Genomic DNA, 139,612 nt, shown 5'->3' with positions numbered 1-139,612 from the left:
TCCTTCCTTCCTTCCTGCCTGCCTGCCTGCCTGCCTGCCTGCCTGCCTGCCTGCCTGCCTGCCTGCCTGCCTGCCTGCCTTTTTCCTTTCTGAGACACAGTCTCATGTAGCTCAGGCTAGCCCTAACTTACTATATACCCCAAGGGTGACTTGCTCAGGTGTTCTGGAAGCTATTTTCTGCTGGGACCAATCCAACACACCCCTCTCTCTGCCAGGTCACCCTGGCATCTGCTGCCCTCCTATCTCTTCCATCCCAGTGGCTATCCTCCTGGCACCCTTTCTCAGACTTATCTATGGACTGTGAGTGACTGGGTGACTAGTTTGACATGGTTTTCTTGCTCAGACTCTGTTAGTTTTAGTGGGTCTTGGCTGGCCAGTCCCAAGGGGCAGTTCTGGGAGAGGGTGGGCCCAAGCACTAGAATCTCACTTTCCACCAGGGGGCGCTCTTGTCCTGAGCCGCCTTTGTTTCATTTTTCCTGGCCAAGACCCAGCTATATCTGGTACCCTGGGCCCAGCTGAAGAAGGCTGGCATTCAGGAAGTGCTAAGGAGGTGGAGCGGCAGGGGAATGAACACATCCCCTGTTTGGTTCAGAGCTCAGGTTTCCCCTTTTACCAGTTTAGCTATGGGGCTATCCCAACATAGCATAAGCGAGAGAAAGCATTAGGGCCAAAGACTACAGTCTCAGCCCCATTTGCACTCTCTGTTTATGGGTTAAGGCCTCGTTTCCTGAGCCTTAAGCCATCACTCTCTGGGACCACGTTAGCAAAGAATATGGCAACTGTCTCAATAAAGGGTTTGGTATCAAACTATGTAATACACAGCAAAACAAAAATACCCAGGAAGGGTTTGTATATGCATCAAGGGTTGGGGGTTTAGGAGAAACAAGGCTCAAAGAGGGCATCGGGCTCTGAGCAAGGGTTCACACATGTGCCAGGGCCAGGGTGAAGGCCTCTAACTTTGTTTCTTCTAGGTTTACCCTCTCAAAGTGTCGCTAGCTTCATTGTCCCCTGGCCCCATCCCACCGACCTGGAGGACTCCCCCCACCTCCCCACTTAGTGGACTAGGTACAAGCAGAAGGGAGAAAGGAGATCAAGAAAGAAGGCCAAGAGAAGAAGCTGGCTTATGTCTGTGGCTTGCCAGGCATTCTGCCCAGTGTCTTGGCTGGTTTCTGGTTTGTTTGATCTCTAAGCTTGCAGAATTAGATAATGTTATTCTTGATGAGCAAAGTCCAGATTAGAGAGGTGAAGTAATTTGTTCAAAGTTCTCCAGGTGGTCAGGTGCAGACTGGCGTGTGACTCTCCCTGACCTAGGCTACAGGGCTTTCTTAGAGGTCCTGGTTTCCACATGCAGCCTGGACCTGATGTGGCTTTCTTGTCCCTTTGCAAGACATGGGCCCCACCTAGCCCCTGTCCGTTCCCCCCTTCACCCCCAGGGAGGGCCCCCTGGTTGCTTTGTCTCTGAGCCTCCTCTTGACAGCTGTGAGGAGGGGGCCTGGCGCTGGCCCCAGCTGGAGCACTGGCATCAAGCCCCCAGACACTCTCTGGTTACACCGTGACAAATGTGTTCCCCAGTCTCAGCTCCACAGGGCTTAGAGCAGGCTCTGTCACCTGCAGGCAGCTGGACATGGCTGGGAGAAGAACCACTAAGAGCCAGAGGGAGCTGGGAAAACATGTGGAAGAGAAGCGAGGGCTTCCACAAAGAACCTATGGTGTGCCCAGTCTAGTCTTTGCTAGTCTCAGGAGGCTGGTTGTGAGCCCCTTGTTCTACTGAGATTTTTTTCTCTCTTCTTTCTTCTCCTTTCCTCTGCTCCTTTTCTGGTCTCATATAACATGGGATGTCCTTGGGCTTTCTATGTAGCCTGGGCTGGCCTTAAAAAGTCACAAAAGAGGCTCGGGCTCAGGCCTGGAGGCTGTGGACAGAGACAGACAGGGCTCTAAGCTCCTTCATGCACCAGCCTGGGGACTCACTGGGAGCTGAGGATCTTGCCCTCCCATGTGCTGTCCCAGTGACTGTGCTCATGGCTGGGGCTATAGCCTGCTTCCCAGCTTGCTTGCCTGCTCCTGCTGCCTCTCTCACAAGCATACCATCAGCTCTAGATGCTGGGCTCTGAGGCAGGGGCTTTTCCTTGGGTAAGGTGGGGTCAGACACAGACACAGCAAGTACCTCACTTTAAGATACTTGCCTTGGGTGTCTTCACAAAGCCCAGGCTGAGTATAGAGAAGAGAGATATTAACCCTGGGAGTTCAGGTTTCGCAGAGTGTGAACCTTGCTGTAGGGGTTTAAGAGCCTAATTAGAGTTCCCAGAGGTCAAAAGGGACAGCAGGATAGTAGGGTGATTGTGCTACAGGGACAAGCATATGAAGAGTGGGGAGTACGAGAAGCCTCATTATTGAGTATGGTTAGGAAACAGGCTCCAGTTAGGCATGGTGGGGCAGGAGGCTGGTAGTGGGGACAGGGGTGGGTGGGGAGAGAGCATGCTTAAAGGTTTAAATGGTTGCAACCTCTCTCATGCTGCCCCTGCCTGGGAACAGAGACCCCGCCTTTCTGAGCAGCTGAATTGACCAGGTTCTCCCAGGGTAGCCACCTCAGACTCAGAGGGCTATCCTGGGTAGGTCACTTCCTGTGGGGCAGGCCAAGCGGGTGTGTCTGAGGGCAGTCTATGGGTTCTACAGGCAAGTAGCTGTCCTGGTGGGAGAGGAGGAAGATAGAACTTTCATTCGGTAGGCTGGTTGGTTGGGGTTTGGGGTGGGAGGGACGGAGCAAGGGCTGGCTGAGTTCTCTGCTCAGGACCCATCTAGTGGGTTACACGGTCATTTTTCCCCAGCCCAGATATAAAAGGTGGACTCTGCCTTTTGCTTAGAGAGAGAGCGCGCTCTGAGTCGACTCCAGATCTGAGGGCAAAATCCAGCATTCCACTGGGTCACCTCTAGGTCTCAGTGGAGCAGGCATTTCATAATTCTTTATTTTCTTTTTTGGTCTTTTGAGACAGGGTTCTGCTATACAGTCCAGGCTGAATTTGAACTAACTGCTGCAATCTCCTGCCTCAGCCTCCCAATTATATCAGGCGCATCCAACTCATGATTCATTTTAATATCATCGTTGTATGACCTGTTCCAGGGGGATAGGAAGCTTCTTATGGTCCAGGTCAGAGCAGATGTGAAACTGGGGTGAGGCAACATCCCAAGGCATCAGGAGTCCTGGTGTGACTCAGTAATGAGCATCAGCCAAGCCGCTGCCCCTACAGGTCTGTGGCCTTGACATCTAGACTGAGCTCTTCATGGAAATCTAGAGACTTAAGACCATGGGCTAACTTCCTAGCCCGAGCCTGACCATGTCCCACACAGCCCTGCAGCTTGTTGCTTGTTCCAGCTCTCCAACTCTGTCCCATTTCAATTGTCTTCCCAGGTCCCCAAGTGTAGTCAGCTGCTATATCAGCATAGAGGCTTGTAGGAATCTCCCCTCTTCTGCTTAGGGATGAATGCATCTCCCCTCTGCCTGTAGGAGCCAACTCAGGCTCTTCCTTTTGACCCAGGCTGGTATAGAATCCACCTAGAGGCATGTGGAGGAGCAGCCATGTCCTTCTTTTCTTGTTCTGAGCAGCCAATGGCTAGAGGGGTCAGACACAGACAAGCTTTACTCGTTCCTTCTCTTCGGTCTGCCCTGTGTTCTGCCGCCAACATGGTCCTCAGCTGGGACAGCTAAGAGCCTCTGACCATCTCATTCTAGAGCCCCAGCCTCTGTTGATCCTGTGCCTGCCCTGGTGGTCCTTCCAGTGAAAAGACCTTTCTCCTTGGCCATAGACATTGCTTTGGCGTGAGACTTGGCTGGAGGGCACTTTGCTGTCACCTTCTGCTGTTCCCACCTCTCTGCTCTCTTGCCCTTGGCTTCTGTCTTGCTTGCCCAGGGCAGGCATCAATGATGTAAAGTGCTCAGCTCAGTGCTTGGCACATAGTCGATATGTAATAAATGGTTACTATTTTTGTTATTAGCCATTCAATAAGTAGAAAATGATAGTGATGGGGCTGAAGTTGCTGATGGTTGGGATGAGGCTCCTGCTGTTGCCAGCTGTGGTGGTGCTGATGCAGATGATGATAAAGGACATGCTAGCACCATTTCTCTCCTCTGTGGAAGCTAGGTAGAGATGGCTCCTCCTCTCCCTCCTCCCTCCCTCCCTTCCTCCTCCTCTCCTTCCTCTTCCTTGTCTGATGTCTTGAGACAGGGTCTTATGAAACCCAAGCTGGTCTTGAGCTCACGATGTCCTTGAAGCCCTGCTCATCCTCTAACTCCAAAATGCTAATTACCCATGTGTAGCACAATGCCTGGCTTGAAAACACAGTTTGACAGAAGTGACACTCTCAGCTAACTCAGACTTGCCGATGAAGCATCACAACAGTTGTATCTTACCTGTACATTTGCTTAAATGTTCTATGTTGACATCTCTACTGGTTAACCTCGACAGAGAGGTCAGTAACCGAGGCTCAGAGAAAGTCTGTGACATGGCCAAAGGTCCCATTGCTGGTGGAGATGAAAGAGGAACCTCGGTGTTCTGATTCTCAGTATAGTGCGCTGGGTAGCATGAAGGAGGATCCCGCCTGAGTCCCCCTTTGGAATTGCCTCTACCTCTCAGGGTCTCTGCAAGGGAGACAGGCAGATCAGCCATAAGTTACCCTCTTTCTTAGCAAGTCACTGAAAACCTCCAAGTGCCAGCATCTCGTCTGGGAAGAGTTGGCACATACATTTCAGGTGTTAGTCATGTAATGTGTGTTTGAAGCATTAGCACAGATGCCTGGACACACTATTTACAAGCATTTTTTTTCCTGTGGGGCTCCCTAGGAAATATTCATGCTAGTCTTCCTCTTGCCTTTGGCTTTCCTTAGTCTCCTCACCATTATGATCCACTCATAAAGACACCATTATCAGTGCCTCTGGATAAAGAACGGGTATGCCTGTGTGTGTGTCTGTGTGTGTGTCTGTGTGTGTGTGTGTGTCTGTGTGTGTGTGTTGAGGACAGACACTTTCCATGGTGCCTATGATGTTCCTCCAACCTAGAAGGCTCTCCCCTGGCTCCCGAGCCCCTCCTACCCAACCTTTGCACCTTGAGTTGTCATTAGAAAAGAAGAGGCAACTTAAGCTGAACCCCTCCTATGTCAAGCCCAGCTGGAGAGAGTTACTGGGATTTCATGCACATTCCTGGGGGAGGAGGAACTATCTTCCTGGTGGGACCTTGCTCTGCAGGGACCTGACCCTCAGCCTCTTGGAGGGCAGGGTATGCCCCAGCCAGTTGAGGAGGGGGAAGGGGAAGCATTTGTGTCACATGGCCATCCCTTACCCTACTGGACACCCGGGTCCCCCTCCTCCGTCAACTCCTGTTTCTTCCCCAGCTGGTCTCAGAGAGCCGCTTGACCTAGGAACAAGGACCCAACTGGAAAAGCAGAAGGGCAGTGAGAAGAATCAGAGAGGCCTGAGTCTCCACTATTAGCAGTGTGGCCTTCACTGGCCTGAGACGGTGGCTTGTTTGTGCCTCTCTAGAAGGAACAGATGTGTGGCATGACGGCTGCTGTAATCTGGAGAGGGAACGGGGACAAATTCGTAACAGGGCCAAATACTAGTTCTCACATTGCTGGATAAGAGTGGTGGGCAGGGCCTCACCTGGCCAACATGGTGGAGCTGGCCCTGATGGCAAACGCAGGGAGGGAGAGTGTGAGCAAGCCTTGAGGGTTTGAGAATGGTTGAGCTGGCGCAGCTCCTCATAGACTGCAGAACTTGGGAGAAGTGTGCAGGCACGTTGATGGGGCCTCCAGTGGAGCTGGCTCTGGGGGCATGGGTGAGGGTGAACCAGCCCCAAGGACATGAGAGCAGGAGAGCTGATCCTGTCTCCTGCTGATGGTGGCATTGTGTGGCCAAGCCAGAGCAGTGCTGGAGAGTTTGGTGGTGTGGTTAAAGGAGAGCCTGTGTATTCGCCAGTTTAGGGGCACCAGGCCCAGATCCAGGGTATGTGTTGGCTTACCCCAAAACCTGTGTCATCTATTAATGATTGCAAGAGTGAAAGTGTCCTGCTGATCCAAAGCTGCAGATCTCCACGACACAGGGCAACACCAGGATAACTGGGAGGAGTCCCGATGAGGATCCAATATTGATGGGGTCACAGAAGCCAGGGATCTTGAACGAGATCAATGACTCATAGCAACGACCATTTGCAAGTGAAGATGTGCACACAGAGGGACACACTGTGATACACTACAGCTTTCATGATGAGATGTTCTCTATGCTTTTATTATTATTATTATTAGTAGTAGTAGTATTATTTGTGTTTTATTTTTGTGGGGAGGTTGCAGGGGTGAGGGGACAGGTAGATGAGTGGGATTGGGTTGTATGAGGTGAAACTCACAAAGAACTAATAAAAAGTAAAAAAAAAAAGAGTGGTGGGGGGCAGGGGAGGGATCCTGAGTTCTGGGGCGACTGTCCAGAGCCTGGCAGGAAAGCTGAGTGGAGCAAAGAGCCCAAGACTGGATCCCATAGACACTAAACCTCACCAGCATGGGATTGGGGTCATCTGGGAGCAATGTAAACGGCAGGTTCAAGGCCCATCCCAGGCCTGGCTAAGACCACTGGAGTCAGGTCCAGAAGCTTTGGGCTTGAGTCAGGGATCCCTTCCCACCTCAGCTGTGGTACTGAGCAGGAACTCACGGGTAGAAAACCCCAGGGAAGCTCTTCTATGATTTAGCCTGATAAGGGCCCATATTCTCAAGGCCTACCTTCCTGAGGCTGAGGGCTAAGGGCTGAGGTGGGGGCTAAGAATGTTGAGTGATGACATCACTAAGATTGTCAGCCCTGATTGGCTGTGATGCCGCTCAGTTGAAGTGCTTGTCTAGCACAGCCGAAGCCCTGGGTTCCTCTGAGGCAGTTCTGTGGGCTTCCTGACAGTGATGTACCTTAATTAGCTCTTGAGGTTTCCTTGGTGGAGAAGGACTTCAAAAGGCCCTTGAGTGTTGGCCTGTCACAGTGTGCGTCAGTGAAGGTCAGAGGACAGTTTTAGGGAATAGATTTTTTTTTCTTCTCACCATGTAGGATCTTGAGATGGAATGCCATGACATCCTGGGTACAAGACACTTCTTCCATGTCTCAGGTGACCTCACAGGAACCCTGGAAGTGGACATCAGTGTCTTTTCTTTACTCTGTTGGCTCCAAGTCTCCAGGCAGTCTTGATGACTCTGAGTGACTCAAGACCTGGCCTCACCTCTGCGTGTGTGTCTAGGCTGTGCTTTGAGATTCTTGGCTACCACCTCAGACATGGGCTCTCTAATTGTGAGCCAATGAAAACCCATGAGCCATAGTTTTAGCTTGTTTTCATTTTCTATTCCTTCTCTTTTCTTCCTTCCTTTCTCTTTCTTTCTTCCTTCTTCCTTCCTTCCTTCCTTTCTTTCTCTCTCTTTTTCTTCCTCCTTTCTTCCTTCCTCCCTCCCTCCTTCCTTCCTTCCTTTCTTTCTTTCTTTCTTTCTTTCTTTCTTTCTTTCTTTCTTTCTTTCTTTCTTTCTCCTTCCTTCCTTTTTCTCCCTTCCTTCCTTCCTTCCTTCCTTCCTTCCTTCCTTCCTTCCTTCCTTCCTTCCTTTCTCTCTCTCTCTCTCTCTCTCTCTCTCTCTTTCTTTCTTTCTTTCTTTAACTCAGGCTGGCCTCATACTTACAGACCCCCCCCCCATTTCAATCTGAGTGTTGAGTTACAGGCATAAACCATTATCCTTGGATTACCTCAAATATTTATTGAGTGTTTCTAAGAAAGAATGAAGGATAGAGGGAAGGAGGGAGTGGCATAATTTACAGAAAGCATGAGTGAATGAACAAACGAACACATTTGTTTTAAGACCCTGCCTTGTGTGTTCATCCATGAAATCCCCTAGTTCTCGGGAATACCTGTTCTTTCTTGTGTGCTCAGTGGATGCAGCTTGGGAAGCACTTGGCTCGGAGCCAGGGGGCAATGGAGATCATAGGACACAAGGTCCCATTTCAGAAGTCCAGAGCACCTTGTCATTCGAGTCTTTGCCTGCTGTCTGACATGCTCATGTAGGCTTTGCTCTGCCCTAGCTCTGTGAGTGCTGCCATTTTCCCAGGACACTTCTGTTTCACAACATCACCCGATACCATCTTTTACAAGAAATCTTTCTTCATCATCCCTGCCTGCTTCTCATAACTCAATTTGATATTAAATATGGTTCTCACAAGCTCAGACTGTATCTGCCTGCCTGAGGCACTTACCATTTTGTCAGTAACAGAAACATGTATGGGGCCCTCATTTCCCTCCTAAGAGTATGGTACGTAATGCCCTATGTCTATTCTTAGTGTGTACACACACAGATACACACACAGAGATAAACACACAGATACACATACACACAGATATACTCACAGACACAGACACACACACACATACACACTTCCCCACCCCCATCCCCAGAGTCTCCCTAGGTAGTAGTCTGGCTTTCAACACACTACATAGCCCAGGCTGGCCTTGAACTCATGGCAATCCTCCTGCCTCAGCCTCCTTAGTCCTGGGATTACAGACATGAGTCACTCTCTGTATCTTCCCTTTATTCTTTGCCTTCCTCCCCTACTTATATTGACCTTGTTCTTTGACAATTTCATACCCGCAGAAACTGCATTCTGACTATCATAACTGCTCACCTCTCGGACTCTGTTAGCCTCCTCTCCTCCCTCCAGGCTCCTTTCCACATTCATGGCTCATGTAGCCCAGGCTGTCCTCAAACATAGGATGTAGCTGAGCTGAGGATGGCCTTGAACTTCTGATCTTTCCACCTCTGCTTCCCAGGCACTAGAATCTTGGGTTTAACTGTGTAGCATCATGTCTGGTTTATGCTATGCTGGGGATTGAACCGTAGACTCTGTGGCTAGGCAAGCACTCTACCAACTGCACAAGAACCTCTACCTGTCTTTAGTCTTTATGGTGGTAGTGGCTAGCAAAGGGCAGGACTGCCAAGAGGTTAGAGGAGCATGTGGCCTTTGAAGCAGCCTGGCTGGTGTTAGAAGACCAGTTTCTAACCAGCTGATGCTGTGACTTTGGACAACTTTGTCTGTTCTTCATTTTCCAGTGTCTCTGGGTGATGGCTGTAATACTAATGCCTCCCAGGGCTGACCCTGTAAAGTGTTCTGAGCAGGACCTGGCCCTTGGTGATGCTGTAGGTCAAGCTGTCATCGAAGTATCTGATTACTTTGTGACTTCAAACAGCACACACGTGTAAGGTGTTCTCACCACATTTAGGTGCCCAGGCCTCAGTTTCCTCATTTGGGGTGGGAGAAATGATTGCTGAGGTCCCACCTGTTCTAATGCTCTACACCATAAGCTCTCCATATCTGTGATCGCCCAGGGAGGCTGGTGAGGTGACCCAATGGGTAGAGGTGCTTGTGCATGGAACCCCGAGTCTGCTATCTGTACCCCACATGGTGGAAGGAGGCAACTGAGTCTTGCATGCTGTCTTCTAACCTTCACACATATGCTGCCTCACCTCAACAATAGAGATGTGAATGTAAACAATAAGGAAAGTATTCAGAAATAATTGTAGCTGAGTGCAATTGTTTTCGGCTGTAATCTCAACACTTTAGTAACTAAGTCAGGGGAATCCCCTGCTGCATAAAGGGTGGGGAAACTCTGCCTTAAGACAGAAAACAAGGTATTGGCTATGGTTTGGAGCTGACATGACCTCCTTGGATTTGTGTTGGAGATCTGGTCCCTGGTGCTATTGAAAGGCCAGTGTACACTAACTTCAAAAAGAATTGATCTTTGAGAAGTTCACAGCTGATGGCTGTCAGGAGCTGTGGCTTGGCTAGAGGAAGTGGGTCACTGGGCTATGCTCTGGAAAGGCCCACTGTGACAGCCCTGGCTTCCTGACAGTAAGGAAGCAGCCTTCCCCCCATCATGTGGCATTTGGTCCCTCTGATGGCCTAGAGACAGAGCAGGTGAAAGTCTGAAACCGAGAGCCACAGAAACCTCCCTTCCATCACATTTCTCTCAGGTACTTCCACACAGAAGTAGAAAGCTAAGTTGACCTCTATACTGAACGCATGCAGACTTTTCCTTGTCATCACCCTTGAAACAATGCACCATGACAGCTCTTTACCTGCCACCCAGCCACAACCAGTGTTACAAATACTCTAAAGGTGTCTTGAGGTATGCAGGAGGATTGTATGGGCTCTGTGTGAATGCTGCACTATTTTATATAGGAGGCCAGAACATCTGTGGACTTGGGTAGACAGAAGCCCTGGATCTATTCCTCTAGTGAGATCAAGGAATGGCCGATCTTCTAAAAACTGGACGATAGATCTTTGGCTGGGGATTGCCATGTGTTGAGTTTCGAGGACAAAGGAATAGGGCACAGGGCAGAACACCAGCAGCTTAGGCTTTGGGGCCAGCCTCTGACCTCCGAGAAGGGCTGTGTGTGTGTGTGTGTGTGTGTGTGTGTGTGTGTGTGTGTGTGTGTGCAGTGTCACAGGTGAGGTGGGTCTAGCCCTGTGATTGGGTTGTCCCTCCCCCAACTGCAGCTGCAGATCAGATTCCTCCGCAAGCCTCTATCACTGTCATCCTAGGCACCTGGTCTCATCATCCACTGCAGTGGATGCAGAGGGCATGGAGTGGGGCGTGGCCATTCATCACTGCGAAGCTTTGGCGAGCTTGGGAGCTTACAGCCCTGCCCCTGAAGCTTTGCTCCAGGAGCACCTCAGGGGAGGCCACCATGCTCCCGTGTCCGAAGCTCTTTGTTCCACATGCAGAAAGAGTCCTGTTCGTTTCTGTCATGGAACCAGAGCTCACTTGGTGAGATGAGGCAGAGTAGGGAGGAGAGCTCAGGCCTGGGATTCAGCCCAGCCTTCTCCAGGGCTTTCCCTGTCTCCTGCCTGGGGCCCAGTTCTAACAGATGCTCTTCCCCTGCAACTCCTGATAGTCATTTGGAGAAGAAATGTCCACTGCTTTCCTTTTGCTACCCCCAAGAAACTCTGAGTTACTTAGGAACTGACCACGGGTAGGGGGGCAGGAGGACGTACAGAAGAAGGTTCTGAGTAAACTCCACATTTTGTGGTCAAGGTGTCACTATTAACACCACCGTAAAGCAGCCAGCCATGCCAGCTCTCAGGTTCCTTACTGTTGGTGTTTTCTTGCTTCTCTGGGACAGCCCCTCCCCCAGGGTACTAGTCATCCCCCTCCCCCCACCCTTTCTTGCTCTCTCCATCCTCCTCTGGTTCCCAGTGCTTCCTATGTCCCTAAGAAGACTGTGGTATACAGGTACCAACCTCTCCTTTGAAAGCCCAAATCATTAATAGTCATGAAAAAAAAAACACTCAAAACATAACTAGTCATCAGAAAAATGCAAGTTAAAGCCACTATAAAACTCCATCCATTAGGTTCTTGTCGAGATGACTGAAAGTGAAAAGAGATGATAGCAAATGTACAAGGCAGTAGAGCCACTGGAACACACACAAGTGTGCAAGGCAGTAAAGCCACTGGACCGCATATGATGCTGCCAGGACTTCCCCTAGGACAAACCCAGCTACATCTGAGCTGCATCTGTCTCCAGTGCATTCTCAGGTCGGTGGCAGCAGGCACAATAGTTAGGTTAGATACAATGTGCATAGCGTGTGGTCATCTCAGACAGGTGTCCCTGTCCACAGAATAAATACACTGTAGCCTGTGAGCAGGCACACACACACTAATAATAATAATAAAATAAATCTTTCAAAACTGTAAGAAAAGGGCCAATGGTTCCAGAGGAGGGTCTTGCCTGAAGGTGTGATGTGTGAGCCTGTCTTGGTGGGGATCGTGTGTGCACGTGGAGCTGACCCTGACAGACGATATGAGCACTTTACCCTTGGCAAATGCAGGAGGTTAAAAATTACAACTGACTAACTCTTACTCAAGATTTCCTATAAAGTAAAACAGAAGTTAAGACCTATCCTCGTGTTCTCCTGGGATATTCCGAATTCCTATCTCTTTTTTAAAATTAATTTTTGCAGTGCAGGGGAGTCAAACCCTAGGCCATTTCCATACTAGGCAAAGGTTCCTTCATGAGCTATCGCCCCAGATTCCCCACTTGTACAGATGAAACTTTGGGGGGCACCCAGAAGTCTTTGCTCTGAAGTAAATATAGCCTTTTCTTTCTGTATTTAGTCCCAGCCCCGCACTAATGAAGTTGGAGCAGTACGGAGATCCTAGCTACCAAGGCTACACATGCCAGCTACTGTACCCAGATGGAAGCTGGAATGAAAATATCAAGGGGGTGGTGGTCACCACGGCTTGTCCTATGTAGAGTACAGTACAAATCATCATCCTTTGATGAGTGTCCTAATAGCTGATGTCCTAATTAGGGGGACAAATAGAGCTAAAAGCTATGGTAAGAAATGATATTATCTTGACTAAGCCTGACTGAACATCCCATCAGTCCAGGGATATAAGTTGAATGCTGGGAAAGGAGATTGATCCACACAGCCGCCTGTGGTTGGTACCACCCGGATCGGCTTGCCAAACAGCTAGCTCTATGAACCATCTTTAGTCATTCCAAGCTTGTGGACATAGATTGAGACAAAGCTCAAGGACATCTAGCAGAGTGCATAGGTCCCTACCGCTGACACTTGGTTCTGTCTGCTGCTTTTCACCGCATTTCACACATGTTCACAGTGAGCATTTGTGGCGAGCAGAACCGATGAGCAAATCACCTCCCCAAAAGATGACTACAGGGTGAAGTGCTGGCCCTGATCATTGAGATAAAATGTAGCCGAGCCGCATGAAAACCACCACAGGTGATGCAGATAGGCGGCCCTAGTATAATAGGTCAAGGGAGACCATGTTAGAGCAAGCACACATGAAGATTCATCCATCTGTCTGTCCATCTACCCACCCATCCATCCATCATCCTTTTACTCCCTGATACTCATCCACCCACCATTCATCTAATCCATACATTCACCCATCCATTGCTCTTCTTTCCTCCCTACCTGCTGGGGGAGGGTTTTGTGCACTGTGCATTCAGATGCTGATTTTCATGCCCAGAGATCTCTGCAGTCCGACCTAGGCATTGTCAACCATCTCCTGTCTCAGTGTTGTGTAAAATCAGTTTTCCATCCCTTCTGATTGGTTATTAAAGAGCTGATCAGCCAACAGCTGGGCAGGAGAGGAGGGAGGACTTTCAATCCCAGTGAGGGGGTCTCTTGGTAGGTGCCAGGGAAAGAGGCAATTCTCCATGAGTTCCCCAGGGAGAGTCACTGTGAGAGGACAGATGGGGAAGGAGTAGCCAGGAGGAGACCAAGATGCAGGCAATGGGCTATGTGGCTGGGTGGGAGGCAGCATGGTTGGGCTAGGGTGGATGAGAGCCCTGCCCAGCCACAGCACAAGAAGCTCATTAATAAATATACCAGGTCTCGGCGTCATTGTTTCAGAGTAAGGGTGGGCATAGAAGAACCCAGGCATTTACACCTACCCATACATTTACTCACTCCATCTAACCATCCTTCTGTCTGTCCCATCCATCCATCTGTCCCACACACCCTTCCTCTGTTCTTACCTATCCATTTACATATCCACCCACCTACCCTTCTAGTCTTCCTTCCCTCCCTCTCCCCCTTCACTCCCTTCTTCCCTTTCCTTCCAATCTTCCTTTTTCCCCCCCTTCTCTATATACCTCAGAAACTCAACCACCAGGATTGAGCCTTTCTGTGCCCCATGCCATCCCTATGAACTCAGCTGCTTTGGCTGTGGCCACTGCACAAGAGTGGGCAGGTCAGCATCAGAGAGGGCACACAATTTCCCATCCCTGACCATCACTTTATCCTGGTCACACAGTTGCAGGTGAACAGTATTTTGTCTGTGCCAATGAGGACGAGAGATGGTGTTTTATTCCCCCAGGAACAACTGGGGCTTGTCAAGAATTGACTCTCTCTCTATTTTTTTTTTTTTAGAGTAATTTCAGGTTCACAGTAAGACTGAATGGAAGGCATAGAGATTTCAGACACCCCTGCCCTTACATACAAACAGCCTCCCACACTCAGCAGTCCCATGGTAGATGAACCCACACTGACATGTCATTGTCACTGTGGTCCAGAGGGGACCAGGGCTGGGAGATGCCAGCTTGAGTATTGGCTCTGTACTGGCCTTGAGATCATGCTTTCCCAGAGTTGCTGACCAATTGCCCAGCCTTGCCTGACTCCCAAGAAGAGGTGCCTCTCTGCTGTGGGGCTCAGTGGTCTGATGATCAGGTCAGGGCTAAGCAGTTTTGTAAACAGTTTTGTAATATCCAAAGGGTTATCCTAGGAGGCAGGCTGAGTTATTATCCAGTGTGTCCAGATCAGTGAGTGAGACTTGGGGAGGAAATTTTTTTCTGCAAGTCAGAACAGCCCTGGGTAAGGCAGGGTCACTGGTAACAGGAGATGCTTGGGGTAGCCCTTCTCCCCCTGTGGAGAGGTTGGCCTGAATGACCCAAGGGTCTCTTTTGACTGTCACTTTTATAAATTCAGTTTGCCTTCAATTCTCCTGAGCACCCACTGTCTGTCCTTCTTTGCTTAGCACTGGAGATGAGGTAGACAACCTCTCCATCTCCTGTGTCATAGACAGTCCAGTGAGGAAGGCAACTTGTGTGGCTCCATCACTTGTTGCTCCTTGGCTTACAGGTTATGGAGTTCTCCTGAGGCTGAGGAACCTAAGGGTGTTGTAAAATGCAAAAGAGCTTATGTGCTGGCTAGCTTTATGTCAACTTGACACAAGCTAGAGTCATTCGGGAAGAGGAGACCTCAATTAAGAAAATGAACCCGGGCTGGAGAGATGGCTCAACGACTAAGAGCACTGACTGCTCTTCCAAAGGCCCTGAGTTCAAATCCCAGCAACCACATGGTGGCTCACAACCATCTGTAGTGAGATCTGATGTCCTCTTCTGGTGTGTCTGAAGTCAGCTACAGTGTACTTCTCTATATAATAATAAATCTTTGGGCAGAAGTGAGTGGGGCCAGAGCAAAGCAGAGCTCCTAAGTTCAATTCCCCGCAACCACATCAGCATGTGGCTCACAACCATCTGTACAGCTACAGTGTACTCATCGTATACATAAAATAAAGAAATTAATTAAAAAAAAAAAAAGAAAATGAAGCCATCAGATTGGCCTGTGGGCAACACTGTGGCGCTTTTTCTTAATCAATGATTGATGCCAGAAGACTGGCCTACTGTGAGTGGCTCGCCCATGGGTGGATGGCCCTGGACTATTAAGAAAGCAGGCTGAGCAAGATTTGGGGAAGAAGTCAGAAAGTAGCTCTCCTTCACGGCTTCTACTTCAGTTCCTGCCTCTAGGTTCCTGCCTGAGTTCTTGCCATGACTTCCTTAGCTGATGGACTGTGATGTGGACATATGGATGAATAAACCCTTTCCCCTCTAAGTTGCGCTAGGGCCTGGTGTTTTACCCCAACAATAGAAAGAAAGCTAACCAAGATAGGCTAGATGCTCCGGTTGAGAGGAAATTGACCGTGAGGAGATCGGGGGACCTGCAGATGTCTGAATCAGCCATCCTCTCAAAGCAAAACAAAACAAAACAAACAAAAATGGTTTTCATTCATTGTGGAACACATGCCTTTTCGGGACCTTTGAGCTGGTTCTTAGGCAGGGAAAATGGCAGGAAGGATATAAGCATTGCTCTCTTCCCCTTTTCTATCATCCCCTTTCTCGTGTCCCTAACTGGGCCCCAAGGGAACTGTCAATTTCCTTCTTGAAGCGAATTCACTTCCTCCAGCCCCATGGACCCGGAATCTTTGTTCACAGAGGGCCTATGGAACCTCCTTTCTCTTCTGGAAAGTGCCCAGAGCCCCACATCCAGGAGTGGTGTAACATCAGAATTCCTCCCTACAGCTATGGCTATCTTCTGGCCCTCCAATTGCCTCCAGGTGGTGGTCTCTGTAACAGGCATCATCAGGCAGGAAATTAGGTCTTGGAGGATGGTGATGAAGGGGGTTAATAATGATCATATGATAATAAATGGCATATTTGGTACCTAAGCCCTATGTGTACTATTTTCCTATGTCACCAAACATTTACTTTGCTATTCAAGATATTACACATGTTATTAGTCAATGGATCTCTCTCTCTCTCTCTCTCTCTCTCTCTCTCTCTCTCTCTCTCTCTCTCTTTCTCTCTCTCTCTCTCTCTTTCTCTTTCATTAGGGTTTTGCTTTCTATCCAAGGCTTGCCTTGAACTCACAATCCTCCCCCAGCTTCCTGATTTCTAGGATTACAGACTTACAGACAAGCATCATCAGGCTTAATCATGCTCCTATCTCAGGACCCTCCTCTTCTTCATGATTGACACCTGAGAACATTCACAACTTCTTGTTGGAGGCTTTGGATCTCACTGTCTTTTAAACTGTCCCGGGGTTGCATGTTAAAAGCTTCCAAGTTCTAAGGTTCTGCCTATATCTGCCTGGGGAGAGGCTTGGAGTTTTAAAACCTCAACTGTAAGGGTTAATCTTAATTGTCAACTTGATAAGATTTAGAATCACTGTGGAACACATCTCTTGGAGTACCTCTGAGAGATTATCTAGATTAATTGAGTTGGGAGGATCCATCCTAAATGTGGGCAGCACCATTCCCTAGGCTCAGGTTGCAGCCCGAATTAAAAAAAAAAAAGAAAAAAAGAAAAAAGAACTGAACACAGCACTCATTCCCTCTGCTTCCCGACTGTGGATACAATGTCATCAGCCCTCAAGCTCCTGATGCCATGACTCCTTCACCGAAATGGACCACACTGTCAGACAGTGAATCAGAATAAACTCTTCCTTAAATTGCTTTGGTCAGGTATTTTGTCATAGCAACAAGGCAAGTAATTAATGCATTGGCTGATTCTGGGTTAAGTAATCTGTGCTCAGTGCAGCTCGAGGTATGCATAGAAAATGCTATTGTGTTGTTTCTCAAGGCAGACATAACAACTTCTGTGCTGGCCTTAGCCTGGAGTTCAGAGTGAACTGGATATGATGAGGCCAGAGGTGGGGTAGGGTAGGGGATGTGGAGTGTGTGTGTGTTTGTGTACTTGGAAAGAAGTTGTTGTCAGAGAGATAAAAAGAGGGGTCAATGCCTCTGATTATCATCTAGGAGTTGGTACAGACCAGGAGTAAGACAGCAGCCTCCTAAAGACCTGGGCGTGGCCGTCATGAAGAGTCTGGAGCGGGGGAGAACATAATAGGGCTCGAGGACCATAGACGTTAGCACCCAGGTCAAACCCGAGGACTGTTTCCTAGAAGCTGCTGGGCAAGGAGGCAGGTACAGCGTTGTTTCCAGAAGCAGAGTCCAGCTGGTGCTTAGTCAGCCAACAGAGGCCTTCCTCCACCGTCTCACCATCCACATCCCTCTCATTGTGTGTGTGTGTGTGTGTGTTTGTGTGTTTTATTTATGCATGGCTTTCTCTTTGTGGACCAGGCTGGCCTTGAACTCAGAGATCTGTATGCCTCTGTCTTCCAAGTGCTGGGATTAATAGTGTGTGCCACCATTGCCTGACCTTCTCATTCTTTTAAACCATCCATCCGTTGACATCTTTCCCAGGAAGTTTTCCCCAATGTGTCTAATGTGACTGGCACCTCTACTCAATGCTCAGTGTAGCTCCTGCATGCCCACCTTATGCTCCACTGGGGGCTTGCGTTGCTTTTTGGTCAACAGAAACTTGTTTCCCCTTCTCCAGTTTCTTGACACCCCACTTGCCATTCGCTGCTCTCCCTGTGAGCGAGCTCATTATACACTTACAGGGTATGTCTGAGTTCATCCATCCCTAGTTTTCTCTCTAGACTTCAGCACTCCACACACACAGTGAGGGGGTTAAACTAGCAATGTGTACTAAGGTGAGATGGAACAAATAATGAAAGATGCTAAGGTCTGCTGTCTGCCCAGAGTACTTGTGACCCACCAATAGCTGCACAGCCCCTATGTATTCAAGGTCAAGGTAGAAGGTCATGCCACATCCTCTCAAACAAAATTGGTAATTCTCATCCTATGTAGCCACAGAAGGCCAATGACTAATTTGGAACCTAGGGTCCTTTGCTCTGAATTCTTGGAGCGGGGATAATCAGACTAGCATAGTGGCCTGGCTTCTGGTGACCCAAAATGTGAAAGACTGCACGATCAAATATCGGAATCCTGAAGGTCAAGTTTACTCCTGTAGTTGCTGAAACAGGAGATTTGCTCAGAGAATGGTCTGCCAGTGCCTTTGGCATGGGCAATGGTGGTATGCAGGAAGCATCCTTTGCCCTATGCAGGCAGGGACTGCTTTGGGCCATCCAGCCTTAGGTTTCCGCTCTTTGTCTGGGGCACTGGCCAAAGATTTTGGGTGTAGACAGAAGGAGGACCCATGGTGTAACTAACTAGCATGAAGGTTCTCCTAAGCCCTGATTCAGCTAAGGGGCTGAGTGTGAATGCTGCTCTCTTCAGTTAGACATCAGGTTTCAGGCCTGGGGAAGGTGTGGTCTGGCTTCTCCAGGGCCAAGCTCCGCCCACAGAGGCTGTGTCTGAGACTAATTGGCTTGCCCTCCTTCTTCGAAGCGGGAGAAAGTCTTGGCTAATTTGCCGGAACGCTCTAGTTAAATGCCAATTAGGATGTTCTGTCCACTGCTCTCTTCCAATATATTAATAATGTAATTAAGCATTTATTGCTCGCACAAATTAAAAATTAACTTAAACAGACAGCCTGAAAAACTGAGGAAATAAACGCTCAGACAACCAATTTGCATCCCATTCGAATATCAACACCCTAAACACAGCTCTGTCCTGGGGTCCTTGGTTTAGCTTTCCAGTGAGGGGCTCAGCCAGCTGTTGACAGCTGTGGGCTCCGCTTTTTCCACGCTGGATTCTGCCTTTCTGTACTGCCCAAGTCTTAGGTATGGAGGAGGTGGCCTTGTTCCCACGCAAACCTGAGATCTTTCTGCTAAGCAGTCCCCTTGGCTTCTGTGGTCCCTGCCCCTCACCCCATCCCCACTTCCAGGAGCCCAAGGCTCCATGGGGTGGATCTTGGTGAAAGGGGATGCCACCAGGGGTGAGTAGGAGGGGGCAGTCCCTGAAGCTCCTGCCCTCCCACCCTCTGGGTTGATTTGTCCTGCATTCCAGCCCAGGGGATGGGAAGCAGATGGTGCTGGTATGGAGAGGACGAAGAGGAGGAGGAAAAGGAGGAAGAGGAGAAAGAGGAGGAGGAGGAAGAAGAGGAGGAGGAGGAAGAGGAGGAGGGAATGGAGGGTCCAGAGAAGAGCTCCTTCCAACCAGCCTCCTGGGAGAGAGAGGGTAAAGCTAGGACCAAGAGGAGCTGCTGGGAGACAGGGCTGTGTCCTCAGAATAGAAGAGGAAAGGCTGGAGCCCCCTCTTCTGTCTCCAGGGATGGAACACAGCAGGTGCTCCACTGCGGGGCTCCTCAGAGCCACAGGGGACCTGGCAGGGAGGAACAGAACTCTAAGGAAGTGGGCAAGAGGAGAGCGACCTGGGGAGGGGTGGTGACTGACATAAGAGCTCTGGAGCAGGGACTGCCTATGACTCTAGCTGGAGCAGGCCTTCCTTCCTCAGCTGTGCAGTTTTGTCATCCAGTTCTTGCCCCACACCCCCATGCCTTGGCCCTGGCCAGCAGATGCCATCCATCCATCCCCCTGTGCCCTGTGCAGCTCATGTCTCCTGGGATAGCTCCATTGCAGCCCGCAAGGTGGCCATGTGGCCCCTCAATGAGTCCCTATCATAGAATCAGGTACTCTGGCTATTTGTGGTGCCCCCTTTGTCGTCCCCGCTGTCCGGCTGTCTGTCTCCTTCTCTTGCTCACACCCCACTGCAGTGACAAGAGGCACTTGGGCTTGTTTTAAACACTTTATTTATAAAAAAGTACATTTTTTTTCTCAGTACATTTTCAACCCATCTTTTTTTTTTTTTAATACAAGTAAAAGAGGGCGGGGCAACCCCTCCCCCCCTCCAGGTCAGGACCAGGGGAATCTGCTGGGCTGTCCCCAGGACCAAAGAGGAAAACAGTGACATAGAAACTGAGGCAAAGGAAGCTTAGTCACACTCAGGCGAGGGTGGCAGCTTCTCCTGGATTTTGTTTTCATTTGTTTAAAAAAAAAAGTCACCCTCTTCCCCCCAGCCCACTCTTCACAGCTGGGGTCAGAAAGCAGCATCAGTGGGGCCGGTTCCTCACCTCTGGGTGTCTCTGGCCCAGGTCAGCTGGAGCCACCTGCCCTCACCAGGAGAGGGTTTCAGTTGGCAGTTAGGCTTGGGGAAGTCTCTACCTGGACCCCCCAGAGGCCTGGGAGCACCCCCCTCCTCCCAGGAAAGGGATGCAGTGTCTGCTGGGCTCAGAGGGGTGGCCTCACCCACCTGACGTGAGTCCTGATTCTCCCACCTGGACGATGGCAGGAAGGTTATTGCACCAGTGACTGGGGCACGCTGGGGTGGCTGGCAGAGGGTGCGCCTTCCCAGGGCTTGGGGGCCCAAGCATTAATTAGTACGGGTTTCTCGTTTATGTGTGTACTTGTGCACACACACACACACACACACACACACACACACACCTGTGCTTGGTCTGTGGAAGGCGTGTGTTGGTGTGCTAGGTGTGTGTTCACTAATTGTGTGTTGCTGTTTTTCAGGTCCTTCTGGTAAAAGAGACTCAGAGGGTTGTTGCACACCAGAACAATACCAAAATCTGTAGGGAAACAGGGGTCCGGGGGCAGGGGAGGGACAGGAGGGGAAGGGCAGCTAGGGACGACATCCGGAGGGGTCTGGGCAGGTAACACACCAAGTTTACTCTCCGCAGTCTGGCAGAAGCTCAGCTGTGCTGGGTGGGGGTGGGGGGGGAGCATGAAGGTGAAGCAGAATGCCCTCCGCTCTGTCACACTGTCAGCTGGCTGTGTCCACTGTCCCGCAAACACAGGGCAAGCAAAGTCCCTCCTCCTTGGGCCCAGATACCGACCCCTGACTCCTGTCCTCTCTTAGCCCAGGTGGCGGCCGCCTGGAAGCGCTCAGTGCCACGGCTGGGGATCCTAGATCCTGCTGCATGGACCCTATAAATTGTGCTTTGCTTGGGGGAAAGGCGTGCAGGTTTGTACAGGGAGCTCAGGTGCTTTGTCCAGGCCCAGGGCCTCCTCGATCCATCACAAGACAAGGGGTAGGGGATGACCGTGAAAGGTGAGAGAGACTCGGGAGGGTGAGTCTTTCAGTCTTATGGCCCCATAGGGACAGAAATACCCCTATGGGGCAGTCAGGGTTCTGCCTCCTGCCTTGGGGGTGGGGGAGGGGGACCAAGGAGAGGGACAGAGTGGTATGAGGAACAGGATGAGCGGTGACATGGAAAGGACACTAATACCTCTGGGAGAAGCAGCCCAGCTCCTCCATCTTCCTTCTCCCTGTGGCTAGAAAGGCCCCAGAATTTTCTTCCCCAAACTTCACCCCATCTAGTGTCCCCAATGCCAAGACAGAGAGCCGCCCCAGGGCTGGCATGGCTTCAGACTTCTGCTACGTGGCTACTGGGCGGCCTGGGCTGGGACTAGGGCAGTGAGGGCCTGGCAGAAGAGCCCCAGCTGGTGGGCTGAGTAAGGGGTGCCAGAGATGGCGCTTGGACTGGGAACTCAATAGCAGCACCAGGGAGGAGTGGGGTGTGGACTGGGGCTCCCTTAGGAAGCCTATGGCAGGGTGGGTCAGTGCCCGTGGGGCACAGAATGGTCTGCCTCCCTCTCCCCAATGTTTGTGATCCCTCAGCGAGTGTCACCTAGGGCTGAGTTGGCTGAGATTCTGACAGGCAGGCCCTAGGGATGCCCATTTAGAATGAGGGTAATCTGGGGGCACAGATGGAGAAACCGAGGCACTTTGAGCTTGGGGACAGAGGGCTGGGGTGGGGTGGGGAGACCTTTTTCCATGCACTCAAGGGAAGGCCCAGCCCCGAATGGCTGACAAAGCCAGAATCCCATTCAAAGAGGGAGTCTGCATGCAAAGGCCCTTCTACGTGGCCATCTTGCCAGTCTGGCACCAGGAGAAAGTGAGCAGGGGTCAGTCTGTTGATACGCAGCAGGTCCCCGGTGCCCCTACACTTTCTTTGAGACCCGAGACATCTAGGCCAGCCTTCCCGTATGAGACGCTAGCAGTCGCCCTTCAATTGTGTTTGCAGAGTTTCCACAAAGCAGCCTTCTCCGTATCAATAATTCCGTGCCTCGCATTCCTTCCTGGGATCCCAGCCCTGACTTTCCAGAAGAGTCAAGTGTTGCTAGCACTTGACAGATAAGGAGAAATCTGAGAAATGTGTACATTGTCAGGAAAGGTTGGAGCTACACTGAAATTGTAGAGTGGCTTTCGGGGTGGGTGGGGGTGAGAGGTTCATCCTAGCTGACTCTGAAAGCTTCTGTGGGCTGATCCCTTCCTGAGCTGGGAAACGGGTAAGAGGTGGAGCAGAGGGTTGGGCCTTGGGCAGTGTTCAGCCTGGGCAGGGCGTGAGAGGTTGGCATAGACCCAGGGATGTGTGCATGGATATGTGTGCATATGTTGGCAGAGGCATATAGGAACTGTGGGTAGAATCCACCTGGGGTCACCCACTGGGCGTAACAGAGAGGGGTATATGAGAGCTACGCCAACTCCATTTGGGGGGCCAGAAAGAAAAAAGAAAAAGAAAACATAAAACCACCCTCACCAGGAAAACACACTGCCCAGGACCCCAGCAGAACCCTCAGCTCCATTATTCCCCACACAAGAGTCCCCTGGGTACCACGGAGAACTCCTCTAAAACCTCTTAGGTGCACTGGCTGCATCAGCTTAGTGGGGGCTTGGGTTACATCTTTCTGAGAAGAGGAGCAGCATATCGGGTGGGGGTGAGGGTGCTCTTCATCTCGAAGCTCCCTTTGCCCTCCATTCCCAACGGAGAGAACACAAACACATTCCAGTGTTGGGGGGTGGGAGAGGACTGGCTCCCCAAACCCTGGAGGGATGCCCAAGTACACAAGACAAGAACAGGGCTCCCTACACACAGGGCAGTGGAAGGGGTCCTTAAAGGAAAGATACAGCAACACCAAAGCCACGGTCGAACACAACACCAGGGGGAAGGGTGGGTGAAGGAGGAAAAAAAAAAAAACAAAACAAAAACAAAAAACGAAGCCAAGTGGGGGTCTGCCCTGAGCTCCTCTGACTCCTCAGGAGTTTGGGGCTGGTTTAGGGCAGCTGGTCAAGTCTCTGTGGAGCTCCTGGGGCAGTGGGCTGTGGGGATGGGCAGGGGGCGTGCGGGTAGGGGCCAGGGAGAAGTGGGCACAGACAGAGGCTCCAGAAGGCGGGGCTACACATACCACTCTTTCTTGGAAATGAAAGACCCGTCGTTCTGAGAAACCATGTTCTCAGCCAAGTCCAGCTGTTCAGGGTCATACTGGTAGCCCAGAGTCCGGTCCCCATAGCCGTCCTGACGGGCCTCAGCCTCATCCACAGTGAAGTAGGGCCGTTTGGCATCCTCGTCATATTTGGGGTGGGGGCCGCCCACCTTGCGTTCGCCTCCTCCTCCACCACCCTCCTCCTCCTCTTCCTCCTCATAGCTGCTTCCGCCCAATGGGCCGGCCTTCTTTTCATCATCCGAGTCATCTGGGTACTGCAGGTTCTGTGCCATGGGTGGGTGATGCTGTGGGATGCCTGCTTTGCTGTAGCCGTTGCCATACACGTGCTTCTTGGTGCTGTAGTCACCCTTGAAGGTGTGCCGGCGCCTGCGCAGGGCCACTATGATCCCTCCGACCACAATCAGCACCAGCAGGACACTCCCTGCCACGCCCCCAATGATGGCTGTGGGCATCTGCCCTGCGCGCCGCCCGTGTTCAGGAGTCGGGGTGTAGGGGAATTCTGGGTGAGGAAAAGAGATGGAGGGGGTAGCGTCAGTGTCTGCTCTTCAGAAGTCAGCGAGGGCGTAGGGAGGCAGGGGAGGGAAAAGCCCAGGACAGGATGTCCACACCCCGAGTTTGAGCAGTTCTGATTCCAGAGGCCCCTTAGCACCCCACCTTCCTGAGGTCAGCTGCAGCATTGGGAGCCAGGCAGGCAGAGGAGGAGAGACAGCTGATGTACTCAGAGCGCCCAGCCTTCCATCCTGACAATCCCTGAAGGTGGCATTAGTTCTGTCCTATTCTACCTTGGTGCAGAGGCACATCTGCATGCACCCAACTGTGTGTCCCTCACGGTCACCAACCTCCAAGGCGGCCTGCTGTTCATTTCTATTCAATGCAGGAGATGGCTATCGAGGTTAACTTACCCAAAGGCCCAATTAGAAATCATCCTGCCTTTTTTTTTTTTTTCATATCAACCTTATGCACGTGCCACCAGTGTCCCTTTGCCTGACATATAGAAGTGACTGTCCCAACAGCAGGAGCCTAGTAGGTATTCCAGACTAATTCCTTTTGTCTTCAGGACAGATAGAAAGCAGATTCCCAAGTTTTGGCTCAGCCGACGGCCTGTGAGTGCCAACTGCCTGCCAGTGTGCTACAAACAAGCGCTGTGACTTTTTGGTTGTGGTCTGGTCCTGCAGGGCAAGGTAGAGACCTGTTGGGATTGCTAGCTTGGGCTACAGGGTTGAAACATCCAAAGTGACAGATGGTAGGCACAGAGCAGGGACAGGCAGAAAGGGGATACAGAGGACTACATGTGTATCACACATCAGGAGGATACATATGTGAGAGCATGTTCCATGTCCCACAGGCTTTGCCAGGCACAAATGTATGCGGAAGGATATGCAGATAATGAGGACTGTCTGATCCAGGCATAATAGCTCATACTTGTTACTTCAGGATGTGAGAGACTAAGGCAGGGGGGTTGCTATAAGTTCAAGGGCAGTTTGGGCTATAGATCAAGACTATCTAAAAAAAAGAAAAAGAAAAAGAAAATACAAAGGAAAAATGAAAAGTCAACAATGCAGAGTGGAAATTAAAAGGCAATAAAGGCAGAAAAAGACAAAAAGACCAGAAGAAGATGGAAGGGGGAGGTGGATGGTGGCCTTCTTTTCAACCCTGTTGTCTCTTTTTTTCCGCCCCCCTCTGAGGCCTGGGAGGTGGATGAGTGAATATGAAGTCAGTCCAGGCCAGGCCAGGCCAGAGGCCAAGAGGTCCTAGGGCAGGACACAGGGAGACAGTTCCCAGCACCACCACAGGGTGGCACCGGAGACCATGACTGGCCTCAGGAAGGAGCTGGGGTGTAGACCCAGGGCACGCATGGAAGGAAGGCTGCTGTCCAGGCCTCTTCCTGGTCTGGCTCAGGAGGGCCAGGGTCAAGGTACGGGATCTGTCTGGGCCCATGTGTCTGCTCCTGGAAGCCTGCTGCAGCCAGCTCACTCCCTGATTCAGCATCATTCACTCCATCGGAATCACACGCCTCCCACGGGCCCCATGTGAGTGTGTGGGGTGCTACTGGCAAGCAGGCAGGAGCAGGGCGGAGGTCCTGGGTGGGGGAAGAGGTTTTCATGTTGCTCAGGCTGGGAGGGCTAGTGAAAACACAGGGGCCTCAAAAGGGGACAGGGTCCGGGACACTTGCCTGAGGTCACATGGCTGAGCTGTGGCCGCCCAGAAGCTCCTGAGGCTGGAGCTGTCTGAGAAAAGCACAAGCCCAGAGGATTTGGATCCCCACTAGTCCCCACTGTGTCCTCAGAGCAGGTCACAGAGTTTACTGAGAGAGTTGAAGTGTTTACTGAGAGCTGTTTTGACTGCTTCTCTTGCAACCCTCTCTGGGAGCTCATCATGGTTTACTGGGTCCCACTGTCCTTAGAAAGGAAATCCCTTACTAAATCTGTGTTCTCAGCCTGCCTCCCCAGCTCCAGTCCTCAGATAAAGTCCTCTCCATCTGCCTCTGTGTCTTTCTTTGCTTGGTTGGTTTGAAACAAGGTCTCATTAACCCATGTTGGCTTTGAACTTACGACCTTCCTAGCTCAGCCTCCTGACCGTTGAGGTTCTGAGCCACCACTCCTGGCCAATTTTCACCTGTCTACTTCCTTATTCAGTTAGCAAATATCCACCGACTGTTTTTTCTCTCTAGTCATAGCATTGCTATAGAGCCAAAGGAATGCCTGGGATCACTGCAGCAAGCAGACACGGAGGGAGCTGACAGTGAAGTGCTCAGGGAATAAGAGAATAAGAACCCTGAGGCACGCAACTCACAAAGGTTTCTTGGAGGCTAGACTTTGTCCAGCCTTGAAGGATGATGGTGTGGGCTCAGAGAGGCCAAGACAGTAATCGAGGCATCTAGATGGAAGGACCAGCCTGCAGAGGTAGAGCCCTGAGTCCTTGGCTTTTCCTTTCAATGCTCTGTAACCACCTGCACTGTGGGCTTTCTCTGGCTGTCCCTGCGGAGGCTTTATCTTTGGACCTACGGGCATTGCTGTCTCTGCTCAGGACAGAACTCAGCTTTATTCTGTGACTTAACTGAGATCCTCCTGGCTTCTCAAGCCACCTCAAGTACACAGCTCCCACTCAGCCACAGAACTGTATCTCTGAAGGTCTCTGGGATAGTTTTCCAAACTGTACTTCCTGGAACCTTGAGCCGTTACTCAGAGGTCAGCAAAAACAGCTGGACAAACACTTTGAGAAACATTGGCTTAGATGACACACTGGAGCCCTTCACTTTCTCCCATACCCCTGGAGTATGACAGACACACACAGGATGGTTTCCCAGCTTCCAGAAGACAGGACCATCCCGGAGAACTAACAGTTAGATTATAGAGTCAAGAAACCTCTGGGACCACCAACTCAAAATTCCCACCTGTTCCAACATGGCTAGCTGTCCTTTCTCATTCTCTCTATTCACCAGGCTTCCCCTGGGCTCCCACGAGCACCACCATTTGTCCACTCTGAGTTCCTCTCTGGGTTTTGTTGTGGTAGAACATTTGTGGGCCTCTCACCTTTACTGAGTCTCTACTCTTGGTTGCCCCACCCAGTCAGCAGATTAATTCCCATTGGAAAGACATGACCACTCTGTCTCAAAGACCAGCAGTAAGTCCCCATTGCCTGCTGGGTCTTAGAACCTGGCCTGCCAAGCTCCTCTCATGCACCTTCATTGCTGACTGCTGTGATTTGGACGACTGTCCCTACCAAAGGCCCCAGTGCAAAAGGCTTGGTTGCTAGTTCATGGCACTACTGGAAGGTGGTGGAACCTTTAGAGCTGTAGAAAGTCCAGTCACTAGGGGTGTACCCTTGAAAGGGCTATGGAGACCCTGTCTCTTGTCTGCTTGCTGCCTTCCACAGAGTGAATGAGTCATTCTACAGTCACATTCTTTCTATGATACACTGTCTCGTCATAGGCAATAATGCAACGGGTCATACCAGTCATAGACTGCAACTTTTGAAACTGTGAGCTAGAGTGTACTCCCCTCCCCTCCCCAACTACCTCCCTGCACCCCCTGACCTGACAAGTATCTCACAACGTAACCTTGGCTGTCCTGAAACTCACTATGTAGACCAGGCTAGCCTTGAACCCATAGAGCTCTGCCTGTCTCTGCCTCCCAAGTGCTGGGATTAACGGTATGCAAACCTTTCCTCTTTTTAAATTGATTATCTCATGTATTTTATGACAGGTACCAGAAAGCTGATTAATACATTATGTTTGCTATCTGAGTTCCAGTTTGCGGTGTGTATGCAGTACTAAGGATTTAACAAAGCGCCTGACACCAGCTAGTACTCTACCACCAGATTATATTCTTAACCACTTTTTACTTCATTTTTTTAAAATTTATTTATTATATGTAAGTACACTGTAGCTGTCTTCAGACACTCCAGAAGAGGGCGCCAGATCTCATTACGGATGGTTGTGAGCCACCATGTGGTTGCTGGGATTTGAACTCTGGACCTTCGGAAGAGCAGTCGGGTGCTCTTACCCACTGAGCCATCTCACCAGCCCTTACTTCATTTTTTGAGATAGGGTCTTGGTAAGTTTCTCAGGCTGTCCTTGAACCTGTGATCCTTTGGCCTCAGCTTCCAAAGTAGCTGGGAATACAGAACCAGCCTCGAGTGAGTCCCTAACCACAAACAAGCCTGCGCTCACACCACACGCCCTGCTGCAATGCCTCCACCATGCTTCAGTTCTGTAGTTCATGTTTAACTCTTCCTCTGTAGACTTCCTATGGACCGACGGCTTTGCATCTTTCGCTGTATTTTAAACGATGTCAGATCCAAGTCTATTAAGTACAAACTCATTGCTAATAAGCGCAGGTTACGATTAACCACAGTGGGTTCTGGTTCTCCTTCCAGTCGGAATAAGGGAAGAGGCTGGGAGAAGTGGCCGCCTGTCCTTTGGCGGCTGACTCACTGAAGCGCGGCCGCTGTGCACACGTAAGTTCCACCGCGGTTACCTCCCTGCTCTCCCAGTGAAGAACCAATGAAAAATACCGCGCTCTTACATTTAACTCGGCTAGATTGGATTTTCTGACCCCACTAATCACAGGATGACAGGGTTTGCTGTATCATCTGTCTGATGAGAATGGTTGGTGTCCCAAACTACTCTGTAAATTATATTTCGAAATAAATCTAGAATCTAGGCGCTTTTTACCATTCTATCCCCACCACCCTCATTCAAGACACCGCCATCTCTCACCTGGATTATTTATGGCTATCGACACCCAACTGCTCTCTCCCCTTTGCTTCTATAGACTGCATTTGATACAGCAGCCAGTAAAATCCCATTAACGTGTAAGTCACATCCCATCGCTACCCTGCCCACAGCCCCTCATTGACTCTGTTTTACTCTCAGAGAAAGCCAAAGCTACAGAGCCTAGAATGCTCTCTATGACCCGTGCCCTGCCAAGCACTTACACCATCTTGTCCTGCTTTTCTGCAAGCTGAGGGCTCATTGTCCTGGACGGGAGCGTCATGCTATCATCCCCTTCAGGGCTTGGGTTGAACACCACCTCCCCAGGGTCACTTTCCTCATCCACCGTACTTATAATTGCAATGTCAGCAGCACAGCAAACTCCTTCCCACTGTTCCTTTGCCTATGTCCCCTTCAGGACCCCATAAGCTTTCCAAGGACAGAGTTGGGTCTGCTTTGCTCATTGATTTGTCCTAAGTGCCTAGATTACACGGCAAAGACATCCTTGCTGGATAAAAGGACACAGTCTCATGCCATGGCTCTGCCTTAGTGGGGCCAGCATTCAGTCCACAGATAAAGTGGGCCTGGGACACATTGGGGACCTCATTTGTAAGAATCGTGGTGGGAGGAGCAGTAGCTTAGGGGCAGATTATGCTTGGTTCTCTACCTCTGACCTCCCCTGCCCAAGTCCTCTACTTTTTTTTTCCTAAGCTCTAATGAGGTTTACTGTGCCTGGGGGATCTTTTGGGACCAAAGGGAACCCACGATATTTTAACTACTTTAAGGTCAGGTCTGTGTGGAGCAGAGGGATGGCTGAGATGTCAAAATAAAAGCGCCAAAGGGAGGCAGAGGGAAGGGATCATTACGGGAACTTAATTCATGTTCAGAGCGGGTAAGGGGGCATCCTGCCCCTCCCCTCTCCCCTTCCACTTGTCGTGGTCAGCCAGCAGCTTCTTCACCCAAAGCAGACCGACAAGCGCCACAGCTGGGTGGAGAAGGAAGAGCCACAGTGGGGACATTTGTTCCTGCTGTCGGGGGCCCAGCTGGTCCCTCTCACATCCTTCTACAAAGTGGTCCACTTGGCCCTGCTTCTGAAGGTTTGCAGACTTCTCTCTGGGGACCTGGGATGGACAGGACCTCAGAGCAATGAACCTTTCATTCTGGATCCCCAGTTCTGAGACTAAGATGGGTGGCCCAGTGTGAGGGGGCTTTGGATGGACCTAAGGTGAACCAGACTTAGGGTTTATAGTCTGGAGCTAGGATCTAGGGTCAAAGGGAATGTCTGGGCTTGCTTCCATAACCAATGCTGGATATTTTGGCAGGCAGGAAATGACCTACATCAGATCAAGCCAGAAAGTTGTGAGAACTACATTTCCCAGCATGCAGTGAGGCCAGCCACAGGGAAGATGGGAAGGCCTGGGGTCATACTCTGGGAAGCCCTGCTGTCCTCTTCTGGTAGCTGAAGCAGCTTTGTAGTTCCTATGGTGTCTGACAGGGCTCCTGCAAGCTGGAGGAAGAACTCCCAGAGGTACAAATGCAGCTGCATCCTCGGATTCCCAAACACACTGCCATTTGCTGGCTTGGAGGCGGCCCATTTGCCCTCAGCATAGCCCCAGGCTTCCGTTTGCACACTCAGCAGGCAGACAGCGGCTTGCCTGCTCACACTGGCTCGCACATGCTTACAGGAGAACACACCCACAGTCATGTCTGGACACGTACACTTGCAAGAGACACTCCCTGGGAAGGCCGACCAACCTTGGTCCAAAGAACTGGCCTGACTGGCATGCCCACAGGATGAGCCCAGACATCACCAGAAGTAAGAGTTGGGACAGACACTGTGAACTTGAGTGGCTTCCCCTCCCTGCTCTTGGGAGTGGCAAGAGGCCAACCTGCGGCTTTCTTCCCAACACCCTTAAGGGCAGAAGCGACTCCTGTTTGGTCAAGGCCGTACCCTGGGTCCCTCCCCACACTGACTGTTAGCCCTTATGGAAGAAGGGCTCTATCTACTACACTGTGGGACCGCTGACCCGGGACTCTGAAACTGCTTCTCAGCACAAGGGCCTTGCAAATGGGCTTCTTTGAGTGGCCAGATGCTGTTAACTGTATCCACAAATTCCACTGGCTTGTCTGCTCAGCTTTCTCCTCCCCTTGGCCACAGCATGGGCCTACTTCACACTAGGGGTCATTCTCTGTGATGGTACTTAACTAGTGTCCTGGTCAACCTCACCCCCCCCCCCAACTAGGCTGCTTCACTGAGAGTCTCCCGGAGGTTCGCAAGGCCCTTCTTCTGTGCCCACCATTGCTGTTCCAGCTTCTCACCTTACATGCTCTCCCTGCCTACCCCACCCCAGCCACTCACTATTCCTCTCTCCAGATGGACTCAGGACAAAGCTATTACCTGACAGGATGGTCAGAATGAAATATTAAATTTCCACTTACCCTTCTCACTCATGCATTGCCTTTAGACCAGTGGGGCTGGGAGCTCAGGGCCCAGCTGTGCCCCTTGGGGTGGTCCCCAGAGATTTCAGAGGGCCCTTGCTGGTGTGGGGAAAAGGGCGGTGAGGTTGTCGGCCACCTAGACAATGCACAGCACTGAAAAGCTTAGGACATCTGGCTGAATCCCTTAGAAGGGCTGGAAGCTGCTCCCTGCAGGGCTGACCTACAGCTCCTATCAGGAGCTCAAGGACTGCCTTGCTTTTTTGGCTCTTGGCTCCTGGTATTAGATTTGCCAACAACAGAGCCCTGGTATGACGGACCCTTTTCTAACTGGAGCTCTGGGTGGTTTTAGACCACCTGGCTTTGTGCACACTCCAGAAATTATATGCAGAAGATCACACACCACCACCTAAACCTGACTACAGGTCCCACAGCCAGTACTGGGTACCCAGTACTGGTACTGAGCAGCTTCTTTATGGCTAATTTCCTCTTCCTTCTCCTCCTTTCTGCTCCTGGACCTGAGCCTCCAAGGAGCAGCCCTTCCTCGTGCCCACTGCCTTTGTCCCTGGGCTTTCAGAGAAGGGAGGATATCACTCTCCTGTTATCTGTGGCTCTGAGGCTGGGCACACTTGCCCCAGCACGATCTCTGGTCAGTCTTCTCATGCTGAGAAGTAGCATCAGTGAGAAGATGCTTTGGGGCTCCTTACTTCCTCCAAATTTCCATTCAGCTATTTTCCCAGAGTGCCTGGGTGGCAGAGTGGGATGGTGTGGTGACGTTGGTGATCCTGTTGGGGGCCACACAGCCAAGAACGGTCCTTATAGGAACACATTCCTGTCCCTCGAATGATATACTGGTTACACACATTATGGTGACTCCTCAAATGAGGTGGCTGGGCTTTTCCTCATCCAATCCTACAGCCTGAGAGCCAAAGCTTAGGCCCCTGTGAGGCTCCAAACTGTGCCAGAAGGGAAGAAATGTGTGGCAGCTCTCTTCTGCATGTCTGCTGCTCTATAGGAACTCCCAAACCCTACCTGGCCTATCTGTCACCTTGGGTGTCACCAGGTTCCAGCCCTGGCACCTCTGTGCCTATAAACAAGTCTCAGAGTCAGGGACGGGGAGTTGAAGAAAATTGTGAGTGACCACACCATCCTATAGTTCCTAGGTGACAGGACAGCCCCAAGGACAGGTCTCCAGTGACTAGAGAGCTCCAGCTGCTTTGTGGTGTTTGGAGCGGACCCACGGTTGATATCTTACTCTTGAGATAGAGGCTCAATGCCAGACGTGTGTCTAGCTACAACTCTGACCATCACCTAGCTTCCTGAAGCCCAAGGTCACTCTGCGCATGTTACATCCTGTCTCCTTTGGTGGCAGCGGGATGTCCCTTCCTGTTTGCAGAGGGTCTTTGTGACACTTTCTCAACTGACAAAAGAGCTTAGGTTTGATACTACAGGCACTCCCCCTTGTGACATTTGGTGGCAATTTAGTCCTTGGTGCCTTTGTTTTGATGCTCCCCCTAATGACAATGTTAATGCTGGAGGTCAGGACAATAATCACAGAGCCCTGGCCACTTACTGACAGACTGAGTTGTGCTAGGTTATGTGACCTACATTCTGTGTCACTGGACAGGAGCCCTTCCTTCAAGGCAGGTCACACTGCCCCCATTACACAGTTGAGGCCTGCTCAGGTCATGTCCTAGGGGAAGTCACCATGCCGAACATCAAAAGCGCTCATTTCCCCGGACTGACAGACCCCCTCATGTAATGACAGAAAGATCTGGGAAAAGAGCAATTTGGTCTGGAGACATATGTATCCAATGCTGTCAGGGAGCATGCTCACTCCAGCCCCAGTGACACTGTCTTGTGTTCTGCTTGAGGCGAGCCTCACCCTGCAGCCCTACGGGTTTCCTCACCTCCAGCTGCAGAACTTGGAGGTCATGGGCTCCACCTGCAGACCTGCCCCACCAAGCCAGCATGACTCCCCTAAATGCCACTGCGGAAAGCAGCATTTGCTGTCCTCTCTCACTGAGCGTCACTCTGACTGTACTCTTTAGCCCCACGTAAGGCAAAGAGAAAACTGCAAAGAAAGAATTGTGGCCTGAACCCCAGAGAAGCAAGGGAGAAAAAGATGCAGACTTCCCATCGCGATGCCATGAGCGGAGCGGGTGCAGCCGTGGAGGAACCTGAGGATGGGGCTCTTCAGGGAGGCTGAGATTCTTACCTGTGATATTGACCTCCACCTGGCCTGATCGGGTGCCAATAGGGTTGGTGGCCTCACAGATGTAGGTTCCTGCCAAGCTGTAGGTGATAGGTCCCCGGAAGAAGAGGGTCCTGTTCTGGGCCTCTACACCCTTGGGGAGGGAGCCATTCAACCTGTAGATATTCAGAGACACAGTGAAGGGTTATGACTCTTCAGACCCAAGAAGTTCCTAGAGCATCCACTTGGCTTAAGTGCTATCTGCCAGCCCTTTTGCTGAGTGTGTCTGTTAGAGTATGTTGAAGGGAGAGGAAGAGAGTAACAACAATAACCTCTTGTATCTCACAGTTTTCTACTATTCGGCAATATTTTGTTGTTGTTGCTCTGTTTTTGTGTCTTTTTGTTTTGAGACAGGGCTTTGTTATGTAGCCCAGGTTGGTTCTGAACTTGCAGCAACCCCGACTGGGCTCCTGTGGTAGTGAGATTATAGGATTTGGGCCACCAGGCCTGGTTGTTCACGTCTGATCATCAAACCATTGAAATATATTCAAGGCAGGTGGGTACTACCCCCACATATCAGATGAAAGCCGAGATCCAAGGCCAAGGACACACACACACACACAGCTAGGAAGCAACAGAGCCTGAGCCAGCTGGAGCTGCAGGCTGCAAGAGAGTTCCACTGCTCCTGGGACCTTGTTTGTCCTTTGTCTCCTTGGGTTGACAACAGAGATACCTCGGTCCTGACCCCTAGCTAGCTTTCCTCTAGTGGGGCCATTGAGCCAAGTACATTTGGAGAAGCTAGTCCAATGGACAGGCAGGCATGGCTGAGCTCCTTCCGACTGACAATCCAGCCATTGCTGGGTATGTCTTAAGATGTTTCCATGTGGAGACCACCTTAAGAGTTTGTCGAATAAGGAAGACCTTCATTCTTGTCCACTGTTCTTCAGCTAAGCCAGCAGCCACTCCAGCTACAGGGCTGGCAGGGCAAGCAGGCCCTGCCCACCTCATCTTCAGAAGCAGTTTTGTGCCAAGAAATGGAAGGTATCTGGGAGGGCCTGTCAGGGCTCTCTCTCTACTTCCTAGAAAAACTCTAGACTCACTCTGAGCTGTTGCCTTCTGGTCACCCATGTCAACTTTCTCAGCTTCTACCACACACCCTGTCTGAGTCCCACCTAGCTCTCTGCGGAAAGAACGCTCGCTTGAGATGTCCAAGTTGGCCAGAGGGGCTGTGCTTGATTCCTCTCTGAAGGTCAAGAACCAGACTGTAAAACCAAGCATGCGACAGTGTGACAAGGGGACCTGCTGCTGCCTCCACTCAGAGAACCTGGGGTTGCTGGAGGGCTAGGAACAAAGAGAGACTGGGGTGTTCCAGAACACCAGCTTCCCAGGGGACACCTTGATAAAAATAAGCAGTGGGGACTGGGGTGGGGTGACTCAGGCTGAGTCACCAAACGAAAATGACAAAACTCTCTATTAGTGAGAGAAGGGAAGCAGGTTGAGAGAAGCCCCTGCTGGCAGGATTATTAGGTTCCAAACCTAAGCACTCAAATGCTGCAGTGTGTGTCCATAGTATGTGTGCGCATGTGGCGGTCTCTTAAACCGACCCCTACGGAAAAATCCGAGCTTAGATTCTAATCCTCCCTACTCCCCAGAGGTGGGTGGTTGGGCCTCTGTGGGGGTATTTTCAGGGGACAGGCCAGCTCGCGGCACTCACGTGGTCCAGTGGTACTCAGTGGCTGGCGGGTTAGCATCCGCTTTGCACGTGAGCTTCACATCTGTCCGCTGCAGGTACCAGTTGCCATCAAAGCCCTCAATGGTCACCTCAGGTTCATCTGTGAAGGCAAGGGAGGATGTTGGAAGAGGGTGAGGTCTGGGGAAAAGCCAGGGAAGGGATAGAAGAAAGGGTTAAGGAAAGAGGATGGTGAGGACATGGGAGCACCAAGAACAAGTAGGTATCACAGGACCTCAGCGGAAGCTGCAAGGGAGGGGACAGGGAGATTGCAGCATCTTGGAAGAGAAAGTAGTGGCGAGAGGTTAGGGGACAGACGAGAAAGGCAGGGGGCAATGGATGGGAAAGGGCCCCTGGCCCTGGCTCACACTGCACGTTGAGCGTAAGGCTCTCCCTGAAGCGGTCCAGGTGATAGTTGACAATGCAGGCCAGGGACTGCCGGTGGGCTTCCCTGCTGGGCACCAAGCGGTAACGGCTGATGACTGTCACGGTGCCATTGGGGTTCCGAATTTCCTGGAACTCTGCCTCGCCCTTTAGCCGTGTTTCCCAGGACACCACACTGGGAGGCTTCCCATTGGCTGAGGTGCAGGTGGCCACCAAAACCTTGTCATCCTGTCCCTTCCTGGCTCGAAGCACCGCCCGGGTGCCCTCAATCCAATTGGTGGGTTTGGCTGCGGGGGCAACACGATGGCATTAGTTGAAATGGCCTGGCCATCTGCTAGGTACCCACCCTGGCCACCTCTGCCTCCCAGCTGTGTTGCACTCAAGCCCTTCCCAGAATTTCTCTTGGGAAGTTCCTCACGTGTCAGCAAACCCTCCTTGCTGCGCAAACAGACCTGGTTTTAGGCTTCTAAGAGTCTTGGCGTATTCAGCTTCCTTCCTTACCATGGTGTTTAAAGCACCTGCCTGCTTCCTACTCTCCAACACATGTCCCTTGGTGGGAGCCCCAAACTAAATACAGTGCCTGTCCCTTGTCCAAAGCTAAGGCCCCACCCTGATCCTTGGGGAATTGGGTAGTCTGGCTCGTCAAGTCAGAGGCGCTCTGCCTGGACTTCTGGGAGCGTGCCATGCCAACAGGGGTGTCTGTGGCCATGGTGGCACATGTTAAGGATGGCCAAGCCATCTAGACAGGCAAGAAAAAGAGGCCCATGGCAGCTTACCCATCACAGTGAGATTGAGCTGGCTTTCACGGTTGCCCGTAGGGAAGGTGGCAAATTCACAGATGTACATGCCCTCGTCCTCCAGCTCCAGACCGGAGAGGCGGATGGTGCCGTCGATGAAGGAGGGTCGCAGGAACTCCACTCGTTTCTCGTAGGGAGGCAGCACAGACACACCCATAGTCGGGTTGTAGATGGCCATGTTCTGCTTGGAGCCATTGGAGGCCTTCTGCCATGTGACCTGGGTGATCTTCACACTGGGCAGTGGGTTGGCAAAGCTACAGTGCAGTACCACATCTGTGCCGATGAAGCCATACATGGAGTCGTTCACCTGCACCACCTGCGTGTGAGTGCCTGGTGGAGGGGACGATGGGAAGAGGTCAGCACCCAGGCACTACTCCCCAACCCTCATCCCCCGTCCTCTGCCCTTGACCTTTACTGCAGCCATTACATTTATAATTCTTCTTATGGAAATAATCACTGGGTCCGGTGGCTTGTGGCTCAAACCCCTGCACTTGGGAGGCAAAGCAAGAAGTTTGCTATGGGACTTTGGGGTCAGCCTGGGTTACATAGTAAGTTCTAGAACATCAGTCTGAGATACAAGTGAAACTCATTTCAACAACTCCTCTCCCCAGGATCCCCAAATAAATAACTTACTTGATATAAAAACCACTTAAAGGCTGTTAAGATGGCTCAGTGGGTAAAGGCATCAGCTCCCAAGCACGATGACCTAAATTTGATACCAGAAACCCACAGGGGAGTCCTGTAATTGTTCTCTGACCTCCACACACCCACAATGGCTTATGCACACACACACAAAATAAATAAATGAATTTAATAATAAAATCCCACTCTGGATAATTCTGAAAAATGCTGAGAAGACAATGACATCATTCATTTGTAGTTCAGAATGGCCTTGAGTTCATTATCCTCAAACATTTCAGCTTCCTGAGCACTGGCATGCTTCACGAATACCACTACCATGCCCGGTTACGATTGCTCTCTATCTTTGTATGTGTATGTGTTACGCAGCCACATGGGGGTCTGAGGTTGATGTTAAAGATCTTCCTCAAGTGAGTTCCAACATAGTCTCTTTCTTCTTACTTGTTTGTTTATTTATTTATTCATGGCGGGGTCTTACTATGTAGTTCTGGCTGCCTTAGAATTTGCTGTGCAAAGCAGACTGGCTTCATATTAGCTTGCCTCGGCCCTCTCTGCTGGAGTTGAAGGCATGAGTTTCTCAGTCTCATATTTTTAGGCAAGGTCTCTCGGTTGGACCCAGATGGGGTTAGTCTGTCAAGCCAGCTTGCTCCAGGGATCCCACCTTTGTATCCTGGACAGGCCACCATGAACATTTGGTATTTATGTGAGTGCTGGGGACCCTAAATATGGTTCTCATGCCTTTGTGGCAAGCATTTTACCCAATGAGCCATCTCTTTAGCTCTCTACATTAATTAAAAAAACAAAAACAAAACCCAAGACCCCCAAAGAAACAAACAAACAAAAACCAAAACAAACAAACAAGGAAAAAAGAAAGAAAGGAAGGAAGGAAGGAAGAAAAGAAAGAGAGAGAGAGAGAGAGAGAGAGAGAGAAGCAAAGCTCCCAAACCAAATGAAATCAGAATCATTGTATAGAGATTGCTCCAAATGCTGCTTTTCTCGTGTGTGGTACGGGTCAGTGTTTCATGTTAGTGAACACACACCCACATCCCACTTTCTCCCTTTTGTCTGGATGTGGACGAAGCTCCAGGACCTTGCTCATGCTTGTCAAGTTTTCCACCACTGAGCTACAGCCACACTCTGCCTCCCCATGCCCCGCCCCCAGAATGCCTTTTAATCTATATAGTCAAGTCTGATCTTGGAACTGAACATCTTCCTGCCTCAGCCTCTAGAATGCTGGGGTTGCAGGTGGCGCAGCCATACCTACCTAGCATGCCGTCATTTTGTATGAGAATGGAAAGCTCTACTCTCCAAGAAGTGCCTAGCTAGTTTTCCTGGGTCTTAGTTCCCTCATCTGACAAGTGAGCCAGATTATCCAGTGTCCTTTACCTTACCCATTGCTGGGGAACCAGATGGCATACAGGTAGGAAAGGACATGGGGGATATGGGGGTACAGGGCTGGAATCCAGAGAAGGTGCAAGAGGGCCCTTCCCCTCAGCTCCCATAAGACCTACTTAAATACTTCCGTTAGGAAGCTACCCAGTCTGGTCCTCCAGGTTCCTCCCAGGACTGCCCTCCCTGTCTCAGAATATGGCTGTTTATACCTCTGACTTCTATCCTGGACTATGGACTCCTACAGGGAACTCTTCCCCTTCCTGAGTTCTCAAAGCTTAGCTCAGCTCAGCATCTGGCTTACACAGCAGGCTTCCGTGTTTCCTTTTCTCTAGTGGAGCAACTATTTATCGCAGGGCAAACTGCATGGCAGCCAAGAGAATGGGGGTTCCTAGGAGGAAGCTGGCAGCTGGGTGAGGCTTAAGTTCCCCCTCCTCACCTAGAAAGTCTTTTCCTTTGAGCTTGGTGCCAGTCTGGGGCGACCACCCCAGACCAGGCTCTGCCCTCCACTTCTCTCCATCTGGGAGCCTGTCACGTCCCCAAGGTGGCATCTTTGTCACAGGACTGCATTGCTCCGGTCACTGATGAGTGACCGCATTTGTGGACTTCCTATTCTGCATCTCCAGTTTACTGATCATCAATAGTAGCAGGCCCTCCACTGACCCAGAGGCGGGAGGATGGCTCTAAGAGGCCTGGGGTCTTTGCCTCCTCTGTGTGAGGGAGAAGTGGGGGCCCCGGGAAAGCCCTAAAGCCCACGGTCCCTTTAGCACACTGCTCCCCATTCCTCTCCTCTAGAGACCACAGTGACAGTGGGATCTCAGGGGCTTAGTCTACAGTAGGTTCTCAAGAGATGCATGCTAAGCTAGGCATGGTAGGACATGCCTGTAATATTAGCATTCAAGAGTCAAAGTCAGAAGGATGATAAGTTCAAGGCCAGCCTGGACTACACAGTAAGACTTGAGGTGTACAGGGAGGGGGGTGGTTGGAGGAAGGGAGAAAAGGAGAGATGTGGGGAAGGAGAGAAAAGGAAGAAGTGGGGAGGGAGGGGAAAGGAGGGAAGAAGAGAGAGAGAGAGAAAGAGAGGGGTGGGGGGGAATTACTGAATTCCTTCTAATATCTGGTTTTGGCTTTCCCAAGCCATACCCTTAACACTGAGAATTCTATACACACCCCCATCCTTCTTGCTGTTCACACAGCCTTACCAAGCATATCAAGTGATCCAAGCTGGCCCTTGGAAGCACCAGGCACCCCACGCAAAGGTACTGGGGGGGCTGGAGGAGGTGGGAGGAGCAAAGTGTGACACAAGCTGGGGGTTGAGTTTCCTCCTATCCATGGGACCCTGGCAGTCATTTCCCTAGCCTCATCAAAGGAGCAGGCTGGGTGCCCTGGGTCTCCCATTTCCTTCTGTCTCTGTCTAACAGCAGCCCAGCCCTTGCCTCACCCAGAAGCAGTCCTGAGAGGAGGTCAGTGGGTCAGATGGTCTAGCACTCTTGCTGACTGGTCAGCTGGCAAGCAACTGATTCCTCCATCCTCCCTGACAGGATAAGTGGGTGCTCCCTGATGCTTGCTCCTCTAGCCTCCGCTCCCCAGGCAGGCTGGAGGCTGCCCAGCAGCTGTGATAATGTGAGCATAATTGGGGAACTTGCGCCACACAAAGCTGAGAACTGGAAAAGCCAGTTGGGAGGGCTTGGGCCACAGGTGAGAGTTGGGGGAAGGGGCATGGGCACCAGGAACCATCTCGGTGCTAGGCGTGGTTGGCCTGGAGGGGCACATGGCCCACTGACCCCAGTACCCCATCTCCTCTTATCCCTCTGCAGGTGTGTGGCTGGTGGGGGTGGTGGTGGGGGGCTGGTATACAGGCTGACATTCCCATGCTACTTCCTAAGCAATGACTTCACCCTTCAAGGATAAGGCAGTGCCAAGAGGGGAGGTTGTTGATGATGCTCCATGGAGGTTGAGGAGGTTCCTGTGCCAAAGCAGGTGTGCGTATGTGCAAGTGTGTGTGCATGTGTGTGTGTGTGTGTGTGTGTGTGTGTGTGTGTGTGTGTGTGCATGTCTGTGTCCTTCCTATCTAAGTCTATGCTGGGTAGAGCCTGTTTGTCTATTCGCTGGCTTCTCCCAGAAGCAGCTTCATGGTGGTACAGAGAGAAACATTCCTGGCATCCCCTCATTGTACACAAAGGCATTTCTGGCCCTGTGATGGGCTGGGTCGGGACACGGAGGACTTCTCAGTAACGGGTGTGTTCACATTTACTCTTGGCCTCTGCCATAGCCAGCTGTTAACAGAGCTGAGAGGTAGCCCGTGGGGTGGCATGTGGGGCTTCTGGAGTACTGAGAGTAAAGAGGGGACAAAAGATTAGCAATGTCGGGTCCCTCTTCAACATGGCAGCCTGAGGGACCTGGTTCACAAGCTTCTATGGGAGCTCCCTGGCTTGGACCAAGCATGTCAAGTCAGGTCTAAGTATCAGCTCTTAGACTGGGTGGCTTAAAATTTTTTCTTTTCTTTTTTTTCTTTTTTTCAAGGAAGCAGGGCCTTAGTGTATGCTCATCTCTCTTCATTTCTGCTTCAGCTTCCTAATGTGGGAAATGGTGGGGGTGGCTCCCAAGCTCAGTGGAATCTTTCTGGCATCCTCTATGGAGGTGTACAATGAGGCCGGGAAGAGTCTGCATTCTGCCTCGGTGCCACCCAGTGGCCAATGACTTAGCCTTTCAATGACTCAGTTTACACTGAGGGTGCACATCTGCAAAGGGGAGCTTCCAATAGCTAAGGCCTGCCTATAAAACTGTTGTGAGGATGAAATGAAGGAGCACATGGGAAACTCAGAAGGCAGCATTAGCACAAAATAAACGCTCGGTCAACGATGGCTGCCGCCATCATGGTTGGCATTATCATCATCACCATAATCAGCAGCAGCAGCACCATCTCCACCATCTGCAAAGCCATAGGTCTCCCTCTCTAGAACTTCAATTAACAAATGTTTACTGATCGTCTACCTAGCAGTAGGCACTGTACAGGGCCCCCCTCTTCTGGGCCACCATGAGGTTCTTGTTCCTGACTCTCTGTGGGCACTTCCACTAGGACCCCAATGTCATATAACGGGCAACTGTACCCATTACGATTTCCTGCCCTTGTGCGGAGTCTGTATCCTGTCACTCACAGCTGTCTAGCTACCATGGGGAAAGCAGGGACATGCTTGACCCTGAGCTGTGTTGACCACATTTTGCCGGACATGGTAGGCCCAAGCATGGGGAACTTGCCGACTCTCTGGTCGGCAACAAACAGGAAAGTCCTCTTTCCCTGCAGACCATGACCTGGAGCTTTGTGACATGGTAGCACACAAGAGTTCAATGGACCAGGAAACCTCTCACCAGCTAGGTCAGGGAGGATTGGGTCATCTGCCCAGGGACACAGGAGAGTAGCCCCCTGGCCTACTGCTATTCCCATCCTAACCCTGTGTCTTGCTCAGTCTGTCTCTCTAGGCTTTGCTCCGGTTGGTGTCCTTCAGAAACCTCACAGTACTTTGAAAATGACACCAATGTCAATCACAGTACTCAGTCACAGTACTCATAAGTACCCTGTGCTGGGATCCTGTCATTGTAGGTCAGACACTGGGGAACTCAGACTAGAGCACCTACAGAGAAAGCTGCTATGTGCAGAGCTGGATGAGTAAGGGGACGGGGGACAGAGACCTGAGACCTGCGTCTGTAGGAGGAGTTCTTACATCGGGGGGTACAAGCAATGAGTCTTTCCCTGACCACCCCCATACAGTCAAGGTCCAAGACACTGGTCCCTGGGACTTGTGCGCTGGTGTCTCGGTTTCCTTAACAGAGCAACACAGGCTAGGCAGTTGGGGCGACCTGGCCTCTCAGAAGTGCTGACCCAGCAAGGCAAGCATCAGGCCAGCCCCCCCCCCCCCCCCCCCAACGTCACAGGCCTGAGAAAGCCCAAGCTCAGCAAGAAAACACAAAGGCTCTTCAGTTGTGGCGGACGAACCTGCTCCCCAAGGCCCTGCCCTGCTTGCCGTAGAGGTAATCTGCAGCGGGATGGTGAGAGTTCCCACGCATCGGGCGTGGCCACACGAGCAGTTTCTCCTCCTGCCCCTTTTGACTTTAGAACTGTCCTGGCTAGGCAAGCTGGGTCTGGATCAGCAGGTGGGTGTGTAAAGGGGGTATAAAGGGGGTACTTCTGGGAGGACCACTGTGCCCTGGCCTGGCTGTGGTGATCTTCTCTAGGCCTTCATTTCCAGAAACTTGACCTCAGTGTCTCCAGCAGTCGCTTGAGCAGAGTGTTAGTGCCCAAGAGAGAAGTCTGTGTGCATAGGTAGGTGTAGGGTGCTAGGCTCTCTGACAAGACTCTGTGCCAAAGCAACATTGTTTTTTTTTTCTTTCTTTCTTTTGTTTTACTTTGTTGCGAGACAAACATCGCACACTGTAGCCTAAGCTGCCCTAGAACAAGACTATGTAGCCTAGGCTGGCCTCAAACTCATAGCAGGTCTCCTGCCTTAATCTCTTGACTAAGCTCCCTGACTAATGGGATTCATTACAATGTGAGAGCTACATTAGTTACATGTGACACCTGGCTAGAAGAAAATCAACCCTGTTTCCCTCTAACTAACTCTGTCCATCCGAATGCGTGCCTGCGTGCGTGCGTGTGTGCGTGTGTGCGTGCGTGTGTGTGTGTGTGTGTGTGTGTGTGTGTGTGTAACTGTACTGGAAATCCAACCCAGGGCTTTGCACATGCTCACTAAGTAAAGTGCCCTACCGACAAAGTACAACCCCAGTTGAAACCAATATCCTTTGCTTCTAGGGCTTTCTAGGCATGCTCCCTCCCTCCCCTCCAGGAACTGGCAGACAAGGACAGGACTTCCTTCCGGTGGTGGTGAGAAACAGGTAAATGCAAGTGAGAATGACTCAGTGTGTGTGTGTGTGTGTGTGGGGGGTCCCTGAAACCCTGAGTCAGCGAAAAAGCTTTAGGACCCTCCCCTTAGCCCAGCTTCTTTCTCAAATGTCAACTCTCTGGAAGTTTGAGCAGGAAGCATTTAGGCGGGCAAGGAAGAAAAGGAATCAGGAGGGAACTCCCTTTCTGGGGTCACCCTCCTCTTGAAAGGCTTTGCCAGCCTGTCATCTGGACCTGATCATTCTGCCAGGAAGAACCCATAAGGGTAGGGCGCTTGCTGAAGCCCTTTGAACTTGTCCTTTCTCGCATCTATGCCCCAGGCATGGTTCCCCATTAATTCAGGAGCTCCTTGGCTCTTAGGCTGCAACACCTGCTTCCAAACTCCCCTTCACACCCGGGATGGGGACACAGTGACCCGGAATTAGAAGGCACCAGGAGCAGACTGAGACAGAGGCTGTCCCACTCCTTGTCCCAGTGTCCAGCCAGCCCTCCCTGGGGAGGTATGGCAAGAAGGCATAGTAGTGCCTGTCCTGGTCAGGTACACTGGTTAACAGCCCCATTTCCTACCTCCTGCAGTTCAGGGACCTCTGCTGGTGAGAAGGCCTTGGGGAATTCTCTTGGGGACAGAGTTTCTGGGATGGCTCCAGGGGCTCTGTATCCTTCCACTCACTATCAGCCACTCACAGTAGTGATCATGTCCTGTGATCCCACAGTCAGGGGCTAATTGCTACTGTCTGAGCCCAGGCGCCTCCACCCCCAGCTCTGGGGTCACAGAAACTGCCCATGTTTTCCTCTTGGCTGAATGCTCCCCCCGACTCCCCACATGGAGTTGGTTAATGATGGGGCTGTGGGGCTGGCGCCCGGTTGCCTTGGGTGGGGGAACTCAGTGCGTGGGAGAAGAGGGGGGCGCGGCAGCCTGGGAAAGGACCTAGAAGGAGCCAGGGCACAGGATCTTCCAGACAGACTGGGCCAACCCCACTGCCCTGGCAATACAGAAGCCCCGAGGGTGACAGCAGCCATGGGGGGTGCCCTGACAAGCTCTATCTCTTCCTGAAACTTGGCAAGGCGGGTTGGGGGACCAAGATGAGTCAGGGAGGCTGGACTTTGGTTCTCCCATCAAGGAACACGGAAGGGGTTGGGGATTCTGGACCACTGTGTTGCAGGCTCACTTTCTGTTGTCACCCATCCCTTGAGGCTCTGGCAAGCAGGGACTCTACTTTGGCACACCAGGAACACAGTGCCTCACTCCTGGCCCCTCCTGTCTCCATCTCTAGTTTTCACGGTGTTAGGTCTCAGCCCATTCTACGTCCTCTGGTAGACTCGACGCCTTTCCTCTGAGCAGTGGCGAGAGGAAGGCTACACGCAGGAAACTGGGGCAGGCAGGCTCTGGTCCCTGCCACTTGGTCACTCTTGTCTCCGGGGCTTGAGTAGGGAGTGGTAGGCCTGAGGATCCCAGAGGGATCTGCTCAGATCATTCTGCCACAACTGTGGCCCTCCTCTGGATTCACTGTGAAATGACCAGTTGGTTCTCTGTCTTTGTATGCTGGCCAACTTCTCCTGGAATTCCTCCCAGATCAAATCCACACTGTACCACAGCAAAGCTGGGGTACAGGAAGTTCTTCCAGAACCAAACAGTCACCCGGTCCAGCCCACAGTAGCTCCTAAACAGCTTTGTTCCCTAGGCTGCACTGGTCCAAATCTAAACTCCGCCTAAGCTCCTCCCACCATCAGCACCCTCATCCCCAGTGGTCTCTCACTTCACATTCTCAACACGCCTGGGCTGGGCCCCCACGCACAACCCTTTCCTTTGTAACTCCAACACCCATGCCCTATGCCTTCCTCCTGCTCAAGCCTTGACCCTGAGTGGCTTAGACCCTGTCATTGGTCCATCGCAGGATGATGCTGAGTGGACAGTCCTGGCTGGAGCACCCATGAGGTAAACTTCCTGAACTCCTCAAGATCAAGCTGAAGGTTGCCTAAGTGAGCTTCGAACTTGTGGCAATCCTCCTGCCTCAACCTCTTGTGTGCTGGGATTATAAGTGTGAGCCACCACGCCCCAAGGGAAGGCATTGAACAAAGGAGTCCCAGACTAAGAACAGTGAGAAAATGAGGCTATGAAAAGACTGCTAGAGATCTATCTGGCTTGCTGTCCCTTCTGTTAAACATATACTGTGACTTCTGTTCTTCCTGAATCCCCTCTAGAGAGGCAGCTTCCTGGAGCCCCCTCTTCTTGCCCCTGTCATGGGTTAGGTGGTACTGTGTGCTCAGGGTACACACATGGGCATGCACTTGTTAGAGCATGTCAGCCCAAAGCCTGGCACTCAGACCTCACAGGGCACCCCCACTGGTTGGTGGCGAAGTCTGAGCCATTGTGGTCCTGAGCCAAGGCTAACCGTTGTCCCAGGTCCAGTGGCAGCTCCTGGGAAGTGTATTAGCCAAGGGGCAGAAGGAGAAGCTGGGACCTCACCTGTATTAAGGGGACACAGCTTCAGGTCTGACTCTCCCTTGCCCGAGAATGGGAATCCCTGCACGGTGCGAGTCGGTTTGACCCCTCGCCCACCTTTTCAATCCTGTATCTTCCTGCTCGCTTCCCAGCTGTCAGGCTTGATTCCCCTTCTCTCTCTTCTGTCCCAGTTCCTAGTACCCCATCTCCCTTCCTTCCTTACACCAGAGCATAAGGTGAGAAATAGTTTTCTCACCTAAGCGAGCTGCTGCAGAGAGGCCTTGCTCTCAGCCTGCCACCTAAGCCTGTTTACGTCTCTGTGTTCTCCGGCTCCACCCTCCTCCCTCCACAGCCCTGAGCTGCTTCTGCCTGACCTGGCCATTCTTGACTTGCAGGCACTGAAGCCTCTGGCTCTAAGGCCAAGATTCAGAAAGGTAGGGCGACATGAGGGTGGCTGACGCTGCAGTGAACACTACTGCACAGACACAGCCGGGGCTTCCCTGTGAGCCTGCATGCACTGCTACTGACACACTGGGGAAGTGCAGGCAGCAGCCTTTTTGGAAGACTGGCATAGAGGAGGGAGAGGCTGGGGGCTGCTGAGAAGGCAGGGGAAAGAATTCCCCAGGCTTCCCCTGGGGAACCTTTACAAGGCTCAGGATCCGCATGTGCCTTCCTCGCCTCAGTGATCACGGTTCCAAACTACAGCGAGGCTTAACACCTGCTTGGCAGTGCAGGGCTCTTGGGTCTGCCTTGTATCAGGGAAGGCAAGGTGGGCCAGTCCAGCACCCAGCTCTGCAAAGGCTCTGTCTTGCAGAGATGGCGGTAGGGAGGGGAGTCTATTGGGCAGGTATACCTGCCTGCCTGCAGGGAAGGCTCATTCTAAGAGAAAGGGTTTGGGCGGGAGGTAAAACATCCAAGAGGTTGGGAGAAGGGGTTGACAGACATAGAGTGAGGTCTATAGAGATCATTGGGGAACATGAAGTAATTAGTCCATGAGCACTAATTATGAACTGGACAACTTTAAGTTGCATGGATTTCTCTGGGTGTCAATTCCCCCACGTATAAAGTGGGGATCATGACAATGCTGACTGCTAGGGCTGATATAAGAGGGAAATGAGCCCGTTCCTATGTGTTCCTAGCATGGCAGGCACATAGAGAAGCTACCTAAGTGCTGGTACTGGTAACATGAGGAAAGACCTGCCTCGATGCAGGTGAGCCGGTTTCCCCAGCAAGGGCACCTAGCTAACTGCTGACATTTGGGCCAGACAATCCCCTCTGGTAGGGTCGGTCTTGGACCCTGTAAGACACTTAGCAACACCCCTTGCGTCTACACACTAGATATGAGGAACAGCACCTTCACGTGTGACAATTAGATCATATTCAGACACCGTTACATGCCCCCAAAGAACAAAATTGCCTTAATGAAGACCAAAGGACTAGGGAGGGGACGATGAGCTCAGGCAGGGGAGACGAAATGCATGATGGGTGTGCAGGGCCAGCCGTGGCAAGCTGGGTGTAGAGGGAGTGAGAGGTGCCAGCCGATGGAGAAACCTTCCATGTATGTCCTGGGCAAGAAGAGGGAGGCAGGCCTTCGTGTCTGACGGGCAGAGCTGAGCTGTGCTTAGGGAGACAGGTGGTCAGAACACTGGGCTCAGGAGTTGCTGTTGGACAGACACAGGCCATGGAGAGGTTTTTGTGTCTCCAGAGGATGGAAGAACTCAGGGAAGGACAGCCAGGGGAAGGGATGCCAGCAGGGAGACAGGCCGAGGGAGTATGGCCAGAAGACCTTTAGTCAGGGAGGGTAGGAAGGCTGGGATCTGCTCATGGCGATGCCCCACAGGACCAAGGAGAGGCAGCGTCTTCCTCTGCCGGTGAACTGCTATCATTTTGGAAGGATTTTCACCTCATTTGGTTCCTGCTTAAGTGAAATCCACAACATGTGTTCTCTGCATTAGTGGAGTGTTTGTGCTTAATTAGTGGCAAATTCTTTCATATTAAAGTCATTAAATTTTGCTGTTTGCTCTCTTCACCCTGGGCCTGGCTCTCCTGCCTTTGCTTGAATGTGGGAAGGCCTGACTAGAGATACCCAGGTCTCTCCAGTCTGGTGGGCTAAGGAGAGAGACCTTCAAACACACATAGCCATGCACACATGCACTTGAGCATGCATGTGCACACTCTGTGACACCCAGATTCCATTGCCCCATCCTCTATGTCTGTCCCACCTAGGACTGGCATTTGTCCCTCCTGGCCCTTTGTCCATACCCCAGGCACTTGCATGTGGCTGGCAGCTCTCCTTTGGCCCTGCACCACTTTTGGATCTACCTTACGGGCAATGCTAAGGGTCAGAGGAGTACCCCAGACTTCTGAGCGAAGGCCTGCCCCTCAAGCAGAGGGACAGGGACCATGCAATATGGGAAACTCAATGGCACAGGAGGCTGAGTTCCCATGACCCAAGTGGGCAGTGGGAGTGAGAGAGACCAGGGCCAGGGCCCTGAGGGATGCTGGGACAGAGCAGGTTTTGCTCCTGCTCCAGCCAACTGCCTTATCAGTTACAAAGGCATAACTTGAGTGATGTTTTGTAGCCCATAACTGCAGTGACCCCAACCTCTTGTATATGGCATGGATGCTCTTTCAATATTAGCTTTAGGGGTCATAGCCCAACTCCTCACCCTGTGGGTGAGGCTACACACCCACAGTAACCTCCAAACCACCCTCCCCCACCTTATCAACACAAACCCTCACAGTTGAAGTTCTAGCCTAGATTCGTGGCAACCCAGACTATAGCAAACCAGGGTCACGACTCCAACCTGAGTGCTGACCTCTTCTGGGCTGTAATCACAGAACACCTCAAGCAGGGGATGGGATGAGCATTCCAGCCCTGTGGTGACAGTCCCAATCTCTCTCCTTTCAGGATACAGGTTTCCCAGGCTGGGCCTGGAATGGAGGGCTTTGGAGCGTCTCTTACCTCAGCCTTCTGAAAAGTGGAGCTGGAACTACAGGTGGGTAACCCCTTGCTGGCTGCCTTTCAACTTTTGTGGAACTTCAGTTAATACAATGGTTTTCCTAGCTGACCTAGACAACTTCAGTGACTTCCAGTGTCAGTGCCCGTGGCCAAGTCTCATGCCCATCCCCAAACCTAGCCTTCCTGCCTATACACTAAGCCCTGGTATACCCAGCTCACTCAGCTGGGGTGAGGTCATTTCCCCAGGACTGGGCAGCTTCCTCTGTTTCTGGCACACGGTTGTCACCGTTCCCTCCTTCTCTCTCCACACCATTCAAACCATCACCTTACACTTGGCAAAATGCTGAGGGCACCCCTCCCTGCTGCCTCTGTAGCCTGTCTTCTTCCTGTCCTGCCTGGCAGGGACACATGGGAGCGAGGAGACCAGAGAGTCAGAAAAGGCTCTGAGCCCAGCCACCACCCGGCATCCTCCCGGGCTTCCTTCCGGTTCTCCCTGCAGCGTCACAGTTTCAAGTGTGGGGTCTTTCCCACACCGACCATCCCTCTGCCCAACATGAGTCTATCAGGAGCCTCGCCCAGGCCTGCTTCTAGCTCAAACTTGTCAAGGTTTCAGGAGTCACTGGTAGGGGCTGGCATGCCAGGGCCTGTTCTCCATCCTGCCTCACAGAGGGAGCCAGCACGTAGGCACGGGGCATGGCGCCCAGCTGCGGAGATGTAGCCGGCCTCTGCGGCCACCTGCTTCCCTTGACTAACTCTCCTTCCCATCCCCTTGTCCTTCTGACCCTGCCCAGAGCGGCCCTGTCCCCCTCTAAACACCCTAAGGTTGGGCAACAACCTGAGCAACAGAAGCCTGTGGGTCCCTGAGAGGACACAAGAGGGACATGTTTCCTGATGGACCTCTCCTGGAGATGGCAAGTACAGTTAGCATGTGTGTGTCAAACACTGTGCCAGTCCAAAGTCTGAATGCTCATGGAGGCTAATTTGTGTCATTCTCAAAACTCCTGGGTGCTAGGTCTCATTACCATTCTCCTCTTGGAAATGAGGAATTCAGAGAGGCCAAATTCCAAGGCCAGTTGGTCACACAAGAACAGCCTGTCTCCAGAGGCTGTGCCTTCCATTACTGAGCCTCGTGGTATGTATGTCTTACTCCTTCCCCTTTGGGAGGTTAAGCAGTGGTCTACAGCCTCATGACAGATACATGGAACCTGTCTGAGGCAGGATGGGCGAGGAGTCCCTACTATATAAGAAGTGCGAGCATCATCCCCTCTGCCTGTCACCCCTGGCTCTGGGAAAAGGCTGAGTCTGTCACCCTGGCCCCCAGCTCTGCTCCAGTCAGGGCTGCAGGCCAGCTGAGCCACAAGGAGACCTGACTGAGGACTCTGAACATACCTCATCTTCATTCTTCCAAGCCTGACTCTGCCTTAGATTTTTATCTTTCGGGCTCTCAGCTTCTCAACCTGGGAACTGTGTGGTGCGAGCTGTAGGGGAATGGAGAGAAAATGCTAGGGTACGTTCAGGAATCATGCAGTGGGAGGCAAGGGTGGCTACCAGGCACCCAGGAGCTACAGAGACGAGACTGAGTGTGTGTGTGAGTGTGTGTGTGTGTTCTTCACAGCCATCCCAGGATGGGAGTTCCCCTCAGCCTTAGGCCTAGAAAGATAAGTGACTACTAAGCTGTCTTTTCCCAGACAGGCAGCAGAAGGTTGGGATTTCCTGTCTCATCTCACCTCAGCCCACCCTACCCTCATCAGCTCTAAAGCCAAGGAAGCCAGAAGCAAGTGGTACTCAAAGAGACCCCATCCCATCCCTGAGTGAGCCTGGATCTCCAGCACAGCCCTCAAGGTGAGCAGGGCTCGTCCCACCTCCACCACCACCAAATGTTGGCTGGCTCCATTGCTGGCCTTCCCACCAGAGGCTGCTGGGATAGCATGCCAAATTAGCTTAATGAGTGAGGCCCCAACTTTAATTGGGGGCCCTGGCCTTGCACTGCTGACTCCTGTTTTCACTTTGAAAGCTGGGAAGGGGTGAGTTTTCGCTCTCCCTCTCCCAGGCATTTTCACCCTGGCTAATGGTTCCTCACTCAGAAAGGCCCCTACAACTGCTAATTGGATTTAATTACTGGGGTAATTAATGATTTGATTGGGAAACTGAAATGTGGTGGGTGAGTTCTGGTACATAAATAGAAAAGTCAAAGGGACAGTGGACTCAGACTAGGATCCAAGGACCATCTAGGGTGGGGGAGAAGCAGGCTGCGGATCCTCCAGAGTGTTCCTTCCTAGGGGACCAGCTGGTACTGGCTCCCCATTTGTCCATGAAGAAAAAAAAAATCACAGAGGAATGAATTGGTTCAACTGATGTAAAGAAGTTAGTAGGGCTTGGAACTGAGGAGCTGGCTGAAGAAGCGGGTAGGAAGTTATGACTTGGCCTGAGATGGCTCAATGACAGTGGCTATGAGAGCACCTGGGAAAGACTTATCAGCCAGCCACAAGACCTTAGAATGTAGTATGCTTGTTTCTCTTGTTGTGGCTACAGAGACCTTGCCTCTGGGTCACAAGATAAGCAAATAGCTCACCTAAGAAGCCAGGTGCAGCAAAAGAGCAGTGGCTGTTTCGGCTAGGAGGCCATAACCCCCAACCATACATCTCTCCCCCTTTGGCCTCTTTTCTCCAGGTTCAAATGTTTCCGACTGCCCATTTCTTTCCTGCTTGGCTGACTCTGCCCAGATACAGTATGAAGTTACAGGAGTTCAAGAGAACTGGGGTGGGGTGGGGTGGCAAAGCATCTGTTCTTGGACCTTTATAGGGACACGAGGACTTTCTACTACACTGGGAGGCAGCACATGGGGGAGGAATCAAAGACGATAGAGGGGTGGGTAGCTGGACAGTAGCTGGGTCAGTTCAGAGAGGCTGAAGTAGGACGGGGAGTTGAAGACCAGCCTGGGCAATTTAGCAAGACCTTGTCTTAAATGCTAAAGTGACAAAACAACTCCAAACAGGAGCTGAAGAAGAGATGGGTCAAGAGTTAAGAGTGAGCACAGGCTGCCCTCACAGAGGGTCTAAGGCCACCTCCACATGGTGGCTCTCAATGGCTTGCAACTCCAGTTCCAGGGGATCTAATGTGCCCTCTTTTGGCCTTCAAGGACACCATAATGCACATGATGCCCAAACCTCTCTCTCTGACCGAGTCTAATGTACATGAAATAAAAATAAACACTACAGAGCATGTTGCCTGCCAACCACTTCCTCACCATCTACAAAACTCACTCCTTAGTCACTGTGGGATAGCGGTTTAGCCTTACTCTTTGGGAGTTTCTAGACATGGTTTGAGCTTCCTTTTCTCTACAAACTTGTAGGCAACTCTGACGCCAGTGAACTTTTCCTGAGAGGCACCCACGTCTCATGGCGTGAGATTAGGCAACAAATCTCACAAACACCCCGTTGAGGCAGATGCCACTCTTGTCCTGGGAAACTGAGGCTCAGGCTGGCACAGTGATTTATTCAATAGACACTGCTAACAGGTGGATTTGAATACAAATCAGATCTTATGACACAGCCTCCTGCCCGCTCCGCAGCCTTGGGGCAGAGCTAAACCAGTATCAGACCTTCAATCTACCCCTGCTTAAATTCCCAGCTTCCTCTCCTCCCCCTCCCACGTCCCCACCCGCCACACCTCCCCAAAGTGGAAAACTCCTACTTCAACACTCAGGTCCCACAGAATCGCCCGGCTCTGTTCTCATATCCCCACAGCCTCTACCTCCGCCTTGCTCAAATAGCAATCCCTGGGCCCTCCACGGTTGGCTAGGCTGGAACCTGAATCCCTGGCCAGCTTGGTACCTACCTGATGCCTGTACTGGCAACAGGCTCCATCTGATCTCCATAATGAACCCCGAACCCCGGGGAACAGACTCATCAACATGGTTCCCCACTGACTTCCCAGGTCACTGAGAGCTTTTAATCAAGACTTCTTAGGAAGCTAGCAGATCAAAGAAGACCTGGCTCCCTGGCAAAGGCCATGCTTGCTTCCCCAGAGAAGTTTCTCTATGAGAAAGAGGAGGCTGAGAGCCACAGGGGTGCGGGCCATTCACTCTCAATGATCTCAGTGAGACACAGGCACACTCTCTCACCCTCTGCTGGCTAGGCTGACTGTGGGGTGGGGGCATGCAATCCTAGCACACCTTCCTCCAGTCTCATTGACTTTGGGCATTCAGAATCCTGAAGCAATCAAGGGGATAGCGCTGACCATTTTGAGGAGGATGGAGACTACTCAGTAGAGTGAAGTGACTTACAATTATACAATAAACAATGGAAAGAACAAGGGGAGACCAAGACCCTTTCCTTTCCATTGACTGCAGAATAATGGGGAAGCAGTGGCAGCCACTGGCTGACAAATAGCCTTCTGAGAGTGAAGGCTTCTGGGTAAGGGTCTCTGGGAGGCCAGGTGGCATTGCATGCACACAGCCCAGAGACCCAGAATGGCAGGATTAGGGTGAAGAAATGTGGTGTCCCATCCTTGCCACCCCTAGGCTGCAGCTGCCTCCCAGGTAGGGCCTCTTGTGGGTGCAAACAGGAGGTGCTCTAGAGTTCAGTTCTGCCTGCACCCCCCACCCCCACCCTCACCCAGGGTAAGAGAGGGGAAGGAGGTCTGAAGAAGCAGGTCAAAGCTAAGTCTCCCCACTGCCCCACCCCCAGTGAGAGCAGCACAGCCAAGCCTGTAGGACCAGAACCCAGCACGCTGTCCTGACACGTTCTGGAGACACAGCTTGAGAGGGAAGAGAGGGAGTGAGTCAGGGCTTTGAGGTGGGGTAAAGGGAGATGGAGGGGGTGGGGGTGGAGGTCTGTCCACCTTAGAGAATCAAGGTGCAGGCAGGCAGCAGGCCAAGGTGGCTTCCCCAGGTGGGAAGGGAGCCTATAGGTTCAGGGCCTCATCCCAGACCTCTGCCTCCCTAGTTGTTGTTAAACAAGGCTGCTTCTGGTAGATAGAGGCTAAGAGGGGGAACCTTCTGGCCACCATTGAACAGGGAGAAATCAGGTCTGGGCTAGATAAAAGCTAGAGTTGAGCCTGTCCCCTTACAGTGTGCTTCAGTCAACAGGAAGCCTGGCAGAGTGTCCCCCCTTTGCCAGTACCTCAGGCACTGCCCACCATGTTGCCATGGTCTGGCCTTAGGAGTGTCAGAGCCCACACCCCCACCCCCACCCCCAGAGAAAAGTCTCTTGCCCACAGTAGTGGTGGGGGTGGGGAGGTCCAAGTGAGGATTAGGGCGGGGAGACGCTTTGAACCCCAGAAAGACTGGTGGGAACTGGTTCTTGACTCATGGCAGAGAAAGGGGGTGGGGAATGGCAGGGCTCTTGCCTTATTATTATTATTATTATTATTATTATTATTATTGTTATTATTTCTCTCTCTTTTATGAGATGTGAACTCAAGCAATTAAAGACACACATCTGATTTTAGACCCCATTACAGCGGCCAACAGTTCTCAGCAACTCTTTCTTTCTGAGACAAAGATTGAGAAAGCTTGTCCCCCCACCCCATCATTGGAGGCTCTCTGAACCCTAAAAATAAATGCTGGTAGGCAGAGTTTGTGCTTCTGGACATTGGAATTGGAGAGCCAATTGTTCCACTTTTTTTTTTTAAATGTACTGGGCGCTTAAAAGTGCTTCTGGAATCTTCCACTTTCACTGCCATGTTCTGGAACAAGGCTTGAGACACACCCATTTTACAGAGGAGGAAACTGTGGCCTGGGGTTTGGTGAGAACTCCACCAAGCTGCACAGCTGGGGCAGTGGAAGCAGAACCTAATTTTCCGTCTGAGCCATGTCCTGGGTGAGAGCCTGGAGTGCTACCGACACCCTGTTGGTAAAGCGACATAGCCATGTCTTTGCTGAAGTCTGTACGTCTCTTTCCTAAGAGAACAAGAACATCATTGGCTGAAGCCCTCAGTGGCAGACCCAGCCTGGAGTCCCTTTGGCCCCTTTAAGGGACAGGGAAGGAAGAAAGCAAGTGGGACTTGGATGGAGGTCAGCTAGAACTCAGATAGGTAGCTGGGCCACACCTGCCCAGCCCGATGTGCTGTCCCAGTAGATGGGAACAGAAGTCTTTGGGAAAATGGCACTCAGATCTGACTCTCTTGGCCAGGAGGCAGCAGAGAGAAGTCAAGCTTTTCTTGCTTTCAGAAACTTCCCAAGGGAAGGGTTTGAGAGAAGTTGTCATAGGCCACCCACCGTGCCTGGCAAGCCTGACCTCCCAGCCTCTCACCCAATCAGTAAATAAGTTCCTCCTCCTGTCGATGTCTCCAGAGTGGGGCACCTTTCCATTGCCCCTGGGAGACTGGCCAGCAAGCAGGTCTACATCCTTATCCTTTCCCTCCTGCCTGCTGCAGTGGTAGCGGCAGGCAGTGTACCCTGGGCTGAGACTTGTCTGACCAGCCAGCAAGGCAGGGCTCAGTAAAGTCTTCCTCCTAAGGAAGGGACTTGGGGTGTAGGGAGAGAGCCTGGGAGGCAGAGCTCAGGCTGAGCTCTTCTATTCACTGGCAAGTTGCCTCAAACCCAGGAGCCCCAGTTTCCTTACCCAGCAAGTGGACTTGACATCTTTTGTTAAAATGGCTGAGATAAAGCAACATGCAGTTGCCTGGCCAACGAATGAATTGTTCAGGACATTCAGGACGGGGAGCTTGATAAAGCTTCTGTGGGATCAGGGCTAGAGCCACAACCTGACACCACCCTTGGCCTTTTCCAGCTCCCTAAGGTCACAGCATCTACGTTCATCTGTCCGGATTCTCTAAGCTGTCTCGTAGAAGCCCCGCAGTTGGGCAGCTCAACTGCCTCCCCCATCAAATCAGCACCCCCATTTTGACTACAGAAGTTGGGCCAGGTCTTGAGGTCCCATGGCCCGGGGGACAGGAACCTAGAAGAGCCACACATGGCACTGGGTGTCATTCCTGCAGAGATGCAAGTGCAAGTGACCCTGTGTTTTTCCTGGCCAAGGTGCAAGGGAGTGGTAAGAAGTATGGTGTGGCTTCACAGGGCTAAGAGGCCTCTTAGTTCCTTCTCCAAGTTCCCCAAGTCCAAGACAAGTTCCCCAAGTTCCAAGTGGACTCTGAGACTCCCTTCCATGCCCAGCCCACAGACACAGACCAATCTTACCAGGCCCTCTCTATCCCCATCCCCATGCCCAGTCACCACCCAAAGTCCTCTTGCCTACCTTTGAGACCTGGAGAACAGAGGCCCCTATCCTAGCTGCCTATTCTGCTCTCCAGCACCTATTCTGGGCAGGTGTGCAGCAAGGAGCTAGGCAACCGGGTTAGAATCACAGGGTGGCAGGAAGGGCTCCATTCCATTTCTGCCCAGTGTAGAAGGAAAGTGGCAGGAGGTGGGGAGGAGCCTTTTGCAAGACACTCTGGAGACCACTGGACACTGACCCTATCCCTACAGCATCATACTCACAGCTCATGGAGTCCTGACATTTCAAAGCAGGTATTCTAAGACAGCCAGAAAACTAAGGCTCAGCTGCACTCAAGGATAGCCAAGGTCACAGTTATAGCAGAGCCAGGATGCAAACCCAGGTCTGCTGACTTTTAGATACTGCTTACTACTCATGCAGAGATGTGGCAGGGCCCTAAATGTCCCCAAAGTCAAAGGGAATACATCAAGAGCATATGTCCATAGTGGGTGGGACGGTGACCTGACCCCTGGACAATAACTTTGTAGTCTGACCCCATTGAGCACATGCCCACCACATTCCCCAGAGGTTTTCTTGGTTCTGAGAGTGCCTGGTGTGACAAACCAATTTACTTCCTATGCCATTTGCAAAGCCCTGACACCTGTTCGTGAGAGGCATGGCCAGGGAGTCAGCAGACTCAAGTGCTAAAACTGGGGCTACCTTGACCCAATAAGCTGTGGCTCTTTTTCCAGGCCTTCGGGTCCTCATCTGAGCTGCAGGAGGAGGCTGGCCATTTAGCCCTCTCTCCCTTTAGCTTCTTCTGGCTCAACAGTCTGGGGATCTCAGCTCTGTGAGGCCTTCAGCCAACTCCGGGGGTGACGGACCTGGGAGAGGAGACAGACTTTCATCTCCTCCGGAATCTTTCTGGCCGGTGTCAGTGGAACACCTCGAGATGCTGTCAGTACAGTGGGACCCACAGAACAGACTGGATTTTGCAACCCTCCAAGGCAGTGTCTACTACAAGGTGTGGCTGTGGAGAGGTTTCTCAGAGAAGCCCTCTGACAAAGCAGGGTTGGGCCTGACTCTGGGAAACAAAACCAGGCTCTCACCCAAATCCAGGGGCAGCTGGGGTGGCAGCTGGGGTGGCTTCCTGGCCGGGAGAACTTGCATTCACAACCAGGAAGTGAGACAACTGTTAGAGAGACTCCTGGAAGTTAAGTCAGGCCCTGTGGTGAGTGAGATGGGCAGACAGGGCTCAGAAGGAACAGCCAGCGAGTTCTTGGGAACTCTGACTCTCTCCAGCCTCTAAGGCACATTTAGCCACTTAATCTGTGTTCTGGAGACTACTGCACATGTGAAACCCTAAAGACTTTGAGGGTAGGTAGATACCTTTAAAAAAAAAAAAAAGACAGGGTCTCTCTATATACGTAGCCCAGGTAGCACTGAACTACCTACCAACAATCCTCCTGTCTCAGTCTCCTGAGTGCTGGGATTATAGGTGAACATTACCATGAGGCTTGGGATGAAAGAATTCTGAAGAAGATTCAGTATTTCTCCTAATCTCTGTCTCCCAAGCAACAGCGAGTCCTGACCATGCCCGCTATGGTACTTGACACTAGACACTGTCCCCACTGCCTCGAACCAGTCAGGCAGTAGCTCTGCTTCAGCGGGGAATGTGATGTGAACGAAGTCAGGAGAGCAACCACAGCATGGTGACAAGAGCGCCCAGAGAAGTGGACAAGGGTCTAGGATCTCTCTCAGCTGGACCCCGATGGGGCTTTCCTTTGAGCGACCCCTCTTCTGCTCTCTCCTCTAGGGGCAGGCGCTGTTAGGAGTGGTTGGGACAGGGACCCTGAAGCCCAAGCCTGACCTCTGCCAGACTTCCCTCCTTCCTGCTCTGAGGGTATCTGGAGAGGAGACAAATCTCAGGGAGATGTTAATTAGTTCTGACAAATTAATAAAGAAACCCTAATTTATTTTCCGTATCTAATTTCCTTTTCTGTGTTTTATTTTCCTGCCCAACAAGCTGGTACTGGGGAAACGGAGGGGAAAGGCGGCGGCGGCAGCTGTGGTGGTGATGGTGGTGGTCTGAAGACAACCCAATCTATCCCCCACCCCATTTCTGGCTCCTGCCCCACCCCCACGCCCACCCCACCCTGCACTGCTCCAGGAAGCCAGCCCCAGACATTAAGCTGTCAAACTGCTCCCAATTATCTCCCTCTATGCCCGCAGGCTCCAGGGGCGACAGTTGTAGCAAGCTGGTGTTGACTCATTCTGTCACCAGCCTGCCCTGCTCTGGGAAAATGCAATTTAATGAAGTCCAATGGCAGGGCTGGGGCAGATGGGGGTCCTAGGAAGAGGGTGATACAAGTGTAGGGATAGCCAATGGTCTCCTTTTCCTGTGGGACAGCATCTTTGGTCTGACCCTGGAGGGGTCAGCTGCATACCCTTCTTCACATTACCTCTCCAACAGCTCTGAGCAGCAACAGCATTAACCTTCTCGGCATGGGCCTCCACCTTCCTGGGATGCCTGTTTTAAAAGCGTATGGTCCTGACAGCTGGGAAGTTCTTCCTGCTGTTTAATCTCCATCCTTTTTGCTGAAGGGAAAGTCCGTTTCCCCACGCTTTTTGATACTGAGCCCAGGAGTGGATGGATCTATTACTGCCAGACACCACCCAGGCTAAGGCTAGAGATAGATACTGTCCACGCACTGTCCAGCCACGTCTGGTCCTAAAATAGTGGGGGATTCCCTTTTGTTCTGGGGAGGGTCAGGTCCCTGCCTCATGCTGCCTTCTTGTTCCACCAAACCAGGGACTCTTCTGTCTCATTGTGTTAGCAGAGAGTCCTCTGTTTTCACTCATGCAATCCAAAGCCCACCTCTCTAATTGCTAGCTTGTGTGACTTTACACTTCTGACACCTGTGTCCCCATTTATGACAGTGAAAATACACCATAGTATGACAGCACACACCTGAAATCCCACTACCAGAGATGCTGAAGCAGGACCATACCTTTAAGCTAGCCTGTGCTACCTAGCAAAATTCTTACTTACTGCAAAAGGGAGAGAGGGAGGGAGAAAGGAGAAGAGGGGGGGAGAAGGAGGAGAAGGAAGAGAAGGAGGGGGAAGAAGAGAAGGAGGAGAAGGAGGAGAGGGAGAAGGAGGAGGAGAAGGAGAAGGAGGAGGAGGAGAGGGAGAAGAAGGAGGAGGAGGAGGGGTGGGGGAAGGAGGAGGAAGAGGAGGAGAAGAAGTAGTGGTGGTGGAAGAAAAGAGGAGAAAGATGGGGAGGAGAGAAGATTGTTATTTCCTTATTCGTTGATTAGCTATTGGAAAGGTCAAACGACTAAAAACAAAAACACCCTAAGTACATTTATCTATCTTGAGTACATGTCTGGGTGGGTAGATGTGTGCCATGGCACACAGGGAGGTCAAAGAACAATTAACCATCTTGCTGGCTCCAAATCAATGACTTTCTCTGAGTCCAAGAAACTGACCCTGGCTCAAAGCAAGTGGCAAATAATGGCCGCGGGTTTCAAGAACACGCATGGCCCTGCCTTGCTTGCTAAGAGCGGATGCTTAGAATCTGCCAGGATGTTCACATGGGAGGCCACCAGTGACAAGCCAACATAAACACCGTGACCAGGAGGCCAGGGCCTCCTAACGCTTCTCCAGCCCCACGGAAAGGCCTGGGGCTTAGTTTGAGAAGAGCTTTGACTTCAGGTTTCTCGTCTCACCCTCTGGAGTCCACAATCTGAAGGCCCCAGCTGTTATGAAGGGCTGGCTCCTGGGCACACCAAAGGTAAAGATCTTCCACAGAGGCGGAAGACATCTATTTATCATCAGAGGTTGCAGGAGTCTCAGCTCCTCACTCTTGGGTAACGTGCTTGCTAGGATTTCAAAGCTTTGACCTTGACAAGAGGTAGGAAAGGAAGGTGATAGGCTAACATGGGCTCGCTGAGCACAGAGCACAGGACAGAAGATCCCAAGGGCTTCTTAGAAGCCTCAAGGCCAGAGAATAACCAGGATCATGAGGTGCTTGGAGACTGAGGGGGGTGTCTCATCTCCAAACCGATGCTCTTCCCACGTGAGCATACTTAGCCTAAGTTAGCAAACCACTTCCTATAAGAGTCCCACCCTGGATGCCCATCACCTGGTTATCCTGAAAGTACCCCTTGTCCTCAGACGCTAAGATCCTGAAAGGATGACGGACCATGGAACCTGCAAGGCAGCTTCCTGACAAGTGAGTGGAACATGCTCGTCACGTCATGAAGAGGCAATCCACCTTCATCAGACCTGTCTTTTCAAGCAGGCTCAAATCATGCATGCACTGTGTTTCCCTCTCTGCAAGTTAGTTCTCCAGGAAGGAACCTCTTCTGAAGGTTCCTGGCTCAAGCATCCAAGGGATATGGTTCTCCAAGGTGTAAGGAGCCACCTCTGGAAGACAGCTCACTAAAGACCACTATGCTATTTTCCTGTACGATCACCTGAGATTTTGGGCTGCCTTCCTCCTTCCTCTGGCCTTCTGGGGTACCCTCAGTGTTCCCTAAGACATAGAAGCAACAGCCAGAGAGGAGGAAGGACTTCAGGAGGGAGGATGATGGAGTCAGAGACTGTGAACTAAATTCCTTGGCGCAAGCATAGGGAGAGATCCCTAGACCCGTCCAGGTCCTGTATCCACCTGTAATTGGTTGGCTAAGTGTCAGGATGGCTGAGAGTGAGCTCCCTCCTCCTTGGAGGAGTAGAGACTCCTCTACCCACAAAGTACCTTGAAAGACCCTGGGGCAGAAGGAAGATTCGGAAAAGGCAGGGACGTTCACTGTGGTCACATGGATACCAGGGGCAGTGTGCTGGAGCCAGCCCAGGTGATCAAGAGATGTGTGTCCGCATGTGCAACGTGAGCCTGCATGAGTGTGTGCAAGGGTAGCGGCGGTGGCTTCCCTCTGGAGCGTCCACTCATTAAAATATTACTGGTATCACAGGGTTCCTATCAGGTCCAGGGATCTAGCACCAGACAAAACACAAACAAATAAATCTTCTGTTCCTGGCAAGTCTGGATGCTAATAATGATGGAAAAGAAAAGAAGTGAGAGGAAGTGTGGATGGGCTATCAGGGTGGAGGGGCGGGGAACTGGGCTGACAGAGAAGAGACCTCTGAGCAAAACACAGAGGAACACAAGAGGATGGGAGAGAGCAGCATTCCAGTAGAGAGAGCAGAAGGTGCAAGGGCCCTGAGGGGAGAGGTCTGGAATTTCTGGCCTGTGTTGCTGAAGTGAGAAACACAGCAGTCACGTGACACGGGGCCTAGACAGTTCCTCTGAGTGAGATGGGAAGCAGCAGTGGAGGATGATCAGAGGAGGCACCTGATCTGGCTTGTTTTCACGAGATCTCGGATAACTGCTGGGACTAAACCTATAGGGAATGGAGGCAGAGAGCTACGCTAGACTGCACGCTAGATGACGGTACCAACTAGGAAGAGCATCATGGACACACTCCAGCCTGACGCTGGAGCAAGGCATGGGGAGGCCTCTAGCTCTCCATAGCCCACCTCTCCCACCTGTGCAGGTGACAGCTGGCAGCCCCACTCTCTCTCCCTGCAGACAAGCTGTCTTACTCATCCTGGCCTGAGGGAGGAGGTACAGGGTAGGGGGGGGGCACACTGCATAACAATGGCCTTGGGTCAGCTGTCACACAGAGAACAGAGCCTTCTGGGGTGGCCTCCCCAGGGTCTATCTAGAGCCTGGCCCCACTCCTCCCTTCTCCTCATACTTTCCCCAGACACTCAGCGATCAAATAACTTTTACTCAAGGGGACGGATGGTCTCTTTTCTACTCAGCACTGAGTGAGCAGGGCCCCACTCAGATTAAAAGGCAATTCAGTGGCTTGCCTTCTGTTAGGGCAGGAGGTCTGTTTGATGCCTTTCTTGGGAACTGAATCCCCTCTGTAAGGCAGTGACCTGGGCCTTGGGCCAACCCCCTACCTACCTCAGCTTCAAGGAACAGGGAAAGGCAGGTCCCCTATGCTTTGAGAACTCCTGCCTCTAGGCCTCTGCACAACTCAGGAAGATCCTGCAAACCAGGGCCCTGCTCCCCTCTCTGCTCATCTATGCCCTCTGAGCAGAGGTAGCAGAAAAACCCATTCATTCCCTTCCATGCCCAGAAATCACAGTGTGGGCTGCTTTCTAGTCTGTTTCAAATACACGGTCTAGAACTGTCACCATTGGGGCTTTTAAACCCTTGGAGATGGCACAGAGGGCATCAGAGGCATAGGTGTGCCCTTTATCTGTTTGGTTAATGGTGTCCACGGCACACCTGAGGGCAGCAAACACTGGCATACCCTTCCAGTCCATTGGTGTCTGCCATCTCTTTCAGCTCTCACGAAAATCTTTGGAGTTAGTTGGTGGCATTGATACTTGCTTTTATTTATTTGTAGGTGAGATGAGAGGATCTTGTGATGTAGCTCAGGGTAGCCCTGAACAACTGATCTTCCTGCCCCCAGTGCTGGGGTGACAGGCATGCATCACTATGGGTAACTAGTCAGTACTTCAGAAGGAGAAACCAGAGGTCAGGGGTCTGCCATAAAGTCCAAGGGCATAGGCTAGCAGATGCCAGGGACCAACCCCCAGATCTACCCTTGTCTGTCGATTCTTTTTTTAAGATTTATTTTTAATTATGTGTATGTGTGTGGTTATGTGCATTTGAGTACACATGGCATGGAGGTCAGAAGAGATCACTGGATCCTCTGGAGTGACACGACTCAAGGAAAGAAGAGCTACAGCAGTTATAAATCGCCCGACATGGCTGCTGGGTACTGAACTTGGGGCCTCTGCAAGAACAGAAAGGCAGCTGCTGAGTCATCTCTCTAGCCCTTTAGCCCCTTAACTCTTCTGCATAGGGCTATGAGGGGTGAGGAAGGATAGGAAGAGCATCTGCCATTTACATTCTAGTAGGTTCCGCTCAGCAATCCATCTTTAAATGACCTTGAAGGATGAAGGGCATGATGGGTAATATCGATTGTCAATCGGACAGGATTTAAAATCACCTAGGAGATAAACCTCTAGGCATGTCTGTGGTGGAATCTCTAAATTAGGTTAACTGACATAAGAAAACCCACGTAAATTATGGACTGGGGCCTAAGATTGAATAAAAAGGAGGCAAGCAGTGTTCCAGACAGTATCTGTCTGTCCGTCTGTCTGTCTCCTTCCTGAAGGCAGCTGTGGCTATAATGTACTCTGCCACCGTCTCCTCCTGCACTTACACCTTTCCTTTTAGGGTGGACTGTATCCCCATGAACTGTGAGCCAGAATAAGCTCGTCTTCTTCCCTTGTCTGCCTGGTATTCTGTGTGACTGAGAAGTCACACAGGGCGGTTCCCATCAGGTGCAGGTGCGAAGGGCAGCTGCCCCCATCACTCTACCTGCCTAAATGCTGGGCTCTATGCCATCGTATTGTAGGCCCTGGCTCTCTCCTCCCCCTGGGCCTCTGCACAGACTCCCTGTCTGCAGGAAGTGCCTTCCCCTTCATCCTCCACTTCCACTTTCTGGCTGAAGGTCACCTTACACCATCTTTTATCATCAAACCCTATTCTGCTCCCACCTCTGCCAAATTCTCCAAACCCATCTCCCATGCCTCTACTGACCACCTGTCCATATCACAGAAGCCACATCACTTAGGACATGACACTCCCCTTACCCATATCGTTTGACCCCCGCTGTTTCTCATAAGTCATTAGTGACCACACACAGTGTGCTGGACACTATGTCAGCTTGTCACAGGTGGAGATGACCATAAGAAGACAGAAGACCGAGGAAGGCAGAAACAGTTTCTTTTTCTTTAGACACTCAGGCATGAATGCAAACAATTATGATATGCCAAGCAATGGCTTTTATTTGTCTTGTGAAGTATGAACCAAAACGGAGGGAGTTTCCAATGAGGGAGAATGTTACCAGAGAGTGATGAGGTACAAGCAAAAAGAGGCTTTTAGTTGGGTCTCATGGGAGTCTCTCAGAGAGGAAGACGAGAGGGGACAGGAGAGAAATCGTGCTTTTGAAAGTGTGTGTGTGTGTGTGTGTGTGTGTGTGTGTGTGTGTGTATGTCGGGATCTGTGGCAGAGGGGAGAGTGGTGACCAGGAGGCAAGGGAGGTAAGAGATAAATTTAAGAGTCTTGGGTAGCCAGTACACTTGGATCCCCAGTACCAAATGACACTACTCGCTCAACTGTCACGTTGGGAGATGGAGACAGGGAGATAGGAGTCCACAGATAGCCTCTGCTTCATAGTGTACTGGAGGCCAGCCTGGTCTACATGAGACTGTCTCAAAACCAAAACAAATAAGTAGGTAAGGAAGCAAATAAATAGTCCTTGTATTAGACAAGGACTATTAAACCTGACCTATGAACCATTTGGGTGCCATTAGTGCCTTCTGGGCAGAGTCGTGACATGGTCACTTGTGCTAAGTGAAAGAGGCTGGACACTGAATAGTCTCACTTATTTATCAGATGTGCTTAAATAGGAAGCAGAGTGGATGAGTGGACACGCAGGCAGGAGATGGGAAAGGGGTGACAGGTCTAGAGTTTTTCTCTGGGGTGGCGCAGATATTTTAAATGCTGATAGCTTCTCAGCTCAGTGAATAGAATAAAAAGCCACTGGCTTGCATACTTTAGAAGGGTGACTTTTATGGTATGTCAATTATATTGTAATAATAATAATAAAAAAAAAGTACAAGGAGGTTAGATGGTGGGGCACTCTATTCAAAGAAAGCCAGCCATGAGGGGGTGTCTCTGCAAAGGTCGAAATCCCATCTTCCCTCCCCAGCCCAGGGCTGATTCTGCTGGCGGGGGTGGGCACTGCAAGGGCTCTAGGACCTCACCAGGCATACCCACAGCCCCCTGCTATATAGTAAAATGTTTCATGCATGTCCCACACATGATGTCTGGGCCCAGCATAACAAACAGGTCACCTGACAGGCCACCCCACTTATTTTTGAAGACAGGCAGATCCCCTGGGAATAGAGCAGGCACTGGAAAGACTTTGCTAGAGATGAGGAAATTAGGGCAGAAAATAACATCATGAAAGCAGAACAAGCTGTTGGATATGAGACAGACCCCACCCCCTCACAGCCCAGTGTATCAGACCTGTCAGAGCTCCTGGGAGACCAAGGGTCACCTGACTTCAGACTGCCACAGTCTCCCTGGAGTCAGAGTGTTCTCTGCTACTGTACCTGTGGGACCTAATGTGCTCCCTGAGGCAGGAGGATAAAGGATTCAGAAGAAGCCGGGACCCCTTCTCAAGATGGTCCTTGTTGTAGGACACTGAGTCACAAGTTCCAGGTTCTGAAGACACTCACTTCCCCATGGCGGATAGAGAAGGCCCTACCCCTTAGCTGGTTCATCTGTGGGAGTTGGGGTTCCCCTCACACTAGCTGCAGTGTGGGGAACACCACGGGGAAACTTTGGATGCTTTGAATTGGGTGGGCAGGGAGACAGAAAGGTACCAGGAAGAAAGCGGCAGAAGACTCAATCTCTCCATCTGCTGGGGCACAGGATGAGGGTGATCCCGCATGCCCGCATGCACACATGGAAAGTACTTATGAATGGAAGTGGAGGGAGGGGGAACAGTGTGTGTGGGAGGCCAAAAGGCGCCTGCCTGGGAAAGGGCTGGGGAGATGACAGAATGTGGCAGGGAACTCCAGCTCTGAGGCAGGGGTGGCTTTTATGTCTCGCCCAGTTTGGAGGTGAAGGCATGGCAAAGACAAGAGGAGGAGACAGAGCAGGTTGAGGGGGAGGACCTAGCTATTTTTTTCCCAGCATCCCCCAGGCCACTTCTCTCACCACAAACCTCAGTCTCAAGCCACTTGGTTGTCATGGAAACAGGATGGAATAGAACAGATGGTCTCCACTAGCCAAATTCCAATTAAACAGGGCAGAGATAGATAGGGAAGGGGGTGTGATCTGATGGGGCCATGAAGGGCTCTTCCCCCCCAAACCTACCCCACACATACCCAGGGCTCCCCTACAATGGACAGAAGGCTTGGGGGGGGATAGTCTCACCACCAAACACCCCTGTCCTCATGCCTTCAGTTCTTAAAGATGTGGGGCAAAGAGGTTGAGGAAATGTCAGCTGTGGGGAGCAGCACCGGGGGATTCACCTCTAAATTCAAAGCATCAAAATGGAAGCACACACGTGCACGTGCACACACACATGTGTGCGCTCGCGTGTGTGCATACACACACATACACACGCACATACCCAAGCACACTTGTGTACTGAAACACATCCACATGGACAGACACATGCAGTAACAGTGCAGAAAGGTTAAACAAAGTCATTACAGAGACACATACTTTTAACACGGTACCAAAAAAAATTTGCTTTGGAAACAAAATAAGCAATTTATTGCCATTTATTTAACATCTTGGAAGACTCTTATCGAGAGCCTGAAAATAGGGCTATAAACATATACCTGTGATTGGACCTAGTCCCTGGCCTCAAAGACACTGGACAAATGACCTAATAACATTGCTTGGGTCAGACTGTTCGCATAGCACTGTGGCCACAGAGAATGATTCACTTGGGGGAAGGTGGTTGGAGATGAAAGGGTTTTGAAGGGTGAGTAGGAGCTTTCCTGGCAGTGAGGCAGGGTTCTCCCAACAGAGAAGCCGGCCAGAACAAAGCTGGGAAAGAGCATAGCTTGCAGGGGACTCAACCCATCTGGGTAGAATTGGGAGTGTGGAGCAACTAGCGGGCGAGAAGACCCCTAGACAAGGCCTGGCACAGATGGCATCATTTCTGATGCAGACACCGATACCCGACACACAGAAACATGCCACCACTCAGTTCCCGCCTGCAAAGCCGCCCAGCCACACACAGCTTTGCACACGCAACCACGGCACCCCTGTGCTTAGCAAATGGAAAAGAAGATGATTTTTGTTTGCTGTGTGTGAAAAAAAAAAGCGAGGTGGATATAGAGGTGTCAGGAAAAACGGAGCATCCGAAGTTCTCTCTTGGCTACGGGGTGAGAAAGGGTGCCAGGAACGGCAAAGAGGGGGTGCTCCCGAGCCAGCTGGCTTCTGTCACGTTATCATACATTCATGAGGCACCTGCTGCTTACAAGGCACTGATCTACCCTCCAGAAGAAGCCAAGGATCTGGAGGAGAAAAGTCATACTGAGCAAACGGGGTGTTTCAGGGGCAGATGTGCTAGGGCTCAGCATCAGCCCAGGAACAGAAGTTGGAGTGGCTGACTTTATGCTCAGGGAATAACATGGGAGGTAGCTTTGAAAAAAAAAAAGAGGTCTGGCTGCAGCAGGCTAGACCAGTGATGCTGAATAGGCAGCCTGGGTGGGAGCTGCAACAATGTTTTTGGTGGTTTGCTTCATTTTGGTTTTGTTTGTTTGTCTGAGACGACATCTTCTTACCCTGTAGCCCAGACTGGCCTCAAAACCCACAGTGATCTGCCTGCCTCTACCTTCTGAGTTCTGGAATTACAGGCAGGTGTCACCACCATGTCTAGCTTGAAGACATCTATTGTCATAGTACATGAGGGCTGGGGGGTAGAGGTGGATGCTTCCAGCCTCTAGCGAGTAGAGGCTAGGACCATTGCTAACCATGCTACGGTGAGCAGGATGGCACGCTCCAAGGCTCGTCGGCTCCAAGAGAGCAGGGCTAAGGCTGTAGGGCCTGGCTTAGGTCATGGAGCATGAGCTGAGATCAGCAGCCATGAGGAGCTCACGAGGGCTTCAGAGTATGATACGCTCAAACTTCTCTTCATTCTGCCTTGATGAGTGGCTGCTCAGGAATGGGGAGAGTCCCTGGGGAAGAATAACAGTTCCAAGCTCAGAGGTGTCCCAAGGACACCCAGGTCTTACAGCAGCAAAGAGGGAAAGAATGGAGGACACCAAACAGAACCAGGGGGTTCCATCAGCACAAATGGGAAGAGTCCAGGGTGAGCTGTAGCTTGAGAAGGGGGGGGGGAGGTTTGCAGATCTTGGGGTATGAGACTGCACACAGGTCAGGCTGAAATAGGGTGGGTTTGCTTCTCTTTAGCCCTCCCCCTTCTCCAGGGCCCCCCAAGGCTCCATGCCCACCACCATCCTCAGACCCCCTGAAGACATGGGTCTTCCACTTGGGGTGGTCCTGATGTCTCCAGCCTCTGGAACCCACCCTCACAAAGGCCAGCTCTTGCATCTCCACCCCGACCTCTGCATTCTTCAACCACTCAAGCAAGCAGGGAGGACACCCTGCAGCACCCTTCCCAGTGGCCAGGAACCCAACTGTTGAGGACAGCCCAGCACTGAGTGCTTGGCTCCAGGGGATGTGAAGGAGGGAGGAGACTAGAAGAGCCCACCCTGGTACCCCGGCTTCAGAAAGGAGAGGCCTTTCTTTCGCTTCCTTTCTGCCACTCTGTCCCTTGATAACAGGCTTGTAAAAACCAGCTAGGAAACTGTTCTAATGGCCACTAGGACAGGATTATTGCCCAAGATCATAAGTCAGAGGCGGGAAACCTGGCCAACCTCCAACCAGCAAGTGCCCCAGCAGGCAGAGGAAGAAAATGCTAAAACCTCAGAGCGTGTGACTCCTGCCTCATTTTATCCTAAATGTAGGGCCTGGTGATAGTGGTTTCAGGTGGCCCCAGCATGTACCCACTGAACAAAGTCTCTAAGCTTGTTTGTTTCAGGTTGCTTAAAGAGCATTTGTGCTGTGAGTACTTGGCACAAAAAAGGAGCTATCTCAAGAGAATCTGTTGGCTCATCCTCTCACGGCACCATAGAGCTTCAGAAAGGTCCCACATACAAGGGGGCCCTGCTCACTAGGGCACCTGGAGACCCTCTGTGGGTGGCCTACCCTCCCAGCAGGAAGTATCTAGGGGCATCCACAGCCTGTGGGGGGGAGGGCAGGCCACTAATCTCTCTTGGAGATTACACAGCAGGCTGACTCTGGATGCCAGAGACCAGCTTGGGGGTGGGCGACACATGAGAGGCTCTTGCCTGGGAAGTGAGGGGTCCCAGAACATAGCCGGAAAGACCTTTAGGGTTGGCAGGGGCTGAAATTTGGGGACAAAACTGCCAATGATTTATTAACCAGAGTCACCAATGATTAACCCACCAAATGCCTGGACTGTTAGGCTGGTTGGCTTCCTCCGTCATCAGAGTTAAGTACCACCCCCTCCCAGCCACTTCTGGTCTGGATCTGGTCTTCTGGTGCCCTGATGGCGGCTACTCTTCAGTGACCCCTACAACCAGGATTGACTGTTTTGGGACAGGTCCCCCAGCTTGTCTGAGCCAACAGGGAGGTCCTCAGCCTTGTCACTTCTTCATTTCCAGCCTCTCCTGTGACTGGCTTGGCTCAGGCTAGGAGTCTGAATGAAGGAAAGGAGAGACACACTATAAAACACCATCTCTGCTTTGGACATACTGTTGCCAGGCAGGATGCCCAAGTAGCCTGGGGCATGTATGGGCTCTATACAGGCCTGCCTCAGGGGAGCGGGGAGCAGGGGCTGGGTAAGGTGGCAGACAGGTAGAGCAGATCCTGTGTGACCCGCCCCCCTCACCTCTCACTTGGCATCCACAAAGGCTTCTGAGTGGCTCTGCAAGTAGAGGAAGCTGATTCTTCCCCTCAGCCTTCGCCTGGGGGAGCTGAGAGGCTGGTGGGTGTGTGGGTTTCAGCGCAACTCCCGGTGAATCGTCCAGTAAGGACCTCCGAGGCAGGCAGTGAGGCTCGCCTGGACTCACTTCAAAGACAGGCCGGTTCTGTCTGACCCACTCCTGCCCCTGAACTTCTGACTGCAGAATTTGCTTGGGCACCGTAGCCCAAGCAAAGTGGAGTGCCCCACCCTGCCACATGCTGGGGCTGGCCCGTCCTATGCTGTGGCATGCCACAGAGCTGCTGTACTGGATCATGAGACACCAGAAAAGGACAGAAGAGGCTACTAGGAGATGGGTCCACCTGTGGTACCCCATGTGCCTGCCACCCCTTCCCATGGAGTCATCACACTCTCTAAGGCAGTCATGAGTCTGGTCCCTGGAGACCAAGTTACCCACCCCAACTCCCCTACACACCTCAGGTAACAGATGCAGGCAGACAGGGTCCTATCCCATCACTCTGGCTGCCCCCTGCCCTCCCCCCCAATCCTCCACAATATGCTCCCTCTACCATCCCTCTCTCCCACCACTAACTTAATTCCTTAATTCCCACTGGAGATAAGCCGATCTTCCACTGCAATTTATAGTTAATCCAAAAGAAAACAGGGGTGGGAAGGGGTGAGGGCTGGGAGAGGAAGGGGTGAGGGTGGCGGGAGGTGTGAGGCCAGCCTGCCCCACTCTGCCTCCTCTTAGATCTCTCACAGGCAGTTGGGAATTGAGGCTACAATCCCAGGCTGCTCAGTCAGTCCACCTCAGCTGCACTGGGTTCCATTTGGGGTGGTTACTTCTGCTACTAGATGGCTGGACGGTTCACATGCTATGATGGGGAAGCATGTGACCCTGGGCCACGGAAACACTGGCACACCGGGAAGAGCCAGGCTTCAGGGCTCTCTGAAGCGGATTATCACAAGGGCATCCAATGTGCCCCAGGCAATTCCAAGGGACAGAAACAGAGCTGGGGTTGGGGATGGGGTGTCAGGACACAGATCTTGGCATCCTTGCATGGAGAGTGTGGGGCTTCCAAGGAGAGAGGTGAGCTTCCTGTCACTAGAGGGGCTCACACTGAGGCTGGAAGCTGTACCAGATGGTAGGAGTTTGGGTAAGGGGTTCAGGACGTGATTGTGGCAGTACTTTATTTAATTTTTGCCTCCAATGCTGAGACTCCAGGATTTAGACCAATCTGCTCTGTCCTCTGCTGCAGGGCAGGGAAACTCCCTAAGTTGTGGGTCTACTGGGAGGCTCTCCCTAAACCTGGGTCTGCTGGGGAAGCAGGGGCTCTCCTTGAAAGTGAAGGGAAAAGCCGGGCGTGGTGGTGCACGCCTTTAATCCCAGCACTCGGGAGGCAGAGGCAGGCGGATTTCTGAGTTCGAGGCCAGCCTGGTCTACAAAGTGAGTTCCAGGACAGCCAGAGCTATACAGAGAAACCCTGTCTCGAAAAACCAAAAAAGAAAGTGAAGGGAAAACCCAGTACCTTGCCTAACCCCGCTCTCTTTAATTTCTATACAGGGAAGATTCAGGGAGGTCAGCGTGGACATGACCCACCAGGCTGCAACCCTCTGTCTATACTGCCTTCCAGGCATCTGTGCTGTGGCCATTCTTGCTTAAAGGAGTCAGCACCCTGAGATGTCACCTGCTATATGAGAGGGCAGAGGGCAGATGCCATCCACTGCTGGCCAGGACATTATGTTTGCTGCTGTGTCCTTGGCTGTAGGGACGAACCTGCTCACCACCACTATTGTGCAAGGATGGTCAGAAGTATGTGGGGAGGAGTCAGAACCATTTAATCCTGGCTTCCAACTACCTCTTAAGAAAGGAGACCAAATGGTCCCAAAGAGCCACCAGGTGACCATCTGAGGTGTGGAAAAACCTCTAAGGACACACATCTGTTCCCAGCTTGGAGGAGGAATCTCTTGACAAGATGGTGTATCGTTGCTGCTATGGGGGTAGGGGGCGTGTCTTCCTTTGGAGACTGAACCTTCCTCTCTAGACTCAGAGTCTAGGTAAAGAGCTAGTAACGAACAGCTGTGATATGATATCAGACTCAGCTCTCGTTGCTTCCCCCTTTCAAACTCTCCACCCCCAACTTAGCAGTTAAGGGAAGCCATGTTTAGATATCATCTGGCATCGATCCACAGGCCAACACAGGTCACTCATAAAATCCTGAGACCAAGATAACCTGCCGGTTCAGTGTTGAGAGGAAAAACAGGGAAACAAGTTGTTTGTGATCCTATAGACAAAACAATTATGGAAGTGACCTCTGAGTGTCTGTGACACTGTGGGGAGGGCAGATCCTGGCTCAGCATCAGCCACTCTGGCCACCTCGCCTCCAGTAGCCGGGCTCTGCAGCAGCAGCAGGCGCTGGGTGAGAGGCCTTGCTCCATGAAGAAGGCGAGCATCTAGTCAGGAGCACGCATGCATGCGCGCACGCGCACACACAGCCATAAACTCCCTAGTACACACTCAGAGGACATAAAAACACTAGTGAAGAACTCGCGTGAACCACACAGATTATTACCACGGTACAAACCGCGTCCACAGTGCTGAGGGGACAGGATAATGGAGTGATGGGGGCAGGCAGGGTAATAGGAGACACTGCCTGGAATGATGCGTCCATGCAGAGCTCGGGGCGGGGTGGATATGGAGACTTCCCAGCTATCCCTGCGGCAGTAGCACTGTGAGGTGGGCGCCAAGGATTGTCACTGCTTCCCCTCCTTTATCACCCCTGCTTCTCCTCAACACAGACACAGGCCCATTATCTGCCTCCTGGGAGGGCTGGAAAGGGTGCTGTAGCAGGGACAGAGGAAGGAGCAGGGGGTAGGGCCTGTCGCCTAAGTTCCCCTAAAGGCCCATCCATCAAGCCATCGGAGATAATCAGTGCTCAGCTGTTTCAGGACACTGATGACTCTCTGGGCACCACAGACACAAAGAATAAATTTAGGAAGGGGCTGTGTAGGAGGTATCTGGGTAGCAGGGCTGCTGCCCGGCCTGGGAAGGGAGAGAAGGCCCATCCATCATTCTGAGAGATGCAGCAATCTAGGCCAATGAGATGGCGATGCTTCGGGGCGGGGGTGGCGGGCAGTAATAATAAAATCATCTCGTGCATGGTGTGGCTCCTCCGTCAGTATCTTATTTACACGTGGGAGATGCCTGTCCCTGCGTGTGCTCCAACTGAGGTTTCAGGATGCTGCAGAATTCAGCCATGCAAACCCCTAGCAAGCTCTGGGTGGGCCTTTGTGATCACTGGGCAATCCCTGGGTTTAGGGAGGATCCAAGCAGGTCCTAAGCTTGCTTCTTCTAGGGGATTTCAAGCAGATTCCAGTCTAGGGAATCCAGAGCATGGCTCCGGCTGGTGTCTGGGCCACAGGGGCCACATCGTGATTCAAGCTAATGGAGCATGGACAATCAGAGGGTCTGGGAGGAATTTCTCCTTGGCTTCGAAGCTGATCAGATGACTGTGTTTCAGCCCAGCTAGCTTCCTAATTAAGCCAGTGGAGCTATGAGGCCAGAGTCCACTGGGTGACCTGTAGGGTCATGGGTGCCAGGAAAAGCTCTAGCTCTGGGTAACTCTGAGAGGGTAATACATTCATACTCTCTGCAGAGCCCATGGTTAGTCCCTAGCCATAATACAGGGAAAGGTCTGATTTTTTTTCTGCGCCTGAGATTGTCTCTGCTGGGCTCAGTCTCTATCCTACTGCGGGCACACTGCCGCACGGCTGAGAATCCCAGGCCCCAGGAGCACACTGCCTCCACTCCAGCTCCCGGTCCCCAGCTGCCCTCGGGCAGAGGAAGCCCTGGCCCTTTCATCCCAAGGGATCAAAGCTTCCTACACAGGTGAACACCCTAGATGCGCCCCAGCAGAGGCCCCTCCCTTTCCATCTTTTGGGATCTCTAGGAGACAGCATGAGAGATCATAACCTTCCAGAAGTCTGGGCTGAGCTCCGGACTCACTCATGATCAGTACCCAACCCAGGAACCTTGATTCCAGCTGGGAGTAGCTTTTGGCAAGTTCTCTAGAGAAACCAACTGACCTGCTTGTGTCTGCACGGAGCAAGGCAGGAGGTCGATGCCACTAGTAACGTGTAGACTCAGGATGAAAGAATGATAACATCGTATCTATTCCATCCCAGCCCAGCCAATGAACACTCTTGAGGCCCAGGAGGGGTAGGGACACGAGCAGGGGCAGGAGGGGCAGGAATGCAATAACTGCATTTCTAGACCGTCTAATGTAGCAAAAGGACGAAGTCACAGGAATAGCACCAGGATTCTTGAGGATGTGATGCACCCAGGCCTTACAACCACAGAACCAGGCTATGAGGGGATCCTCAAATGGACACAGATGTAAGCAGTATAGTGCTATGCACAGGGGTTGAACTGATCTTAACGTGCTGTCTTGTGAGTACTCCGGGCTTAGCAAACAGGCTTCTCCATCCTTTGCCCACAACACCCTGGAAGAGAAGCTTAGCCAAGTGGAAACATTGGGTCTAACTTCCTAGACCTGAACTCTGGCTCTGCCACTTGTGACCACAAGCAAGTCACCTAACCTGTCTGGGCCTCGTCTTTCCATATATAAAAACAGGCAAACCATATCTATCGTGAACATCCCACGTGATCTGTGATGGTCATTAAGTTATTAAATGACGCTGCCAACAGTCTGGCACCCAAGATCTCTGAATGCAAGTTTGCTTTCACCGTCATTATTACCCATGCACCTAGACATCCATGTAGCATGTATGGGGCTGGCTCTGTGTTAGGCCATGGGCTAACCAAGCCCTATCAGGAATGGCATTCTCAGCCCTGCGAAGAAGATAAATCCCAGGCTCAAAGAACTACCAATGAGGCATAGGAAGGCTTCAAGAAAAGTTATCTTCAGCCAGAGGGCAGACTACGAAGGTTTCACAAGTGCTGTTGGCTCAGATCTAGTGTTTAGAATTGGCATTTCAAGGAAATAGTGGACAGTGTGCAGGAACAGCATGTGCAAAGGCACTGGAGGGGCAAAGACACTTGATACAAACGGAGGAGTGTGCAGTGTGTGCAGGCAAAGGCAGGGAAAGATGGCAGGGAGGGAGCAGCTATCATATGCTCCTGGGCTTGTGAGCATCCTTCTCAGGTGGATCCTGGGAGTGTGGGCACACCGGAGCCAGGAATCAGGACCAGATGCAGCCAGGAGCTACAGTAGCAGCCTCAGCAAGGAGATACTGTCATCAGAGCCCACCACAGTGTATGTAGGGCCGGCCTGGCTCTGAGGCACCTTCTCTAACACTCTCATCTAAGCAGTTGATTGGGAGGGGGCAACACCTGAGGTGTAGCTCGGAGACAGAGAAGGGAACCACCTCCCTATCCCCATCATTTATAAACCAGAGGTGACTTGAAGGGACTCACAAGGAATGCCCTGGAACCCCCACTTTCCTCAGTGCAGAGTTGACTGCATTTGCCCAAATAGATCAAGCTCCAGTGACTCACTGGGTGGCCATACCAGTTCACCTGCCGGAGCGTGGGCTCCCCTGCATGACCCCCTTATTGGTGCAGGGCAGATCAGGGAGCCTGAGTGTGCTCATACTAGTTATTGAAGTCTGGCCTGCATTTTCCCAATGAGCCTGAGGCACTGAGAAGCGTCCTGTTTGTTTTTCCTTGTGACATCCATGGAGCCATGCTGGTGTTCTGGTATGCTGGGTTTCAGGCAAGAAGTCTAACACAGCAGCAGAGGCTACGGGCAGAACAAAGGCTGGACCAGGTGCTAGAGTCTGCTGTGAAACAACCCCATCTTTGGGGGCAAGAACTCCAAGGTGGACTATGGGTCCCTACCAGTTACTATGGTCACGGTACCCAACTCTAGGGAGGAGGTGCCACACAAAGCCCTGCCAAGGCTACTAGGTGGTTCTTGGTAGCAGCTAGCGCTTTCGCTCTGCCCTGGATGAAACTCCAGTTAGAGATAGGGAAAATGCTTTAGCCACAGGGTCTCTCAATCTCTATCCTCTGCTTTTTTAGATGGAAGACAGGCCAAGATTTAGGACAAGGCCACTGAGGACTCCTGGTTCTAACTCCCTTTGTATGTTCCTGTCCCTAGGGGCCGCCCCCATGCAATGATGATGGCTGGGGCCTATACTCAGCTCCTCTCAGAGACTGGCTTGGAAAGGAGCTGGGTTTACTCCACTGTGGGCAGGGGCAAACCGAGAGTCCAGCTTGTTTCCAGCTTTGAGGTGCATGCATTCCAGAACTCTGGACGGATGGCCTCTATTTAAGTCCATCGATTGACCTCAGTCTCTCAATGGGACAGTCTTGTGCCCATGGCCAATGGCCCATTTCGCCTCCTGGACCACGCCTGCAGCTGAGTCCCAAAGGAGCCACGAGCCAGCGGAACTAATGTCCTCTAATGAGATTCGGGCCAGAGTGGTCAGGCGGGTTTTATTGTGTGTGGCTGGGTAATGAGACTCCTCATAAACTAGGAGTGATTTGGGGTCTGTGCAGACTCGAGGTGGCAGAGATTCCTGGGCGAGGGAGCTGACTCAAGGTGCCAAATTGTATCTCCGAAGCACTCTTGGGTGCTCCATCCACTCCATGATGCTTCCTGGGCTCCTGCTCTCTGCCTGAGCCAAGCCCACACCCTGTCCTGGCGTGCCCATGCCCTGGGGCTCCACGCTCACACCTCAGGGCCCTGCCCTTGTCTCAGCCCACATTCCCAGGGGAGCATTCTCCCCTGTTTCTTCACTGCTCCACTGTTGGGCACACATTGGGTCAGCCTGGGCTCTGTGGGCATCTCCAATGCACCCCTTACCTCCCCCAGGAGCTGCAAGACAGGGAGAGTGGAAGACGGTGGGGGCTGACAATGTTTGTATCACTCACACAATGATGATGGCCTGGCTCAACTCTTCTGTGTGCGCCCATCCTGGCTAGTTTCTCCTGTCTGGTCTAAAGCATTTACCCTCAGAAGCCCTGGTGTCTGGTTTGGCCACATGGGATGGGCAACAATCACCAAACTAAGATGTGTTCTCCTCATCTGTAAAAGGGGAATGATATTAATCCTAAACCCAACTCACATGAGTTCTGGCTGAAACTCTGAGCGGAGCGTGGTGCTGGCCTCTGGTTCCATCTGCATTGTTTTCATGACAATTTAGTGGAAGTGTTCATCTGGCAACAGGAGACCAGGAAGAGAAGTAGGGCAACCCCAGGACGGACTCTCTTTACCTGGCCTCTATCACCTCAACAGAAGCCGCTGCCTCCCCTCCTCTCAGATGTAGGTAGAAATTTAAAGAAAAGCAGGGGCAGAGAGTCCCAGGCTCTCCCCACCAGCCTCGGGTGGCTGCCTCAGCAAAGACTCCAGATGGGCAATGGCGAGCGCCCCAGCTGGGCTGCATCCAGGGAGCAACTCGGGTGCCTGGAGAGCCCTGAGTGACAAGCTGCAGAACAAAGGCTGCCCGGCACCTGCTGCCCGTGCAGCACAGGCCTCCACAGGACTGGCCTGGGCAGGTAGCTTCAGCCGGTCAGGCCACACGAGTCCTCCCACCATGCCAGCGGCTCCCAGGTGGCTGGAGCATCATGTCCAAATAGGGGCAGGGGCAGGGACTAACTCCCATAGTACCAGGTTGGAGAAAAAGGAAGTGAGGCTAGCAATGAGCAGGCGGCTAAGTGGCTTTCTCAAAAGAGCATAAAGGTCGTGCTACCCAGTGAGCAGACACAGAGAGGCAGGGTCATTCAGAGGAAAGACACAGGGTAAGAGCCCAGGTCCTCCATTTGTTTCGTGTTATCACATGCTAGCCTTGAGTTAAGAACTTTTTCTGTCATCATTCTCCATCTCATCTTGAAATCTGGGATAGCGCACCAACGGGATTCCATCTCGCAGATAGGAAAACTGAGGCTCATGCCGCAGCCCTGCTGAGGTTTCTCAACACGTCATCCATAGAGCTGGGATTCCAACCTAGCTCGGCCAGTTTTACTAGGCTGGATCACCAAGATGAGGCAAAGAACTGGTTACAGGAGGACAGCTAAGCGACTGGCTTCTCTGTCCTCTACTTAGAGAGGGAGAAAGGCACAGCTTCCATGTCCTACCCCTGAAGAATAAACACCTCTAAGCTCCCCTTCTGCACTTTCCAGGATGGGGACTATTGCCCTCAAGACCCTATATCTGCTATCCCAAAATCTGTGTCTGCCTTGGGTCTCTTCTCTTATACTGGGTTTGCCTCTATGTGGCGAAGGTTCAGTGTTCCGACAGCTTGTCTGACAGCTTCATGTTTCTTCCTTTTCCTCTCATTCCAGCTCCACCAGGTGCGTGGAGCTTAGAGGGTTAACTGGATGCAGGGGTGTTATCTCCAGCTCAGGGCAGTCCCTCTGCAAGGTGATCCGCTTGGATCTTAAGTTACCCCCTGCGCCAGGCAGCACATCTGCTGTTGGCTCTGCAGGCCTGCTCTCTATGGAGGGGTGTTGGCAGCACATGGGGATACATGCCTGCTAGGTTTAGGCAAGGAGTCTAAGCTCCTGAGACTGCTGCTTCCCTGTGCTATGTCTCTCGCTGCCACCTCCTTTTCTAACGAGTGGGCTCTCTCCTGCTGCCCAAGCCTAGGGTTCTATCAGGTGCATTCATATTGCTGACCTGGCCACCCTCTTGGCTCTGCAGGCTTCTTATGGGGGAAAAAAGAATAGTGTGGTACCTAATTTCCAAAATTTCTTTTCCTAAGTGCTCGTGCAGGAAGCAAAGGTGCCTGAAGAACTGAAAAACTATGTCCCTCGGCCCCACCAGACTTTCCAGGATCTTGAGAGCCCATGGAGCAGACTCCAGCATTGCTCCGCTAGCCAAGGAGACAACAGAAGACAGAGAGGGAGCCTTTCCAGGTGTTGTCAAGGTCTTGTGCTCCTCCCAGCAAGGATTTAGTGGAAAGCCAAGGACAGAGAAGCAGGGAGCAGACTCAAGGTCTCCTATGCCCCAAAGGACTAGGATCCAGCAGTTTTCACTGGAGTGGGCTGGCCTTGCTAGCTCTTAAACAAATCCTGGGTCTCCTCCCCAAATCACCCTCAAGTCACTGACATCGTCACACCCGTGCAACCCTTCTGAATGCCGTAAAAAATCAGTTATGTGTGAACAAGCATTTGGTACTTACAGCTCCAGGTCCATGGTAATCTGCAAACATGAGTATATACACTCCCTAATTCTAGTTCCTGCAGATCTGTACTTGTAACAGTGAAATTGTAGATGACCAACACCATCACACAAAGCCCTGTGCACATGCGTAATACACCCACGCTAGACCAAAGGAGAGCCTGCCAGAAGTGTTAGAAGCTAAGTCCCACAGCTGCTTACTGCCCATTCTCACCTGGAGCCCCGGCTAAACGTTCAAAGTTAAAAAGGAAAAAAAAAAAAAAGAAAGAAAGAAAGAAAAGGAAAGGAAAGGAAAGGGAACAAAAGCCCAACAGGTGACTTTGTAGCTACCTCTCTGCCCCTTCTTCAGTGAGGAGGTGTTCAATTTGCCAAGTTAACCAGGAAAGATACAATCAGAAGAGTCTAAGCTATAGTCACACCTCCCTTGGGTGTTTTCTATTTGTGCTGAACAATGAACATTAGTCAGCTGCTAAACAATGGCAGCATCATAGATGCAGAGATGGGAGCCGACCCTCTGGCCCTCCCTCCCGACCCACTGGCTCAGCTGTGGTCACAGCCCTGCTGGCAGCCCACAACTGGGTCCACAGGCCAGGCAGCCCAGGTGATCTCCTAGGAGGACTCACTGTGCAGAGCCAAGTGGCCAAGGAAAGAACCTGCAGCCTACAGATGGTCCCAGCTTGCATCAGGGAAGCCACTGACTACATGTCCCACGGGCAGACTTGACTAGGTTCAGAAGCCCCCCTTTGGGCCACTCAGCCAGGCCTGCTGGGCCCAAGCTCTGTAGTGTGTAGCTCTCTGTCCGGCCTTGACAGTCAGGCCTTGGATCTGACCCAGAAGATGCTCTCCGCAAGGCTTCCCGACTCATAGGCCTGGAGATGGTTGTGTTTTTTACAGTGCAAGCCCCAGGTCAGAAGAACGGATTCAGCCACAATGCCTGGCCCAGTAAGCCCAAGCCCACCATGTCTGTGAGAAACAGGGAAGAGGAAAAGAACCCAATCGCTTGGCTCTGGGGGCTTCAAAGGAAAGCACCAGGAATTGGTGCTGTGCACAGGTAGCTCGAAAGGGATGAACGCTGTGGCCTGTAGCCTGTGACTCTGTGGCCTGGCAGGCTTTTGCATGGTGAGCTTGACACCTAGGGTGTGGGGTTTCTTTCTAGACCAAAGGTGTGGGGAAGCCAATTAGAGAGGGTGTGGCAAAGGTGGGACACTTACTTCCCAGACAGCTTCTCCACCCCTTCCTCTTCGGCTTCCAGCCCTCTGTGGGTAGCACTGACCCTCTCCTCTAAGTGAGCACCCTGGAAGGAGTCATCTGTCATACCAGGAAACAAAGACGAAGCTCCCGGGTCCTTCCTATTCTGCCTGCACCGTCTGCCATACAGAAATGTACTTTGAGAACCGGTTGGCCGTGTTATAAAGTCAGGAGCCATCACACGCGCTCCGGGTTCCTGCCTCCCCACTTCCCCAGTGCTCCCTGTCACAGCTTCGAGAACCCAGGCGAGAGCAGCAGACTGGCAAATCCCCAGAGAAAGGCAGAGGACAGAAGAGGGAGGAACACAGTGGACACAGTGGGGACCAGTTGCCAACGGGGGTCTCCTAGCTTCCTCAGTCCAAGGATCCACTTGCTCTTGGCTACCATGGACCTCAGAAAGCAAGTAGAGGAGGCAGCAGGTACACAGAAGCAGGTTCCATCTAAGAGCTTGGTGAGTCCAGGAACTTTGGCTGCCTCAGCTGTACCCATCCACCGGTCATGGTCAGCAGCAGAGCACTTATTAAATATCTCTTGGCTGTGACTCCATTCTGGGCATCCTAGCCTCTCAGTTGGGTTTTTGGTGGGGAGTATCTGCTTTGAGCCAGGTGAGTGTCACCTCTCTGTCTCCACCTCTTGTGTGGGTGGAGTACAATGGGTCTCTAACCCGCCCCCCCACCCCTACCCCCCCAACCCCTACCCCCACCAATGGAATTAACCTGCTCCAACCCAAAACTGGGGAACCAAGCACCAGATACAATGTGCTGAGCTTATCCCTCCTCAAACCCTCTGGCCCTTTGTCCATCCCCGGATTAGGTTAACCCCTAGTGTGCTAGGAATCCTTAGGGGCTCTTGGCAAGTGGCTTACTCTGGGTTCCAGGAAGAGTTAGGGAATTAAAAGGCGTTCTCAAGTTCAGCCTATGCTGACCATGTAAATTCAGAGGCTGAGTTTCTGTGTGCACTGCACTTAACACTATCAGCAAGAAAGTAGCCGACTGGCTGTCACTCTCACCCAGACCACAGTGGCGGCAGGTTCAGCATGCCCCTGTGAAGTGGAAAGGGATATAGAATGTCCCTTCCTGGGACACCCAAGAGGGGAGCACTCCACACTGGCCTAGGTACTGACTTTCCCAAATTGCTTTCCTGATATCCACCACTGCTGGAGAGGTGCAGCGCCCCAGCACGGAGAAGGCCGGCAGCAGGAGGAGGAGGAGGCAGTAAGGGAAGCAGAGGAGGCCAAGCTCTTGTCATCCAGGAGAGAGTCCAAGCTACACCTGGACAGGCAGGCCTACCTCTCCCTACCAAACTGTCTGGCAAGCCTGCAGAATCACAGTGGCCGGGAATCCAATATTCTTAATAATCCAGAAGTCTCTGTCTGTATTCCAGCCCCCTATTTTGCCACCCCGAGTTGACGACCACGAAGCAAGCCTTCCAAGACCCCATCTTATCTCAAGAGCTTGTCTCAGGTTTCTTTACGGGGGACGGGGGAGTTGGCTAGCGAGATACTCTCCCCACTTTGACCCGAATTAGTGTCCTGCTGGCAGCCTAGTTGCTTCCCCAGGGACACAAGGGGTTAAACCCAGGCGAGGGGACTCGGTAGGATTTGCCTCCTAAACGCATTTTCCAGTTCATTCCCCAGCACAATATGCCTGGGCCGTCCTAGCCTCCGCCCGCCCCCACCCCATCCGTCAGAATAGGCCAATATGGGCCACCCCAGGGTCGGGCGCGGAGTTAACCCCTCTTCTGCCGGCATCTCACACCTCGAGGAAAGAAACGCGGGACACCCTCGGGGCCTCCCGGAAAAGTGGGTCATGCGGCCACCTGGCTGGCATGAAGCCCGTGAAGCTTCCTCCTGGGAGAACCCTCCGCTTTAGAAGTGGAGTTCCGAGACGGAGCCCAGCCCCGAGCAAGGCCCGGAGTTTGCGATCCCCAGGCGGCCCGACCTCACCCTCCAGAAAAGGAACCGCAGGTGAGTAAGAAGCTGCCGGTGCCGCAGGAGCAGGTTCCGATCGCCCGCTGTGGGGCGATGTGGGGCAGGAGGGGGCCCCCATGAGCCCGAAACCATCTGACAAGAGGCCGCCAAAAGAAATGAAGTCGCCCCCAACCCCCGCCACTCTCCTAGCCCACAGCCCACCAGCTAGGAGACTGACGCCCTCCCCCTGGGGCTGTTGTCTCATACCCCAAGCCCGTGATTACGGTGATTATTTTGCATTTATGTAACACGCAGTGTTTCCAAACTGCTTCTCGAGCTGAGAACTGGTTATTAAATAAATAGAACCCTATTACATATTATTATTTTTGTGAAGAACTGAGCGGAGAAAGTGCTTTCTTGCTACATAGAGACGTGCATCCGATTGCTACCCTGCAGGGCAGGCTGTTGGGCTTCTCAACCCCTTTCTCCACGGTGCCACCTCCTGCCCCCCCTTATCCAAGCGTGACCCAACTTTTCTGGCTCCGTTCGCTCCCTACAACCCGTAGCCTTGCCCATCATCCAGCTCCAAGTCCCGGGGAGGTTCTGGTTGGGTGGGGGGGCTATGGAGGGAGGCAGAGGCAATCGCCTTACCTGGGAGGAAGAAGGCGGTCAAGCCGAGAGCGAGTCCCCACCAGCGTCCAGCGGCGCCCGCAAGCCCCATCCGAGCCATCGGGGGGTGGGGGTCCGGCGAAAGGGGCTGCCAGGAGGGCGCTCCTCGCGCTCCAGAAACCAGTCTGGAAGACGAGGGCGGATCGCTGGCGGTTGGCGGGCGCTCGGAGGATCCAGGTCAGCCGCAGCCGTCGGTCGGGGCGGGGTGGGCTGGGTGGGATCCGCGCGGCCGCAATCCGGGCCCCGGCTGCCGCCGGCTCAGAGCCTCGGCAGATGCCCGCAGTAAGTTGCACGAGTCATGCCCCTTTCGCCTCCTCCGCTCTTCTCCTCGCCCCGGTCCCCGCCCTCTTCTTCCACGCAAAGCCCGGCTGGGGAGAGGGACCCACCCCCGGCGCGCCCGGCTACCGGGCTAGCGCGGCGCAGGCTCCCGGCCCTGGGCGCGCTCACACCCTCCCGCTCGGCTCCAACTTGCAGGCGTCCATGGCCGGCTGTACTCCGAGGGTGGCCGGGCGGTGCGGAGGGCACGGGGCCCAGGCGGTGGTGTGCGGCTAGGGCGGCCAGCTGCCCGCGAGGCTCGGGGCTGCACGGTCTTGGAGGACCGAGGGGAGCGAGCCGGGTGCGCCACGGGTCCCCACCGCGGCCGCTGCGCTCGGTGCGGGCGATCCGCAACAATGTGGAGCTGCTCCGGTGCCGAGGCGAGCCGCGCTCTCTCCTCTCCCTCTCTTTCTCTCACTCGCAGATCCAGCCTCTCACCCGCTCTCCCGTGATGTCAGCCCGGGGGGAGGGGTTAGCATTAACCCCCTCCTGGCTCCCACGCGCCCGGCCCAGCCCTGGCCCGGCCTCCGCCCGCGCGGCCGCACCTCCCAGTCCTAAGCAGCTGTGGCTGCGAGCGTGGCCGTGGGGTTCGGCTCAGGGCCCCTCGCTAGCAAGATGCCCCTTGGGTCGCCTTTCGGTCGTGGAAAGGGCCGGAGAGAGGGCTGCCCTCCTCGGTCGCTGACAAAGGGAGGCAGTGACCCCTAGCGGCCGGCAAGGGGGAGAAGCTGCTCGGTAGGGGTGGAGTTAAGATGAGGAGGGGGGCTGCCGTAGGGATCCGTGTGAACGCTGGATCTGGCATTGTCCGAGCTCAGAGGGCTTTTCTGACTCTCTGGTCCGACCCTGGGACCATTTCGCAGATGAGGAAACAAAGGCCCAGAGGAGGGCATGGAGAGTGGTTCTGGGCAGAAAGAAGCAGAGCACAGGCTAGAACTGTTGCCAAAGCTTCTGCTCCCCAAGATCTGGACACCAGACGGAAACAGCTTTGCGGAGGACCAACCGCGAAAGCTGTGAAGAGCTGAGGCAAGACAAGACGTTAGTGGGTGAGAGATCAGGACACTCAGGTTTCTAGTGGGTCTCCTTTAATCCTTATTGCCTTCAGGGGGTCCTTGTCCCGAAATTGAAGCATTCTGCTTTCCCCAAAGAGCGACAAACCAAGTCTGCTCCCATTGCCTTCACCTCGTTTCTGAGTGGTTTGCGGGATTCCCGCGAAAGTGGCCCATCCAGTCGGTGTCCCAGAACGGCTAGGACTCTCCGCCCCATCCTGTTCGCCACCCACCACATCCGGGTGGCTTCTTGCCAAGGTGTCTGAGCCCGAGGGGCCCTTAGCAGCCTGAAGCCTGGACCTTCTGTCCCCATCCTTGGACTAGGAGAGGCAGATAGACAGGGTTTCCCAGTCAAGAGAGCTGAACGCCCTCTTTAGAGGCTGAACAGACTACACCCACTTTGCCCTTTGACCTTAGCCCAGCCCCAAGGGCACAGAGGCTTGGGGAAGCGCCAAATTCTGATAAAATGTAAATTTTCCTTTCGGAGAATGGGAGGGGCAGGACTATGGAAAAGAGGGACAGTTTCCCACTCTTGGGCTCACGGGCTCAGCCTGCTAAAGAAGTCACTCCACTCAAAAGGAATGCTCTCTGTATCCTTTTATGCTTCACCCGTGTAACTCAGGACAAACTGTCTACCACATTACCGCCTGACTTGGGAATGCATTGTGTGGTCTCATAGTTGGTCCTTGCCCCACAGGAGCGGGGTCTAGTGGGGATGGGGCGGCAGGGGGACACAGAAACAGAAGTTCTATAGAATCACTCACCGCAGCACAGCATTGTGGGGGTTTTCAGATTCAGGACATCTAGGTTAGCCTGGGCTAGGAGGGACCTGAAAGGCTTCTGTGGTAAGGGCGCAACAGGGGCTGACTGGAGGTGTCTATCAGGCACAGACCGTCCTTCAAGATACTGGATTTAAGGTAGAGGTCAGCACAGGGAAAACCATGAAAGAGAGCAACAGCTGGGTATTAGGAAACGGCCTCATAAATAATTGGTTCTAACCCTGCCTGAGCTTGCGGTAAGGTCAAGCCTGAAATCAGACTCATGCCAGGTAGCCACGGGAGGGTCTTAATCCAGAGGATGCCCTGTCAAATTAAGCAGGTTGGTGGCCAGGCTGGCAGCCAGGAATCTCCCATCTGGCTTGCAAGTGCTTTTAAACTTGCCCAAGCCAAAAGGAATTTGTTTTTGCTTGTGGCTAACACGTCATAGGAGCACTAATTCCAGACACACCAAGTTCTGTCAGTGCTGTGGTCTCTAACGTTCTCCACACTTGCTGAGTGTTCGTTCCTGGATCTGTTAGTACAAGGGCATCCAAAGCCCTTTGAGGCAGAGGCAGGAAGATCTCTGAGTTCGAGGCCAAGGGTCTATAAAGTGAGTTCCAGGAGAGCCAGAGCTACACAGAAAGGCCATGGGGCTGGGGGTGTGGGGAACCACAGCCTGTGTCTCCCAATGCCTGGTCTTATTTTTCCTTCCTATCAGCAAAGGAAATATTCCTGACAACTCTCTGTGGTCCCAGTCATTAGGCTAGGGGCCCCCGTGCTGTGTCTGCTTCTTCTAGCTTAGCTGTCCTGTTCCAGCTTGAAAGCAAACCACGTGGCTCTGCTGGGCAGTGGCTCACACCTTTAGTTCCAGCACTCAGGAGGCAGATGGTCTGCAGAGTGAGTTCCAAGACAGCCTGGGCTACACAGAGAAGCCCTGTCTCAAAAAGAACAACCAAACCAACCAACAAACCAACCCAAACCCAAACCAACCAACCAACAAACCAACCCAAACCCAAACCAACCAACCAACCAAGAAAAGAAAAGAAAAAGAAAGACAGAAAGAACTTGATGGCTCTGCTGTTTCTGTGCCCTATGTGTGATGGCACTATCTCACTTCCTTGTGATGGTACTATCAGGTTCACTTCTGCTTTTGTCCACCTCGACCCCGTGCTCATGATTTCCATGTGGTCCTCACACTGAGGACAAAGAGGAAAATATATTGACCAAGTACATGGGACTTTGATGCTTGAATGCCTGGATTCAACTCTCTCTCTTTCCTCCTCCTCTTTTTCTTCCTCCTCTTCCTCCTCATCCTCCTCCCTTCTCCTCTTCCTACCTCTTCCCTTCCCCTCCCCTCTTCTCCTCTCTCAACAGAGTCTCTCTTTCTCAACAGGGTTTCTTTAGGTAGCCCTGAAGCCCTGACTCTCCTGGAACTCACTATGTAGACCAAGCTGGCCTTGACCTCACAGTATAAAGGTCTGGGCCACTACACCTAGCTTAAGAGGCGGTTGGGTTTTTCTGTTTGTTTGTTCGTTTTTTTGTTTTTTCTTTTGCTCTCCAATTCAAAAGATTCCATTCTTGTTTGTTAGTTTGTTTTGTGTTTGAGATGAAGTCTCTTTACGTAGTCCTCACTGTCCTTGAACTTGCTATGTAGACCAGAAAGCCTTGAACTTACAGAGATCCACCAGCCTCTGCTTCCTGAGTACTGTGAGTACCGGCCTGGCACACCACACTGTGGTTTTGTTTTTTGAGACAGGATCTCCTTGTAACCTTGGCTAGCCTTGAACTTGCTATGTAAATGAAGTTGATATTTTACTCTCCTGTCTCCGCCTCGCAAGGGCTAGGCTTATAGCTGTGTCTCACCATGGCCAGCTCTGGATTCAAGTGCTTTTATTATTTTATTATTTTTAACTGTGTGTATGTGCATGGAAGTACAGTGTCCAAAGTGGCCGGAGACATCCGAGCTCTTAGAGATGTTACAAGTGGATGCTGGGAACTGAACTCAGGTCTTCTGGGAGAACAATATTCACCCTCTTCATGCTGAACCACCTCTTCAGCCCTGGATTCAAATTCTTAAATGCCAGCTCTTTTCAGTAATCGTCTTCTAACAATAGCATTCAGTCACTATGGGTCTTTAGACAAGCTCAGTCTACACACTTGCATATGCTGGTCCCATTTGCCCATAATTTTCTCTTTTCCTTGCCTTGGTTCCAATCTGATTCATCCTTCAGGGCTGCAATAAACAGTCAGCCTAACTTTAATTCTATGTCCTTGGCTCCTTTACCTGTAAAATAGGAGTAGACCACATGCCAGCCCAAGGATTGTGAGGCTTAGACATGGGACACACTTGGGACAATGCCTAGTGTACAAAGAAAACTGTGCCCATGTTGGTCTTCATAGATCCCGTAATCTGTGTCCCCATGTACAGTTTTGTTCTTCCCTGCTGGAGGGGTATACACTTGATACAGACATTGCATTCCCATTTTGTACATTTAAAGTGTAGATTATTTTGAGATAGGTTTGGATTTACAAAAAAGGTATAAAAAAGACTACAGAAATAGCTCCGTGGTTAAGAGTCTTTGCTGCTTTTCCAGAGGACCTGGGTTCCCAGAGTTCAGATCAGGTGGTTCACAAGCTGGAACCCCAGCTCCAGAGACCTGATATACCTTTTCTGCTTTTCTGAGTGCACAAACACATGTGCACACACATAAGCATAATAAAAAAAAAATCCTTAAAATCAAAAAACGATCGTATGGCTTTCATTTGCCCTTCACTTACGTTCCCAGAAGTTAATGGCTCATGTGTGATCCCTGTAGCAAAACTAAGAAGTCAGCATTCCTATATCACTAGTACATGAACGGCAGAATTTATGTGGATTCTCCCAAGTTTCTCACTTGTGTTTATTTTCTCTTCTAGGATCCAAATCGGGACACCACGTGGAGTTTAATGCAAGTGGCCTTCTAATACCAATGACAGGCTATATGCATGAGAACCCTTCCCTGGCCTGCCAGGCTGAGGCCATTGTCATGGCCTCTGCCATGCCTGTTGGGTCTAGCCTGCTTCAGGAGCCTTACAGCCCTCTAGGGCTATGAGTCTGATACACTGTATGTTCCTGGGGTGCTGGTCATAGAATTTATTTCCTGTGCAACTCTCTCCTGCTCTTTTTGGTCAGCCACCTTCTCTTTGGCCTCAGCTTACTTACGTCTCCTCTGCCTTCCCCACAGCTCCCTTTCCATCCCTGCAGCCTCACTGATGATTAGTTTCAATGCTTTATCTACTCCAGGACAGGGACAGTACTGTTTTATTCTCTTTCTTATCCCTGGGACCTAAAGCACACCTCATACCCACTGAACACTGAAAGGAAATGTGCTGTCTTCTCACCTGAGTCCTCTGTCCCTTTCCGCAGATCACATACCCGCCCTGGGTCTCATTTTTCCTCATCTGCAGACCGAGGAGGCTGATGTGCCCACTGGCTTTCAGATTGCATTTTGAGAGCCCTACAACATCTTTGGGTCTTAACTCCCAGCTTTAATGAGAGCCATGTTTACACAGCATGTTGTTTTCAAACGCTGTAAACACTGGCCGTCCTGTAAAGTATTTCTCTTAATGGAGTTTGAAGATTTGGCTGTTCAAAAAAGTTTGAGACCCCGGGCTGATTATTGCATTATATGTTATGATTGCATAAAGGTGCTGCACGGTTTCACAATTGCATGGTGGTTGGTTTAAATCTTTTTTTTTTTTTTTTTTTGGCAATAGTGGGCCATTGAAGATTTCTGAACAGAGAAGTGCTTATTGGGGGCTGGGCTTTCAGGAGATGAATCTGGCAACAGTGTGGGTAGGACAGACAGATGATGATTGGTCAGCGAAGGAGGAGGGGAGCAGAGAGGGTGGGTTGTCATGGAAGCAAGTAAGAAGAGGAGGGGATTTAGCTGAAGAAGAGGAAGGGGAGAGAGGGCTAGGGTAGAGGAAAGCCACTACCTAAATAGTGAGTTATTCTGCAGGTGCCGGCAGGAATCAGATGGCTCTTGGAAATAGTGGCTGAAACACCAGGGACCTCTGAGAGAATGGTGTTGACCTCCAATAGGAGCAAAACCCAGATCCGGGTGGGGGTGGGAGGTTGGGGTCTGGGGAACAGCAAGGGGGAGTAGTAGGTGTGAGGAGTAAGCAAGATGATCAGAAACACTTATATAGATGTTTTCTGCCATAAGCTGGGACACTTTTTAGTAAGTCAACATGAAGGGAAATTCTCAGTGGTGTTAGGAATCATGCCTGTATTGATAAAGTCTTGGGGAAAATGTCAAAAAAAAAAAAAAAAAAAAAAGATGATCAGAAACTTAGAGAGTTAGCCAGACAGGTAAAGGGGCTTAGTACCTCCTTTTGGGTGCGAAATCAAAGGCTACCAAGCTTCTTAGCATCCCAGAAGGAAGAGCTGTGTGTGTGTGGGGGGGGGGGGCGCTGGGCGAGCAAGTGGAAAAAATGAGAGCAAGCCCTGGAAGGGGGCGGGGCAAGGTGGGAAAGAGCTGATGCGTGGAATTCTGAGCCCGGAGGAGGAGCTGAAGAGGGCAGAGGTGAAGAGAATTTTTTAGGACAGAACACCGGAAGGATGAATAATAGGGTCACTGCAGGGAAGTGAGGGCTGGAGTTACCTGCAGAGGGAGGTTGGAAGGCGGCTTCAGATTTCACAAGTGGGAAGGCTGTGGGGAGTGGAAGGGAGGTGTGATTAGCAGTCTCCCCGCGCCACCACGGGAAAAGAGTACACGTGATGGGCGTGTCTTTCCAGGGGAGTCAGGACCCAGGGCTTCTGTTTAAGCAGAGTCGGATCCAGCTTAATCTGCCAAGGACCATTTAGAGATTCTAGTTGAGGGCTGCGGGAAAGAACTCCAGGTCTTCTTCCCACTGGTAAGAAATCCCCTCGTAAGGAATGTTCCTCGTGGAGTTTGTTTTAGCGTGGGCACTTGTGGGTCCTAACACACACACCCTCCAACCCCCTACTCTCTGGGGCCTGATGTGCCTCAGTGTGTCAGGCCATCAGGCAGCTGCTCTTTCCTGTCCTACCTAGTCCAGAGAGACCATAGAAAGGTGGCAACTAATCTGGCCCGAAGAAAAGAGCCCTCCTAGGAAATCCTCTCTGAGGCACTCTCTCGACTTCCACAGGCCCTTTCAGAGAGGCAGCTGTTGGTCTTGGAAAAGGCCCAAAGTCAACACAATAATGACTTCCCCCTCCCGGCCATCTCCCAGGCCCCTCTGTGTCATTCAGTAATTAGCTAATAAAGCTTACTTTGATGTGAGGAGAACCTTATGAAATCCCCCCAAACCCTGAAACCTGTTGGCAGGAGAAGAGACATTGGAAGTGCTACCCTGAATAAAAGGTTATCCCGCTCCGAGGTCCCCAAACCTCGGGGTAAGGTCAGTTGAGGCTGAGGTGTGAGGAGAGGAAAAAAGAAGATGGTGGAGGAGGAAGAGGGAAGAGCACAGTCAGGGTCAGAAGATGGGACCCTACGGAGAAAGCATGTCCAAATCTCCAGCCAATTCCAGAGATGCCCCGCCTACTTATAGGTACCCCCCCCCTTCCTCACCTGACAGACCAACATCACCCTAGGCTGTGCTCCTGGGGGGAGCTGGAAACCACAGCCTCTAATTACTGTTATCATCACCATGGTAGCTGTGGTGATTATGATGGTACTTCTGTATCCCACAGTGCTTAGCAGCATTTAATTATTGTTATTCCTAGAGAGATCACTGCAGAGCTTCCCCCTTGCCAAGGCTGCCGTTGCTCTTGGGACCAGCTGAATACAACGGGCACCCCACCCCAGCACTGGTGATCAAGTGTGTCCAAAGGGAACTAAGATGCTTAATAGAAGGGCAACCTCAAGAGATGTTCCAGGGGTCTTAATGGCTGGTGGAACTGAAGTCCAAGGGTTCGGTTTTGTTGTTACTTTTGAGACAAGCTCATCAACACTGGCCTCAAATTTACTTTGTAGCCAAGTCTTACTTTAAGCTTCCTTCCTCCTGCCTCTACCCGGCAAATGCTGAGATTATAGGTGTGTGCCACCATGCCTGGCCTCTTTGTTGCTGGGGATTGAACCCAGGACTTCATGCATGCTAGGCAAGCTCTCTTAACAACTGAGCTCCATCCTGCCCCATCTTGAACCATCCAGTTCTCCAGAAAGAAGTCTAGGATAGCCGGGCGTGGTGGCTGGCGCATGCCTTTGATCCCAGCACTTGGGAGGTAGAGGCAGGCAGATTTCTGAGTTCAAGGTCAGCCTGGTCTACAGAGTGAGTTCCAGGACAGCCAGGGCTACACAGAGAAACCCTGTCTCAAAAAAAACAAAAAATAAAAAAAAAGAAGTCTGGGATAAAGTAAGTGCTCTTCTTGCTTCTGGTCAAGAGCTTCTCCTAACAGTCCTGCCACTCACCACTCTAAATCCCAGGGAATTCTGCATGTGACTGGAAGTGCCATGCCTGCCTTGGGTGGGGGCTCTTAAACTCTACCATAGTGTTGAGAAGAGGTTTGCGTGAGGAGCTGCATAGACCAGCGAGCTTAGGTCATGAGGTCAGAAAGGACTAGGCTGAGCTTTGGTGACAAGGACTAAGAGACAAAAGATTTTAAGAAGTGGACATTTCATCTCCCTTTCATAGAGGAACCAAGGAAATTATAAGAGGGTGTCTTCCCGCTGCGGGCATGGTGGCACACGCCCTTAATCCCAGCACTCGGGAGGCAGAGGCAGGCAGATTTCTGAGTTTGAGGCCAGCCTGGTCTACAGAGTGAGTTCCAGGACAGACAGGGCTACACAGAGAAACCCTGTCTTGAAAAAAAAACAAAAAAAAAAGAGGGTGTGTCTTCTCAGTTGGGGGCTGGGGGGGGCGGGGCACGGGCTTTTCAAGAGCCATGTGAAGTTAAGCAACAGAACTCTTAAGTGTAGAGAAGTCTTCAGATCAGTTCCTGTCCAGCAGAGGAGGGCACACTGTGGACACTCGTCCTGGGCATACCGAGCTCATGCTGGCCTAAGAGTTAGGCCTTTCAGACTTGTTGGCCACAACCTTTCCCAGGAAGGATGGAGGAAAGCTATAACCCTCTGCCTGGGAGCCCACACATCTGTGCAAGGACACTGTGTGGCAAGATAGTCCGGCTCAGGGAGGAAGTCCTTTCCAGAATTGCTGCCCTATGTCCAGGCTCCCTGTCACCTGACCTAATGTTAGTGACCCAGAGACTCTGGCAAGAAGGAAATTCATATCATATTTTTATGGTGTGAAACAGGAATGATCAAGCAGGGTTCATGCACCATTTTATAGTCCTTAAAACCAGGCAGCTATTAGGAAGGCAGTGTGGAGAAATGAAAATAATTTGTGGGTGAGGATTTTTTTATTTTAATTTTATTTAAATTTTAACTTTAATATCATTATGAAGTTACTTTAATAATAATTTAAATTTTTTTCCTGTATTATGAAAAGTGCTTTTCCTGCAAAAATGAGCTCTGAATTCTATTTGATTTAGGTTAATATCAATGCCCTGTACTCCTTGAGCCTCTGAGAAGAGGTGCTTTAGGAAGGTGGCAAGTGGCTTGGGTGACAGCCAAAGGGTAGACAGTGCCCCTGCAGGTAATTGAGTTTGAAAGGAACAGAGATTGTATGTTGCTCTATTGCTTGGGAGGTGGCCTAGCTAAGGGGTGAGGGTGTGCTATGGAGTCCAGAGAACTGGGCTAGGGTCCTGGTTCAGCCATTTGTTAACTGTGAAGCCTGGGCAGCAAGAATGACCTGCTGTACTGGTTTGTGTAGGATTGGGGGGAATCTCAGGATGTGAGTCTTCCCTTTGTTAAAACTAGGAAGGTCTTAGACAAACTTGGACAAGTCGTCCAGCTCTTAATGAGCCGCTGGACTGTTCCGTATCCTCACTTTTGAGATGCTGCGGATGGCTCTGAGAATCTCTGTAAGTGTGCTGCAAATTCCACTTCTTCCTACTTGGTGGGGATGGTGGTCACTGCTTAGGTCCGGGTCGATTCAGGAGAGGGGAATGGGGGAAGGGTGGTTCTCCATGGCTTTAAGACCTCATAGCTCAAAAGGTTGTCTGGATTAGCCCCACAATCTATATGTGGAGAGTTTATATTTATGGGAACCAAAGAGACAGCTCAGCAGTAGAGACCTAGAGATCTGCCTAGCCTGTGAGGTTTTAGTCCTAGAATCCAGAAAAGAAAGAGTTACAACCAGGTGCTGTGCCCCCTTCCTTCTGGGAGCAAAGTCTAATAGGGCAGGCAGGGATCAGTAAGGAAGTGGGATCCTAGGGAAATTAGGAATCTGTGGGAGTGTCGTGTGTGTAGGGACATGCTGCTAGTCCAGGAGATTGGGAAAGGCTGGGAAGTGTCTTGCAAACCCTCTGAGGTCAGGCATATGAACCTGGGAGCTAAAGTGGGCTGAGGAAAGGCAGAAAACCTACAAGCTGGGTGCCTGGCAGAGGTGGGCTGTGTATGTGGGGTTGGGGCTTGAGAGTTCCTGGAGCTGAGCAAGAGGAGAGGGTGAGGGAGGGGCTGATGGGATACACGGGTGCCTCACAGGAGGGGGGGGCTGTGCTTTGTGTGCTACCTCCCAAAGTCTAGAGTGAGTTTCTCAGGGCAGCCAGGAGCTGCGGTAAGGCCTGTCCACTCAGCAGCCCCTCACCCCACGATGGTTCTGACATTGCTTTATCCTGTCATCTCCAGACCCTTTGAACATGGCAGTGCTGGCTCTGTCTTGTTCTGAAGGCTTTTGAGCCTTACCCGCCTGCTGCACAAACCGCTGTAGCTCCTAATGTGGTATGTCAATCTATGCCTTCCCTGGGCAGGGGTCCTGCCACCTTCGCAGCCGGTGACTCCAGAATGCTGAGTTCTTACCCCTCCCCCCACATACTGCTGTCACCTCATTGTGTCTGCGTGGGCTGTGTGGCTCACAGCAATAGTGCTCAGAGCCTGCCAGGTACTCAGACCCGGCAGCTGATAGACAAGGAACAGTTATGCTAATCAGCCCAGGAGTGGGGCAGGCGGGTGTTCATCCACTTACGTGTGTATTAGCATACACACACACACACACATGTACATTTAGTCTGCATGACATTTATCCTCATATGTGCACTGACACTCAGGCAAGCACATGGAAACTCTCCCTGCCTGCTATTTTGGGTGAGATGAGTAGACTCTAAATTACATTAGATTCATCTACGACATTCCTCTTCCAACACAGACACACCTATGATGAAAGCACTATTATTCAGCCTCGGTAGATGCTTGTGTAATATGTTGGTCTTCTCATGTCCTTAGAGATGCATCACAAAGGTTAAAAGGAGCATCCACATCCATGCCTGGCACGTAGGCGTTTTGTATTTTAATACAACACTATTATCTACAATTGAGACACTTTAGTGTTTGCACACATACTCCTCGTAGACACATGTGGCGTATCGCTTCATCTATTGCCTTCTGAGACAGGTGCAAATATGAGAACGCCACCCTTCCCCAGAACAGGTGGGTTCACTTCTATTTACACCAACGAGCTCACCCTAACCCCTCCAGCCATCTTGTCAGCAACAATAGTCATAGCAAACTCAGGTTAGGCGACTGCTTTATATATTCCCAAGGCCTTCCAGGCATGGGACCTCACTGGGGCCTTGCAGCGGCTCTTGGGGTGGGTGGGATCAGCAGGCATCATGGCTCTACATTTATGGCCGATGAACCAGAACAAGGGAGTTGAAGTTCCTCATCTGGGAGGCAGTCAGCAGTCAGATGGTGAACTTCGTGGTAGTGAGCTTCCTATGGCCCTTGGATGCTGGTTGATGACTTCCATCCCTCATTATGGAAAGTGGTGGCCATGGGCAGCAGCGCCTGCTGGAGTCTTGATTCCCGGTCAAAACGTTTTCCAGAGTCAGCCAGGGCCAGTGGAGAAGTGGGAATTGGAGGCTGATAAAGGGAAACCGCCATCATTAGAAATCCCATAAAGTCTCATTTACAATCCCTGTCAGATGAAAGGAACAATTGAATGTGTTGGAGGGAAAAGCAAATACCGATTTCCTTTAGGACGCCCAGCCTCACACAGCTGATCCAGAGGCCCCGAAAGGGCATGTGTGTGTGTGTGTGTGTGTGTGTGTGGTGTGGTATGAGTGGGGTGTGTGTGTGTGGTGTGTATGTGTGTATGGTGTGTGTGTGTGTGGTTTGTGATGTGTGTGGTGTGGTGTGGTGTGTGTGTGTGTGTATCTGTCCTCCCTTGGCTCCCTCCTGCTCTGCATGCTTTCTTGCCCTTCTGTCCAGGCTCTCTGTGACTCTGGAGGCTCTGGTTCAAGGGAAGAGAGGATAAAAGGACAAAGAAGGGACATCTTCTCCCTCAGAATCCACTTGTATGTTACACTTGCTTTGGCTAAAATGAAGAAGAGATTGCAAGTCCCCAGACACCTGCCTGTCATGTTCTCTCAGACCCATTAAGGAGCCCGGAGGGCAGCTCCTTTCAAAGCCTATATGCAGTAGGGAGGTGGCCTAATGATGGGGCCTGGAGGGTGACTGCCACTGCTCTTCACCATTCTTGGTCATCACCTTGGACCTTGATTTCTGCAACATGTGGCCTTGAGGGCCGCATGAGATGAGGCATGCAGAGCCTGCGAGGGCACCTGGCATGCTGGTGAACCATACTGAGTCAGCCCTGCCCTCTGTGTTGCCAGCTTCCTGGTGAATGCCTTCACTGACAGGGCTGGGAGGCGGCCTGGCGAGGAGCATATCACCAACCAGCCTCCTGGGTGTGCCTGGCCTGGTGAGGGTGGGAAGGAGGGAGAAAGGAAGGGCAGGGAGGAGACATCTGTTTGACACTCTTGTCAGCATCCGTTACCTGGTGTGTATTTTCCCAGGAGCTGATTACATTACAGCATGTGTTGATAAACATTTGGAGTCAGAGCAGAGGGAACTGAGCAGAATGCTAAGCGGATGGTGACATGGTCAGGAGATGCGGAGAAAGGGCTGACTTGGAAGAGCAATAGGAGATGCTAAGCACCCTGTCTGGAGCCATCTTAGCCTAGCTGGACCTGATCTCTTGATTTCTCCCCACCTCTGATGTTCTGGTCGTCAGGAGCAAGCCATCTAGTCTTGGCCCAGAATTAGACAACCTACAGCAGAAGAGGGGTGGGACTCAGTCTGTCATAGATCCCAGTCCTTCTTCTGCAGCAGTTTGCCTAGTGGTATTCTGGACCAATGCCGTAAACCTCCCTGAGACTCAGACTTCTCTGTTGTGGTCTTAACATCCACACTAGAGTGAAGGAAAGGCTAAAGGAAAAGCTATCCACTATGCCCTGCACATGGAGTCAGGTTCTGTAATTCTTGTTCCAGCTTAGGAAGACAGCCACCCCAGTCTAGATTGTCTGGCAACCTTTCTCACCATTGCCTTGACCTAAGAGGGGCATGGCTGTTCTTCTTCCTGATACAGACTCCTCTCCTTCCAACCATGGCTGGGACTGCAACATGTACTCTAGGTTGAACATGGTGGGTATTGTCCCTGGAGATGAGCATTTGGGTTCCAGAGCACAGACTGTCAGGTCACAGAGCTTAGCTCAGGGTAGAAAGGACAGGATAACTCTCTGGAGCTTAGGAATGTCTCATCCTTCTCTGGGACTGAATCCCTTGCTTTCCCACACGACCTTGAGTGATTGTTTCCGGTGTGCAGCTCTAGTCTCTGAAGTTGTGACCTTCTTGAGGACAATGGCTTTGGGATCTTCAAGGAAGTGTGACTGACTCTCTGTCCAACGTAGACTTGTGCCAACTAGAATGAGTGACTTGGTAACTCTGGCTTCCAATGTCCCTCTCATTCTTCTGTGGCCACCATTTCCAGATGCTCAAATGCCTCCTCAAGCTGCTGGGCTTGCCCCAAGTGGGCTGAGCACAGTGGGGTCAGCGCCATCTAGCGGATATGGGGGCAGGGGGACTGCACGTCCGGGTCTTTCCCAGTGTATGGGACCCGGGACTGCACACCACTGCTCGATGTGGGGAGACTTTGGCCACTGCCTATATTGGCCTTCTGTTCTTTGCGTTGATAGAGTGTACAGACGTTCCTGCAGAGAACTCTTTCCGAGTTGAGGGACACTTCGAGGGCAGCAGGCCCAAGTCCCGAGCCCTGGTGTCCCAAAGGCAGCCTGTACCCCTCCCCCAACACTGCATGTCCTACTCCCCTCTTCTCTGTGCCACAAAGAGGCCATTGATTGGCAAGAGTAGCCGGGCTATGGTAGGGAAGCCGAGGGAATAGGCACGCGTGCCCTTGCGCAACTACACACACACACACACACACACACACACACACACACACACACACATTCACGTGCTACACACGCACAATGACTCTTTGCAGCCCCATCACTCTGCAGCAGGACAGGACAGAGTGGGAACCTGGTGTGAAGAAAGAGCTCTGCCTCGTGATTGCAGGTTTCCCGTTCCTCACCCTCCACGACTCATTTTTTTTTTTTTTTAGGCCCGAGCCCCTTGGAAAAGGAGCTGCTTGGGACTCATTTTTGTAAGCGTCTTTGGATCCTTAGCGCAAAACCTCCATTCTGACCAGCTAGCCACCCCCATCCCACCCCTACCTCGCGGGCTCTCCACTCCCTGCAAAGCTTTTCAGTGGCACTTAGGAGCCCTTTTTAATACCAGGTGAATCCCATACCATTGGGAAAGAGGAACTGCTATATGCAGCGGCTGCAAAGACAAATACGTTGCAGCAAAGCACGTTGGCTGCTGTGGCTCACCTGGCCCTCCCCTGGGAAGCCCAGAAGGTGGGGGAGGGGAGGGGAGGGGAGGGGAGGGGAAGAGAGGCGGAGAGCTGGGGCAGGCGTCCTTGATATCTTGTCTACCTCTTTAATTGGAAAACTGCCAGGGCCTAAGGATGGCACTGGATTTGTGTCCGTTTGGGGTGCTTTCTGACCCATCCACAAAGGACTTCATGATTCCCGCTGGGATAGCAAACCATCCACCTTCTGGGCTGCGTTTCTTAGAGTTCCATCTACATACCCAAAGTGCAAGTCCGGTTCTTGGACCCTGCCCCTACGGCCTCCAGCTGGGCATCTGGGGGTGGGGGTGGTCACAGGCAGCTGGTAAGGGTGTGACAGCTGTGGGAGTGGTAGGAAACAAGCTCCTGGACTTGGTCCTTGGTCCCTCCCTCAGCTCCTACTGGCCATCTGCCACTCCTGTGTACACAGGAGTTGGCTAGGGGGAAGGGGGGCGGGGTGCTGGCTGGCGGAGTTTATAATGTGTCTTCCTGTTATTCACAGGCAGTGTAGAGGGGCCCAGAGAAGTGAAGGTGCTTACCTGAAGTCTCATAGCCAGGAAGCAGCTATACTTCAAGTCAAAGCTAGAAAGAAGTGTGGCTCTGTCTATGTTTAATCATACACACACACACACACACACACATACATATATACACACATATGTATATATCACATATATACAGTATATATGTGTTATATGTATTATGCTATATGTATGTATATGGACTGAGGGGCAGACAGAATACTCATGTTTAGAGAATGAGTGATATCCAGAGAAAGAGTAGGCAGGCACCCACACATGTATGTTTATTTTCAACACTGTTTGTAAGAAGTCGAGCTTAGTGGGTTCCTAGGAATCCCAGATAAGGAACCTTATCAGGAATTGCCTTCTCCTCCTCCCCATCCTTTTCTCCATCTCCTCTTGTTTCATTCACCCTTGTTCAGGGATGAACCCAGGGCTTCACACATGGGAAGCCAATGCTCTACCTCCGAATGCCCCAGCCAGACCTCTCTCCTCTTTGTTCCTTTCTGTATCCCTCTCCACCTACCTCCATCATTGTCATCTTCATCTTTGAAAAAACAAACCCAAAACCAAACCAATTAAAAAAAAGTCTTCCTCTGTAGCATAAGCTAGCCCAGAACTCAATATCTAGCCCAGGTTGACTTCAAGCTCACAGTAATCTTTCTGCCTCTGCTGGGATGGTAGGCAGGCTCCACCATGCCTAGCTAAATTGAAAACCTTCTTTTCAGCACGAGGTTTTCCCAACCCCAGTAACTAACTCTACCTGGGAGCAGCTGCCAGGCCAAGCAGAGTCACTGGCCTACCCAGACATTATGTGCGTGCTCGCTGAGGTGGTGTAGACCGAATGTGGTTGGTAGATAGGAAATAAATAGGGGCTCTGTATTTATGTTCCGAGCCAGCCACAAGTTTGGCTGTGCACGGTTCAGGGAGCTTTATGTCCAATTTTATGTCTAGACAGCGTTTGGGATGAGGTTATCACCTCTCCTCTAATTGGAGCAGGAAGGCTTCCCCGGATGCTGCTTTTGGGATGTCTCCTGCTGTCCTGGTGCTCCCATCTGTCCCCAAGAGCAAGACTTGGGGCAAGAGAACTAACAATGAAATTGTAGTCAGGATCTGTACATGTTTTTTCAGCCTTGATTTTGTCACCAGATAGCCACATGACCTTGGATAAATCATCCTTTGGGTCTTCACTTCCTCATTTGCAGCCTAAAGGGGAAGGCTGGTTCTTTGGGTGGGTGTGCACCCTGAAGTCTGCCAAATGGGATCACTGTGCGCAGATAGGCAGGCTGTATAGTGTGCAAAGATACCCGGCCAAAGAGTAGACAGGAGCAGAATCTAGTCTGTGAGCTCATCACTCTATGTGCCCAAGTGGGCCTGCATCCTCTTGGCAAAGGGAACACCTTTTCTAATTCACGTAGAGGTGCTAAATAGGCAAGTAGTGACCTTGCAGAATCCTCTCTCAGCTTGGCCTCCTGCTGGTGGAATGGGAGTGCCCTAGGGAGGGCTTTTCAGATGAGATAGGGGTTGCAGGGGCAGATCAAGGCCAGTGGGAATATGTTAGCTTGGAGCTGAACTTCAGAGGTAAGGAAACTTGGGATAGTGAGGCCACCCAGGCTGCCAGTGTCTCCTACATGGGTCCTTTGATGGATCCTTGTGCCTCATGGAGCAGGGGGTTCCTGCTCTGATCTCACAGGGATCTGCTCTAGCAAGAGTGGCTTTCCACTGAGCTCTCTGCTGGAGGAGCCCTGAGGATCCTGGGGTTACTCTTCAATGGACATCTCCTCCTCTAGCCCCTGGATTTGGGGCCTATATTAATTCTTTTTCTCCTTCCTATGAAAAAGTACCATACAAAAGCAATAAGGAAGAAAGTATCTGTTTAGGCTCAAGACTTGAGAGTGCAGTCTGCCATGATGGCAGAGTTGGTCGTATTGAGTCCATAGTCAGTAGACACAGAGAGATGTGAATGTTGGTGTTCATCTGGCTTCCTCTCTTTGCCCTTTTTTATTCCATTTGGGACTCCAGTACATTGGATGCTGTTATCTATGTTCAGGGTGGGTCCTTTATCCTCAGTAAAACCTCTCTGGAAATGCCCTTACAGATATTCCCAAATGTTTCCTAGGTGATTTTAAACCTAGTCAAGTTGACAATGAAGATTAACCATTGCAAACCCACCCCTTGTCAACTTGATGCTCAAATATATCATTTTAAAAATCATAACATTCCACCCCTGGTCCTCAAAGCTTCACGGGAATCTCATAATAAATTGTTCAAAGCATCCTCTGAGACTCAAGGCAATCTCTTAACTGTGAGCTCCTGTGAAATAAAAAAAAAAAAAGTTAATATACTTCCAACACACAGTGACACAGAATCAACATTCCTGTTTCAAAAAAAAAAAGAGACTTGGAAGTATACCGAGGAGAGCCTGGACCAAAGCAAGACTGTGATCTAGCAGTTCAAACACTGAAACCCACAGATACACAGCTTCTGGGGTTATAGTGACATCAGTTGGGCTCCCTGTGTGCAGCCTGCTTCTCTAATTCTGTTGCATGCATCACATGTAGCTACTCTCTCAGCTTGGTGCCACCCAGTTCCTATAGATTCCCTCAGTGGACGTCCTACCCTTGGAATTCCCCAAAACCTGGGATCCTCACTGCAACCTTAGGTTCATTTCTGTAGTCTCGTGCCATTGCCTCTCGGGCCTCCCTTGCCTGAAAATCCAACCCTGCTATGCAGCACATGGTCTCAGTAGCTTTCTGGAACCTTGATGCAAATCACTCATGATCTTGTAACCCTTGTATTTTACACGCCTGCAAACCCAGCACTGTGTGGGTGCTGCTGCCTTATTCTGCTTTGAGCTTGAGGCGTATTCTGATCCCCGTAGCTGTGCCAGCAGGAGCTGAGGAAGTTGGTCATGTTGCATCCCCAGTCAGGAAGCAGAGAGAGACAAACGCTCAGCTTTTCCCACTTCTAGCTTTTAAATTCAGTTCAGAACCCAGCTTATGGGATAGTGTTAACCACATCCTTTCTGGGTAAGTCTCCTTTCCTCAGCCAACGTCTCTGGAAACACTCTTACAGACATGCCCAGAAATGTGTCTTCTAGACTAGTTCAAATTCAGTCCCAGGTGGGCATGGTTACCAAGTTTCAAATCCAGCACCTGGGAGGCAGAGGCAGGTGGATCTCCGTGAGTTAAAGGCTAGTTTGGTCCACATTGTGAGTTCCAGGATAGTCAGAGCTACAGAGTGAGACTCTATCTCAAACAAAACAAAACAATGAATTCAGGGGGCTAGAGAGATGGCTCAGTGGTTAAGAGCACTGTCTGCCCTTCTAGAGGTCCTGAGTTCAAATCCCAGCAACCACATGGTGGCTCACAACCATCTGTAATGTGATCAGATGCCCTCTTCTGGTGTGTCTGAAGACGGCTACAGTGTACTTACATATAATAAATAAATCTTTAAAAAAAATTCAGTCCCTCTGGGGATCCTGTGGTGAATAACCAGCCACAGACCTTGCCAGCAGCAAGCGCATACCACTTAGTGTGCTGTGGTCTGACAGGAAGTGTCCCTGTCCCAGGGACATCTAAAGAGCGCCAGACCATTCTGGTATCTACTCTGGGCTCAGTCTATGAAAGGCTACCAAGTAGAAGATCCACAGGGGGCAGATGTCCACAGCTCTTTCCTCTCTAGGGAGGTTGTGTACTGAGGGGAAAGAAAGCTGGGATCTAAAGCTCCCACAGGAGAAAGTGTGCCAGGCTGGAGGCCCTGGGAAAGCCTTCCTTTCGCTGGTGAGACTAGTAACTGAGGAGGGGGTGTTGGGGAGGTGAACTCTGTGGGTGGAGTGACCCATAGTTGGCTAGCCAGACTGAGGTTCAGGGGCCATCTCATCTCCTTCCCCATTCCTGCCTTTAGCTCACAGTGGAACGGAAGAATAATTAACCTTCTCACTCACTCAGGTCTTCAGAGTAAGTCCTACATTATCTGGGCACCAGAGAGCTCCTCCTGTTGTCTCACTCCAAGCGCCTTCCTAAGGTGCATCTTGTTCTTTTGCACATTGCACAGTGGGTGCAAAGTTTGATGCCAAGGGCCAAGCCTTCCCCAGCCACCCAGTCTCCCTGGCAGTATCATTGTAAGATGAGGTACAATTAAGCTCCCAGCTGTCATCTTTGCAGAGGCAAGGATAGGATCATCTTTATGTCTGTGCTAGATGGGCCCACCCCTCTCTCCCGGGTGCCCACTACTCCTGCTCTATAAAAGAAAGGGACAGCAGGGATGCTGATGGTCTGTCTTATATTTACCAAGTGTAACGTGCCAAGTGATATTTTTCTTTGTGGCTCTCCCTACCCACTGGCAGCGTTACACTCAGTCTCCAGTCCCCAGAAGAGTGAGACACGCGTTCTGCACAGTTCACATAGGAAGCCACTGTGCAGCTTCCATCCTGTCCAACCATAAAGATAACGGAAGTGACAATGAGATGATGTCTGTTGAGCTCTTGCTGTGTGCCAGACACTTCCAAAGTGTTCAGCATGGGTCTGCGCTTCCTTCCAATGCTGTAACAAATGGCTCAAACTCAGGAGCTTACAGCAATACCCAGTTTCTCTCTTACAGTCCTGCCCAGGGTTAGAAGTCTGATACAAGATCCTCTTGGATAAAAGCCAAAGCGTGGCACCTGTTTCTGGGCTCCAGGGTCTAGGTTAGGCTCTGATCAAAAGAGGCAAGAGCTGGGTGTCTTGTTTCCCAGGGGACCCTGCTCTATCAGCTCCAAGTGGCCAGGCTGGGTCAGCTCTGGGCTAATGGGGATGGCTTACTGCTTCTGGCCGTCCATCATGACAGAGAATAGGCCTTGGGCAAGCTTGGGACCTGCAAATCACAGAAATTATGGCCAATTAAAGGGGTGAAGCAGCAGTCCACGGTGGAGCTTAGGGCCACAGAGGCAACTCTGGAGCTTTATGGACGCTCCCTCCCATTTTGTGGTCCAACTGGGAGGCAGAAACATGCCAGCTCAGCACAAGGCCACATTCAGATGCTCTGTGTGAGACAGGGGTGGGTATCCTTTCAACAGGATCCAGTTTCCACTTGCTGTCTCTTTTGAATATTCACAGGAACCTCTAATATCAGCCTTCATTCTATGGAGCTTCCTCTTAGCCTCTTGCTATAGGCTTCTTTCTCTCCATACCTGCTCTGTCCTTTGCATAGACCTCTGGAGGGTTGAGCCTGAGGACCGGGATGGGGGTGGGGGGTGGGAGATGAGAGGTGGGGGGTGGGGGAAGGTGTGAGCCTGTCAATTGCCTTGAGGCTCAGGCTCAGTCAGCTATCTCTGCTTCTGTCTCCCTGTGTGCTCATCCCCACACCAGCTAGAGAGCTCTTTTTACTTCCCTGTGGGGATGACTCTGGGACAAACCGGTTGTCTGCTTTTTTTTCCCAGAAGAAAGGAGGGGTGCGGACCCTTTGTGTTTGGGCACCAGTGGCAAGACAGTGCCAGAGGCCAACCAACAAAATCCAAGTTAATCCTCCTGGTTCCCAAGTCCTCTACAGAGCCTGTGGGATAAAGTTGAGATGGGTATTGGCCACCTTCTCTGTGTACGGGACACTATGCTATCTCTGTCCTAGGTTCTGGGTTCTGGGTCAAGCCCCTGGTGCTGGATTGAGGTTACCTTCTGAAGAGATAAACCCAAGTAGGCTGGTAAGAGGGAGTTTCAGTGTTCGATACCATCTTTCAGAGGCCTCTGAGCAGATCATCAGCTGATTCTTCCTCATCACCAGCAACAGAAGAGCCCTGGAATTCTGGCCAAGCTGGTGGATGACGGAGCTGAGCAAAGCAGTACCCCAGCCATCATGAGCCTGGGAGAACCAGAGGGGAAGAGAAAGGGCTAAGTCTGAAAGGAAGCAAGAACCCTGGATTCTTGGAGATACCTGGTCGAGGCAGATTATGGTAGGGCAGGATGGGCTCTGGGTATAACAGCCCCACCCACTCCTGCTTCTGAGGTCTAGGGTTTGCTAAGGCTCCTATTTCTTCCAGTCTGATTTTGAGCAGGAAGACTGTTGACCTTGGGTAGGTGGCATGGGTTACGATGGAGATTAAATAATTTTAAGAATGCACAACATGTAGAAAGGGAAGTGCTATGTAAGTACTAGCTATAATAATTAGTATTACTCATACTATTTAAAAGACCATATTATCAGCCAGGGAGATGGCTCAGTGGGTAAAGGCTCTTTGCCTTGCAAGCCTGAAAACCTGAGTTCAACCCTTGGAACCCACAGTGGAGGCAGAGAATGGACTCCCCAAAGCTGTCTTCTGATACACACACACCTGCTGTGGTACGTTCATGCACACACAAATTATATTTGCAAAAGAAAAGAGAAAACCATATTAGATTGGCTTAAGGTGGCAAAGTCTGGAGGAGGAGATACAGGAAAAGGATATGATCAAAATGAATTATGTCCATGTACAAAATTGTCAAAGAATATATTTTAAGCAAATTTTTTTAAAGGAAGAAGATTGCAGGGTTTGTTGTATACCTAGAGGATTCCTGTATCAGCTGTGACCTTGGCAAAGTGACTACACTTTTCTGAGCCCATTTTTTCATTGACAACGTGGAGACAGTAACTGTAATGAGAAACAGTAACACACCTTGCAGTACACACTGATTTTTTTCCTCCTGATGGGGCATTGGCCTGGGACAGTGGGTGGTAAACAGCCCTGACCCACAAGGAGGTCAGTTGGTGCAGAAATTCCGCAGGAAGAGGACCTGCTTACAACTGGACAAGGAGAAGCCTGGGAGCAGGAAGCTTGCCTGGTTCTGCCTCACATCTCCCCCAAACCCCCACTCCTCCACTCTGCCCAGAACCACCAGCTCTGCTGCCCTGGGACTCCAAAGTGGAGTAGTAGCAGCTAAGGTGAGAAGGTCTCAGTTCATTGAGTGCATGGGCCTTGGCTAGATCAGCAGGGCATAGCTGGGGTTTGACCACCTTATGTCCTGTGGATTCTGATAAGCACACAGATGTGCAAACTCAGTGGAGATGTGTGGGACTTGTCCCTTCTAGAGAGCCTGGTCTGACTTTGTGAGCTCATCTGGTGTCCTGTTAAAGGCCCTGAAAGTGCTTTGTTCTTCTTGTTCTTCTTGTTCTTGTTCTTCTTGTTGTTGTTATTGTTGTTGTTGTTGTTCTTCTTCTTCTTCTCCTCTTCCTCCTCCTCTTCCTCCTCCTCTTCCTCTTCCTCCTCCCCCTCCTCCTTCCCCTCCCCTTCCCCCTCCTCCTCTTCCCCCTCCTCCTCTTCCTTCCCCTCCCCCTCCCCCCTCCTCCTCCTTCTTTTTTAGAATTATTCATTTGAGCCAGGCATGGTGGTGCACGCCTTTAATCCCAGCACTCTGGAGGCAGAGGCAGGAAGATTTCTGAGTTCGAGGCCAGCCTGGTCTACAAAGTGAGTTCCAGGACAGCCGGAGCTATACAGAGAAACCCTGTCTTGAAAAACAAAACAAACAAACAAAAAAGAATTATTCATTTATTTTATGTATATGAGTACACTGTAGCTGTCTTCAGACACACCAGAAGAGGGCATCACATCCCATTACAGATGGTTGTGAGCCACCATGTGGTTGCTGGGAATTGAACTCAGGACCTCTGGAAGAGCAGTCAGTGCTCTTAACCACTGAGCCATCTCTCCAGCCCCTTTTATTTTATTTTTATTTTTTAAATTAAAAAATTTAATTATTTTTAATTTTAATTTTTTTGCTCTGTTCTTTATCTGCATCTCGGTTTGTTAACTACGTAGTTTTTACATGATTACTGAGAGATTGAGTTGGGATGGAGGTCAGTGTAGAGTGTTTCCTCGGCATGCTGGAGGCCCTGGCTTTCCTCTCCAGCATCTCCCATGGCAGCACACCTGGCAGATGAACTCAGGACTTTTGTTTGTTTGTTTGATAGCTGAATAAATAACACTCACAGCTAGTACTTACCTAACTTGTTATGCACCGTCTGATACTCTTAGCACTTCACAGGTCTCTATCAAATTTTACCTCATGCCACAATATGTGACGGGTTATGGCTATAATCCCTGTACTTGGGAGGCTGAGGCAGGAGGATTGCTGCATGTTTGATGCCAGCCTGCACTACATAGTGAGTTCTAGGCCAGTGTGGAGTGAGGGGCCAGCCTCATCGCTCCTGGCTTGTGTACCTATTCCTCTCAGAAACCTCCCATACAGGGTGTGGCAGATACAAGAAGAAACAAGATCTCTGCTGCCTTCCCAGCATTCCTTCTTCCCTTTCCTGGGACGCTTGCTCAAGGGAAGGACAAGTCCCAGCACAGACCTGCTAGCCTTAGCACTGTGTGGGTCCTGTGGGTCACATCTGTGGTGGGGAGCAAGGTAGGGGCAGGAGATGGAGGGGATCTGACCTGGGCCAGTGCAGAGCTGACTGACTCCTGAGAGGGGCAGCGCTTTATCCCACAGAGTCCTTTTTTTTTTTCTGATCTCTGACCCCCTCACTTCCATCTCCAGAGCTCACTGTCATCTCCAAGCCAAAGGGAGCCAACCTCGGAAGCTCCCTGCTCTGACTCTTTGCTGGCTGAAGGCCGAATGTTAAGACTGACCGTCAAGATGAGGCAGCAGTCTGTATGCTGATCTCTGCTCCAGTGTCAATGCACAGGCCTCTCCAGGAATGAGAATCTACATTTACAACTTGGTGAGGTGGGACCTAGAACACATGGCTTCTAAGGTCACCTCCAGTTTCAGGCAGATGGTGTGACTTGGGAAGTCCCTGGGAGTTTTGACCAATTTACTCCTGGAAGAGTGAATTAGAGGCCGAAGAGGAAGTATTTGCTTTGTAGTTGGTGCAATGCCAGGGGCTTCACATTTTTTTTATCTCATTATATCATTTAATCTCCTACAAAAAAATCTATTCTTCTTTTAAAAAGAAGGAGGAGGAGAGGAGAGGAGAGGAAGAAGGAGAAGAAGAGGAACAAGAGAAGGAAGAGTAGGGGAGAGGAAGAGAGGGGACAAGGAAGAAGAGGAAGAGGAGGGGGAGGAAGAGGAGGGAGAGGAAGGGGGAGGGACTTGGGAAGGCCTAAGTAGCTTGTACCAGGTCACAAGGTTTTAGAGGCAAACTCTGATGTCAAGGCTGTGACTTGGTGCCCTTGTTATTAGGTCTGTTATTTGAATTTAGTCACATGAGGTGGATGGGATGGGGACAGGTGTTTGGTTTAGTGGTTATTGTACTGGATGGGATGTCATGGCTGTCCCCCAGAATAGACAGGCTTGTCCCAGAGTTGGGGATGGTCATATTAGCGCCTAAGGAAGAAGAAGTCGAGGGGTAAGGGGCACCCTGGGTTGAGTAGTCACTGACAGGGGCTGTGAGTTAGGACCCCAGGGAAGGAGACTCTGGCTGCAAGTGCCTGACCCTCAAAAGTGTCAGAGTACACTGTAGGCTGCTGCCTGCAGGGGCAGCCACAGGTTCCTGAGACACATACCCATGTGGTCCACACGCACAGGCATGCTCTGTCCTCTGCTGTCACAGCCTGCTGTCACAGACACAAACAAGTCTGTTCTTGGCTCACTCTGACAGCAGTTCAACTCTTGGCTTTCACCTTGCTTTTCTTGTTCCTGGTACCACCTACACAGCGCAGCCTGTGTGTGTGTTTGTGTGTGTGTGTGTGTATGAGTACATATGTGTATCTGTATGTCCATGTGTGTGATTGTCCATGTATGTACACATGCGTGAACACATATATCTGTATGTGCATACATACCTAGTCTGTGTGTGTTTTCCTTGGCCTGTGGAGTTCTCTGCTAGCCTTTCTTGGGTTCGCACAAATATTTTCATACAGTTTGATAAGCACACACACACACACACACACACACAACTTCTTAGCTGCTGTTTGCTGGTCTTTCCATCTAGTCCACAGAGTTCTTGGCTCTGGAGAACCTTATCATCTTAAGGGCCTGGGTGTGTTCTCTGTTGTCTCTCTCTCTCTCTCTCTTGCCTCCTGCCTCCAGATTTCCCAGTGGGCTCAGACTGCTGAGGAGGCTTGTCAGGTCTGGTATTGACCTTGAAATCCCTGTGACTCTTGGGCCACTCTCAAGTCTGACTGCAAGTAGGGCAGGCTCTGTCCCAGAAGTGGCATCCCTAGGAGCAGCTGGACAGGGTATGGCGACGTGGGTGGGGACAGCATGGCTGGAAGGGATTTGTCTGCTTTGGATTCTTTTCTGTGAAATTTTTGTCTCTTTGCCACGATGCTCCATTCATTTCAGCTGATGTCACTGTGGTGTGTGGGAGCGCCTTTGACATCTGTGTAGAGCTAAGGCAGATCCTGACCCAGGCAGCAGGAAACCCTGGTTCTAGTAGTAGAGGAATCCCTGCCTTTTTATGAGATCCTTTAGGCCCTAGAGTTTGGGGCTTGGAACTGAGGGTCCGGAACTATGAAACTTTGAGGGTTGGGGAAATAACTTCCTCTTCTTTGGTTTTTCGAGACAGGGTTTCTCTATATAGCCCTGGGATTAAGGGTGTGGTCCACTGTATTTAGCTGTGAGGAGACTTCTTTTATTCAAATTTGTCTATCATTCAATTTGCCCTGGTCATTCTGATCAAAACTCTCTCAGTGACTTTCTTGTACACACAGACGTCACACATGTTTATATATTTCCTCCCTTGCATGTAGACTGGGCACTGCCTAGCCCAGCTGGACCCTGCGATGTTTCTGGAGGGAGCTCACCAGTAAGGGACTTACTTACCTGACCTTTCTTGGAGTTGATAGGTTTCCAAACTTTTTCCAGCTTGGACACTCGATGGTGATTAAGTCTTGCTTAGACATGAAGGCAAGCAAAACCACAAAAGCCATGATGCTGACAGCAAGGTGAGCCCTGCCCAGTCTCTGCCAGCTGCGTAGCTACAAGCTCCTGCTTGAGCTTCCTGTAAACACACCTTATTCTGACAAAACAGCTCAAACCCACCTAACAACCCTCGCCATTCTCCCCTCTCACAAGCTCTTTATCATTGTTTCCTCAGCAGAAGCCTCAGCACCAGGAGCCATATTAGAAATGCAGATTCTTAGGACAGGCATGAGAGCGTAAAAGATGGAAAGCTGTGATCCCGGGACTCGGGAGACAGGCAGAAGTTCAAGGCCAGCCAGGACTACATAGTGAACTGTGGACGGAATGCAGATTTCATGTTCATTACACTAGACTTCCCAGGTTCCGAAGACAAACAGAGGGACTTAAGGGATTTCTTTCAGACCTACTGAGTCAGAATGGTGGGGGTAGGCCCATTTGAGAGCCAATGGGCTTGGTTGGTACAGTTCTCCTGCTTCTCTTTACAGATGACACCTGATGCCTAGAGAGCAAAGCTCAAGGTTATCATGTGGCATCATGGACAAGCTGCAATGCCAGGTAGCCCACCTGTGATACGGGAGAGGCAAGGCTGGGGTGGGGGTGAGGTTGTCACATACCTCTCTGCTCCCCGAGTCGGTAAGAGAATTCAGCGGTGGTTGTGTTTGGAGACATTTTGCTTCAGTTAGGTTGAGGGATACTTCCAGGCCCGGTCATTCAAGGATGGCTGTGCACAAGAGCTCAGTTGGAGTGGAGACCTAGACTGAGACTCGTCATCGCTCATATGATAAGTCTGGCTTCTGGGAAGGGGCACATTTAGGAGAACAGAAGTGCGTTTCAGTACAGTCGGTAAGAGGGTACACTGGGGAACAGCTGGGCATAGGGAGGGGCTTACTCTGAGCACAGTGAAGAGGGGAGGTGTTCTTGGGGTACAGTGGTAGTAGAGGCCCTGCTACCAGGCCCACAGAAAACCACGGACTTCTCTCTCATAGAGCCAGGAAACATTTAACATCTCCAGCTAATTAGCCAGTGCCTGCTAGGGATGAGGGAGGAGAGGGTAGCTTGGAGCCAGGAGGCTTTGAAAAGGAAGGCTGCTCTCTGACAAAGCCAAAGCCGGCCTGCAAGGTTTCAAAGGCAGCTTCTGAGCGGCTATGCGTTTCATGTTCATTACCCCAGCACTTCCCAGGTTCCAAAGACAAACAGTGGGATTTCAGGGGTTTCTTTCCTTTTTAGAGTCATTACATTCTGAGTCGGGCTTTCACCTGGGGAGGAGGCTCAGCAGCTGAGCAGCTTGCCCTTCCCAATTCCCAGCCTCTTGGTACCCTGCAAGCTTCCAGCCCCTGCCCTACCCCCTACTCCATAGCTCCACAGGGTTCCTGCCTCCAGGCTGGGTGAACGGATGCCTCTGGCCAGCTGTGAGTGAATGATGTGAGAGAGATACAGTCCTAGTTCTGCTGGATCCTAAGCTCTCTGAGGGCAGGACCCGGCACCCTTCTGCCTTTAAATCCCGCTGCTTGTCGATGCTCAGTAAATGGGAGGATGGATGGAAGGATGAATGAATGTGACCATCATCTGCTTCCTGATTATATCCTGCTCTTCCCTGCTCTGGTTTGTATGGCCCAAGGAAGCTTCATTCCCCAGACTCTCTTACCTTCTGGCTTCTGGATGAGTCCAGTCAGTTAAAGGCACTGGAAGAAGGTGGGTAGAGAGAGAAACCTAGATCTTTGTCTCCATGGGGCTGTATTTCTACAGCATCTGCCTCTCCTCCTTGGCTTCTGTGAATAAGCCCCTCCTCTCATAGTTCAGTTCCCTCTGGTTTACTGCAGTGGCTCCATGTTCTTCCTGGTCATCTCTGTGTTGAGCTCTTAGAACATTCCCCAGTTCCAGCCCCATGAAGCAAACAGTTTCCTATGTGGTTAATATGGGCTCCCTACCTCTTCTGTCATAAGACAGAATTGAGTCCATCAATTAAATCCATCAGCTTGAAATGCCTTGAGTGGTTTCTGATTTGTCAGTGGCCTTGGGGGTGGGGTAAGTAAGTATACACGCTGTGTGACCCCTTTAGAAACAGATTGTATGTGAACTTTCAGCTTTGAGTGGGCTGGATCTGCTGGGGACCTGGGGCCCCTCTGATGCAGCCGCCTGCCCCTGGTAGGAGCCCTCACAGGCCTCCGGACCCTGCCTTCCCATCTTGGGACAGCTTGGGACAGCTCATTCATTCCCTGTGAGCCTGGCCCTGCTCCCTGCTGGAAAACTGTAAGCTGGCCCATCTCACACGCCCTAGGATAACTTCCTAGCAAAGGTCAGACCACAGTAAGTGTTAATGAAGCCCTTACGCAGCTGGTAGTGGGGATGGAAAATGGTGCAGCTGGAAAGCACTGTGGTGGCGCCGCACGAAGTTAAACATAGAACCATCACATGATCTTGCAATTCCACTTCTGGGTATATATTTTTAAAAACAGAAAACAGAGTCATCAAAACTTACTGTACACTCATGTCCTTAGTGGAAACAGTAGCTAACGTGTGGAAGTAATCCATATTTCACCTGACTACTATGAGATAAATAGACATGTAAAATATGGGATGTGGGAACAACCAAAGGAATTCTATCCACACTTCTAAAAGTCTCTGTCTGTCTGTCTGTCTGTCGATCCATCCATCCATGCATCTATCTATCTATCTATCTATCTATCTATCTATCTATCTATCTATCTATCTGAGACAGGATACTCTGAAGCCCAAGCTGGCCTGGTAGTTATGGCAATCCTCCAGTCTCAACCTCCTAAGATATGAGCCACCATACATGTCAAGGAATGGGAGCATGGCATAGGCTACAATAGGCATAAGCTTCAGGAGGATTTGCTAAGTAAAATAAGCCAGGCATGGAAGGACAGATTCTGTACGATTCCACTCATGTGAAATACTTCAGGACTTAAAAATCACAGCGTCAGAGCTGGGGGAAGGGGAAATATGGGAGTCACCAGGTACAGATTTTCGGTTTGCAGTATGAACATGATTTTGGAGACGGATGGTGATGTCTGCACAACCTCGGGCATTGAGTCTTGTGGAGCTGTGCACTCTGTGGTGGTTAAGTTGTACGTCCTGTGTATTCTTGTGATATAGCATATATAGTAATATATAATATATATATTAAAAGCCCAGTAGTCTAAGATGTGGCACAAAGACACAGCAAGGTGCAGAGAGGAAAAGCTGTCTCTGCCTGCCAGATCCTGTTCTGGCCTTTTAGTCTCCCTCCATTAATGCTCACAATGACACCGCTGGGTAGTTCATCTTATCCTCGTTTTAATAGAATGGACTGAGGCTCTGAGAGCTTTTGTGACCTCTTTCCTCATTCACAGCCAACGGTCACTCGCTTCGGTCCCTCTCCTCTCACTCTTGGCCTGCCTCTGGTACTCGCTGATCTCCACGGTCCCCACTCCTACACCTCTCTGTTTGCCTCCGGGTCTCCTAATGGCCCTGCTGCCAGAGCTTCTCTTCTCCCAGCCCTTCTTTCTCATCCCTGCAGGGCCATTTCCTAACACAGAGGTGAAATGTATCTCTTTGCTTAAATCCCTCCAGGAATTCCAGTTGTCTGGGAGTCAGGTCTGTCCTCTGTCATAGCAGGAAGACCTGTGAACGGTCCCAGATCCTCTCCTCCACCATCTCTAGCTGTGGCTCCTTGCTTCCCCTTCACACCCTGGCCTGTAATCCAGCCTCATAAAGCCATACAGAGTCTCTTTGACAGAGCTCAGAGGTGAGGTCATATATTCTTATCTTTGTGAGGGTTGTTCTATCAGCTCATGGATCCCCATTCCTTATGGCCATAGGATGCTCTCAAGGTATGGCCACAGCATCTCCCTCTCCAAGATGCCTGGCCCAACTTCCCTGGGAGGGGATGGGCCCCTTTCTCTTCCCCTATGCACCATCTACTTCTTTGTTCTTGTGGCATTCAACACACAGATTGTAAGAGTTTATGCATATCTCAAATTTTCCTCCTAAATGTCAGGTTCCTGGGGGGTGGGAATTATGGTTCAGCCATTCATTCACTCACTCACTTCAGATTACTGCTTAGGCACTAGCTTATACCAGTACAGGATTATAGACCGAAGGGGGAGCCCAGGGCAGGGAGCCCTGGCAGCTGGTACATGTAGATACATCACACCTTCTGCTTCTCCAGGGTACCAGTGTGTGTTAACAGTCTAGAGTATGTGTTCCTTTGTTTCCTGATCTCTCAGTTCCCTGTGGGAGGAGGGGGCTCTCTCTGACTCATGTCTTCAGGGCCTGGTATATAGGGATACAATATGAAGATGAAATGCCATGAAAATGCTGTGGTACCTCTGGGTGTGAGTGAGGATGGGACTTGCTACCTAGATGAGCCCAGGTTACTGGGCAGGGACACACTACCTTTCCCTTCTCAGACAGGGTTTCTCTTTGTAGCTCTGGCTGTGCTGGAACTCACTCTGTAGATCAGGCTGGCCTCGAACTCAGAAATCCACCTGCCTCTGCCTCCCTCCCAAGTGCTGGGACTAATGGCTTGTGCCACCACTGCCCGGCTTGAGCACTCCTTCTTGATGGCAATGCAAAATAGAAAAAGGAGAGTCCTTCAACTCCTCTCCTAAGCTGTGTGACCTTGGTTTCCTCATTTTCAAAGGAGAGGTAGCAGAATGTTTGGTACCTGGAGATTTAAGATGATAAGCAAAAATCTCCAAGCAGGGCCAGTGTGAGGTCTGAGAACCTGTTTTTCTTCTTTCTGGAAGGTTCCCAGCTGGTGCCCAGGGCATGTCTCCTTGCAGAGCCGAGGGCCACTCAGCTCCTTCTGGCTCTGCATGCAACTAGAGTCCCGGCTTTTTCTCTCACTCAGAGGATGTGGCTAGCTGGGGCTCAATTAAGCGTGCTCAACTGGGGTGTGATTACCTGGCGCTGGGTGAATCAGTAGAGTAGCCAGGGTGGGGATGAGGGTGAGGGTAAAAGTGAGGGTGAGGGGGTTGGGTGGCAATTGCCTGGGCACCACGGGTCCCTCAGCAGCTCTCACCCCCAGTGTGATTGCACTTGTTCTTGCTAGGCATTGTGGGTACCTGTGTGGAATGATCTAAAAGGGTTACAGGTTATTACCTTATGAAGCACACTCATCATGGGAGGGGGCAGATGTAAGCAAGTAGGGAGAGATTCAAATGCCCATCTTCATCCTCAGCCTGGGGCACATAGGAGATGCACAAAAAAAAAAAACCCAAAACCAAAACCAGCCAACCAACAAACCAAAACAACAACAAGAACAACCCCTTTCTGCCTCTGGTCACCCTGTCCTGAATTACTTCCCAGCATGCACTGAGTATGTCCTTACCTGTCAGTTTTCCCCAGTGCTGTAGGCACCCCCAGCCCCCAGGACATGAACTATATAGTAAGTACCTCCAGGTCTCAACACGGGCTCCTAACAGAGCAGGCATGGAGTCTTGATTGGTTAGTTGGATGAACATCAGCTCAGGAAGCAATTGGTTGCTTGACTTACCAGAACAGAGGCCGACAAACTGTAGCTGTGGACCAAATTCCACCTACTGTCAGCCTGTCTTATGTGACCCTCAAACTGAAAATAGTTAAATTCTGTGTGTGTGTGTACACTTGTGTGTGAGCAGGTGCATGTGTACATGTATGCACGCCCGTGTGGAGGCCAGAGGACAACCCTAGCTGTCATTCCTTAGGTGTTACCCACCTTATTATAGGACTTACCAAGTAGGCCAGAGTGTCTGTCCAGCAAAGCTCAGGGGTCTGTCTGTCCATGACCTCTTGTGGCCCTGTACTGCGATGATAAACACACAGCTACACCTGGCTTTCTTGCGTTTAAAGTACTCAGATTGAGTTATCTTCCCAGCTTCATGTAAAACGAGCTCTTAATTGACAGGTAATAATTGTACATATGCAGGGGTACAACGTGATGTTTTGATACATGCATCCATTGTTTCTTTTTTTTTTTAAGATCTGCAGTGGAGAATAAAAGAAAGAAAGAAAGAAAGAAAGAAAGCCATCAAGATCCCTTAGCAGGTGAAGATACTTGCTGCGCCTCCTACCCTGGTTGGCTTAGATTGATCCCCAGACCCCACATGGTAGAAGGAGAGAACCAACTCTTGCAAGTCACCCTCTTCTCTCCAAATGAACTCCATGGTCCCCCAAATAAACAAAATGTTAAAAAAAAAGAAATCCTTAAAAAAAAAACCCAACAACTATCGACTGGTAGCACACTATAGACACAGACATGGACTGCAAGGCTTAAGACATCACAGAAAAACTGCCTTCTCTGCTCTAAAATCCTCTTTGAAGCTCAGCTTCCTCACCTGTGAAATGGTACCTGAATTTGATACACTACAATGGTGACAACGGTGCAATTCTGTCTTCACCTTGAGGGTCTCAGTGTGCTCTTCCTCCAGCATCAGCACCCCTGGCCGTGTATAGAGCAGGTGCTCAGGAGATGTATACAGCAGGTGCTCAGGAGATGTATACAGCAGGTGCTCAGGAGATGCTGACTGTCAGTGTCAGGCTGTGGTCATCATTGATTCCAGCAGACAACATCCAGCTGATACTCATTCATGAAGACCCCTTCTGTTCCTGCTCCACCATCCTCATGGTTTTTTTGGCCTGTAACATGTGAGGCATATGCACGGCTGTGAGGACCTTCAAGGGTGTGGAGGACCAGCCGGTGCTCAGAGCTCTGCTCCCACAGAGCTGCATGAGTTTTAAAAGTAGCTAAAGGCTCGGAGTCTTTGTTTCTGTACCTGACACATGGAGCGTGGTTCGGTACCTCCAGCACTGGGTCCTGGGGAGAACTAAAGGAGATCATTAACCTGGGGACCTGCAGGTGCTGTTACTGGGGGAGACAAGGGAACTGTTTTGCTATTAGTTCTACTGATACAACGTAGCTTGTAAGGCGGTTCAAAGTGGTCCGTGGGGTTGCCAGGTGTTTTGTGGCTCTAGGGTAAGCACTGATTATTTTCTGTCTTCTTTGGTTAAGAGGCCTAAACAAGATGGGGAAGGCAAGTTCATAAGGATTAGGTGGGTGCACCGGCCGAGTTCTGATCCCCAGATACTCCCTGGAGCCAGGATAAGCCAGGTCAGGCCTTCACCATCGCCTCTGCCCACTGGAAGGGAGGCCTAGCTTTGCTGCTTAGCTCCGCTATCCTCCCATTCCCTAGTAGCTTGTACTGATGTAAGATCTGGCTTCATCTTGCCAGAACCTGGTCTTTGTTTGGATTTTCTTTTCAACAAATGCCCTCTTTTCCTAAACAAACAAGACAAAAACCAACATCAAAAACTAAATAAATACTATATCGACAGGAATACTAACACCCTCCCCAGACTTTTCTAGATGTAGCTATTGACTTTTGGAGAGATGAAGTGACTTACTCAAAGGGACTGTTCCAGCACACCTACGCCCCTCCCACAAGGTTACTCTGTAGACCAGGCTGGCTTCAAACTCATGGCAATCCTCCTGCCTTAGCCTTCCAGAAGCGTGAGTTACTGTTGCGGCCTGCCCGCAGTCCACAACACGAACGGTTCAACTGAGAATGGCAGTTCGAGCTGAAAAGAGAGGAATCTAGACGGGGCGGAAGAAAGAATGGAGCTAAGACAAGATTCTGATCAAAGCTCAATTTTACTATTTCCAGACACTCAGTTATAAAGGAAGAGGGGGGGAACCCGATTTCTCGCCAAGTAACTCAGGGTCCAGTAGCAGGACGAACACCTGTGTGCCTCTTCCAAGCAGCAAAGGCAGGGTCCAGCAGTAGGCGTGGCAGGACGAATGAGCAGGAAGCTCCACCCTTGAGCAAGCAGGTTCCAGGCTGGGGGAAGGGAGGCCACAAGTTACCATGCCCAGCTAGGCTCTGATCTCTTTACCACTAGGTTTTCTGTAGATGCCCAACTGTCTGTCTTTGTTTCTGGTTTCCCCATGGAGCTGCCTCCTTCTTGCCCTTCCAGGGCTGCCCTTCTGCACACCAGAGCCACTACAGTGCAGCTGGCTCCTGCTATTATAGCCCATGGTGACAAGGGTGGGGCTTTGGGTCCCTCCCTTGTTTGACCCTGACCCCTGAGGTTCTGGAGTAGACATGGTTGGGAAGACACATGCTGGGGCAGCAGGGAGGAGATGTCAGACTTGATTTCCATGACATGGAATATTGTGCTGCCAGGGGGCCCTGGTGTCACACTGCATTAAATGGCACTGAGGGCCTTCTCCCTTCAGCCAGGAGATCAGCTGGTCAGCCCTTCCCTTGTCCCGTTCAATTCCGTTCAAGAGTGCTCAGTGCCACTCTCAACCCTGGGGAGACAGTTAAGGCCACTTAATAGCAGCTGAGTGCCCAACTTGGGGACATCTTGATCCCTCGCCAGTCTTATCTGGCTTCTCAGGGAGCAGGCTATCACTTTGTGGTTGGTGGAGAGCTCAGGGCTTAGAGACTTGATCCTTCTCCCGATGGGCTCATCTCACAGATGCCAGCCAATGGAAGGGCGGTTGAAGAGTGGGTGAAAGCTTTAGGCTCTCCTGGCTAAAGTGGAGACTGCCTGTGTCCCTTATGTCCCTCTGCCTCATTCACCGGCAGCACATCTGTATCTCCCTATCTCCTATGCAGTGTTAGGTGGGAATGCCATGGTGAGAGGAGAGATACACAGATACACAGAGCCATACATTGGGATAAAAGCCATTGGTGGTTGATGATGGTTTGCAGAAGCTGGCAGTAGAAGCAGAGGCATGAGGAGTGGGGGCAAATAGCCTTTGCTGTCATCTGATAGCTGCACCCACCCTCCTCATGAGGCCTTCCCACCTGCCTGGTAAGGACCCCAGACACCATCACTGTCACCAACATGTTTCCAATGACTGTGTGTCTCCAATCTGACCTTCCTCACTGCCATTAGACCTACCAGGGTGCCTAAACTCCAAGCTGGCTTTCCTGGCTTCCAATTCCTCACTAGGTCCTCACCACTGATAGGATGTCATCTTAGCCTGTGAGCATAGCACTGCCACCTATGTGGGTCAAGTTCAGTCTTGTTCTCTGCGCCTGCCTTCCCCTCCCCTACACCCTTGTGTCTGTGGATCCAGCAGCCTCAGACACCAGACATAGTCTTGGCCTGCGCTGACACCACTGATGGCAACCTGTTTGCACTTGGAAAGTCCTTCCTACCGTGCTTCATGCTTCATCTCTCAAGATACACCCCTCTGTGAAACCTCCGCTGGTCTCTGAGCCCAGTGAGGTTGCCACACAATTGGTCACAGCTGTGTTTCCATGTTCACAATTATTCATAGTGTTTTGGACGCTTGATGTTTCTCTCAGACTCCTGACAGGGAGCCACTGAGCGTTGAGACGATATCTTAATCACCTGTACCCTCAGCAGCAGCAGCTCCGTGCCAGCTCCGTGCCAGCACGGCTGAAACTGCTGAATTAACATACTCATTAAAGACTAGGGACATCGGAGACATGCCTCGGAAATCCTTCTTGTCCCCTGTTTCTACCCTCCAGCCCCTGTGTGATGCGGAATTTGGGGTTCAGACCATATAGTCCAGATGCCTCAAGGGTATTTGGAAACTGATACTGACCTCCCAACAGGAGAATAGGGTCTCCAGAGAGCTGTTATCCCCACTCCTAGTGCTGACCTCTGTCCTCGTCTCTCTGTGACATCCCTGGGTAGCACTCTGCCCAGGTTGTTGGCATTCAGAACTAAAGCCAGCCTCAAAGTCCAATCCACAAGCCCCAGCCTGGAGCTTCACTGATGACATCATCAGCCTCTGCCAGCACCAAACTAGGTCAGGGCTTGCTGGCAGGGGCAGCTAGTGCTGACTGGCCAGCATGCTGGCCACGTAGTTGCAGTTTTTGGTGGTGACAGCTGGAGCCTGCTACAGTGGGGCATAGTAGTGAAGGGGAGGGTGATGTAGGGTGGTGCAGAAGACCTGATGCTACAGCCAAGGCAAGCCAAGAGGCTTCCCTTGTCCAGTGCTTGTGAGCTGTGTACTCAGCTATTCATTGTGTGTGCATGTGTCTGTGTGTGTGTGGACATGCTAGTTCTCATGCACATGTGTGTGAATGTGTATGTGTGTGTGAGTGTATATGAATGTGTGAGTGTGTATATGTGTGTGTGTTTGGACATGCTGATGTTCATGCACATGTGTGTGCCTGTATGCATGCATGTGGAAGCCAGGGATATCTTTCTTTTCTTTCTCTTTTTTTTGTTTTTTTGTTTTTTTGTTTTTTGTTTTCCGAGACAGGGTTTCTCTGTATAACCCTGGCTGTCCTGGAACTCACTCTGTAGACCAGGCTGGCCTTGAACTCAGAAATCTGCTACCTCTGCCTCCCGAGTGCTGGGATTAAAGGTGTGTGCCACCACGCCTGGCTCAGGGATATCTTTCTTTATCACTCCCTGAGACCTTATTCTTTGAGACAGGTCTCTCACTGAGTTGACAGGATTGATTGATCAGTGAGCTCCAGTCACAACTTCCTCTGCCTCCCCAACCCACCTTCTAAATGCTGATTCCCACCCGTGGCTTTTCCATGGGCTCCAGGGGTCTGAGTTCAGGTCCTCATGCCGTGTGCCAGAAGCTTTACTGACAACCATCTCCCCAGACATCATTTTTTTTCCTCCTTGTTTCATAAAACAATGTCTCTCTACATAGCCCTGGCTGTCCTGGAACTCACTACACGAGCAGCTGGCCTCCAGTTTACAGAGTTGTGCCTGCCTCTGCCTTCCCAATGCTGGGATAAAAGGTGTGAGTCACCACAACTGGCGGAGCAGCTGCTTGCCTTCAAGGCACCGGAGTAGGAAGAAGAGATCTTCTGCCTAGAGACGGAGCCCGAGACGTAGCCAACCATAGTGACACAAGCCAAAGTGACCCCAGGGAGTAACTGAGTGTTCTGGATACCCCGAGGAGGGAGCAATGAGAGAGTCTAGGGACATCAGTGGACTGCATGTCCTGAGGGCCAGGTGCTTGTATAAACTCAACAGCCAGCTTTGGAGCCTGTTTCTACCCACCAGCATCCATCTATAAGTGTGTACTCTGGACCCCACCTCTACATCAGTCTTAAAAGGCACCTTTCTACTTCACTGCTGCCTTTGTGGTTCCAGTGTCATACCCAGGGATAACCAAGTCCCTGACTTCACATTAGGGATCAGGCCCAGGCCCTTAGGCTTGCTAGGCAGGAGTTCTGCCCAGTCTTTAGTCATCATCTTTGCTTTGTTCCTCCCTCCTGTCCCCTCCTGGTCTTCCCCATCTCAGTCTTCTTAGGCCACTTTGAAGCCCATCTAGCCTTGACCTGATGGTTTCCTTCCTAAGCCTTTTTAGTGCTGCACCAGCTATAGTTATCTTGGGGCTTCAAGCTTCCACTCTTACTCATTTGCAACCCAGTCTCCACATGACAGTGAAGCTAATCTTGTTTTCAATATACATTTTATTCCTAACAGATAATGCATGCCCTTGGCACAGCGTTGGTGATTAGCAGCAACAAATCAACAGGAATCAGATTGTGCCTCTCTGTTGGATGATACCTACCCACTTACCTGGAGTAAAGCCCGGACTCCCTGCCAGACCTGCAGATCCTTCCCTGACCCAGAGCCACTCTGCCTCCGTGGCCTCTGTGACCCACAACAACTCTCCCAGTACAACATGCCTCTTAGTGAGGCCCTGTATTTATGGTTGCTTCTGCTTGGGATGCTATTCCCAGACTTCTCCTGAGCGGCTTCCTGTCAATCAGACGGACCCAGCTTAACGTCATGATATTAGCTATTTTTTTTTTTCTGATTGCTCTGACAAAATTCCTGCAAGAAGCAACCGAAGGAAGGAACAATCATTTTGGTTCACAGTTTGGGGGTGGTGGTGGATTTTAGTCCACCAGAGCAGGGGATACATAGGTTGAGCAGGTTCATAGCGGCGGCAGTATGCAGTGGAGGTGCCTCATCTCTTGGTGGACTGGAGACAGAAGACTAGGTAGGAACCAGGGGTGAGTGTAATCTTAAAGCTAGACCCTAGTAACCTGCTTCTTCCAGGTAGACATCATCTCCTAAAAGATCTGTAGCCTTCAAAATGGCTCTGCAAGCTAGGAACGGAGCATTTAAAACACAAGCAGTAGTGTGTGTGTGTGTGTGTGTGTGTGTGTGTGTGTGTGTGTGTATGTGTGTGTGATTTAAGTGACTCTGCTTCCTCAGAGAGGCCTTCCCTGGTGGCTAACATGGAGTCGCCTTGAGCCACTTATTCAATCATGATACTGAGCAGACCTAGCTTTGCTAAGATGTAACTGACATTAGAAACCACATACATGTCACCTGTTCATTTGGATGTGTTTTGACTCTGTGAAACATACCATGATCAAGGCAGTGTATGAAGAGGCTAGGGGTCAGCTCAGTGGGAGGGCGCTTGCCTCATGAGCATGCAGCCTTAGGTTCTAACCCATCACACACACACACACACACACACACGCTGCCCTTCCCCCAACCCCCAGCAAACAAACAGAAAACAAACAACAAACAACCATCCCGCATCTCTCTGGATCCTTTTGTCCCTTCATGCACCCTGTCGGTGTTGAGCACTGGTCTAGCATATGTGAGACCCTGGATTCAATCCCCAGCTCAGAAACAAAGGGAAACACACAAAACCAAACCTTTCCCTCCCTAGGTGTGTTGGTGCATGCCTTTAATCCCAATGCTCAGCTCACTCAGGAGGCAAATCTTTGTTATTTCAAGACCAGCCTGGTCTACATAGTGAGACTCCCCGCAACCCCCTTTCCCAAACCTCCTGCAACACAGAAACAGCTTGGATTCTCTTTCTAGTGGTTGTATTACTGTATGCTCCCAGCTCACTATGTCTGGATAAGTCCTGTTCCTCCACAGCCTCCATTAGAATCAACATAGTCAGTCTTTTTAGTTTTAGTGATTCTAATAACTGTGTCACAGTCCCTCATTATGATTTTAATTTGCAGTCCCCTGGTGACTAATAATGCTAAGGATCTTTTCATGTTCTTTCTTTTTTTTTTTTTTTTTGCCATATAGCTTCTTTGGTGAGCTGTTCAAATATTTTGTGTCTTCCGTCTTAATTGGGTTATTTTCTTACCACTGAGTGCTTGTTTATGTTCTGAATACAAGTCCTTTATCAGCGTTGTGATTTGCGAATGTGTCCTTCCAGTGTCTGGTCGCCTTAGTGCTCTCTTCACATGCGTCTTTCCAACTCTGGAAATTCTAAATTTTCTTGAGGCCTAACTGATCGATTTCTTCTTTCATGATTATATCCTCAGTGTTATATCTAAGAAATGTTTGCCTAATCCATTGGTCGTGAATGTTTTCCCCCAAGAACTGTATCATCTTACATCGAAGTGTACTGTGCATTTTGAGCTGGTGTGTTGTTTTTCATCTGGTTATCAACATAATTTTGTATTTTGAATGTATGGTTTGTAATATGGATAGGCATCCTCCCCCCTCTTTTAAACCTATAAAAAAAATCGCAGCTGACCAGTCATGGGCATTCTGTTCTGTGTGTTCTGTTTGGTGACCTATTTATTTTTCTTGGTACTGGAACTGCAATATCACAACACCTGTGGCTTTATGATAAGCCTTAAATCAGATCATGAGAGTACTTCAGTTTTATTCATTTTCAAACTTTTTGGTTTGCCTAAAGCTTTTGTATTTCCAAATAAATCTTAGAATATGCATGATGATTTTGATTAAAAAACAAGACTGTTGGTGTCTCAATCAGGATGGCATTGAATTGGTTGATCAATGTAGATAGAATTGACATCCTAGTAATAATGAGCCTTTTGGTTCATTCACACATATCTCCAAGTTATTTATATCTTCCTCCATTTCTTTTTCCCCCTTTTAAAAGATGTATTTATTTTATGTATGTAAGTACACCATAGCTGTCTTCAGACACACCAGAAGAGGTGTCAGATCCCATTACAGATGGTTGTAAGCCACCATGTGGTTGCTGGGATTTGAACTCAGGACCTCTGGAAAAGCAGTCAGTGCTCTTAACCACTGAGCCATCTCTCCAGCCCTTTCTTTCATTTCTTCTAGTAATATTTGTAGCTCTCCCCTGCATCCTTATTGTATACCATGGGTCAGATTTATCCCTAATTAATATTTCATACATTGCAAAATATATTACTTTTTAAGGTTTAAATTTCCAACTGGTTGATAGCAAAATGCATTTGATATCTGTATTCTCAGCTTGTAGCCCATAACCTTACCTGGCTTGCTTATTCATTTTGTAGATTCTTTTAGAGTCTGTGTGTATAAGATTCTCTCATCTATGAATAAATATGAGCTTGCTTCATGTTTCCCGCTCTCAATTACCTTTCTCTCCTTTTTTCTTGCTTTATTGCATTGGTTTGAACTTCCAGGGATGATGTCGGACAGAGGTGATGAGAGCAGAGGTGAAGATCAGTCAGAATTTCATCATTAAATATGGTGTTGTTATTAATGGCACTGCATCTGAGCAAATCCTTGACCTTGGATGTTATCTTAATCTTTACAAGAATATTACAACATGCTGGACATGGTATTGCATAGCTGTAATCCAAGTACCCAGGAGAGTGAGGCAGAAGCATTGATTCTTGAGGCTAGACTGGACTACATAGGAAGGTTTTACCTCAAACAGACAAAAAAAAAAAAAAAAAAAAAAAACCCAAAACCCATAAAGAATACTATGACATAAAGTTCTCATTTTATACCTGTGAAAACTGAGGCTTAGATAGGTGAAGCAAACCCCTCAGTACTTCATAATCTAGTAGGTGGGTCAAGTACATGATGCAATAATTCCTACATAATTTTCTTTGTGTGTGTATGTGCGTGTCTTAGTTCAGGCTTTCTTGCTGTGAAAAGACACCATGACCAAGACAACTCTTAAAGGCAAACATTTAACTGGGGCTGGCTTACAATTTCAGATGTTCAGTCCATTATCATAGCAGGAAGCATAGCAGCGTGTAGGCAGACATGGTGCTGGAGGAGTTGAAAGTTCTATATCTTGATCTGAAGGCAGCTAGGAAAAGACTGTCTTTTGCAGGCAGCCAGGAGATTGCCTTCTGCGCTGGGCAGAGCTTGCTTGAGCTTACATATGAGACCTCAAAGCCCACCCCTGTGGTCCAACAAGACCACACCTACTCCAACAAGTCCATACCCACTCTAACAAGGCCACACCCACTCCAATAAGGCCACACCCACTCCAACAAGACCACACCTCCTAATAGTGCCATTTCCTATGGCCAAGTACTAATGCACATGAATCTACGGGAGCCAAGCCTATTCAAACCACCACAGTGTATAAGCATACTTGAGTGTGCACCTATGTGCTCCTGCAAATGGTGACATCAGATGTCTTCCTTTATTTCTCTATGGAGACAGAGTCTCTCATTGAAACTGAAGCTCACCATTTCAGCCAAATGAGCTCCTCCTATCTCCACTCGCTGGCTCTGAGGTTACAAATGCAATGCTAGCTTTGACTGGGGTTCTTAGGGATTAAGACTCAGGACCTCAGAGAGCACTTTACCAACGGAACCATTTCTCCAAACCCTTACATAGGTTTTCTGGGGTTAGTGTTTACTTGATAGGACAGTAAAAAAAAAGGGTTCTCAAAACTGAGTGTGAATGAGACTCACTTGAAGAACTTACCAAAGAAGCCCAGACTCCTCACCCTTCCCAAGCTCCTTGGGTGCTTTTAATGAGTATCTTCCTGAGGTTTATGGAGATGACTGACTCAGTCTGTGTGGACATAGGAAGGTGATATCTGGGATGAATGGACCTAGAAACACTGGAGGCAGGGGTGAGACCTGAGTATTCAGACCCTCCAGCCCCGAGGATGGACCACTTGCAGACAAGCACAAACAAAGCCAAGAATCCCCAGGGCAAGCTGTGCATAAGGTCAGTGGCTTATGCACACTCCCCTACCTTTGGTGCTGCTTTCCCAAGTGGCAAGTGGAATTCCTCAGTTCTTAAGACACACAAACTGCAGAGGATGTCCTTGGAGAAGGTCCTAGAAACCTTACTAGCTCCATTCCTTTTTTTCCTGCCTGGTTCTTTGAGAAGTTGGGAGCAAATGTACCAGAAACAGGAAAGGAGAGAGGCTGGGTTATTTCCAGGGTAAAGGCATGTCTGTGTCTCCCAGGAATTGGGCATAGCAGCCCTTTTAGCATATTCAGAGGATAAGGGCAGAGAGTCTTGAGGCCCAGGAGATTGTCATTGGATATACTCCTCTGTGGAAGCAGTCTCTGCTCACTCACAGCTTGTGCAAATCAGGGAAGGAGCTAGGAAAGAGCTGGGGTGCCTGAGAGGAGGCTGGGATGCCTGGATGGGACTGGGAGGCTGTGTGTGTGTGTGTGTGTGTGTGTGTGTGTGTGTGAGGGGTCATTGGAGTAAAAGACACAGGGCTCAGCTCTTTTTTGTCCCCAGGGGACTGGTACTGTGAGTTCCAAAGCCTCAGCTGGTGGCTGCCCTCTCTGCCCACAGTGTCATACTGGATGAAGCTTCTGCTGTAGTAAGGAGGATGTGGCAGCACAGAAGAGAGGACTGGTACCCAGGCAGAGAGGGAGGGCAGGAAGAAGGGCATGGGAGGAGAGAGGGTGTGGGATTTCTGAACCAGGTGCCAAGGTGCACTGCTGTGGGGCCAGGGGTGCGGCACTTTCCCAGTGACATTTTTCATGGCTTGGCTGTCAATTGGCCTGGAAGCTGATAGAGTCAATTTGTCCACCATTACCACATTGGCCAGGGCAAATGGAAGGGCACTTGTCCCCTGGGGTAGTCTCTGCCATCCTGTTTTGGTTGTGGGCTGGACAGATGTCACTGCCCTCAAGTCAAAAGAGGAGATTCTCCTCAGTACAGTGGCTCCTTGTTTTGTGCCATGGTTTCCATGATGGGCTTAAGGGGAGGGTAACTCCCCAATGGTAGAGGGGGCAGGCTACTTGTTTGTGGCTTCAGAGAAGGACACAGGCACGTTTTTATTAGAAGATGTTCTTTGTGTGCCATTTTATTTGGCTGGTAGCTATATTTGTGTTTCTAGTACTAAGTCACAAGTGACCACAAAGGAATATAGCAGCTAAAACCAACAAGTAAGTATGTTACCGTCCCAAAGCAGCTACTCATGAGTCTGAGCTTAATTCAGCGAGGATGTCTGCTCAGAGTCTTATCAAGCACATATGTAGCTGTTGGCAGGATTCGGGTCCTATTGTCAAGGATGGAAGTCTTCCTCTCTTGAAGGCTGCCATCCCAGGGCCTTTCTCAGCCCCAGTGGTGATCACAACTTCCTGCTGCTCAGCAACCACAGGAACTCTCCTGTGGCAGCTCATTTCATCCCAGTGGCCGGGAGAACCTGGCTCCACCGTCAAGAAGGTTCAGTTCCGGTTTTAGAAGCCATCGCCTATTTAAACAAACCCACCCAGAGTAAATGTCAATCAAACGTCCTTAAGGAACTCAAAGTCAATTGATTTGAGACCTCAAATTTGACCCTATAATATTCATAATTCTTGTCCTGCATTCTATACAAGGAAGATAATAATATTATATATAACATATACCAGTATTATTTGTATGTATTTATAGAAATGAGAGAACAGAGAACTTGGGAGCTGTCTCAGAGTTCTGATTTCACAATATTTAACTTCATGCAGAGAGAGAGAGAGAGAGAGAGGCTAGAGTGTTTAGTGGTGGGTGCTAGCTCCTATTTCCTATTAGTGGAACCAGGATTATGAAAAGCCACCTGTGATTCTGTTCTGCCCCACTCTCCTTTCCTTCCTTATAATGACAACAGTTGATAATTCAGAGTTTTCATTATAAACAGTGACTGTAGCATGGATCTGAACCAAAAAAAGCATTTGCTGTATATGCTCATTTCTTACAGAGAATTGGTGGGAACCCGCTCAGCCAATGACTGTTGCTGTTAGCCATCTGCTGGGACATGCAAATAGCTTATAGAATCAGAAAGCCACAGACTTTTGGAGCCAGAAGGGGCTTTGGGGATACTGTAATCTAATCCAGGCACAGCACAGATGACAGATCTGAGACTCAGAGAGGGCATGGGAGCTATGCAAGGTCACACAGTTGGTTGGTAGCAAGGTTTACTAAAACCAGCCTACCGCCTGCAAGCAGGTCTTGGATGAGGACTGGGAGGGGCAGATGTAACCTAGCCCATTTCAGGCACTTTCTGCAATACCAGTTTGCCTCATTACAGAGTCCCGCCCCTCTAACGGGACCGGCTTCACTGCACTCTTAATGTGTAAATTATTAATCAGCAGTTGCCTTGCCTGTCCTGGTTGGCTCTGGGGATGAGACAGAGGGGGATGCGGTGTGAACACAGATGGGGTGACAGCAGGAGGAGGGGGCTCCACAATCTGCACCATGGCAATGTTGGTGTGTCTGCCCATGTGTAAGTGTGTATGTGTACGAGTGTGTATGAGTGTGTGTATACAACTGAGATTAGTCCTGATTGCAGGACTTCCCATTGCCCACTCCTTCCCCCTCCCATCCATCCTAGCCAGGACTGTGCCATCTCCATCCCTCCAGCATCCTTTATCAGTATCACAGATGCGGATTCACAAGATGCAGGTTTCCAGGGAAGGTGATTAATGATGGCAGCTGTGGTCCCTCACGCTCTCCCAGCCTTCCTGACCTTGTTCTGCCCCTCCTCTTCCCGCTTGCTTGCTTGTCTCCACCATTCCCTAAGGAGAGAGATAAACGTTCAAGGGCAAGGGGGAGGGGAGGAATCGCGGGCCCTGTGGGGTAGCTGCTGTGGACCAGGCACTGTGCCAGGCTCTTTTATTTATTCTCATTTGCCAGCACATATAGAGAGAGGCTGTAGGGTGTGCTTGGATGCAGGGGGACTGGACTGTGTTCTTCCCATGTCCCCATAGAGGGCAGTGCCAGGCTGGTTTCCTGTAGCCAGACACACATGTGGCTCCTGTGCTTCCAATGTGTATGCTGTCTGCATGCTTAGCTCATAAAGATGAGTGTTGGAGTCCTCACCATCTCTCACTTAACTGGAAGTGTGAGGACCTCTCTGGAAATGACTTCCTCAAGGTCACACAGAGGTAGCCTCTTCAGCTTCTTCCTTGAGGCCTCTCATACCCAGCTGCTGGTCCCTTGCTGTCATGGCTGCAGGTCAGCTCTCTAGGGAAGAAGAAGCTTCAACCATGAGGATGGACTTTCCCATCATGCACTTCTGAGCAGCTCTGCCCAGCCTCCCCACTGAGAGAGACTGAGCCTGTAGTTCCCGGTGACTAGAATGGCCAGGGCCACTGTGTGGCAGAGCTTCATTCAGACACTGAGGCGACTCTACACAACATGCACTCATTTCATTGTGTCCTGTATGCGTGTGTATGTGGGTGGGGTCGGGGAGGACTGCAGAATGAGCCTGGCTGTCATGCTAATGCCCCTTCAGAGCCTGGTGCCCAATTTCTGACCTGTGGTACACAGCTCGGGCTCTTCATCTGCTCTCAGATTGCCGGGTCACCCAAGAGTCATGTAAGTGGGTGACAGTCCGAATCAGGGGCCTCAGGGTTAGTTTTCTGCCTCCGATGACTGACTCCAGCCCAGGAAGGAAGGTTGAGAAGGGGCTGTTACAGCTCCAATTTTTCTGTCCTCTACAACTTGGTCCTTCAGAGAGTCTGGATGAGGGAGACATTAGAGCAGAAGATACCGTCCCAGAAACCATGTCAGGTAGGTCTGAGAATGCAGGGAAGGACCATGGCCACATCGAGTTTAAAGCTGGATATCAACAAGAAATCTATTCTCCTAGGCAGACAAAGCAGCGATTTCAGCACCACGGACAGAGCCCAGCCCAGGCCTGGGAAGGGAGGGAGGCCCTTGATGCCCATTGGTGCCACCACTAGGCCCACACCAGTGCAAAGCTCAGAGCTGCTCAGAAACTCTGAGACATGATGGGAGGTATTTAAGGGGATGGGCCCCAGGCTCCCGGGTAGACTGGAATTTAGCAGAGGGAGAAGTCTTGACTTCCTGTGACTGATCAGTAAACAGGAAGCGTCCTGGGATCAGAGTGTCCTTCAGGAAGGACCCCTGGACAGCGGTAGCCCGTCCTGCCCGTGGTCTATGAGTCCTGCTCTGATCTTCTGCCCGCTGTGAGTTTCTGCTGTCTGGTCTTCCCTGCTGTGAGTTTCTTGAGGACAGGAACTGGGGCATTCTTATTCACTACTGTGTCCTCAACAAATAAGACAATGCCTGGCCCTGGGTGAATGTTCTCAATAGTTAATTATTGATTAGGGCTGAGGAGACTGCCACAGAGAGGGAAGTTTGGATTAGGAACTAGTTGGGATAAAGCCAGGGCCTCTGTGGTACCTCTCCCCCTTCCACCCTGTTCTTACAGGAAACCGCCTTCCCCAGCATCCTTAATGTACCTCACCCCTACCCCACATCATATGTGCTCCTTTCTTGATTTCCCCTGGTCCATTCTTCAAGGCTTTCCCAAGGCCATTTCCCTGTTTCCTACTGTCCTAAATTCTCAGGGTGCTGACTCCCTGGACCCCATACCTAGGGGCATTGTTTGGTGGATGTATGTGAGTCTCAGTTCTATGTTGGGGGCCTTGTATTCGGCTATGGATCTGAATGGTCCATCAGAGACTTACCTGTCAAAGGCTTGGCACACAGTGCAGCAGTGCCCAGAGGTGGGACTTTGGGGGAAGCGATGAGATCATGAAGCCTCTGGCTTCATCAATAGATTAATACACTGATGGCTCCCGAGTTGAATGGACAATGGGGAGACAGTGGAAATTATAGGAGGTGATGAAGGATGCTGGGGGGAGGGGAGTGGATCTTTGGGATGTGCCTTTGAAGGAACTTTTCCTCTTCCCCATTTTCCTTCCCCTTCCCTCCCTTCCTCTGTCTCAACTAATCTCTTTTTCTCTCCCTTCTTCCCTCTCATGTCCACCGGAATGCCCTACCACAGGCTGTCGATATGATGTCCTGCCTCACCACTAGGAGGCCCAGAAGCAATGACTTCTGGGTAACTGAGGAAACCAGGGAGTAAGACCTCCAAAGCTGTGAGCTCAAGGCAGCTTTTCTGCCTTTAACTTTGCTACTCTCGGGTATTACGTCACAACAGAACACTGACCGACATACCATACTTTAAAGATTCCTACAAACCTTTATAGCATATTTTACTTAGCCCAAAATATTAAAATTAGTCAATGTATGTTAAATATTTAAAGGTTTAAATAAGACATTTGCATTCTTGCTATACCTATGATACACACGTGACAGCTCCTCTCCTTTGGTAGTGCCCCAAGTGTCTGTGTGGGCTGCACAGTGCATTTAAACTGTTTTAGTATTGAGCAAATATGATCCCCAGTCATCAGCAGCACCATCAGGAGAGCGCCATGCCATGCAAGGCATCTGTCCCACTAACACAAGGCAGAGTACAGCAGCCGGTGAATACATGTGACAGAAAGTGTCACTGCATGCCCCAGTGCTGTGTCACTAGGTAAGAGAGCCCAGCGAACCAACATCCAGACTCATGCTCCATCCCTCCTGTACTTCCCTGGGATGGAGTGATCCCATCAGCTGGACTGGTCCTCAGTGCTTCTGGTGCATGCTCCCCTAAGGAGGTGGGGGTTACTTTTGCTTCCTCTCTATAACACAGAAGGCTCTAACCTGTTATCTCAGCTTTCCCACAAATAGAAGGTGCTATATTTCTTTTGCATAACAGATCTCAGCCTATATGGCCAACACTTGCCTTGTATCACGCCTCCCTCTCCCTGCTCCCACAGTGTGCCCTACACTGTTGGGAAGCTCATTCTAATAGAACTGCCTACTCACAGATAGAAAGGGCACTTGTAATACTACTGAGTTCTCCATTGTTGGGTGTAACAAGGGCTCATATATTCCTGTGTGTGTGGTGTATGTATGTATGATATATACATGCATGTATGCAAGTACATGCATCTGTACTTGTATGTGCAGAGGCCTCAGGAAAGTTTTGGGTATCTTTTTCTACCAATATCTGCCTTATTTTTGGGGGGCAGGGTCTCTCCTTGAACCTGAAGCTTGTTTTCTTTTTTTAAAAGGATGTCTTTTCCCATCATGCAGTTTTATCCCTTAATTCAGTCCAGTACCAACAGGGTAAGTAGACAGGGAGAGTCTGAAGACACATAGAAGGCTCTCACTCTCTTGTTGAAGAAGACATAGGTTGATTGGGGGAGATGCAAATAGGCACAGAGGAAATTTCTGAAAAGAATTAAGGGTTAGAACAAATGCAATAGGATACAGAGGAGGGATGTGGACAGTGGGAGACTAGAGAGCCCTGCAAACAGCACCACAGAGGGGGACATGGACACTGTTGCACAGCTTGTTAGTAGGACGACCTTGAATAAGACCTTTAAGCTTCTGCGTCTTGATAATCCTGCTACTACCTACGTCTCAGGGGGCTGATGACAGTGTCGGCATCATCAAGAGGATGGAGTATGGGAGTAGCCATGCTGGAGGCTGGGGACACAGCCGCAAATGTGTTTGCAGTAGTAAATGCTTGCGTGCAGCACCTTCAGTGCCTCCCCAGAGGCTCCAACGGTTTTCCTGAGCAGCCGGCCGTCTTGCTTGTCATTAGCTCTTTAGGTCAGGTTGGTTTTTAGTAACATCCTGAATCTATTTTCCACGTGTCTCTGAGAGGCGAGTTCTGCTCTGTTCTGTACCCATGCAGTTGAAATCAGACTCGGAATGACATTGTCTCTTCCTCTCTTTCTGCTACGATGGGAGAGCCCCACTGCCCAGGTCTTTTGGGGGTTCTGGGTTTTCATGTTAGTGTAGGATGCTCTCTCTGCTTAGTGCCATCTGCAGGTGTGGCCATGGGCTACTGTATAGACTTCACTAGGCTGGCCATGGCCTCTTGACTCAGACATGGCAAGGAGCTGGATCAGCTTTTGGATTTTGTTTTTAGCTTTGATGGTTTGCAGCTCTCCTTTGCCTTGACTAGAAGGTCTTTCAGTGCTTGTGGGTCGTTATTTGTGTCTCTATCCCCTCTAAGTCTATATGATGGGATGTCCATGTGACCTGCCTGTTTGACTACCTTCTCCTGTCCTAAATGCTGGACCTGTCCTCTGGGTTCACAGCAAACATGTTCTTCCTTCTTGCTATCTGCGAGGCTGTGGCTTCCAGCATTACAGTGAGGCTCCCCCAGATGCAGGCAGTCTCTCACCCCGGCTTCTGAGAACCACAGTAGCCCTGCTTAATCTAGAGACTACCTAGGTTCATGCTCTGAGCCATGGGCCTCCCCCACCTGACTCAGGTCTGTGAAATGTCTCCTGATACTGCAGTTCAGCTAGAGTGATACCACCAGGGAGGAACAGACACACCAGCCCCCTTGAAGCACTGGGGACCACTAAGATGACCATGAAAACAGCTGAGACTGAAGTCAGAGGTGGAGCTGCTGACCAGAGTTTCACCCTTTCCGGAATCTTAGAATCAGAAGTGGGCAGGTTGAGGAACCACCGAGCCCAATCTCTTCCCTTTGTAGGTAAGAAGCTGGGACTTGGGACTTGGGACTGGAGAGAGAGAGAGAGAGAGAGAGAGAGAGAGAGAGACAAAGAGACACAGAGACAGAGAGAGATAGAGACAGAGAGAAAGACAAAGACACAGGAGAGTGAATGAGTGAGCAAGCTCACAAGCTCAGGGGTTAAGAGCTCTCAGTGTTCTTCCAGAAGACTCACATTCAGTTCTCAGTACCCTCTTCCACTCTACCACCCGTAACTCCAGTTTTAGGGGATCTAATGCCCCCTTCTGGCCTCTTTGAGTACTGCATGCATGTGGTGCACATGCATATATGCAGGCAAACAGTCATATACATAAAAATAAATACAAATTTAAACAAAAAGAAACTAGACATTGGGGAGGTGATCACCCACATAGCTGGGTGTTCCACTGGCATTATCCTGAGTAGACCACTGGCATGATGCATGGAAACTTCAGGGTCTAGGACACTCTAGTTGTTGTAGTACTACAGTTTTGGAAGATGCTTCTACACCAGGGGCTAGTTGCCTAAGGCATGGCCACTTTACAGGTATTTCACATCCAAGAAGGGTAGCCCAGATGGAACAACTCTCAACATATAGAACCACACGTGTCTGCCTGCCAGCCCTCTGGGGTTGACTGAGGGGACTGTCTTTGTGTTTGCTCTTATTGGATACATGGGAATCTGACTTCCGTTACTCAATTTCCCTGAGTCTCAGTTGTCTGATCTGGGAAGGGGGATGGCAATTCTCTTCCCCCTCAGGCTGATATAGCAAAATACCCGAGGCAAAGAAGCTTGCCAACAGCAGAGGTTTACTTCTTACAATCCTTGAGGCTGCCAAGTACAAGTTCAAGGTACCAGTAAGTTTAACATATGACGAGGGCTCATTCCAGAGGTTCCAGATAGCCATTATCTTGCTATAGGATCACATGGTAAAAGGGTAGGCAGCTCTATAGTTTTTGGGTTTTTTTTTTTTTTTTTTTTTTTTTTTTTTTTGGTTTTTCGAGACAGGGTTTCTCTGTATAGCTCTGGCTGTCCTGGAACTCACTTTGTAGACCAGGCTGGCCTCGAACTCAGAAATCCGCCTGCCTCTGCCTCCCGAGTGCTGGGATTAAAGGCGTGCGCCACCACGCCCGGCTTAGTTTTTGTTTTTAATTAGTATTATTATTAGTGCTGTTGCTACTGGTGGTGATGGCAGTGGTGGTGGTTATGGTGATGTATGTACATGCGCATGTGTGTGCATGTGAGTATGTGAGCATGTGTGTGTGTGTGTGTACATGTCAAGGCACAAGTGTGGCTGGAGGTTAGAGAACAACTCTATGGACTTAGTTCTCTCTTTCTACCTTTACATGGGTCTGGGGAATTGAACTTGGATCACGAGGTTGTGCAGCAAACACCCTTGCCCACTGAGCCACCTCGGCAGCCCTACTGAGGTTTTTATAAGGGCACTGATGCAATCCTGTCTATGAAGGCACACACTCATGACTGAGCCATCTCCCAAAGGCCTCAGATTCTAATCCCATCCCACTGGAAATCTGATTCTGACAGGACCCTGGGGGCCCCTTCAGGTCTTAGCAGGTGAGAATGATTACTCAGTACCCCTCTTTCCTGCTAGTGTTCTTGTCCTGCCACCCCTTGACATCTACCCCCCTGGGACTGCCCGTGTCCTGCCTTTTGCTTTGAAATACTTCCCTGGCATGGGGTGTAGACTTCTTCCTGTTGAGTGTTGCCTTCTTTTTGGATAGGGCCTCGCTCTCTCTTTTCATACACCCTCCTCTTCACTCTCAGATATCCCAACCTGACTCTCTGGGTCTTCTCCAGATAGCAGCTTTTTGGAAAGCTTTGAGTGTTAAAAGAAAGCCACCCAAAGTCAGAGTGAGCCATGCCTATGGCCACACTAACAGACCTGCTCTGGCATGAGAGAGCTGAGTTTAGCTGTTAGATCCAGAAGCATGGCCAGGTTTCCCAGGCTGAGAAGCTATGGTGTCTGTCTCCTCGGCCAGCTTAGCCCAGCCCTCTACAGAACTGGATAAGGCTCCCTGCGTGCAGCAGACTGTGAGGCCCATCACTGTCAGACAGCAGTTTGCAACCCACCTTCTGAGGTGTTGAGGAAACTCTAGCTGCATCACCTACCCACCTGCCATGACGTGCATGCCTCTGCCATATGCCAGCATTGCACGTGTGGGTGTGGGTGCCAATGTGGCTCCTCCTCAGTCTTCTAGGTAGAGGACTGTGGTGCCTGCAGGGTGGCTAGACAGTCAGTGTGAACTGAGTGCTCCTCCCCAACAGGGAAGGCAGCAGGGTCTTCACATGCTTGGCCGGGACTCTACCAGCTGCTGAACATCTGCAGGGCCGATCAGACATGGGGCACCCTCATCTGAGACAATGCAGTTAGGAAGACACTAGGTTGGCGTGGGTGCAGAGGGTTCATGGAGGCTGGGCAAGAGGAATAACCCTTTAAGGAGACTTCCCAGGTGTCCATCTGGTCAGACCTGCAGCTACCCTGCTGGAAGCACCGACAGTCCTAGGACAGACAGCAAAGCAGGATGCTTAAGGGATCATGCCAGCAGGCTGAGCCCTGTGCTGAGGCAGGGTGATGCAGATTTATGCTCATACATGAATTCTACACATTCCACTAGTGACTGTCTCTTTCAGGCAGTGTGGTGGGTGGCTGCAGAGTCTGACAGACTGTCTGTGAGATGGAGGGCCCATCTGGGTAACCAGGGCCATCACTAGAATGAGCTGGAATACAGAGCAGAGCCAAGGATACAGGCCTGGACCCATAGGTCTGGCTGGGTCACCTGGTGCCTAGTATCTGATGACTTTTTGTTCCAACATTTCTGAAATGAAGCTGGGCCCTTGGTGTATTTTCTGCTTAGCCGACTCCACAGGCCTGTGCCCCTTATCTATCTTCTTGTCCTCCCTCACTCCACCAAGCCGTTTTGCCTCCTGGCAGGCAAACCATCCTCTGTTCATAGCCTCCTGCTTTGAGAGTGGCCACCTAGGGCCGTTTCTCTTGAAGGCCATGCTCAATCCAGACTCTGCTGGCAGGGTTCTGATCTGGGACTGTCCCCCGCCCCAACCACAAGCATCCGTCACTCTAACCTCAGCCTCCTGCTGACTTAGAGAGTCTGTCATGTCTGTGCTCCAGTCTGGCCTTGTCATTTTTCAGAGAAAGCCACGGAGGCCAGAGCAGGAGAGTGATTTGCCCACGGCGCCAAAGCTGTCACAGAGTGGCAGAAATGGCTTTACCCTGAGCCTCCTGGGTCTCAACATGGCAAGCTGGCCCCTGGCATACTTTGTGCCTCCTTACCCAGTCCTTCAGGATGTACTCAATAGAACATTGTTCCCTTCTAGAATAGGAGAATGGGGACAGTGGAGGGGCTGAGAGGCAGTTCCTTTTTCAAATGGGCAAGACAAGTCCCATTCTATCCACTTGCCCCAGCTGTGGCAGTGCCATCCTCTGCCATCACCTTATGCCAAATGCCCAGAGATGACCACCACAGCAGTCTCCAGGGAGGCAGCAGGGTACAGGTGCTGTTGGAGCATAAGTTCTGTGCCTGGACACACTGTGGGTGTGGGGACAGCCAAGTTCAGAGGCCAGTGCCCTCTGAAGAGACTGCACCTCTTCCCTTGCCTGATTCAAGGGCCAAGAGCTTCCAGTGCCGCAGCTGCTGCCCTGCCGGGACTGCCACCGCTGATTGCAGTGTGCCCCGTTCATTCCATTTTTAACAGCCCTGCTCAGCCTAGGATGCCTGAGCTGATCCAGAGGCGGACCCAGCTTTTGATTGCAGTGCTAAAAATACTGGAAAGGCATCTGATGAGAGCCTAGGGCTCGGCCTCCCCTTCACCCAGACCCTCTGCTCTTTGCTGCCTTCCTGCAGAGTGGGTTGGGGGACCCTGGAGGCTAGGGAGAAGGCAAACCCATTATGTCAATGCTCTCTGCAAGCAGAAAGGGCAAAAGCAGAAGGGCTGTCCCCGTATTTGGGGATTTGCTGGCACAAGGGTCTTTCTAAAGGCCCTATTTTCTGAAGGCTTCTATTTCTTAAAAAAAAAACAAATAAACTATGTATGTATGTGTATATATGTATGTATCTACGTATGTATGTATGTATGTATGTATCTATCTATCTATCTATGTATCTTTCTATGTATCTATCTATGTATTTATGTATGTATGTATCTATGTATGTATCTATGTAACTATGTATCTATGTATCTATGTGTCTTGGCCAGGGTTTCTATTCCTGCACAAACATCATGACCAAGAAGCAGTTGGGGAGTAAAGGGTTTATCCAGCTTACATTTCCACACTGCTGTTCATCACCAAGGAAGTCAGGACTGGAACTCAAACAGGTCAGGAAGAAGGAGCTGATGCAGAGGCCATGGAGAAATGTTTTTTACTGGCTTACTTCCACTGGCTTGCTCAGCCTGCTATCTTATAGAACCCAAGACTACTGGCCCAGTGATGGTCCCACCCACAAGTGGCCTTTTCCCTCTTGATCACTAATTGAGAAAATGCCTTACAGCTGGATCTCGTGGAGGCATTTCCACCAACTGAAGCTCCTTTCTCTGTGATAACTCCAGCCACAAAACTAGCCAGTACACTATGTATCTATATATCTATCTATGTATCTATCTATGTACCTACCTATGTATGTATGTATGTATCTATGTATCTATCTACCAGTCTACCTATCTATCGATGTACGTATCTATGTATCTATCTGACTGCCTGACTGTCTGTTTGATCTATCTAATGTGTGTGTGTACATGGGAGAGGCTGACATTATGGGTTTCTCCTGTTGTTATCTACCTTGCTTTTTGAGATGATTTCTCTTACTGATCCTAGAGCTCACTGATTTGGTAAGAATGGCTGGCCAGCAGGCTTCAGCATTCCCTGTTTCTTCCTTCCCAGCACAGGGTTCACAGGCATGCCTGGTTTTTTATGTGGTGCTGTGGATCCAAACTCACATTTATGCACCAGACACTTTACACCTGAGCCATCGCCCCAGCCCCAAGTTTTGTTTTGTTTTGTTTTTCTCTTGAGACAGGGTCTCATGTAGTTCAAGGTGGCTTAGAACTTGACTGCGGATAACCTTGAACCTCTGATTCTCCCTACCTCCATTTACCAAGTACTGGGATTGCAGAAATGCCACCATGGCTAGCTCGTTCCTGATGCTTAAATGCCCAGCTGTTAAGTCACTCCTGGAGCTGTCAGGTTGTCAGCCTTTTTGACATGGGGGAAACTGAGAGCAAGTTTGGAATAAAGGAAAATTTCCATTAATGAGAGCCCAAGTCTCCTGGGTTCTTGGTGTTTCATCCCTCCATCTCTTTGTTTAGTGTATTCAACCTGCGGCCTGACTGTGGACACATCTGGTCAAGGACAACTATAAATATGACCCAACACAAAGTTGTAAACACACTTGAACTATTATGTGATTTTTTCCCCCCATAATGGTTTTTAGTAGCTCAATTGTACTTGACTGAACTTTGTGGATGACAACATCCTATCACACTGTTAAAAGGTGTATCTTGCCTTTTCTCCTGCCTGCTGTATCTGTCCCCTGTTGACTATGAGAGCCCCTTCTTTCCTGTCCTTTAGAGGATCAGAAACAGCCAATGGAGTACCTTAGAGCACTCCTTGTCCTGGGGTCCTTTTTTGGTCTTCCCAGGAGATCCTGACCCTTAATCTAAGAAAGGCTTGTGATGCTCTATGTACCTGGACATCCCTGTGAGCTCCCAAGGACCAGCCTGAGTTGGTTTCCAATAGGGGCTGGGGCTGGGGCTGGAGAAAGAGCTCATTTGACATTAAGTGGAGGAATGAATAATACAGGGTCTGTCTGCTCTGGACTCTCATCTGCACACCCACACAGTTGCTATGCAGGCTCACAAGGATACAGTTACCTCTGTCCTTCCTCCTCCCTTGGGTTTCACACACAAGCCACTGGACATGCCAGCCTAGGGCAGAAGGACTCCCTTTCTGTCCCGCCCCCCCCCCCCCCCCCCCCCGGCTGGCATGGAAGCAGCTGCCTTCCTGGGGTCACAGCTTTTCGTGTTGGTAACCTCGGCCCTGGGAGAGTAAGGAGGAGAGATGCAGGTTAGCAGTTGGCCCAAGAGCTAATTTTGCCACATCATTTCCCCAGGTGTCCTGGGCACAATAGGATGGGGCACCAATGTGATACTCCTACCCAAAGATTGTCCCAGATGCAAACAGGCCATGCTGTATCCCTCTTTTGTATTCCTCCCTTAGGCAGGGAACATGTGGCTGCCCAGGACATAGCCTGTCAATTCTGCCCCAGGATAAGGAGAAGGTTTCCTCTGAAGACTCAAGAAGGCCTTACAGGTAAGCGGAGGGGGGTGCACATGCATGCCCCTGCCCGTGTCTGCCTGGATGAGGTCATGCAGGTCCCCTCCCCTGCTCTCTGGCTCTGTTTTCCTACCTTGCTTTACAGATCCTCTTCTTTTGCTAGCTCATCAACACATACTCCTAAAATAACATCTCCAGTCTGCCCCAGTCACCCTGAGTGCCCAACCCCAGCCCCAGCCCCAGCTTCAGCCTCAGCCTTAGCCTTAGCCTCACCCTCATCACCACAAGGATTCCCTGGGTCTGGGTTCCAGAATAGAAAACTACTACTTCTTTTTTTAAAAAAAGATTTATTTTATTTTATTTTATTTTATTTTATGTGTATGAGTACACTGTAGCTGTACAGATGGTTGTGAGCCTTCATGTGGTTGCTGGGAATTGAATCTGCTCACTCAAGTCAATCTCACTTGCTTCGGTAAATAAGTACACGGTAGCTGACTTCAGACACTCCAGAAGAGGGGGTCAGATCTCATTATGGGTGGTTGTGAGCCACCATGTGGTTGCTGGGATTTGAACTCAGGACCTTCAGAAGAGCAGTCCGTGCTCTTAACCACTGAACCATCTCTCCAGCTCCCCAGAATGGCAAACTTCTAAGAGAAGGTATCTGATTAACTCTCTCCTGCTGGGACAGAGGGACACTTTGGACCCAATTGTCCTAGGCCAAGGATAATCTCGAATTTCTGCTCCCCCTGCTTCCAACCTCCCTTCCTAGTGCTGAGATTACAGGCATGGGCCACCCTGCCCTATCTTTTAAGAAAAATATTTATTTTATTATGTACTGTGTTAGAGTTTTGCCTGCATGTATGCCTGTATACCACATGTGTGCCTGTTATCACCTGAGGTCAGAAGAGGGCATTTGATTCCCTGGGTCTGGAGTCACAGATAATTGTGAGCTGTCACATGGGTACCGGGACTTGAACCCAGATCTTCTATAAGAGTAGCCAGTACTCTTAACCAGTGAGTCCCATCCCTCCAGCCCTGTTTTATGTGATGTTGGGATTGAACTTAGAGCTTCCTTCCTGTATGCTAGCAGGACAAGCAGTTTATCAACAGTAGCTCCTTAATTACTTCTTAAGCCACCCCACCCCATTAATCCTGTTACAAAAATCATCCCGTGTCAGCATGAGTTCTTAGAAAACAAACATTCAGAGCACAGCATTTCCAGCCCCCCCCCCCCAACTACTGACCAGCTCCTGGAACCCATGCTGGGTAGACATGGAGGCCCTGCTTCTCCAGCCCCTCATTGGTAGAGGGAGTAACCTTGGGCTGGGGTATAAGTGCCCAGCTCTTCCCTTCTCTATACTCAGATTGATCCAGGGCCCCTCCACCCTGTCTTGGCACCAGCTTTCTCTTCCTTCCATCTTATTTACTATTTTTCTGGAGGCCCCAAGTCCCCAGATTAGGGTACCTGAATTGTTCTGTGATGGGGGCAGGAGTCAGGGACCCTGCCTTGTGTGATAAGACC

General features: G+C 50.8%; 1 protein-coding gene and 1 long non-coding RNA gene across 3 annotated transcripts; one reads left to right on the top strand and one right to left on the bottom strand.

Annotated features, from left to right (window-relative positions):
- Positions 1 to 19,889: 19,889 nt before the first annotated feature.
- On the bottom strand, positions 19,890 to 82,979 carry Nectin1 (nectin cell adhesion molecule 1). Its single transcript, XM_021172451.2, has 6 exons — positions 82,107 to 82,979; positions 36,073 to 36,423; positions 35,281 to 35,583; positions 34,898 to 35,015; positions 33,208 to 33,359; positions 19,890 to 23,837 (listed from the first exon to the last, which is right to left on the bottom strand). Exons 1-6 carry the CDS (start codon positions 82,183 to 82,185, stop codon positions 23,290 to 23,292), a joined length of 1,551 nt encoding a protein of 516 aa, XP_021028110.1. The 5' UTR covers positions 82,186 to 82,979; the 3' UTR covers positions 19,890 to 23,289.
- Positions 49,446 to 51,261, top strand: LOC115031936. Of its 2 annotated transcripts, none has more exons than XR_003837579.1 (3): positions 49,446 to 49,555; positions 50,112 to 50,265; positions 51,094 to 51,261. It is a non-coding gene; the product is annotated as an uncharacterized LOC115031936 (long non-coding RNA). The 2 variants fall into 2 exon arrangements; XR_003837580.1 differs by lacking the exon at positions 49,446 to 49,555 and adding an exon at positions 49,869 to 49,930 and having other exon boundaries at positions 50,116 to 50,265.
- Positions 82,980 to 139,612: the final 56,633 nt, after the last annotated feature.

The sequence above is a fragment of the Mus caroli genome, chromosome 9 (assembly GCF_900094665.2).
Source record: "Mus caroli chromosome 9, CAROLI_EIJ_v1.1, whole genome shotgun sequence".
Taxonomy (NCBI): domain Eukaryota; kingdom Metazoa; phylum Chordata; class Mammalia; order Rodentia; family Muridae; genus Mus; species Mus caroli.
This window is presented reverse-complemented; position numbering and strand designations above follow the sequence as displayed.

Bases quoted from the DNA above. Each gene is read 5' to 3' on its own strand.
- Nectin1 (XM_021172451.2), bottom strand. From the start codon at position 82,185: ATGGCTCGGATGGGGCTTGCGGGCGCCGCTGGACGCTGGTGGGGACTC. The intron at 36,424-82,106 runs GTAAGGCGATTG...CCCCTCCACCAG, and splicing joins GACCGCCTTCTTCCTCCCAG to GCACTCACACGCAGGTGGTG. The intron at 35,016-35,280 runs GTGAGCCAGGGC...TTGCCTTCACAG, and splicing joins CCTTACGCTCAACGTGCAGT to ATGAACCTGAGGTGACCATT.